We start from the raw sequence: 144,179 nt of genomic DNA, 5'->3' as shown, positions 1-144,179 counted from the left end.
TTTTGTTTGAAAGATTAATGGAACAATCTTTGGGTAACCTGAAAGAGGTAAGCCTCTCTCGTTAAAACAAATGCTTTGACGGAAATGAAGTAGGGGTAACCTTGAAATCGTACTTTATACCTGGGGGCATGCAAACCTTTTGGAGTGCAAGCAAAGAGCGGTTATTTATCTGTTTTTTGGGTTAGCCGTTTCCTAACTTGCATAAAGAAACGATGCGGGGCATAGCTTTGTGAGATGAAGCTCCATAAAAAATAGAATCTCAGTGAGGCATTTCTTATCATATGACTGGGTATACGAGCAGTTTTAGCACACAGTTCATGCTCATTAAAAAATAAACGCAAGATCCGAGCAGTTTTAACGCGGACTTCATGCTCGTTAAAAAATAAACATAAGCAATGAGCAAATGTTTCCACCAGCATTTAAGCTCATTTTGAAATAAAAAATGAACCACTCCCCGGTAAATAACCACTGTGAATGTATCATTATCAACCATTAAAGCCTTGGTCGTGTTTGCACCGTCACCTCCACTTTTCATTTGGCCGATCATTCACCTCCATTTGATTGTTTACCCATTTTGAGGAATAGCTGCGAAGAGTGATCACACTAGCCATCCTTGTGACACTACCGTGATTGGAAAATTCCAACCTATACCTGGAATCAGCTGCTAACCCTGTTTATCACTCGTTCCTCAAAAGACGAGTCTTCTTTAAGCCCTTTTCAGCTGACTCGTAAAATATGAAAAGATTGCCGAGTTTTGGCCTTCCAGCTCGTTAAAGCGACCAGAAGTGCTATCCCTCCTCTAGATTTTAATATTTTTGGACCTGAGGGATTATTGCAGAAGAAGATCGAGCGCTTGTTTTATTCGGCTCGTTAAAACTATCGAAAACTCATCCCTTCTGTATTGTTTTATACTTTTTCGGACTGAAGGGATTAGATGATGAAAAAGGACTTTCGGAGTTTACTTTACGTACCTTTTCAGACTCTCTAAAAATGAAAAGGACCGAGTTATCCTTGTCATTAGACTCGTTAAAATCATTAAATAGCGACAAACTTGTCTTTAGACGAGAACGAGTTTCCCTATCGCTAGGCTCGTTAAAACATAGTGATGGGCTTGCCCAAAGGGCAGGTTATAGAAAAAGCATATGTTATCCTCCTCAAGCTTGACAAAAATAAAGAGGTACTGGTCAGCAATGACTGGGGAAAAATTGGGAGAAACTCAAAGAAAACTTTGATGGTAGCAAGTCGCTCTTAAACATGATACTTTTCCTCCGTACCAGAATCGGGTTGGGTTGTTTCATTCACCGGTCACTTCACCATGGTCTCGCCATACCATCCATAATTGGGGTAATGCTACCGATCCATCGCATTAGTGTCACCATATGTTCAAGAGAGGTCGTTCAGAAAGAGTCAACCGTGTCCCATCCACTGCCATACATTATCCTTCATCCTTTCATGACCGCCACCCTGAATCACATGTCACAGATCGTTTTCACCTCCATCAAAATCATTAGCTCCGTTCCGTGTCACTGATGTGGGATACATGAAGGCCCTCCTTTGATGGATCGCTTCTTGTCGACATCAGCTCATTATCCAAGAAGTTGATCTAGGAACAACCCCTTCAGTACTTTGAAGCTTGCATGCCTCAATGGCAAGTTTCTCACTTCCGGCGACGGGTATACATCAATGACCTTCGACCAAAAGATTTTGCGTGGTGTTCGACGCCAAGTCCTTTATTCACACGACGTGAATTGTACTGCAGTACCTTCAGGGTCATTATCATTATCGGTGATTCCTCTCGCGCTTGTTAACGGTTTACCTCATTAACCGGTAATCAAGTGATGTCTTTCCATGTTCGACTTCAGAACAATTCTCACATGGATCAACTTGTACTTAGAGTGAAGATCGAACGAGTTTGAAGACCCCGGATCTAGTTTCATCCATTCTGGCTGCGATATATATTCAGGAAAGATAAAGACATTTAACATGTACATCATTGCAGCAGATGATCATCCTACTCAAAGGATGATAATTTCATCAAAATTATCAGTCTACCAACAGACGATTGTCTGTTCTATGTACAGAAAAATGAATTTATAAAGCTGAGCATGGGAATGCCCGCCTCAGCTAGATCATGAAAGCAGTATGAAAAATAATGTATTGTATTGTATCTTATTACAGGTCTCCTCCCAGCATTGGATGAACTTCGGATCCCCCTGATAAAGCATTTCACCCGATAAACGGCCTCATACTTTAGGGGGCAACTGTTATAGACATTTTTGTGCCTTACAGCATTGAGCATGAAATGTCCATAATCTAAGGGATCCAAATTCCCTAAACATGTTGTTCCTACCCCTAGAGGAACAAGGCTAACATACCACAGCAATTCACAGAAGTTCTCCACCAGAAAACTGCTCAAAACAAGTCAAATCAGGATCATTTCAGTGGCTCCACTGGCTGTCTGCGCTGAATGTCAAAGGCTCCACTGGCTACCTACGTTGAATGTCAAAGCCAACACTGGCTACCTGCGCTGAGCGAGATTGGACATGTGGCAGGCTCATTCCTCAAGGTGTCAAAACCCAGGAAGCTTCCAAAATGACACTTGCCTCAGTGAATTCGACTGTTGATGAGTAAGAGGTTCCAAATCTCCAAGTGGAAGCAAGAACCTCCAAGTGGAATCAAGAACTGAAAGAGGGAGAGGACACTAGTCAGATCTCAAGCTGACTCATCCTCTCTCCGAAAATCTATATATGGATCTCTCATCCATGAGATCCGGAGGCTGGAAGTTGGTATTTTGCAGAGAATTGTTGTTGGTTTGAGACTAGAACTATTGGGTGATTTGCTTTGAAGGAGGTGAAGAAGAGATTCCTTTTGCTGGGAAGGTGATTCTGGATTGGGCCTCACTTGGTTGTATCTGTTCCTGAACTTTATTTCTTCATCAATAAAACCATTTGAGTTTCTTCTATATGCATGTATATCAATGATGTTTTGTTGTATTTGCATATTTAGTTTATTCTAATCCTAAACTAGTTATGAATGTAAATCTATGCTTCTTGTAGTTTCCCTCTCTTGTGATCTTGCAGGAATTTGGTGTAGCTAGGCCAGTGAAGGAACAAGCAGCGGGAAGCAAACAGAAGAGAGTGAGATTGGATCGACAAACTAGCGGAAGACATCGGTTAGTTACTTCTTTCTCCTCTATTTACATTTCGTAAAGAAGAATACTCAGATAGTTTTGTCTTGTTTGTTGCTAAGGCACTATCACTCCTTAGAGTGGGATAGGGGCATTCCGTGTTGGATACTTTCAAAACAACAAGGACCTATAACAACTTTTTGGCCCTTGAAAATGAAATTGAATATTCTATTTGTAGTAACTTTGGTCATGAAGATTCTCAATGCAGGAGCTGGTTTTGGCAGACAAAGGAACAAGCCTCAAGTACCAGAACATGGAGAATAAAGGAACCACAACCATAAAGATGTGGGATATCCTTTTATGCAGAAGGACAGGAAAATCAATGATACATCGACATCGGATGTTCGAAACATATGAAAAGTGATAAAGAAAAACTTGAATCATATAGTGTTTTAGAAAAGGGAAAGAAAGTTTCTTTTGGAAATGATACCCCTGCAGTCATAAAAGGAAGAGTCACTGCTCAATTGAAATAAAAGGTCAAAGCTGGAAATGTTTTGTATGTTGATGGCTTGAAGCATAATCTTCTGAGTGTCAGTCATATGTGAGATCAAGGAACTGAGGTAATATTTCGATCAAATGGATGTAGTGTTCGTGATCTTGATACAGGAAAAATAGTGATCAAAGGCAAAATAACTCCAAATAACTTATACATATTTGAAGAAGGACAACAACAATGCTATTTGAGCAACGATGATGAACACTGGTTATGGCACCGAAGGTTGGGGCATCTAAGCTTTTCAAAAATAAGGAAAGCATGCAAGTACCACGCAGTTCGTGGTCTTCCAGATATCAAAATTCCAGACAACACCATATGCAAATCATGTCAGTTTGGTAAGCAAACCAGAACTAACTTCCTTGAGAAGGAACGATCAGCCAATAGGCCTCTTGAACTAGTCCATACAGATGTATGTGGTCCATTTAGGACAAGGTCACCTCGAGGAGAAGAATACTTTATATTATTCATTGACGACTTCTCCAGGATGGTTTGGTTAGGACTTATGAAACACAAGGACGAAGCATTTGAAAAATTCAAATATTTCAAAGCCTTGGCTGAAAACGAATCAGATCAAAAAATTAAGTGCCTCGGGTCTGACAGAGGTGGGGAGTTTACCTCAAATGAATTTTTTGATTTCTGTGAAGAACATAGAATAAGAAACAAATTCTCTACAGCTAGGACTCCTCAGCAAAATGGAGTGGTGGAAAGGATGAACAAAATGGTTCAACAAATGGCTTGTACTATGCTTGATGAGTTTGGAACTCCCGCAACCTTCTGGGGTGAAGCTGCATTTGCTGCGGTTGTTATTCTCAACAAAACAAATGTCCTAGTGAACAACACTCAAACTTCTTATGAGCTCTGGTATGGTGAGACTCCTTCGGTAAAGCATTTCAAAATTTTTGGAAGAAAATGCTATATTAAGAATAATGATGAATAGCTTGGCAAACTTGAACCTAGAGCAGATGAAGGAATTCTCCTTAGTTATTCTCCTCATAGCAAAGCATATAAGTGTTACAATAAAAGACTTCGAAGAATTGTTGACAGCATTGATGTGGTGGTCGATGAAAAAGGAAACATTCGTAGGCAAGTAAGTCATGAAAATATTGAAGAGGATGAAGACTACCCTACAAATCAGACTGAAGATGAACCTCAAGAGGCACCAGAGGAATAGACAAGGATAGAAGAGAAGACTCCATCCAGGTATGTTCAAAAGGATCATCCAGAATCTCAAATCTTGGGGCAAAAGGAGGTAGGCGTACAAACAAGAAGAACAATTACAGAAGCTTCAAGCTATTTTTCATTACTCTCCTCCACTGAACCACAAAATGTAAGAGAGGCATGCAAAGATGAATGTTGGGTCACGACAATGGATGAAGAACTTGAGCAGATCGAAAAGAACAATACTTGGGAGTTGGTTCCTAGACCAAAAGATAAGAATGCCATAGGGACAAAATGGGTCTTCAAAAATAAGTTGAATGAAAATGGGGATGTAATTAGAAACAAGGCCAGACTTGTTTGTAAAGGGTATGCTCAACAAGAAGGAATAGACTTTGAAGAAAATTTTGCTCCTGTTGCAAGACTTGAGGCCATCAGAATGTTCCTTGCTCTCTCAAGCTTTCAGAAGTTCAAAGTATTTCAATTGGATTTGAAATCAACCTTTCTGAATTGAGACTTAGAAGAAGAAGTATACATTGAGCAGCCATATGGTTTCATTCATGGGAATGATCCAAATCTTGTATGCAGACTAAAAAATGCTCTCTATGGTCTTAAACAGGCTCCAAGGGCTTGGTACTATCGTTTGGTCAAATATCTTCATCAACAAGGCTTTTCATAGGGATCAACAGATAGCAATCTTGATGTAAAAATTGAAAATGACAAATTGCTAATACTTGTTGTGTATGTAGATGATATTATCTTTGGTTGCAATGAAGAAACTATGAGTCAAAACATTGCCTTGGTGATGCAGAAAGAATTCGAAATGTCACTACTTGGAGAGCTGACATATTTTCTTGGTCTACAAATCCAACAAAATGAACGCAGTATCCTTTTGTCTCAAACCAAGTACCTCAAGCAGATTTTGAAGAAGTATGGCATGGAAGATTCAAAACCAGTATGTACCCCTATGGTTATAGGTTGTAGCCTCAGTGCAAATGATGAATCAACAACAGTGCATCAGCGAACCTATAGATCTATGATTGGAAGTCTACTTTATTTGACAGGTACCCGACCAGACATCATGCATGCGGTGGGAATAGTTGGAAGATTTCAAGCAAATCCAAAGGAAACTCATCTTCAGGCAGTGAAGAGAATTTTCAAGTATCTTTAAGGAACTCAAAACTATGGCTTATGGTATCCTAGAGATACAGATCTCACACTTCATGCTTATATAGATGCAGATTGGGCCGGAAGCGTGGATGACAAGAAGAGCACAAGTGGTGGTGCATTCTTTATGGGTTCGAGATTAGTATCTTGGTTCAGCAAGAAACAGAGTTCGATTGCTTTATCTACAGCTAAAGCGGAATATGTGGCTGCTGCATCTTGCTGCACTCAACTCCTTTGGATGATGTAGACCTTGCAGGATTTTCAAATCACTTGTACACCACCTATCTCCATCCTATGTCATAATACAAGTGCTATAAACATTTCAAAGAACCAAATCATGCATTCAAAGACCAAGCATATACCTATCAAATATCATTTTCTTTGGGAACACGTGCTTGAACAAAAGGTCAAGCTGGAGTATGTTCCTTCTAAGGAACAAGTTGCTGATATACTAACCAAACCATTGCCATGGGAGACCTTTGAATACGTCAGGCAAAAGCTGGGGGTAGTTGATGCATCATCTTGTTGTTGAATCTCCTCTGTTTCAGAGATTGTTGGTTGTACGCGAGTTTCACATGGGGTATACATGTACATTTGTTGGGTTATGGATTGGTCGAAGATCGAATGGCACAGGTTCAGGGAGAACATATATTCTTTTATTAATGCATTGTTGGCTTTCTGATAGAAGGTCTTGGAGGAGAATGTACAGAAGGAGAACATGAACGTTGATCAGAATATTGCTGCTAATATGTCTCTATCTCTTTTTTCAAAGTCATGTATGGTGTATGGTAGTTTATGGTTCTTCTTGAAGAATTTTTCTTTCACAGATTTGGTCTATAGTCTGGGGGAGCTCATTCAGAAATTTCAGCAGGCACTCAGGGGGAGTATGGATAGCAAAGGAAGAGAATATCTTGGTCCACCCTTTGCCCTTGATGTCAATGGGGGAGAATGACTTTAAGGATCTTGGGGTTGCCATAAAGTCCAAAGGGGGAGATTTTTGGCATTATGATTAAGGTTTGGCACTATGGCACAGGTGTTGTACTTGATGTCAACTCACTCAAGTGGCAGATCTCTGTTCAGGCTCTCAAAATCATAGAAAATGAGATACCCGCAGGTACGACGACCAAGAAGTGTGGACATATCTGCAGGTGCTCCGTTCAGAAGGTGCAGAACCCAGTTCACTCACTCCAATGCAGAGAAGCACGCACACGTGGGGTTTCTTATGTTTGGGCTTTGTTATTTAGCCTGTCGATCATGATCCTATGGTTTTGGTCCGTGGTATAGGATCTAAAGTATTGAACCCCAGTTTGGATCCCTTGTATTGGCTTTCGATGGTTTTGTCCCATGGTGTGAATAAGGGCTTGCCTATGAAACGGAAAGGAGATCACTTGGCTAGATACTTGTGAAAATTGAATATCTTAAGATCTAAAATTTTGGGTGATCGGTTTTAAAACCTAGATCTAAATCAAGGTGAATTTTAAGGCGAATCTATTGATACGTTGTGATCTCTCGGGCGCATCTGTGGATCTGACTATCTGTGGAACATTGGAGGACTGTTAATTTGGATCTATTCAGAGGTCCGCAGGCGATCCACAGCGCAGGTGCGGGGGTCCGCAGCGCAGCAGAAGGTGCAGGTGCGGGGATCCGCAGAACAACAGAAGGCGCAGGTGTGAGGTACGCAGCATAGAAGAAGGCACAGTGCCGAGGTACGCAGGGGAACAGAAGGACCATGTGCGGAGGTACACTATTAGGTAGACAGTGCAGGTGCAGATCTGAGCAGAGGTATGCAGGGCAGCAGAAGGAGTAGGTACGGAGGTACGTAGAGCAGAAGAAGGACCAGGTGCGGATCTACGCAGTTTAGACACAAAAGAGCTGCCGATATTCGCAGGCCTCTATTGGTGAAGTTGCAGACCTTTCTTGAAACATTTGTTGGCTGTCTTCTATCTATTGTTGAAGAGTTCTGGGTTTAGATTACTGGTATTGCTGATCTGGTTACTACATTCTGAGAATTTATTGGTTGATTCATTGGTTGATTGAAAAATTTGATTGGGTGATTCACATGTACTTGATGATTATTTGATGTTCATGGATCCAGTTTGAAAATTTATGAAAAGTGGTCCTTGGAGGAAAAGAAGTAGGGGGTTGTAGCTCCCTTCTAGGAGAGACTGGAAAACGAGAGAGGGTTGTAGCTCTCTGCAGGTTGCAGCCTGCGTACTGGTAAAGGACTACACCAGTACAAAATCATTGTAAAAGAAGTTTCTAATTGAAATAATATAGAGACATATTGCAGCAGGTGGTTTTCACCCACATTGGGTTTCCACCTTATATCTGGTGTTCTTTGGTGTGATTATCTGTTTTTCCTATTCTTGCTCATTATTATATGGTACTGACATACAAACTAATGATCAATATCTAAAGAATAACTTAAAGTATAAATCTGGAAGATATATTGAAAATAATTTGATAATACTGATTCACCCCCCTCTCAATATTATTTCCAACATTTTGACCCTTAACCGTTAGATCCATTTTAGTTAAGCTACGATAGATATGAGTTGAGCAGGTTGGAGGCGGGGCCCATTATGGGATGTGCATCTTGCCTCGGGGTTTTTTGTTCAGAACCATTGGATAGAGCCCGTTGGTTCTTCCCAGTTGATTCTGGTGTGAGTTTCACTTCTCGGCGAGTTTGGCGCGGGTCCCTCCTTGTGGTATGGTTTCTTTGGGGCTCGGTTCTCTATATGTCTGGTGGGGCCTTTTTCCTTGGATCTCGTCCGTCCACTTCCTTGTTTCTTTTTGGATTTATTCCTGTTCAACTTGGAGGTTTTGATAGGTTAGATTTTGGGCCGAGTCCTTTGCCTTGGCCAGTTCTCGGTTCCTATGGGAGGCAGTTCTCCTTCGCCACTTTTCTGAGTGGTGTTTTGTAATATTTTATTAATGTTAAAGAAGGTCCTACTCTTGCTTCAACAAAAAGGAAAGGGAATGAAAGTGAAGTGAGATGAAATGAAATGAAATGAATTTGCAGATTAGGAACTGCAAATGAATGTAGCTTTATGTCACTACTTATTATAGAAGGAAAATACGCAATATAAGATGTCAGAAATCTAAGATTTTCACCCTGTATTTCTTGTATAAGTATGCCAACGAACAATTGGTTTTCATACTTATACCTTTTATTTATATATATTTTTAATGTTATATATATATATATATATATATATATATATATAGGAAAAACTAAGTTATTGGAGAAGAACAATTCTTCTTCACCAACTTTATTTTCAGTGTTATCTTGGAAAATTCTGACAAAATCCTCTCTTGAAATTGGCTTATGATATATTTTTAACTAATGACCATTCACAAGAAGGGGTACCTTTCTTTCATCTATTGTCTTTATTCTCACTGCTCCATTATTAAGGACTTCTTCAATCTCATATGGCCCAAGCCAATGAGTCTGAAACTTCCCTTGAAAATCTTTGAATTTTGAATTGAACAAAAGTGCCCAATCCCCTACGTGAAACTTCTTTTCCTTGATATACGTATCATGCCATTTAGCCCTTTGTTGTTGGACTGAACTGGTTCTTTGAACTGCATCTTGCCTGATTTCATCAAGCTCATTGATTTGCTCCAATCTATGTTTATGTGATTCTAATAAATCTAGTCCCAATTGGACTGCCATCTTGAAGGTTCTGATTTGAAACTCTATAGGGAACAGGACTTGCTTCCCATAAACAAGCTCATAGGGAGTATGTCCTATTGTGTTCATCCATGTAGTTATGTAGGCTCATAAGAATTTAGGAAGCCTTTCCGTCCAATCTCTTTTGTGTAGATGTACAATCTTAGTGAGAATTCCTTCAATCACCTTATTGGTAGATTCAACTTGACCATTTGCTTGTGGATGGTAAGGAGTAGACTTTCCATGCTTTACCTTGTATTCTTCCAGAAGTCTTTCCACCATTTTAGATGTTAATTGAGATCCTTGATCTGTCACAATTTCTCTTGGAACACTAAAACGAGTGAAGATGTCCTCAAAAATAAAATTAACTACAGATTTTTCATTTACAAAACGTAATGCTTTAGCCTCTACCCATTTGGTGACATAATCATTGCATACCAAAATATACCTCTTTTGTTTAGATGGAGGATTAATTGGTCCAACAAAATCCAAGGCCCATTTTTCAAAACGTTCAATAAGTACTTGAGTTTGTAGTGGCATTTCATCTGAAGGAGAAGGTTTCCCTACCCTTTGGTAGCTGTCACACCTTTTGACATATTCTTTGGCATCTCTGAATATGGAGGGCCAATAATATCCTAAATGAAGGATTTTATATTCTGTAATTTTGTCAGCAAAGTGTCCGCCATAAGGTTCATCATGACATGCCTTAAGAATTTCAGGCATTTCATCTTCTCAAACACATCTTCTGATCATGAGATCTAGACCTGTTTTATAGAATTCATTAGTAATCCATGAGTAACTTGCACTTGTTTGAATGATTTTTATTTTCTCCTTAGGAAACAAATGTGAAGATAATTTTCCTATGACTAAGTAATTAGAAATATATGTAAACCAATGGGTTTGAGTAGTTACTGCAAAAAGATATTCATCAGGAAATTTATCTTCAACTGGAGTGTCATCTTTGATATTTTGAATTTAGACAAGAAATCAACAACTACATTTTGTTTTCCAGGTCTATCTAGAACAGTGAAGTTGAATTCTTGCGGAAGTAATAACCATCTTGTAACTCTACCATTAGCAATAGATTTATTCATTAAGTACCTAATTGTAGTGTGATCTGTATGAGCAAAGGTTTCATAGCCTCTTATGTAATTTCTAAACTTGTTGATCGCATGAAAATTCCTTTTCAGTTATAGTGTAATTTAGCTCAGTGGGAGTCAAATTCTTGCTTGTGTAATAGATGGCATAAGGGATCAAATCCTTTTTTCCTAATACAACTCCAAGAGCTGTATTTGAAGCATCTATTGAAATGTGAAAAGGTAGTTTCCAATTTGGACCTCTTGAGATGGGTGCCTCAGAATTTTTTTCTTTTAAGGTCTCAAATTCCAACTGGCAATCATAATTCCAATTGTATTCACAATCGTTGTTGAGTAATTTGAAGAGAGGGGATGCTAGTTTAGTGAAATTTTCTATAAACCTTCTATAGTATCCTGTGAATCCTAGAAAACTTCTAACATAATTTTGACAACTTGGAATTGATAATTTAGAGATTACTTCAACTTTAGACTTATCAACCTTAATTCCATCTCCTGAAATGTGATGTCCTAAAACAATCTCTTGTATAAACATCATAAAACATTTTTCACGGCTTAATGAAAGGTTATCCTCCTTACATCTGTTAAGAACTTTTTCCAAATTTTCTAAAGATTCTTCAAATGTATTCCCATAAACTGTAAAGTCATCCATATACACCTCTACACAATCATGTATTAGATCAGAAAAAATTCCTAGTACTTCTCTTTGGAATGTTGTAGGTGCATTGCACAATCCAAAAGGGAGTACTTGGTAGGCATAAGTTCCCCATGGGTAGGTGAATGTGGTTTTATCTTGATCTTCAGGTGCTACCTAAATCTGATTATAACCACTAAAACCATCCAAAAATGAGAAATACTTCTTACCTGCTAATGTATCTAACACTTGATCTCTAAAGGGAAAAGAAAAATTATCTTTCAAGGTAGCTTTATTCAATTCTCGATAATCAACACATACCCTCATTTAACAATTTTTTTAGGCATAATCACTAGAGGAGAAACCCACTGGCTGTCTAAAATTGGGTAAATGAAGTTTACATTTAGCAATTTTTGCAACTCCTCTTTCACAATTTCCCTAAGATTTGGATTCATCCTTCTTTCAGGTTGTCTGATAGGTTTATAATTTTCCTCAATATAGATGTGATGTATACAAGTCTTAGGACTAATTCCTTTCATGTTAGTGTATTCCCATGTATATGCAGAAGAATGTTGTTGTAAAGTTTTGATTAACTTTTCCTGTTGTAATTTTTCCAAGTTATTGTTTATGTTCAATGTTTTCCCTGGAAAGGTTTCAACTGTAGAGCTACCAAATTATTCCATAGAATAGAGAGACATCTGCCTAGATGACAAATATTCAATATTGGATTTTTCTTGGAATTGATCATGCTCATATTCTGGAGATGATTCAGAATTTTCCATTCTATTTAAGATTTGACTATCTTCACTAATGGTTGAAATAGTAAAGAGAGGTTGAATATCATTTTCATCATCAATCCATTCTTTGTCATCTATCTCTGTGATTGTTCTTGCTGGAGGATATAGGGTGAATTTCTTAGCTGAATTACCATCAGAGATATACATATCACCAGATCTATAGCTAATGAAAGCATCAACTATAGCCAGCCAAGGTATTCCTAATATAAGTGGATGTCCTCCTAGATTGTTCTTTGGGGTTAGGATCATAAAATCAACAGGGTATTGCCAAGAGTCTAAGGACACTGAAATATCTTCTAATACACCATCTAGTTTGATTACAGATATATCTGCCCATTGCAGTAATGTAGCTGTATAAAGAAGATTAGGAAGTTTGAGTTGTTCCATGATTTGTTTGCTCATGATGTTTATTTCTGCTCCTAAACCAATCAATGTATTCGGAATTTCAACTCCATTGATATGTTTTTTTACAACTGGACTTCCTAGATCTACATATTTTTGTATGGAAATTTTCCCATCATTATGTCTGCTATTTTTCCTGCTAGCTGAATTCTTTTTACTTCTTTTGTTTTCTTCCTCGTTTCTTCATGCTCAATTCCTTTATTGTTTTAGCTTAGAATTGGAATCTCCTTACTCGCTTGTAACAAAGGGATTTTGATATAGACATTTTTCAATTCATCTAGAAAATCATAATTAGGCAACATAATATGCTTTTCTACCCCTCTATCAACTTGTAATCCTTCAGGAAAAGGAGGTGTAGAAGTGGATACTAGTGGCTGCTCTATGATAGGAGTTGAGCTTATTGGTTCTTTTTGTTTTTGATTTTCAATATTCTGGTTTTGACGAGATGTTCCTTCAAAACTTTTATTTTGTTGTAGAGAATCTTCCTTAGAATTGCCTTGTTCTTGAATAACTACATAAGGCTTTTTCTTTTCTAATATCCTACCAGATCTCAGTTGGGCATCATTAAGATCTAATGGGGTGATCATATAAGTTGGAAATTGTTGTCCTTCCACCATATAGGTATTCTAGGATTTTTATTGTTGGGGTTTGGTAAAGGTTGGGTAGGTAACTGATTTGGTCTCTATGGAAATGGTAGTGAAAGTTGAGGGTTTTGGTTCTTAAGTTGGGGTTGTTGATTTTGTTGAGGAATTTGTTGGGGAGGATAGTTTGGATATGATGGAGGATATTGATAGTATGGAGAGAATCTTCCTTAAGGATTTTGCATTCCTTGAGCCCAAGGTTGAGTTTTAGATTGAGATTGAGGCCAAGATTGCTACCAAGAATTCCAATTTGGTGGGGGCTACATATACATTTGGTTATTAAAACCCTGGTTTTGTTGCCCCTACCAAGGTCTTCTAGAGGCAAAGCAAAGAGATTCTATTGGATTTGAAATTGTTTCCTCTTGAAAAACAACTTGAAGACCAGGAATTGAAGGACAACTTTTGGTCTCATGGTTTTCTGAACAAATCACACAAGTCTCTATGATTTTTGCATCCAAAGGGCATTCTCTTAAAGCGTTCTTCTTTCTGCATTTGGGACAGAAAATAACTAAAGCATCAGTCTTAGCTTTCAACTTGTTTTGTAATTTAAGGGTGTCTGTCTGTTCACTAAGTCTCCCTAGAATATTTGTTTTAAATTCATCAAGCATGTTTCCAATTTCTGCCCTACTCACTGATCCAGTTGCAGACTTATTCACTCTAACAAGAGAAAGATCTCTTGGACCTTTCCCAGTTTTAGATTTTTCTCTCGAGATATGAACACATAACTCTTCAATGTAACTTAATGGGAGTTGAGAGATATCTCCCTTCAACATCATGTTAAGGATGTCTATCTGCTCATCTCTAATAGCTTTTAATAAAAGAGATTTTAAAGTATCTTGATCTAAGTTATCCATTTTTGCTCTTTTTAAGTTATAGTTGAATCTTTCAATTAAATCCTCCAAATTTTCATCCTCTCTTTGCATCATTTTGAACACTTCATATTTGTGATTTATAGGCATGCAATAATCCAAAAGCACTTTCTTCATGTCATTCCATGTTCTAATAGACGAGTGACTAATCCCATGATCCTTTTTAAAGTAGCTCCTTTCAATGTTGAAGGAAGCAATTTGAGTTTTTCAGAGTCTTTTAAATAATCATAATTTCTGTATAAGACTTCAGATTGAAATAAAAAGGTTTCAGGATCTTCACTTTTTAATCCATGAAAATTTGGGAGGAAAGAAGGTGAGATATTTTTCATTGTGGCATCTGTTTCTTCATCAACTATAGGGAATCCAAAAGAATTATCAACTTCCCTATTTCCTCTACCTCATCCATTATTTCCTCTACCTTCTCCATTATTTCCTCTACCTCTTCCTCTATCTCCTCCTCCTCCTCCAAATAGTGAAAATTCTCCATCCACTCCTTCTTCTACCATTATAGTTTCTTCAGTTTATTATAAGAGTCAACCTACAAGGTTAATTGCTATTCCTCTAGTTCCTCTATCAACGGTATGTGGAAGGAAGGTTCTACTTCTTCTTCTCCACTAGGTATTCTTAATTCCTCAACTAAAATATATTCTCCTGCAGAGGTGAAAAAGGCTACTCCTTTTGTTGGAGATCCAAGGTTTTCTTCCTCTATGACTGCCTCAGTAGATGAAGTAGGAGATCTTCTTGATTAAATTTCTGAACTTAGAACTTCAGGAGGTCTATGAGTTTGGGATGGAGGTGTATATCTTCTTAGTCTTGGTGGAGTAGGTGGTGTTGTAGGAATTGAACTCGTGCCTCTAGCTATGAATCTACCCCAAGAGTCTCTTTCTCTATGCATATCATTTTTTTTTAATGTAAGAGATAAAGTTACCTAATTACACTTCCCCAGCAATGGCGCCAAAATGTTTAGTCAATTTAGTGTCATAAATTGCTTGCATGAATTATCAACCGAGGTTTGTAGACTAATGAAGTGTGATGCACTATATTTGCTTAGTTAACTTTTCTCTTACTTATTTGTTTTGTATTTTTATGTTTCTTTTGGGGTTTCTATTATTTGATGTCTAAGAATATACAATCTATGAGAGATTTAGATGGATCTAATGAATTTTTAAAGAAAGGAAAGGTTCCTAACTTAGTCTAATCTCCTAAAAATGGACCAAGAATTTGTTAACTAGTTAGAACCTAATAAGAAAACAGAGAATCTATCTTATCTTATCATTAGTCCTAATCCATGGATCTAATTCTTAAAACCAGAAGTAATATTGATGCAGAAGGTAACTCGGTAATTGAATTCATGTAAACATTCAACCATTCAATCTTGGAATATGATGGAATCAATCTCCTTGAAATGATTTTTTGGAATGTCAAGTGATGCAACTAAGTAAGGACCTGAAAGTAGAAGCATGTAAAACTAACAATGTACTGAGTAAATTCAATCACTGCATGAATTAGATATTTAACCATTTAAGTTAGAATCATCATTATTTTGAAATGGTTTTTGAGAACATCTATTAATATAGCTAATTGACAATTTTGTGCTAAGAAAATGAGTAACAAAACAGTAAGAAACTAAGCAATTGTGGGTTCTTATTACTTCAATCTTCATTCAGTCATTTTCCCATAAAATATCTCAGAAGAACAAGGCTGCACAGTTGTGATTTTATCCTTACACTATTGGTTATAAACTAAAATGAAACATCATCCTAAATTAGAGAAAACAGACTTGTTGAAAACAGAGTAATAGAAATTAAACTGAAAACAACAAGTGAAAAACCTCCTTCAGTGCAGGGGCCCTCTGCAATTGATGTGGCTGGAACGTTAGCTAGTTAAAGATGCACTTTAAACCACCATTGACAAAATGAAGTTTGTATTATGAACAAAATGAAGTTTGAATATAGAGTATCAGCAAAAAGCCTGTAATTCCTTCTAGCTTCTAACCACTTCTCGGTTTCATGCAACTGGTATTTATAGGAAAATAACATAATTGTTTAAAGAGACAAACTTGCTACATGAGGCTAATTCGAATAGTAATAGAACTATTAAACTTCTGATCAACTATAGGTGGCTTAATTTGATTTGTAATGGGATTGTCCAACTTTTGATTAGCTACAGGAGGCTTGATTTGAATTAACTCTTCAACATAACTATTAGAATCTTGATTAGCTACGAAAGAGAAAATGAAGAGTCCCACTGCTTCTAGATTACGTATTTGACTCCACCTTTGACCATGACTTTAGGCACACTTTTCTTTCAATCTGGACCGAGTGAATAGGATAGAATCCATGTGGATATGATTCTGGAAATGCCCATGTGGCCCAGTTCTTCATTTGGCACTTGTAACTTGCCAAACCATGAGACTAGCTATGGAATCCATAATTAGCTGCAGAATAGGCTACGTTCTGTAGCTAATTTGCAAAAATATATTAAAATAGTAAGAACATGAAAATATAATATGGTGATCATTTTAATGCTTTCCTAAGACAAAACCTATCATTTATCATTGATTGGATCCATAGTCTTATGAGAAAATGATAGAAAATGGTGAGAACAAATTTCAAGGAGAAGGTAATTCTGAGGTTCAACACGAGGATATATTCATGCTCAGATTTAACATATCAAATTTAGAATATACATGAGCATGAAAAATTAGCACCTTTGAAAGATGTGATACAAAGAGTATTTGAAGATGAGAGTGGTAATTTGACTGGATTATGATTTGGAACCAATGCTCTATGTAATCCTGGTGGTATTGGCTCATTTCTTCATCTGCACCCCTCTAAAAGTCCTCCTCAGTCATGCCACACAAACATGGATAATTGGTCTCTAGAATGCATACAAGGCATGTTGTTGGGCATAGTGAAAGTTCTTTGATCTCAAGTTTAGCTGGATGCTCCTCATCAGATTTGGTACATGGTTTGTTGATCTCCTTGGTAGATAGGTGAGAGGAATCAAGGGATACTTCCAAATATTTTTTTGGTTGTGGAGAAATAGATAACTTCCTGAATGCAACCAGGATGAACTCTTCTTGAGAGGAAGATACCCCAACTACTGCTAGAATTTGAGAAAGTACTTCGAGGGACATTCTTCAAGCTCTCAATCGTTATTGGATTTCTCCTGTTGGTTGATGATTCTAGTCTCGCAACATGGATTAGTACATGGGGGTTCTTACAGCACCCCAAAAATGGTTTGTCTCTTTAAGAGCTTGAAATTTTTAATCTAAATGAAAAAGAATTGATTGCAATAAAACTCACCAAACTTTCTTACTTAGACAACCAAACTTTGGAGAAACCCCACTATAGTGGATGCCTAGATCTTCTCTCACATCTTACCGTACTCTCTCCACCCTTTGATTGTCCTGCAAAAAATCCTCACCACACAGAAAACTTGTGAAAGAAATTATGCTCTAATCCCTTTAGCACCTCCCCGACAATGACGCCAAAAATGTTGGTGAAATTATATGTGTAATAATTCCACATTAAATTATCAATCCAGGGCTCGTAAGCTTCGAGGCACAAGCGCAGGTAACGCAGGATCAGATCATCTAACCTAAATTAGAGTATGAAATCAATTAATTATTTTATAAAAGAACACCAATCACTCCTATAAAAGAACATCAATTATTGCTATAAAATAAATCCTTAAAAGAACACCTATGATATCAATTCTAACTTGAAATATCCTATTAAAAGAAACTCATTGCAACTTAATCTATGAAAAACCTTCCATTCAAGACTTCTAATCTAAATGAAATAAATCATTCTAAAGAAATCTCACTCTTCATAATCAAGAAAATCATAATCAAAACTCAAAAGTAAGTGAAAGCCAAATCAATCTTCATTAAAATGATATATCTACTTGTGCAATCAAATTCACACTCATACTTGCTCTTACAAAGAAATGATTATGCTATGGAAAACAAGAAAGCTTCTAATTGAAAAGATATATAATTGCTAAGCTAAATCCTGGGTGATAAAACAAATCGACAAGTATTTAATTCTTCAAATGTTCAAAATAAACTAAGTAATGCAAACCTTAAATCGATATTGCATACTGACTGTATTAACGTACTCAAATTCAAAGGACCAAATTTTTTTCTAAACTAAAACTAAGAAAATCATTTCACAACAAGCATTTACTATTCTTAATTCACTTTATTCCAATCAAACTTAGAAAACCTACGCTTAATGCACACTATATTTCAGTTCTAATTCAATATTCCTCTGACCATTTTAGGTTTAGAATCAACAAGTTCGAAATTAAACACCTATGAGCAATTTTTCAAATGAACATAACGCTACAAGATTCAGAAGTAAACAGAGCATAAAATTAATTCCATTTTGAAATATCAGATATCATATTCAATCCCTGCATACCCTTGAATTAAAAGTGCTTCACAAATACTTGTGTGTTAAGTAATTGCATCAGTGACATGTTAAGGATCATTACCCAATGAAACCTTTGTTGATTCCTACCAATCGAGAAGCGAAATATATCACTTTCAATTTGTATTTATAGAGAAGAGGACATATTTAAGTACAAAATAAAAATGACAATTCAAAAATCTGAATAATACATTCTCAAACAAATATGCACATTGCTAAATAATGATCAAACTTAATCCTAATATCTATACCAGTTGTAGAACTTGCTTCCAGAGGTGGTGGGCCCTTTCCACTCCTGGAGCAAGTGAAACTAACTCAGTAAAATGTAAATCAAAACACAATCATAAATAACTCACAGTGGAACGAGTGGTGGAACTTGTATTAAATCAAAATGATGGCATACAAAGTCTAGAATAGCATAAGTTCGTAATAAAAAATTCTGGAGCATTATAGCAATTACAACAATATCATTACTCAATTACTCAGTACGTGGGCTTCACTTGGGGAGAAATACCATACCACATGGGTTCATATTGGGGGATATTTATTGACGGAAAAATGACATAATATATTGGGAGATATATAGGGGGGAGATGGTTTTATATTAGCAGGTATAAAAAAGGGAGTCCAAAGTTAATGAAAAAACATAAAGGGGTATAAAAAATGTTAACAAAAAAATGGATACGTACAATATCTAGTGAAAGTAGGGGTTTTTAAATTGGGAAGGTGTATTGGGTTTATATTGGTAGGGGGTTAAATAATGTGATTTTTAGAGGTATTTCCCAATATGTAGTCAAATTAAGGGTATTGTTTAATATGTCATGAATGCATGTGATATGTCAGAGGTTCATTGAGTGAAGCCCCTGTGTTACTCAGATCCCCCCTAATCTCAGCTCATCAGGTCATTAAGAAGAAAGCTGATAGAACAGAGTTAAACTAACCAAGATCTTAATATAGCAAATTTATTAACTGGTGGCTATCACAGGTTCATGAAATCAATCCTGGATCAGTTGCATGTATCTTTGTGAAGGATCCTAAACTAAATTAGGCTGAGTTGCATTGTTCTGTAACAAAATTTTTCCTTATTTGAGCATGAAGCAATTTATTAAAATCATGTTCCTCCACATGGCTAACTCATTCAGAACCAAAATCGTTCATGTTCAGCAATTCTGTACTTAACATTGTGTACTTAAGAATTGTTTTGACCTTAACTTCCTTTTGGTGATGAATTTTATCGAACGGTTTCTGGTTTATATTAAAGAGGGTATTTTGAGCATGATTGACGTCTTAGAATGTCAATATTCTTCACCATTTGATCACAAAATTTATATTTTCACCTACAACAATTTCATTCCGTACTCAACCTTGTAGTAACTAGTTTAGCTGACTTGTGAAGAATTTCGGCGATGGAACCCTATTGGGCCGCCAAATTAGCATACATTTTCACTCCAATTCACCTTTATCCTCATTTTGTCACCTCATTTCATTACATTATCATTATATTTTCATTACCATATGGGTTTATAGTTTCATTTTCCAAAGTTATTTATTTTATGCACTTAAAGTGAATTTATGATTAAAAGTTAGAAAAATAACATGTATTTTCTTATACCTAAAGGTGGAATGAGTTTGGTGACATGTTTAGGTGATTTGGAAGGTTCCAAGATACTCTTATGTGGCCTCCAAGATTCAAATTTGAATTCTCTTAAAGATTTAAAGGAGATTTGGGATAGGGGTCAAGCATATCTCATGGAGAAAAATCATCGATAAAGGAATATGTGTCTCATGTTGGTTGTAACCATATGAGGGATTAGTGGATCCCCATTAATGAGTTAGTTGCTTAAATTTTTGTATAAATAGGAGCACCTCCTCCATTCCAAAAGGAGGACTCTTGGAGCATGTATCCAACTTATGATGGAATAGAATAGAGCTTCATTTTAAATAAATTTTCTTTCTATAGTTTTAGATGTAAATTGTGTTAATGTAGTATATGATTTTGTGGAATAGCTTGTCACTTTGTTCTTAAGAGAATTGAGCTCACTCTGAAAAGATCAAAGAAACATTTTATTTCATAATAGATCTTATTTCATTTAATTGCCTAGGTGTTTGAGGATTGTTTGTGATTGATGAATGGGGTTTAAATTAAAATCTTATCAGCATATGAGGGAACAACCAAGGGTCTAAGTTAGGCTCTCTCTCTATTTGATTTGCATGATAATTGAAATTCATACTTTTTCTTTTAAGTTTCAAGTTATTTCATTTCTTATGATTATGAATGAATCTTAATTTAGCTTGGATCAGTATACGAGGGGACAATCAAGGGACTAAGTTAGTCTCTCTCTCTCTATTTGAATCTAAGCAACAATTAAAATTCATTCTCTTGTCTTTATTTCAAGTTTCTGGTTTTATGTAATCAATGATTCATTTTCAATCTATAACACTAAAGGGAAACACAACCAGGACCTCCTCAATTAGGAGCCTCTTCCCTTGCATATTATATTGAATCAGAAATCATTTAGTTAGACATAAATTTAGTTGCCTACTCCTGCATATATTTTGCTTGCGTCATCACAAGCTTACGAGTATCCCTAGTTGATAATTTAATGAAAGCAATTTAAGCAATTAAATTGCCCAAAATTTTGGCACCATTGCCAAGGATGGTGCTAAGGGATTAGGCATTAGGAATTTAATTCAGTACCAATATTTTTCTTTGGAAAAACTAACTCATGTTGAAAGGATGACTTGGTGACAACAAGATCTTAGTAACATGGGGAAGTGTACATAGGAGTTAGCTTTGAATCTCATTTTTAGCTGCATATATATATCATGATAAATAGGATGCATAAATTTCAAACAATCTTTTCACTATAATAGTTTCGAACTAATCCATTTATGGGCAGGAGATCTAGAATGATATTCGAGCATTTGGAGGAGAGACAAGAGAGTGAGGACTAAATTGAAGAATGGTTTCAAAAGGTGACTAGGCCACAACATTCTTCCATTCTTCAACGAATTCTAGCATTTAATCCAAATGTGCAATTGATCTCTCATATCCTTGTAAACATTCAGGTATATTTTTCACATTTGGATGTGAGCATACTAGATAATCGGATCCATAAATGGCTTCATTGGAAATACTCGTACACTTAAAAACAAAAAAAATCTTGTTCTCAAAATAGAATAGTATAGAATAGGAAAATAAAACCAAGCTTGGAGAGTTTTTTTTTAAGTTTTTGATTTTCAAATTTGATTTCATTTTCTTGGAAATTTTGATGGTGCAGTAAGAGCCACCTCATTCACTAACCATTGGAATGAAGATCTACAATCAAAGGGATATTGGTGAAGAAGGAAAACAAGTAGAGTATAGAAAGTTAAAATTTGAGGTTTGAAATCAAATTCTTCTTATATTTCTTTTCAAATTTCAGATTTCAATTACATAAAGAATTCATAAGTATGCTCTCCTCCTGCGCTTTGTGTGACTTGGAGGATCAGAAAAATAATTTCATGTTAGTATATCTTTTGTTAAAAAAAAAAATCTTCTCTTTCATTATTTGTTTCTTTTAAAAATAATAAAAATAAATAAAAACACAAAAGCAAAAATGAGAATAAAGTAAACAAATAAAAATTCATGGAAGCCAAGGAAACAAATTGATGCAAATGTTATGTGTGATTTCAAAAAAATGAAAGATAGTTGTGTATTGTCATGCTTTAAAAAAGAGAATGAATTTCACTCGGCAGTTAACTGAGCAAAGACCAAATTTGTAGAGGTTAAAAACGTCAATTTTAAAATGCATTTTGTGACCAAATGGAAAAGAATCTGAAAAATCTAAAACATGAGTTTTTCTCATAATGGGGTGAACTATTTTTAAAAGGGAATATTTTCGCAAAATTCATAACCATTTGAGAGATTTTCAGGTTTCTCTGGAGTGTTATTTGTAAGGTTGCGTGAAAAAAAAAACAGTTTTTCAATTAAATGCAACCACGACTATACATTGACTCAGCCACAGAGCCATGGCCAACCACCCAGTAGTGTTGCCAAGCTGCAGAGAAAAAATCAATTGATAAATTTAAAAAAATCGATAATTTTTTTTTAATAATTAAATAACAAAAAAAAAAAAAATTATTAAAAAAAATTCTTACTACAAAGATAAGATTTTCTCCATGCCTACAACCTGCAACAAAAAAATATATAAAAAAAAAATCATAAACATTTCCCAAACATTTATAGAATAAAAATTGGTTAAGGAATCCATTTTCTAGGCAAAAAGGATGAGTTCAAAATATATGAAAAATAATTTGGAAAATATTTTGGAATTCCATTTTCCTAAAAATCTTGGAAATGGTGAATTCAGAAGATATGAAAAATAATTTGGCAAATATTTTGGAATTTCATTTTCCTAAGAGTCTTGGAAAGGATGAATTCAAAAAATATGAAAAATGATTTGGCAAATATTTTTGAATCATATTTCCTAAAAATCTTGGATTTAGATTGGCCATTTGTCACACTGTTGTTCCAATTTTCATTTTAGAATAATTAAAATTTCCAAAATTCCATTAAATTCATAAATGTGCATTGTGATTTATTGGTAAGTCATCCAAATTACATAATGGAGGTCATGAGTTCAAATCTTGTAGGGATTGGAATTTGTTAATTATTCTTCAATTTTGACACAACATTAATTAAACAACAATTTTGCCACCACATGGGAGCACACCATTGACCAATATTTCACATTCAATGCCATATCATCAGTCAACATGTCACATCATCCATTTTCCATGTCACCCACTGCCACATCACTATTACACAGTCACCCTCCATCTGCCAGCTCATTTTTCAACACTAAAAATGAATCAAGAAGAAGAATGATAAGGGTGCTTCATCTACAGGATTATTGGTTTACAAATTTCCTTGAAGGGAATCCTGTAGATGGAAGATTGAATCCTGTATACATGCATTTTCGTTTCATAAAGTATTTTTATATGATCATGTTTCTTTGAGTCTTGCATGTACAGAAACCAATGACATCACAAACTGGAAAATTTTATGTCATGGCTCAGCCAAAGAAGATAGATAATATTTTTAGATGCAGGAAGGGCGAAATCCTGCAACTGATAAACATTATGACAATCTTCACTGTTTCATCCAAATTTCAAATAAGCACAACTTTCTCATAAGACATCAGATTTCGATGATTGAAGCGTCGTTGGAAAGTTCTTGACAAGATATATAGAATGAGAATTATATTATCAGAATTTGAAATAGTTAAAGAAAGAAGAAATTGCTGACAAGATATAACAAGTTAAATGAAGCACTAGTTTTCACACAGGTATAAATTCTTCCGGTTTTTCTTTCATGAATTTGTTTTATTAGTATGAATTCTCAGTTTTTTTGGTAAATGTCATAAATAGAAAGATTGATCACCTCTCTCTTATGATAAACTTACATTTCATTGCAGATAAAGTACTAAGTTTTTGCAGGTTCCAGGAAGATAAACAAATGACCACAAGCAAACATTGTCTTTTAAAGACCCCATTTCAAGCATGAGGACATGCTTTTGGGTAAGCAAAGGGGGAGAATTTCATCATATCTATCAAATCATTGAAAATCCTCTCAAAGATGAGATTTCTTTCATAAGAAAATGATCAAAGCAGCAACAAAGATTATACATCAATGCATGAGCACATGATGTGAGATCAGATCCATCACTTGCAAGCCTTTTAAAAATGCTAGTGTCTCCATTGCATCCATGATTCTTCAATCAATAAACATTCGCCTCATTTCCCTTTACATTCGCCATTATATTTCTACTCCTTTTTCAGTAAATAAAACCTTCATTACATTCTCACTTTTTTAGTCAATAAATTTTCCTTCACCGTCATTTTCCTACCTCACTTTCACTAACCTGTAACCCATCAATAAAAACATTCAGCTCCTCTACAAAGCTAATTCATTCCATTTCCTTTTCATTTTTCCAAATAAACCTTGATCCACTAAAAAATTTCTTATCCATAATCCTTCAAAATTATTGTTTCATGCTCGAGTTAGATGATTGAGGATTCCTTAAAGCCTCCATTCTAACAAGTCTTGGCCTATCGACATCAGCACATTATCTAGGTTCACGGCTAGAGTCCTTAGTATTACCTTGAGGCTTGTATGCGTTAATGACAGGCTCTCTTGGCAGCAATCATGGGAATACACTAATGTCCCTTGATCATTGGATCTTGCAAGTGGCTCGAAATTAGCTCATTTATTCTCCCTTCTCAAGATTTACTTAGGTACCTTGGCATTCATTGACATTAATGGTGAGTTGCCTCACATTGGTTAATGACATGCATCAATGGTCGGTAATCCAATGACTTCTCTTCATGCTCGACATTGACACATTTATTCGCATGATTAGAATTGTACGATTGGGTGTTGTAATGATTGAAGACTACATCATTTCAGAAGTTTGCAATAGATCAATTTGTCATAACAGCAATAAAGATTCAACCCTTGTCATCAGTAAAAAGAACACAGAAGAAGATCCAAATTCCTTTTTTTACATACTCCATGATCCAATAGAATCAACAGCCACACTCTTTAGTGTCCACAACTCATGTACATTGAGGGTAAGTGACGGTATGTGGTTTTCTAGTTTTTAGTCATGCAATTCCTTAAAATGCTTAAAATTGTAACTTTGGCAAGTTCCTTAGTTCCTTTTTCACATTATCATATCTCTAGTTGGAATGGGAATTCATGTTCATACCTCATATTCGCATTTCATGATATATCACCTTTCATATGTCATATATTTCATTTATACACATGCCATCCTAACCAACATACCTTTCCAAACAACTACTATTGCATTATGATTCAAAACATTACATGTTTTGCAAATGATGATCATAGAATGAATGGTTGATTAAATGTTTCAAAATATTTTGATGCTTGGTTGATTTACTGAAGTTACTGTAGCTAAGATTTCTTCAAGTGTGCAAGGCAAGGGTGGAGGGCCCCCACACCAAGCTAAGTGCACTTCTTGGTTAAATTTTCATAGTTTTCATAAATTAGTTCTTGTTTCAAATGTATTTAGATGTGTGATGATTGCTGAATGAATATTGGTTTAATTATAATCTACATATGAAGGGACACACAAGAATTTAAGTTAAATTCCCCTTTTATTTGATCTTGAACTAAAACTTAATTTCATTCTCCTTTTCTTATTTGAAGTTATTTCTACATTTCTTGTTTGAAGTAATGGTGATTATGATATAGTAGAATTGTGAAGAAGGACAATCTGGTCCTCCTTAGTTAGGAGCCTCTTCTTTTACATCTTCTGCATCATAAACCATTGTTAATTAGTGATTTGGATTTATCTTCATGAAAGTAGTATTGTGGGGAAGGAAAACCTGGTTCTCCTAAGTTAGGACCCGCATCCATCACATATTACATAAGTGAATTAGAAATTGTTAAAATAGGTTTATATTTGTAATATGTACTTCCTTAACTCTTCAAATTTTATCTTCTAAGCTTAGCTACATCCGATATCCATACATTGTAGACTTGCCTCCAAGTTTTACAAACCCGGATTGATAATTAAATACATGTGTTAATTTGTGTTAATAAATTAACTCAACATTTTGGCATCATTTCCGAGGAGGCAATTATCAGCATAGTCAAATAGAAGATAAACAAAAACACTAAAAATTTGATAAAAAAAATTAGTTAATATACATTTCTCTTAGTTATGTTTCTTTATGCCTAGAAATAGATATTCTAAAAGTAGATTCCCAAAACAAAACCCCCAACAAAAAAACAAAATAAAAAAATAACTACAAAATCCATTTGCAAGACAAGATCTTAAAAAAATGATGTTAAAGAAATCATTTAGAGAAGGAGGGTATGCCACGACAAAACTATTCTTAAGTCCTTGTCCGCAATTTAGAATGCTCACTAGGGAAGAATCTTTATGTCAAAGGATAGAAGAGAAAGAAAACATCCATGAAGGTGATCCACAGGAAGAGAATCTAGAACTTTCTTTTATCTATCTTTGTGAGGAGGTGAATTATTCATGGATCACATGTAATGAAGATCAAACATTAGAGCCAAAAATTGAATAATTTCTAGTATGTATATTACAAGAGCCCTTGTGCATACAAGATTTTGAACAAGTACCACAAGAAGAGTTTTGCGCTATGACAATTAATGAGAGCCAAGCAAACAAAGATCATCTTAAACCTTGGTCACAACACTACTCCATTTTTCAACATTCTTTCTCATCAAATCTTTATGATCAGATAAATTTTCATGTCCAAACATTCATTAATGGATATTTTTCAAATTTGGATATGATTTTAATTATGATCTTGTTACGAAAATGGATGCATTGGAAATTCTCTTATACTTGAGAGAATGGATATTTTTCTAAAATAAAATAGGATAGAATATAATAAATAAACAAGTAGAATGAATTCACAATAAGACTTCCATAATAATTTTGTTTCAAACTGTCATGAATATTTCTTCAAATCAATGTTCAATGTTCATTTGAAAATACTACATGGAAAAATGCAGTAAGAACAATCCTATTTTGGGTAACCATATAGGATCATTTTTAAATCATGTTCTTTTTACATATCTCTTGAAATCTAGTTTTGGAATGAATTTTGAAATTTTCAAATTAAATCACAAATAAAAATGTGATCAAAATCAAAACTAGTTCTCAAGTGAAATGTTGAGCATAGAGTTAGTACAACTATATTTGAGGTGTTTAGTGGAAACATTTTTACCTGAAATTCATAGGGAAGATATCCCTTGGAATCTAGTTTCCAAATCAATTTGAATCAGTTCAATTAGGTATCATATGAAAAAGTTATTATTGAAATACTAACTATTTCTCGAAAAAACTGCATGGTGACAATTCTAGGTCGTGACTGTTCATTGGCATATTTGACATACCAAACCATTTTATTTTCAAAACTTGTTTATATGGGATATATATATTCAAGTATATATAGATACACAATTTTAATCATCCTATTTGGAGGTAAAATGAAAACGTTATGCCACATTTAGTGATTGCATGTCTTCAAATCAGCATAGTAAAACTCTGCCTCCTAGGTCTGTTCATCACCAATTTTTTGATATCAAACCTAATGATTTTTAAAAATTGTTTCTACTGGAAAAAAAAAATGAATCTACTTTAATCTCCAAGTGGAATCACATCGATCCGATCTTTAACGAAAAATTTACACTCTAAATAGTGACTGTTGGTCTAGTTAAAAATTCACAAGCTGCACTATCAAACATGGCACTCCTTATAATTTTTATCATATCCTTTTAAACCATTTTAAAAACCTGTTTATACTGGAGGTAGCCATATGAATTCACTTCAACTTGGCTTTGGAATCACTCTAATTGGACATAAAACTAAGATTTTGTGAACAAAGTACCGCTAGGAGGTCTAGGCTAGCCACCATTCCTGAAGCGATAAACAAATGCATTTTGTTTGTATATCACATTTGGACTTGTTTTATAAGAAATTCTTGTAATGATTTACATATTTCTTGGAAGAAGAGAGACTATACGCCTCTCTTCCTCCATCATCTAATATTGTATTGCAGGCAAGTGCTATGTTTTTGTAGGTCATAGGAAGAATGAAGGAGTGAACTCCATGGATAAAGTACTTTTCAAAGTAAATTTTATATTCATATTTAAGAATATGAATACAAATGTTCAAGTAAAAGTAAAGTGAAAATTCACCTGATGTTTAGTTCATCCAGTGAAACTCAAACTCTTGAAGCTTGTCTTTAGTTATTGACCAACAACACCAACAAACCCTACAACATGATCGACATCGAGGCAAAAAGACATGAAGGCAATCATCAGAAGAAGAAGTCAAGTTTTTTTTTACCATGAAAAGTCGCATCCATTGCCAAAGAAGTCTTTCAATTAATATCAAAGTTAGTTTCTTAATTTATTAAATTTCTTTCATTAAATTATCAACTAGGGATACTCATAAGCTTGTGATGATGCCAGCAAAATACATGCAGTATCTAACTAAATGATTTCTGATTCAATATAATATGCAAGGGAAGAGGCTCTTAATTGAGGAGGTCCTGGTTGTCCTTCCCTATAGTATTATAGATTGAAAAGAAATCATTGATTACATAAAATGAGAAACTTGAAATAAAAACAAGAGAATGAATTTTAATTGTTGCTCAGATTCAAATAGAGAGAGAGACTGACTTAGTCCCTTGATTTTCCCCTCGTATATTGATCCAAACTAAACTAAGATTCATTCATAAGCATAAGAAATGAAATAACTTGAAACTTAAAAGGAAAAGAATGAATTTCATTTATCATGCAAATCAAACAGAGAGAGAGCCTAACTTAGACCCTTGGTTGTTCCCTCATATGCTGATAAGACTTTAATTTAAAATCCATTCATCAATCACAAACAAATCCTCAAACATCTAGGCAATTAAATGAAATAAGATCTATTATGAAATAAAATGTTTCTTTGATATTTTCAGAGCGAGCTCAATTCTCTTCAGAACAAAGTGACAAGCTATTCCATAAATTCATATACTACATTAACACAATTTATATCTAAAACTATAGAAAGAAAATTTATGTAAGATGAAACATTATTCTATTCCATCATAAGTTGGATACATGCTCCAAGAGTCCTCCTTTTGGAATGGAGGAGGTGCTCCTATTTATAGAAAAATTTAAGCAACTAACTCGTTAATGGGGATCCACTAATACCTCATATGGTTACAACCAATATGAGACACATATTCCTTTATCCATGATTTTTCTCCATGAGATATGCTTGACCCCTATTCCAAATCTCCTTCAAATCTTCAAGAGAATTCGAATTTGAGTCTTGGAGGCCACATAAGAGTATCTTGGAACCTTCCAAATCACCTACACATGTCACCAAACTCACTCCACATTTAGGTATAAGAAAATACATGTTATTTTTCTAACTTTTAATCATAAATTCAATTTAAATGCATAAAATAAATAACTTTGGAAAATGAAACTATGAACCCATATGATAATGAAAATATAATGATAATGTGATGAAATGAGGTGACAAAATGAGGATAAAGGTGAAATTGCAGTGAAAATGTATGCTAATTTGGTGGCCCAACATACCCCCCAACTTAGTTATTGCATGTCCTCATGCAATCTATTGCATTGATTTACTTTAATCATGATTTGATCTTTTGAATTGTCTTCCTTTTATATGAACTTTGGTTGATGTTAATTCTTATTTCATCTTCGTATAATCATTTGACAGCTTTGTGCCTTTTGCAAAGTGTCATTTTGAAAAATATTTGATTGCTACATATTAATTTGGTTGGTTCTTGTGTGGCAACCAACTTCTATTAGTATTGGTTCTTGTGTAACAATACTTTTGTTACTTTTGTGTTGCATCAAAATATTTTGAAAACATTTAATCAACCATTCATTCTATGATCAGCATTTGTAAAACATGTAATGTTTTGAATCATAATGCAATAGTAGTTGTTTGGAAAAGTATGTTGGTTAGGATGGCATGTGTATAAAGGACATATATGACATATGAAAGGTGATATATCGTGAAATGTGAATATGAGGTATGGACATGAATTCCCCTTCCAACTAGAGATATGACAATGTGAAAAAGGAACTGAGGAACTTTCCAAAGTTACAATTTTAAACATTTTAAGGAATTGCATGACTAAAAATTAGAAAACCACATACCTTCACTTACCCTCAACGTACATGAGTTGTGGACGCTGAAGAGTGTGGTTGTTGATGCTATTAGATCATGGAGTATGTAAACAAAGGAATTTGGATCTTCTTCTGTGTTGTTTTTGCTGATGACAAGGGTTGAATCTTTATTATTGTTATGACAAATTGATCTGCTGCAAACTTCTGAAATGATGTAGTCTTCAATCATTACAACACCCAATGGTACAATTATAATCATGCGAATAAATGTGTCGATGTCGAGCATGAAGAGAAGTCATTGGATTACCGAACATTGATGCATGTCATTAACCAATGCGAGGCAACTCACCATTAATGTCAATGAGTGCCAAGGTACCTAAGTACATCTTGCGAAGGGCGAATAGATGAGCTAATGTTGAGCCACTTGCAAGATCCAATGATCAAGGGACATTGGTGTATTCCCATGATTGCTGGCAAGAGAGCCTATCATTAAGGCATACAAGCCTCAAGGTACTACTAAGGACTCTAGCCTTGAACCTAGATAATGTGCTGATGTCGATAGGCCAAGACTTGTTAGAAGGGAGGCCTTAAGGAATCCTCCATCATCTAACTCGAGCATGAAACAATAATTTTGAAGGATTATGGATGAGAAATTTTGTAGTGGATCAAGGTTTATTTGGAAAAATGAAAAGGAAATGGAATGAATCAGCTTTGTAGAGGAGCTGAATGTTTTTATTGATGGGTTACAGGTTAGTGAAAGTGAGGCAGGAAAATGACTGTGAAGGAAAATTTATTGACTGAAAAAGTGAGAATGCAATGAAGGTTTTATTTACTAAAAAAGGAGTAGAAATATAATGGTGAATGTAAAGGGAAATGAGGCAAATGTTTATTGACTGAAGAATCATGGATGCAATGGAGACACTGGCATCTGAAAGGCTTGCAAGTGATGGATCTGATCTGACATCATGTGCTCATGCATTGATGTTTAATCTTTGTTGTTGCTTTGATCATTTTCTTGTGAAAGAAATGTCATCTTTGAGAGGATTTTCAATGATTTGATAGATATGATGACATTCTCATATTGAGCATGATTGAAGTCTCAGAATCTCAATATTCTTCACCATTTGATCACAAAATTCATATTTTCATGTACAACAATTTCATTCTGTACTCAACCTTGTAGTAACTGGTTTAACTGACTTGTGAAGAATTTCAGCGATGGAACCCTGCGACAAAGGAACTTAGCAAAACCTTCATTAGAAAGTCATGGAAAAATCATCTTTAATCATAAAAGAGCCAAAAAAACTAATGATAACCAATCATAAAGTGTAAGATATGTATTTGGCGGCAAGTGATGAAATTATGGTACGAAATGGGTTAAAATTACATGAATATAGGTTATGAAAGGTGGTATTGTATGATCAAAACATGGGCATATTTAAGGCCTAATAGGGACTAATATTATAAACCCACGGTATAAAAACCCTATGAAAAATATTAAAAATTCTAAGATAAACATGGTTGAGAACGCTTGATTTTCATATTGAGACAATCCATGTCACAACGCGACGTTGGACCATGGTTGAGAATACATGATTATGGTTGACCATTTTTCAATAATATTAAACCCTAGCAATATGAAACCTTATATCAATAAACCTAAGGGATTGATATTTTAAACCTAATGGAATAATAAGCCTAAAGGATAAAAATTATAAACCCAAGGTATATAAACCCTAACATGAATATTACAAACCCTAAAATAAACATGGTTGATCATAATTGATTTCCATATAAAGACAATCCTTGTCACAATGCAATGTTGGACCATGGTTAACCATGGTTGACCATGATTGATTTTCATATCGAGACAATCTTTATAAGAACACAATGTTGGACCATGGTTTATCATGGTTGATTTCCATATCCATATGGTTTGACCATGGTTTAACATGCTTGGCTATTATTGACGATGGTTGACCATGATTAATATTATAAACCTAATGGATTGATATTATAAACTCAAGGGAATAATAAACCCAAGGGATTAATACTAAAGCCCCAAGGGATTATGAACCCAAGGGAATAATATTAAACCCAAGGGACTAATATTATAAACCCAATGTATATAAACCCTAAGATAAATATTATAAACACTAAAATAAAAATGATTGACCATGGTTTATTTTCAACCCAAGGGACTAATATTATAAACCCAACATTGGTAAACCCTAATATAAATATTACAAACACTAAAATAAACATGGTTTATTTTCATGGTGAGATAATCCTTATCAGAATGCTAGACATTCAACCATGTTGGACCATGGTCGGCTATGATTGACAATGGTTGACCATGATTGATATTACAAACCTAAGGGAATAATAAACCCAAGGGATTATTACTAAAACCCCAAGGGATTTTTAACCCAAGGGAATAATATTAAACCCAAGGGATTAATATTATAAACCCAACGTATAAAAACCCTAAGATACATATTAAAAATATTAAAATAAGCATGGTTGAGCATGATAATTTTCATATTGAGTCAATCCTTGTCACAATGTGACATTGGACCATGGTTGAGCATGTTTGATTATGGTGACCATTGTTGAAAAATATTAACCCCTAGGAATATGAACCTTTAGATCAATAAACCCAAAGGAATAATAAACCTAAGGGATAAAATTTATAAACCCTAACATTAATATTATAAACCCTAAAATAAACATGGTTCACCATGGTTGATTTCCATATAAAGACAATCCTTGTCACAATGCAACGTTCGACCATGACTGTTAACCATGATATTATAAACCCAATGGATTAATACTAAACCCCAAGGGATTATGAACCCAAGGGAATAATATTAAACCCAAGGGACTAATATTATAGACCCAAGGTATAAAAGCCCTAAGATAAATATTAAAAATTCTAAAATAAACATGGTTCAGAACGATTGATTTTCATATTGAGACAATCCTTGTCACAATGTGACGTTGTACCATGGTTGACCATGGTTGAAAATGGTTGATTATGGTTGACCATTGTTGAATAATATGAAACCCTAGGAATATGAACCCTTATATCAATAAATCCAACGGATTAATATTATAAACCCAAGGGAATAATAAACCTAATGGATAAAAATTGTAAACCCAAGGTACATAAAATATAACACGAATATTATAAACCCTAAAATAAACATGGTTGACCATGGTTGATTTCCATATAGAGACAACCCTTGTCACAATGCAATGTTGGACCATGATTAACCATGGTTGACCATGATTGGTTTTCATATCGAGACAATCTTTGTCAGAATATCATGTTTGATTTCCATATCCGTATGGTTTGACCATGGTTTAACATGCTTGGCTATGATTGACAATGGTTGACCATGATTAATATTATAAATCCAATGGATTGATATTATAAACTCAAGGGAATAATAAACCCAAGGGATTAATGCTAAAACCCCAAGGGATTATGAACCCAAGGCAATAATATTAAACCCAAGGGACTAATATTATAAACCCAACGTATATAAACCCTAAGATAAGTATTATAAATACTAAAATAGACATGACTGGCAATGGTTGATTTTCATATTGAGACAATGCTTATCACAATGCCATGTTGGACCATGGTTGAGCATGGTTGATTTTCATATGGAGACAATCTTTGTCACAATGTGATGTTCCACAAGACTTTCCAGATTGGTAAATGTGGTTGATTTTCATATCAAGACAATCTTTGTTATAAGTGACGTTCGAACATGTTTGACCATGATTAACCATGGTTGACCATGTCTGATTCTATAAAACATGGTTGAGCATGATCAACCATGGCTGACCATGGTTGACCATGAATGTCCATGGTTGTCCATGAATTTTATATGGAGACAATTTTTGTAATAATGCGAGATCTGACCATGATTGACCATGGTTGGTTATGGTTGACCATGGTTGATCATGATTGATATTATAAACCCAAGTTAATAATAAACTCAAGGGATTAATACTAAAACCCTAAGGGATTATGAAACCAATGTACTAATATTATAACCAAACATTGGTAAAACCATGAAATAAATATTACAAACACTAAAATAAACATGGTTTATTTGCATGGTGAGACAATCCTTGTCACAATGTGAGACTCAAACATGGTTGACCATGGTTGGATATGATTGACAATGGTTGACCATGATTGATATTATAAACCTAAGGGACTAATAAACCCAAGGGATTGATATTATAAACCCATTGGAATAATAAACCGAGGGGGTTAACAATAAAACCCCAAGGGATTATGAACCCAAGGGGATAATATTAAACCCAAGGGACTAATATTATAAACCCAACATGTGATAGAAGCTAAATCCACTACCGATAATAGCTAAATCCACTACTAATATTATAAACCCAACGTGTGATAAAATCTAAAGAAATTATTATAAACCCAATGTGTGATAAAAGATAAATCCACTATCAATCTCTGAATGGAAATGGGAAATAATTTCTTTAGATTTAAAACCCTAAGGGATTATGAAACCAAGGGAAAAATATTAAACCCAAGGGATTAACATTATAAACCCAACATTGGTAAACCCTAATATAAATATTACAAACACTAAAATAAACATGGTTTATTTTCATGGTGAGACAATCCTTGTTACAATGTGACATTAAACCATGGTTGACCATGGTTGGCTATGATTGACAATGGTTGACCATGATTGATATTATAAAACTAAGGGAATAATAAACCCAAGGGATTGATATTATAAACCAAATGGAACAATAAACCCAAGGGATTATGAACTCAATGGAATAATATTAAACCCAAGGGACTAATATTATAAATCCAATGTATAAAAACCCTAAGATAAATATTAAAAATACTAAAATAAACATGGTTGAAGACAATTGATTTTCATAATGAGACAATCCTTGTTACAATGCAACCTTGGACCATGGTTGAACATGGTTGATTATGGTTGACCATTGTTGAATAATATTAAACCCTATGAATATGAACCCTTAGATCAATAAACCCAAGGGATTGATATTATAAACCCAAGAGAATAATAAAATTAAGAGATAAATATTATAAATCCAAGGTATATAAACCCTAAGATGAATATTATAAATCCTAAAATAAACATGGTTGACCATGGTTGATTTCCATATAGTGACAATTCTTGTCACAATGCAACGTTAGACCATAGTTTACCAATATTATAAAAAAAAATTACCTCTTGTAAATGAAATTTGATAGAAATATGTGATTTACTTGTGAAATACAACCAAAAAAAATCCCTCTTCTATGTTATTACTAATTGAGTAATCATAATTACTAAATTAAAATCATAGTTACTAATTGGGTAATCATAGTTACTAAATTAGACCCAATTAGTAGCAAAAATTAAAATATTCTCGCAGGGAGAGCCATCAAAAGAGATTTAATAAGGGCTTTTCCTTTTCCAAAACATTTAAAAGCTTGCTAAAGTGAACATCCCAAATATTCTCGCAGGGAGAGCCATCAAAAGAGATTTAATTAAGGGTTTTTCCTTTTCCAAAACATTTAAAAACTTGCTAAAGTGAAACATCCCAACTGGGGATAGGGATTTTGATCCCGAAATTCCTAGTTCAAACCCTCCCTGGATGAACCATTTAATCATAACCCGAGGGAGCATGTATCACCCATTTCTGCAGATAGAAAATTGGAATTGGTTTTTCCCGGCTGGCCACTATTCGCATCGGCGTGGCGTGTCGTGTCGACCACAACAATGATTGAAAGTAATAGACTACAACTCCTCATTTGGCAGCTTTTCCCAGTTGATCCATCCAAGTCTGACAGCTCTGCATGAAATCCGAAGAATGCAGGTTAACGAACGGCCACGTTGATTTCCTCACGAACCTTCCGTTGAATACGAGCCATCGGTAGCATCAACATTAGAGACACAACTTGACGTGGTGTTATCATAGGTTTCAGAATAACGCAGTGACAGGCCTCTAGAATGGTCTCATTGGCACGTGTCGGTACTCTTAAAACGCCTAACGATCTCTACCTGTTGTCAAACTATTCACCACATACATTTAATTTTACAAGTTTACAACGTATCAGGTTTATTATTTAATATGGTGTACCATTTAACCATATTATAAGTTAAATCGCCGAGTGTAGATAGGCTAGGATAGTAAAAAGAAACGTGGTAACAATGTTAGTAAAAAGACACATGATAGTGATACAACTGATAAAAAGAAATTCTTTGTGTAACAATGTTAATAAAAATTTGAATCCTAAATTAGTTTATATAACCTTTCAATTTCTTTTCTTTGCTAAATTTTTAATATACACGTGATATCATTTATAATAAAAAAACACAATTTACCCAATTTAAATATATTACATAAACATATTCCTTAAATATATAAATAACAAATTCAGTAATATTTTAAACCTTTTAATTATTTAAAATTTTCTCAATTATTTTTGCTATTTAAAATTCTAAATATATGGTTTCTAAGTAGATTTTTTTTTACAAGTGAAATTATAAAAAATTTAGTTAAACATATTTATTTGTCTTTTCTAAATTCTTTTATAGATTATGTGTAATTTTACTTTTTTAATAATTTTATTTATCAATAAAGTTGATATTAAAGTGTGTTATTTCATATGGACATTGAAATATTTTATTTATCATTAAAAGTGAGAGCGAAATGTTTCTTTAATATGGATAGCGAGACTCTCTTAACGCTTGCAAAATGTCTTATCAAAAGTGAAATGCAAGCTTGAATCTTGGTGAGCTAGGTGGCTAAACTTAGTGGGGTGTCTTGTCATCATAAAGGTTTTCCTATTGGTTTCCTTAGGATGGTGTATGAACACCATCACATTCAGTAATTGAGCTAATTCCACTAACATTGGCCATATCAAAAGAATGATAGTTCATAGGAACACTTTGAATCAAAGTTCGTATAAAAGATATAATTTAAGGAAGGTTTCATGGAAGGGGGTCTATATCAAGCTCAAAGGTATCTACGATATCTTATTATAACATCTTTTGCCTCAACCTAATCTTCTAAAGATCCTGAATGAAACACCAGTAGAGTTTGCTGGTGTATGAATACCAACGAATGCAATCGTTGAGCTAATGCCACAAACATTGGCCATATCAAAAGAAGAAGAGTCTATAGGAACACTTTGAATCGAAGTGCATATGAAAGATATAATTTAAGGAGGGTTTCTAGGAAGGGAGTCAACATCAAGCTCAAAGGTATATGGGATATCTTATTATAACATATTTTACCTCAACTTCATCTTCTGAACACCCTAAATGAAACAAAATCCAACCAGAAAAATTACCGTTAAGATTATGAAGGAAACCTTGAACTTTGATTTCATCCTCAAGCGATGATCCCCCCGAGGGAGGGTTTAATTCTACTACATTCGATTGAACTAGTTCAAAAGAACCAATAGAGTCCTACACCTTCAAGGTGAGGGATATACACTCGTAGGAGAAAACCACAAATCCTCCTAGATCGGTGAACCAACTCATAAACCACTTTTGGAAATAGAAAAATTCAAAAGAATAAATACCCTAGGGCAAGCAGAAATCACTCACTACAAAAATTGTAAAGATAACATACAAGAAAATAACCTTCAAGATCAGTCCACTCATCCCTAGTTGAGTAATTTTAGATAGTTAAGTGGGATTCTATTGAATACTATTGGAATCGTTTCCATAGTAAATCCAAGTTTTCCATGGATTAGTGTTTTACAATTTGATTTATGTTGGTTTGGGCCTTTCTTGATGCACCCCACAAAGTTGGTGGGTTGCAATTTCATTCAATCCAACCAAGTGTAGGTGATTATAGTCAAGTCCTTAGAGATGCTCCAACATTTTCTGGTCAAAGTGTGGGCCCTCGCTAAAGTTGTTATCATTAACTTGAATCTCCTTCACACCCCTGATAATAGGCATAATTAGAAGGATTTTCACATGTCTTACCACTGCTTTGATGAGAATAATCATATTTTGGAAAGGATTAACAAAATATAGGATGAAATACTATTTAGAAGATAGAGAAGAAGATCTCAAGTTTACAATAACAAATTGAAGACTTGCAAAACTCACTAAATAAGAATCCTTCAGACCCCTCTTCATCTAGCAACACTATCAATATTTCCAATCAAGTTTTCCCTAATTTGAATCTTTCATTCTCCCCACACTTATGAGAAGTAGGATCAGAAAATGTAGGCTATCCCTATGGTTGTGATTATATACTGTAAATATTGTGTTATTTTTCTTATCTTTTATTGTATTATACTTATAAATTTAGAAGCTTAAATATCATGAAAATAAAATTTTAAAATTCAATCGACATATTTCTAAAACAAATATGTAAGAAAACAAGTCAATTGAAAAAACTTTATTTTGATACATTCTTTATAATCACATCACAAATTTTTATTATTATAAAATTTTAATTCAAATTAAAAATAAAAAAAATAATAAATAATTATTTTATTTTTTATTTTAATATTATAAGGCTTCCATTAAAATCACAAAAATCTTATTAGTGGAAGGCTTCCTATTTCAACCTCGAGAATCTTTTCCTATTTCAACCTCGAGTGTGAGATGGCTTGTTCACTTTTTAATGAACTGCATTTGATATTCACAACATATTCATCTTAGAGTGTGTCAAACGACTGCGATCGCTTGGTGTTGTGGGTTACAAAATGGTTATTTCATTTATTTTTTAGTTTACGCAACCTAGCGGCCCGACATTTCAAGAGCTGGCACTTCCATTCTCGGCCGGTTTGGTCTGCATCGCTAGGTACATTAGTTAGGTTTGCGAAATTCTTATCTACAGCGGCAATTTTTTTGAAGTAGATGAGTTTATTTAACCGCTGGTTTGGCTGTGAAACAGTTTTTATTGACAGCACGCTGAGGGGATCCTAACAAATGATTTGACACCGCACCAGGCGTGTATCAGGCGTCTCAAGGTAAGGTATGATTGGGGATGAGATCATTCGTCAGCAGTGGCAGTAGAGTGGTCGGGCAGGTATTGTTCCTTTCGTCTATCCATTTCTCGATGCTCACCCTGTGGTAGGTCACTCCTGTGCAAGTACTCATAGGATCCTTCATGTATTCACGCACCCTAAGCTTATTAATGCACAATCCCAAATATGTTCGACCATTTATTTTTTCATTTCTCGTATGTTGTCAGAGTGACGGTGTGAATACATCATATTCCCTGTCAAAATGATGAAATGACAAGAGAACAAAAATAAAGATGCAACTACTAACTTGGAAAATAAAATTTATAAATTAAAATATCTAAAAGTTATTTATTCGGTTTGGTTTAATTTGTGATTCTCATAATTATGGGAAGAGATTTTGGGTTCAATTTTCTAATTTATTTATATTTAACAAAAGAGTATATATAAACACTTAAAAATTATAATAATAATTTTCAAAATAAAACAATAAAATCAACCCAATTATCAATTTTTCTAAATGGGAAAAATAATTATTTAATATTATTTAATATTTAATTATTATTGAATTATATAACATATTATAAACAAAATGTTCAAATTCAATTGTGTTTTTTCCTTATTAACAAAATGTTTAAATTCAATTAGGTGTGTTTTCCTTATTGCCTAATTATATAGTATGCATCTTATAAAGGAATATTAATAATAACGACAATTTTTTATATTGGTTTATCGATGTGAAATTAAAAACAAACTTTCATATTGGTGCATTCTTAAACAAAATTTTATATCGTTTCGTTCTTAAACATAGTTTTGAAAATATATTGGGAATGCTTTAAAGTTAACTTTGGATTGATGAGGGTACTTACACACGAGTGTTTCTCCACAACTTGTTTATGATAATCATAATGTGGAATAGTTGTTTCGTCCTTAAAGATAGTTTTTAAAACATATTGGGTTCTTTTTAAAGTTGAGGTTTGTATGGATGATGCTATTTATGCATGACTCTTTATCTAAAATTATTTAATTTCATCACTTTTATATTATATTATTAAAATGCTAGGGTTTATAAGTTAATGAATAAAAAGTAGGGTAGGGTGTTTCATTAAGTAATAATATATAATTAACACTAGTTTTATAATGAACAAAAGTTAGGGTTGAATGATATAGTTAGGGTTATAATTATTATTATATACCAAGGTTAATATGAGAATTAATTATGTTAAATCATGTCTAGACATGTTTATTTTAGGGTATATGTACTTTGGATTTAATATTATTCTCTGGGTTTTTAGTATTAATCTCTTGAGTTTATTATTATTTTGGGTTTATAATATAAATTCCTTGGCTTTATTAATCTATGGGTTCATATTCATAACGTAAAATTTTGTCCATAAAGTTTATACTATTAATCGTTAGGTTTAATATAAATCCATTGCGTTTGTAATGATGAGATTGTGACAAAGATTTTCTCAATAAAAAAATAAACCATGGTCCAACCTCACATTGTGAAAAGATTGCCTCGATATGAAAATAAATCATGGTCTACCATGGTCCAACATCGTATTGTGACAAATATTGTCTCAATATGAAAATCAACCTTGGTTAACCATGGTTAACCATTTTTATTTTGGGGTTTATAATATTAATCAATTGGGTTTAATATTATTCCCTTGGGTTTATAATATCAATCTCTTGGGTTTATTAATCTAAGGGTTCATATTCCTAGGGTATAATATTATTCATAGGGTTTATAATACTAATCTTAGGTTCTAATATAAATCCCTTAGGTTTATAATCATGGTTAAACATGGTCTAATGGCACATTGTGACAAAGATTGTCTCAATATCAAAATCAACCATGGTAAACCATGGTCAACAATGGTCAACCATGGTCCAACATCACATTGTGATAAAGACTCTCTCAATATGAAAATAAACCATAGTAAAACATGTTTGTTTTAGGGTTTATAGTATTTATCTTAGGGTTCATATATCTTGGGTTTATAATATTAATCCCTTGGGTTTAATATTATTCCCTTGGGTTTAATATTATTCCCTTGGGTTTATAATCCATTGGTTTTTTAGTGTTAATCCCTTGGGATTATTGCTACCTTGGGTTTATAATATCAATCTCTTGGGTTTATTAATTGAAGGGTCCATATTCCTACGATATAATATTATTCATAGGGTTTGTAATATTAATCCTTAGGTTTAATATAAATATATTAGGTTTATAAACATGGTCAACCATGGTCCAACATCACATTGTGACAAAGATTGTTTCAACATGAAAATCAATCATGATCAACCATGGTCCAACGTCGCATTTTGACAAAGATTGTCTCAATATGAAAATCAATCATGGTCAACCATGTTTTTTTAGAGTTTATAATATTTATCTTAGGGTTTATCGACGTTGGATTTATAATATTAATCCGTTGGGTTTAATATTATTCCCTTGGGTTTATAATACCTTGGGGTTTTAGAACTAATCCCTTGGGTTTATTATTCCCTTGGGTTCGTAATATCAATACCTTGGGCTTATTAATATAAGGGTTCATATTCCAAAGATATAATATTATTCATAATGTTTATAATATTAATCCCATGGTTTAATATAGATTCCTTGGGTTTATAATCACGGTTAACCATGTTCCAACGTCACATTGTGACAAAGATTGTCTCAATATGAAAATCAACCATGTCAACTATTGTCAACCATCGTCAACCATGGTCATTCATGATCAACCATGGTCCAATGTCATATTGTGACAAAGATTGTCTCAATATGAAAATCAACCATGGTCACCCATGGTCCAATGTCATATTGTGACAAATATTGTATCAATATGAAAATCAATCATGGTCAACCATGGTCAACCATGGTCCAATGCCACATTGTGACAAAGATTGTCTCGATATGAAAATCATTCATGGTGAATCATGGCCAACCATGGTCCAACATCACATTGTGACAAAGATTGTATCAATATGGAAATGCACCATGTTCAACCTTGTTTATTTTTGGGTTTATAATAGTCTATAATCATGGTCAACCATGTTCTAATGTCACATTGTGATAAATATGTTCTCAATATTAAAATCAACCGTGGTCCAACATCGCATTGTGATAAAGGTTTTTTCGACATGAAAATCAATCATGGTCAACCATGGTCGACCATGGTTCAGCATCACACTGTGATAAACATCGTCTCAATAAGAAAATCAACCATGGTCACCAATGTTTTCTTAGGGTTTATAATATTTATCTTAGGGTTTATATATTTTGGGTTTATAATATTAATCTGTCGCGTTTAGTATGATTCTCTTGGGTTTATTAATCTAAGGGTTCATATTCCAGGGGTATAATGTTATTCATAATGTTTATAATATTAATCCTAGGGTTTAATATGAAAATCAACCATGGTCAACTATTGTCCCATGTCACATTGTGATAAAGATTGCCTTAATATGAAAATAAACCATGATCAATTATGGTCAATCATGGTTCAGTGCAGCATTGTGACAAAGATTGTCTTGATATGAAAATCAATCATGGTCAAGCATGGTCCAATGTTGCATTATGACAAAGATTGTCTCAATATCAAGATGAACCATGGTCAACCATGTTTATTTTATGGCTTATAATATTTATCTTAAGGTTTATATACCATGGGTTTATAATATTAATCCCTTCGGTTTAATATTAATCCCTAGTGGTTTTAATATCAATCCCTTGGGTTTATAATCATGGTCAGCCATGACCAACCATTGTCAACCATTGCCAACCATGGTGAATCATGGTTCAATGTCACATTGTGACAAATATTGTCTCAATATGAAAATCAACTATGGTCCAATGTCACATTGTGACAAAGATTGTCTCAATATTAGAATAAACCACTGTAAACCATGATCAACCATGTTTATTTTAGGGTTTATAATATTTATCTTAAGGTTTATATACTTTCGGTTTATAACATTAATCCTTGGGTTTAATATCAACTATATAAATATTTTTTAATTAATTAATATTATTATTAAATAATTTATTTATGTTACATAATTTAAAATTAAATAATAATAAATAACATTTTATATTAAATAATAATTCATATAAATTATAATGATAATACTAATATTTTTATTGTAATATTTTTTTTTTAATTATTATTTTTATTGTTATATATTTATTAATAGTAGATACAATTGAAGTATTTGGTTATATTAACTACATTAATATTTTTATGTGGTTGTGTTAGTAAAATAATCATATATTAAAATAGATGAGCCATCACATCATACAAATTGTGACAATTGTTTTTTTGAAAAGACAGGAACAAAACATAAATTGAATCAAAATGCAAATTTTGGTTAAATAACTATTCAACATTAAATTATTAACTATAGATTTTTGAATATTTTGAAATTTGATAATAATTTTTTTAAATAAATATCTATAATTTTAAATTATCTTAAATTTATTTTTTAAAATTTCCAACTTACAAAATACATTGCACGGAGTATCGGATGAGGATGGCGCTACGACTCTACAACTAGGGTTCTAGCGACTTTCTGAAACGGCGCAGATAGATTCATTTCTGGTTCCGCAGAGGAACTGCCTACCTGGAAACGACAGTGCCCCATGGGCTTAACTGAAGCGAATATGGATTCCCCCCGGGGGGGACCTCAAAGCCCTCCCCTAAGTCCAATCATGCACCTCCAAGGAAAACTTGGACTTCGGCCTTTAGGTCGGTTCTTGGAGAGGCGGATAATAGAGAGACCCCTCAACATGATAAAACCAATGCATGTACCAGTCGGTCAGACAAGAGCAGCGAGACACCAGAAAGAAAAGAGAAGCAAGAGGAAAAGCCCAAGGTCACCTCGAAGACATGAAAACCAATAGCAGCTAAAAGGCCTAAGATAGAATTGCCTAGTCAGAAGATCAATGAAAGAATCCAGTATATGATGGACCATGCACTCATTGGAAAATATATCGGATTTTGGCCGACAGAAAAAGCCCTGTATGGATGGATCTGGGCTAAGTGGAAACCCAAGGGTCATGTCACACTGCAGCTAGGACCGAAAGGGTTCTTTACTGTGATCTTCATGTGCCTAGAAGACAAGCACAGAATCCTGGACAGGGGGCCTTATTTTTTCAATTCAGCAGGATTATATCTAAGGGAATGGGTAGCAAGATTTAACCCGGACAAGGAAGACCTCAGCTGGGCACCAGTGTGGATTAGAATGTACTCGCTTCCAGAGGAATATTGGGATGAAGGTCTGCTCAAAGACATTGGAAATGGGTTGGGGGAATACATAAAAGCGGCGGAAGAGACGAAGCTTTACAGATACACATCCTACGCCCACATCTGTGTTTTCATGCGCCTGGACAATGCCCTGCCGGACTCGGTAAGTCTCTTCCATGACGACTATGAATGGATTCAACCCTTGGATTATGAACATGTACCCTTTCGCTGCTGTGAATGCCATGCTCATGGGCATCTCTTTCGGGACTGCCCGTTAAATGCCAAAGCCAAAGCTTTCGATCCCTCTGACATGCCGGCCCAAGATGGCTTCAAAAAAGTTCCTAGCCGCAAAAGAGCGCACAAAAAGTCTTCCACACGGAAAAAACCCCAACAAAACGATGCCTCCTTCCCTTCCACGAGCAATAGTTTTGAGATTCTTGCTAAAGCATCAACAGATCAGCCCATGAACTCAAAGCCCAACCCTATGCCTATTTCATCCTCAGTAATCCCTCTTCCTTCTGGTTTATCTCCCACAACCCATCCCCCCAAGGGCGATATTGGAATCCCTAAGGAGGGCAGAAAGGGCTCAGATCTGAAAGGAAATGATATGGAAGTTGACGGCCTTCCAAACCAACCACTGAGCATAGCTATATCTTCAGCAGAAAATAGTCAGGTACAACATATGGATGAAGAACCAGAGAGTATTGATATGGAAGGACTTGACATTATTGAGCTTGAACTAGCATGCAAAAAGAAGGACTATGACAACATTCCAGAGCTTCATCTCAGCAAACTGGAATTCGTTATTTCCCGGGCTTATCAGCAGCAATAGTTGGGCATCCGGTCGGGCAGTTATTGGGATGGAGACCTCCCCCCAAAAGATACCAAAAAGCGGGGGAGAAGAACGGATCTCCAACGAACAATTGCAATAGGGAAAATCCTGGTGGACTTAGGTAGGTATGATAAGTTGACAAAGTACTACAGGCCCTCCACTAGTAGTGAATCATGAAGCTTACTTCATGGAACTTAAGGGGGCTCAACAGCCTAGGGAAACTGAGAATAATAAAAAACATGATAAATATGGAGCAGCCACAGATATGCTTTCTTCAAGAAACGAAGTGTAACAGTAGCACTCTAGGAAACATCCTTTCAAGAGCTTGGCCAGGCAGTCAATCGGTTGCAGTGGATGCTTCGGGAGCATCGGGCGGGCTAGCCATTGCCTGGAATGCGCAAGCGTTAACTCTCTCAGACTTTCATGCATCTCACCACATTATCCAGGCCACTTTTCACATTATAGGCACTAACATCCATGGCCACCTTACCAATGTTTACTTCCCGCAGGAAGCAGGTAACAAAATAGCGTTACTTAATACAATAGAAGCTCTAAACTTTAATAGAACACATCCTCTTTGGATCATTGGAGGAGACTTCAAAATGATCGCTAAGGATGAGGAAAAGAAAGGAGGTAGAGCCAAGTTGGAGCAGGAAAATGGCCACTTCAAAGAATTCATCCAAAACAACTCTCTAATCGACCTGCAATTTTTTAATGGAACGCAAACTTGGAGAAATCGTAGTCGGGAAGCATCAAATCGCCTCCAAACTAGATATATTCCTCATATCTGACAACGCGGTTCATTTGGGAGGTGACATAGTGGCAGCAATTCTCCCTTACTCCGGCTCTGATCATTGGCCTATATCCCTCGAGTGGCAAAGACCAGGCAATGTCACCAAACGGCCTTTTCGCTTCGAAGAATTCTGGCTCACCCACCCCACTTTCAAGACTTCATCCAGTCTACTTGGAACACATTACAGTCACTAGAGGGGTCTAAAATGTTTCAGTTTCAACAGAAACTCAAACATCTCAAATCCCAAATAAAGCATTGGAATCAAGAGACATTTGGAAATATTTTTGAGGCGCAACAGGACCTAAACAAGGAAATGAAAGAACTCCAGCAACAAATAATCACAGGGGGACATAATGAAAGGACCCTAGAACAAGAAAAACACATTCTCAATCAACTGGAGGAGAGGAGAAAGTAGGAGGAGATACTATGGAAGTAGAAATCCAGGATTAGATGGTTGAAAGAGGGAGAAAGGAACACTAAATTCTTCCACCGAACCATAGCTCAAAGAAGAATGCACAACAATATCTCTTTCATTCAGAAGAAAGGAGGGGAAAGAGTGGAAAAGCATGATGAGATTGAGCAGGAGTTTCTCAGACACTTCAGGCAAGTTCATCAAGAGCCCCTCACAGATAGACGACCTGCTATAGAAAGAATTACCCAAAATGTGCCGAAAATTATCACAGAAGAACATAACGAGCTCCTTCTACGCCAGATCTTACCTTAGGAGGTGGACGCCACTATGAACCAGCTCAAGGAGGGAAAATTCCCTGGCCTAGATGGCTTCACTACCACCTTCTTCCACTACTTCTGGGAGCTGATTAAAGATGAGGTCTGGAAAGTGGTGGAGGAATCTCGGACTCTTCACTGGCTTTTGCCCTCTCTCAACTCAACTTTCATTGTGCTCATTCCAAAAGAGGAGAGAACCAATACACCGGATAAATTTTGCCCAATCACTCTTTGCAATGTTATTTACAAAGTGATCTATAAAGTCATAGCCAATAGGTTAAAGCCGCTTTTGCCCCTTCTCATCTCACCTGAACAATCCAGCTATGTGGAAGGAAGACAGATCCTGGATGGCATCATCCTCACACATGAAATCATACACTCCCTCAAGCATTCCAAACAAGCAGATATGATTCTCAAGCTTGATCTTTCAAAAGCTTTTGATAAGCTTAGTTGGACATATATTCAAAAAATGTTAAATGCTTTTGGTTTCTCTCCTATGTGGGTACGTTGGATTATGAGTCTCATCTCCACATCCTTCTTCTCCATTCTCGTAAATGGCATCCCCTCTCTCCCCATTCCTCTTTGTGTTAATGACGGAAGGCCTGGAGCGCCACATCAAACATGCACTCCTCACCCAGCAGCTCAAAGGTCTATCCATTCACAACTCCCCGGCAATAACTCATCAGCAGTTTGTTGATGACAACATGCTTTTTGGTTACCCGTCTGTACAGGAAGCCTCCATGTTCAAATCCCTGCTAAATGACTTCTCCGAGGCTTTAGGAACCAACATCAATAAGGCTAAATCGCAGATTTTTTTCTTCCATACTCCCCCTGTCGTGCAACATGCCATAGCTCGTATCTTAGGTTTCTCCATAGACTCCCTCCCTTCCAAATACCTTGGATCCCCCCTTATTGATTCGGCCATCAAGCATTCCACCTGGCGCATCCTCATCGAGAAGCTTGAATCTCGCCTCAACCTATGGATGCATAGAACACTGAATATTGAAAGTCGTTTGGTGCTCATCAAATCCGTGTTACAGGCAATGCCGCTTTATTTATTCTCTATCCTTGCAGTACCTAAGTGGGTTATTAAAAGAATAAGGGATCTACAACACAACTTTCTTTGGGGTACTATAGGCACAAACCACAAATGGGCCTTGGTAAAATGTTCCACAGCTTGTATGCCCAAAGAAAAAGTAGGCATTGGCCTGAGGGATCCCAACCACAACAATGCCATCATGTGTGCAAAAATCTGGTGGCAATGGCTCTCTTCCACCAATAAGCCATGGGCAGCCATTTGGACTGCCAAATATGCCAATCACCGGCCACAGGAGGAGCTCATCAGATTCACTCCCACTGCTAAAGGTTCACTCATATGGAATGCAGCCAAACAACACTTCTTGTTGATTCACCAACACAGTTTTTGGGAAGTACGAAATGGTAGAACAACTCGGTTTCGGACGGATGCCTAGAACCAATTTCCAAAGATCAACAGCATTCTTAACCCGATTCCAAGCTACATCAGGGAGGAACAGCAATAGAAAGAGATCTGGCAGCATTGGACTCAGGAGACAGAGCAAGGGTACAGACAATGGAAGCAAAGTGACAAGTTAATCAAGAACGCGGATCACCATTTGATGACGAATCTGGAAAGGGCGCTCCAAAAGAGACGTATAAGATATTTCGATGGCAGGGACATTCTTTGCTGGGGTTACACGCCTAAAGGAACATTTTCCACCTCAGAGGCCCACAAAATTATATGCATAGAACCTTCGCCCCCCGATCCCATTTGGGATAGAATTTGGGCTTCAGGCACCTGGCCCAAAGTCTCTCTCTTCCTCTCGCTAGTTCGGCATCAGAAAATTCTCACATGGGACAAGCTAAGGTGAAGAAACTATCATGGCCCTTCCATCTGTGTCAACCGTAACTCCCAGGAGGAAACTCTCCAGCATCTTCTGGATTCCTGCACCTTGGCCAATCATTTGTGGGAGAAGGCAAGCTTCAGATGTCAAAGAAGATGCAAAGTGTTGGACATAACCAATTCCATATGCCATTGGCAAAAGAATCCATACAAAAGTGAAATTCTCAACCATTTATGGAGGATGATTCCCGGGCTCCTCCTTTCGTGCATTTGGAAAAAAAGGAATAAGCTCATTTTCAAAGATCAAAGCTCTTCGTTAGAGATTATCTAGAGCAACTTTTATCTAAATCTCAAAGAGACTCTGGCACTCCGTACCTGGAAGCAGGACGACCTTCCCACTCTGGATAATGAGAAGGCCATATGGGCTAACTGGAACATGCAACTCCCGTAGGAAATTCAAAATCATGCCCCCTAAAAGAGCATCAACATAAAAAAGGATTCTTGGACAGCTCCCCCAAAGCACACCTTCAAGCTCAACTTTGATGGAGCTTCAAAGGGAAACCCTGGAAAAGCAGGATTTGGCGGAATATTCAGAAATAATACAGGCTTGCCCCTCCTTGTATACTTCGGAAATATAGGATGGGACACTAATAATTTGGCTGAGTTGGAGTGCCTCTGGCAAGGTCTCCTCCTCTCGTGGAAACACAACTTACATCCCTTGGAGATCGAAGGTGATTCCTTAATCCTTATCAACATGGCCAAACAACTCCTAAATGGATCTCATGCGAGGAAAATTGCCACGAGTTGGAGACTCGAAGCCAGACTGGAAGCCATAAAACAAGCGCTTCTCAACAACAGGGTCATCCTCTTCAATCATGTTAAGAGGGAAGGCAACAAGGTCGCTGACCTTCCGGCCAACGTGGGTGTGGAAACTGAGCACACTCTAAGCACAAGAACTCTAGACATAATTCCGAAGCATGATCAAGAACAGGAATGCAAACTTTTGGTCCAAAGGGATGCTGCCCCCCCAGATTTGGGTGTTTAAATCTACCTTAAATTCGATGGGACTGGAGTGGGTTGAGAAAAGCCGCCACCTGCCAGCCCTGTACAGAGATGCCATTTACATGTGGCCGAATGATCATAAGCAGGTGGGCTTCGTTCTGTTTAAAGGAATTTGTGTAGGCGACTCTGATTTACCTTTCACCTCCACACGCTCTTTTATGTCCTAGCTCTCGGCCCCCATGAATGCCACAGTAATGGCGGGAGCATCTCGAGGAAGGGAATGGGCACTAAAACCAGCCTCCACCATGGGTTTCTTCAGGTGTCTCTTATGTTATGTTGGTTGGGCTCTTGCTCTGTTAGCTCGAAGCAGTTGCCTCTGTCAATTTCCTTGACACTCTTTGAAGCTTTGGGCTCCTGTATGATTGTTTGTTTTTCTGGCCTAAGTCCTACCTCTCTAGTGGTTCATTTTTGTACCCACGAGGGCGCTGACGCTATAGACATGCCTAGCCCCCGCTAAAGGATGTTAAGCTACGAAGGCACCTCTCGGGGGGCACCTTCTCACCCTCCTTCCCTCTCTCTCCCCAGCAAATTCACTTCTGGCCAGTACCCTCGCACTCGCAGTGGGAGAGGGCGCTTTCTGTGGCCCAGTCAATTCCTTGAGCCCAGCTCTCCAGGTTCCTCGTCCTCGCCCTCCTTCGGTTCTGCAATATTCACTTTTAATTGCACCCTGAACCATCCTCGGATTACAGCCCATGTCTCGGTGCTCTTTCTCGAGGAAGCCCAGGAAGAGGGTGAGTCCAGTGTTCTTCAGGAGGACCCAGGCTTAGTTTCTGTGCCGAATTCTGGCTCCCCGCGAGCTATGGAGACTCCGGCAAGCAATGTTAATGACACAATGATGGAGCCAACGGCCTCGGGTTCGTCAGTGAATGAGGATGCCCAAGCGCAGGATCTGGCTGATGGTGGCTGGTGCAAGATCGTGGAGGAGCCTCTAGATGCCTAATTCATGCTCAGCAGCTTCGTCTTAGGTTATGTGACCCAGTATTGAGGACTTCTTGCCAATGTTGACAATATTTGTAACTGTTGTTACGTCGAGGGTTAATATGCATGTTTTTTGTAATGCCTGTAAGCTCAACAAGGCCAAGATGGGTAACTCTGTATCCCCTATGTGGGACTACATAACATGGCCTAGTCCAAACTCTCTGTTCTAGACAATTTTCTATTTCAAGTCGCCTTTCCTTCTGGGCCGCTATTTCTTATGCTAGTCATGCTGTAACTGTATACCTTTAATGTGAATAATAGAATAGTCTTGTTTAGAGAAAAAAAATAAAATTCCAACTTACAAGAAATGTATATGTATGTTGTATGTAGCTCATTTGTGGATACAATGAATGCGTTGAATGATCGTGTATACTCTCCACATATTTAGAAAGTGCCGCAGAATGGAAAATAGTTTGGGGTGATTCTACGTGAAAATTTCCCCACCTGTTAAGATTTTTTTTTTAATGCTAAAAAAAAGGAGAGATTAGAATGCTAGAAAAAATTGAAATTCCTACTATGGTGGCAAAATATTTCCCATAATTCCAATCAATTGCCGATCGTAGATGTATAGTACGGCTTATCTTTGCTGCTGGAACCAAATTAAGGATGATGGTCTAAGGAGATCACAATTTTGTTTAAGAAGTCATGTTTAGCCTGAATTATGTTATATTTAAAAAATTAATAATAATAGGTGTTTAAACTATTTTTTCGATTGCGGAAATGAAATCAGCACTATATAAAATTTCTAGACACTTAATATCTTAAAGTTTGATAGTTGTAACCCAAATTTCCTAAAATTTTTACTAAATTTTAACCAAAATCTTACTAATTTTTTTTTACTATTTTAGAAACAAATTTAAAATCTCATTAAAATACTTGATTAAAAAATAGTTGATAAATTTGTTCACAGATGGTAAAGTGCAGATGCCACAATAATTGGCTTGGTTTGGTCGAGAATGGGAATCTAGTGGCTGAATTCAAAGAGTCAATGAATACAAGGTGATTTTAGAAAAGATGCCCACCGAGTACGTAAGTTCATTCCTTATAAATGTGAAATGTGTCATAAACATATGGACGTTGAGTCTCTAAAATCAAAGAGACGATCATCGGGGTCAAGGTCGGGGTCGGGATCAGTCTCTCTCTCCTCACGGACAACCTTGGATTTGGGCAGGCAGGCCATAGTGAAAGTATTTAAATAAATCCTAGAAGGATATGTTAATGATTTCTTATGTAGTTACTAATAGGGATGAATAAAAGCATTGAAATAAATCACAGAAGGATAAGCTATTGATTCCTTATGTAGCTACTAATCATGGATGAATTTGATGGATTTTTTATGATTTTGTAAATTTTTAAATTGTATTTTGTTGGAAATATTAATCTCAACTACCGCAGTTAATTATATTGACAACAACCATATGTGTGGTACACTTTAACTATAAGTTGTGATTTTGTTTGCAGGGAGAATGACTGATGTTTTGAACAAAAGTAAAAGCTGACCATTCTACAACACATCAGATATTTAAAACTCTTAATACAGAGTTTGTAAAATGTATGTTCAAACATTTACCACACAACTCCTACCTGCAATCCGCAACCTATGCAAGTTCAGAGAATCCCTCATTTCGTATAATCGCCCATCCCATGTCTTAAGTATTTTCTCTATCATGTATTAATGAGTCAAATTTGTATGTTTCAATAAATATGAATGTAAAATTCAATTTGTATGGTCCTCTTACTTACAGTCCGCAACCTATGCAAGTTCATAAAATCCATCATTTTGTATAATCGTCCATCCCATGTCTTAAGTATTTTCTCTATCATGTATTAATGAGTTAAAGTTGTATGTGTTGATAAATATGAATGTAGAAGTCATTTTATATGGTCGAGAGGAGTCGAGTGTGTAAGTCTGAGAGGTAGAGAGGAGAAAATCGTGGAGAAAATATTGGTGGGCACATGAAAACAAGTTTTACAGAGAGTTACTCTACAAGCCCTTGGTGAAGCGTAAATCACACTAAGATCCTTTTGTTTTACTTAGAGTTGCAGCCTCCACTTACCAAATGAATGTATTTTCATATGTTTTATATCATAATCCAAAGTATGTTTTGTTGTGACTTGGTTTTAAACTTTCACGACTAGCTTTACTGCAACCATTTTTGTTTTCACTTTGTTTTGCATGAGTAAATTTCTGTGTTTTCTTTAAGCCTCTGTCGAGTTGCTATTTGCTTGTTGCAACTAAAGATTTTCTTGCCGCAAATTTTTTTTGAGGCAAACTTATCTCCTCTCCCCCTGTAAAATTTCTAACATGGTATTAGAGTAGGTTAAACTTTGTTAATGTAAAAACAAGTGCTTTTACTAGATCATTTAGAAGGAATATTTTTGAAGTGTATTTACGAGTAGGTAGAAAGTCTTTTTTACACTAAAAAATGGCAACATCAAGCACAAGCTTTAATAATCCTCAGATACCTCAATTTAATGGGAAAATTTATGATTATTAGGCTATTGGGATTTGGTGGAGAATGGTTTTCAAGAACCAGTAGATGCAACAACATACAATGCCTTGTCTCAAGCAGAAAGAGATTTGTTAAGGGACAATAGGAAGAAGGATGAAAAATCCCTCTTCTACACTTTTCAAGCAGTTCATGAAAGTGTTTTCCCAAGGATTGCAACAACAATGAAGTCCAAGCAAGCATGGGACACCCTTGAGATAGCCTACCAAGACATGGTAAAATTCAAGACAGCGAATCTGCAAATGTTGAGAAGAGACTTGGAAACAATTTTTCTGAAAGAGTATGAGTATGTAGACTCGTTTTTTACACATGTAATTGGGTTGGTTCCTCAAATAACGTCTCATGGTGAGACACTTGAGGAAAGGAGGATAGTTGAAAAAGTTTTGAGAAGTCTACCAACAAGGTTTGATGTCAATATTGTGGCCATAAAAGAGACAAAGGATCTCTCACAGTTGTTAGTGGATTAGCTTCATGCATCACTGATTTCTCATGAACATAGACTAAATAGGGCAAAAAGATCCTCATTGGAGCATGCCTTTAAGACACAAATTTAATTTGGTTAAGGTATAGGCAGAGGAAGATCATATGCTAGAGGAAGAGGAAGAAGCCCACACAGAGGTGGAAGAAGCAGCCCTTCAAGCTCAAGTGGAAGGGATATCAATCAAAATCCAAGTCAAGGCCCAAGAAAAAATCAAGCACAAGGTCAGAGGTTTGATAACTCTCAAGTTCAATGTCATTATTGTAAGAAGTATGGTCATTATGCAAATGAATGTGGTAAAAAACAATATGACATTAGTAACAAATCAAGTCTAAATTTCAAAAAGGAAAATCAGAAGCATGATAGCATGTTTTTAACTTGTAATGTAGCACAAGAAAAACAAAGTGATGTATGGTATCTAAATTCAAGGTGCAACAAACACATATCAGGGAACATAGAAATGTTTTCCAATCTAGATGAAAGTGTGAAATCTAAAGTGACAATAGGGACTGATAGAAAAGTCTATGTCATGGGAAAAGGAATAACTAATATCCTAAAAAATAAAGGGGAGAAAAAGTATATCACATATGTTTACTTTGTCCCTGGTTTGAAGCATAGCCTCATAAGAATTGGACAACTCATGCAAAAAGGCTACAATGTATTTTTCAAAAATGGTGAGTACACAATTTTGGATAAGCCTCCATGCAAAAAACTAATTGCAAAGGTTCATATGAAAAACAATAGAATGTTTCCTGTAAAGATAAGATCAGATTTGAAGCAAAAAGGTGCATAAGCACAAATGTCAATGAATTCACAAGAGGATGAAAGAAAAATTGTAACTGTCGCATAAGTAAACTATCAAGCAGAGGTCAAAGATGAAAATTGGTTATGCCATTTGAGATTTGATCATCTCAACTTTGGAGGTTTGAATTTGCTACATAGGAAATGCTTGGTGAAGGGATTTCCACTCATAGAAAAACCGAACACCTTATGTGAAGGATGTATCTTAGGAAAACAACATAGAGAGATATTTTCAGCAGGAAAGTCAGTAAGGGAAAAAGAACCTTTGGAGATTGTCCACTCGAATTTATGTGGACCAATGCAAACACCATCAATTGGTGGTAGCTATTATTTATTGACCTTCATATATGACTACACAAGGAAGACATGGGTCTATCTCCTAAAACAGGGAAGTGAAATGTTTGAACGCTTTCGCCAATACAAGGCTCTTGTTGAGAAGCAAAGTGGACACTACATGAAATTCCTTAGGACTCACAGAATGGTGAATACATCTCAAATGACTTCGTTTGATTTTGCAAGGAGCATGGAATTAAAAATCAATTTAGAACAAGCTATACACCTCAGGAAAATGGTGTCGCGGAAAGGAATAATAGGATCATTATGGAAACGACAAGGAGTATGTTGAAGGAAAATAATTTTCCAAATGATTATTGGGTTGAAGATATCGCTTGTGCAACATATATCATTAATAGGTGTCAAACCAAAAGTGTCAAGAATGTGGTTCCTAAGGAGGCATGGAGTGGAAGAAAGCATAGTGTCACTCACATGAGAGTATTTGGATGTGTGGCATATGCACATGTCCCGAATGAGTTGAGGAATAAGTTGGATAGCAAGGGGGAGAAATGCATATTTGTTAGAGATAGCGATGAATCCAAGGCGTACAAGCTATACAATCCATCAACCAAGAAGGTCATAATCGGCGGAGATGTACAGTTCATAGAAGAGGAAGCATGGGATAGAAGTTTAGAGAACACAAACAATGTCAAATCATGTATACCACATGAGGACAAAGAGGAATTGACGACAGCAAGCGATTCCTCAACAATGAGTCCCTCTACTCCTATTCAAGCGCAACAAAGAAGGAAATAAGTAACACCATAAAAAAATAATAGCACAACATCACACAGTCAAGCAAGTTATTCTCCAAGCATGCCGCAAAGTGCAACACCAAGTGACATGTCAAGCCCATCTTTAGCAAGCACAAGAAGACCAAAATTCAAAAATTTAAATGAGATTGATGAGAAATATAAAGTTGATAATAGTGTTGATCTAAATTCCTTATTTGCATTATTTTTTCATGTAAATGACCCAATCTATTTTGAGGATGCAATCAAAGAAGAAAAATGGGTTGTGACAATGGAGGAAAAACTAGAAGCAATAGGAAAAAATGACACATGAGAGTTAGTCAACCTTCCGCAATGAAAATAAGTTATTGGAGTGAAATGCGTCTATAAAACCAAGAGCATTGTCGACACTAAGATTGAAAGGCATAAGGAAAGGCTAGTGGTCAAAGGATACAAACAGCAGCAAGGAATAGATTACGTGGTGACGTTTGTGCCAGTCATGAGGATGGAGAAAATGTGTACAGTTGTAGCGATTGTCATGCAAAATAAATGGAAAGTGTATCAAATGGACGTAAAATCAACGTTCTTGAATGGAGTGCTGAAAGAGAAAGTGTATGTTGCACAATCACCTAGTTATGAGGTAGAAGTCAAAGAAGGTAATGTGTATAGGTTCATGAAAGCTCTTTATGTGTTGAAGCAAGCACCGCATGCATGGTATAGCAGGATAGATGCTTACTTCTGTTGGCATTATGACACAAGTCTGGCACTATGACATAGGTGTTGTCCTTGATGGAAACGTACTCAGGTGGTAGATCACAATTCAAGATCTCAGAATGGAAGAAAACTTCATATACGCAGGTTCATTTTAACCAGAGTGCATATATATGCGGTATTGATGATAAAAAGTTGCATATGCGTATACACGCACTTTCATGCACGGAAAAGCACATACATGTGGGAAAGATTATTTTTCGGTCCATGGTAATTGGACCTATGGTTTTGGACCTTGGTATTGTGTCCAAAATATTGAACCCAGGTATTGGGTCCCTGGTATTGGTTATCTATGAATTTGTCCCATGTTTTGAGTAAGTCCAAGACTATAAAAAGGAAAAGATCATTTGGCAAGTGCATTGAATTAAGTGTTGAATATCTTACAAGGAGCAAGATGTGGAATACTGGTGATTGGTTTATGGTGCATAGCTGAATCTGAATCAAGGAGGAACCTGAGAATTACAAGATGGATAAGTTCTATTGAAGGGTCAAACTCAAGACTTGAATAGTAGTATCTTTGTGTGATTTTGATCTATTATATTTGACGCATGAATTGGTTTATGAATCTGATAATCTGGGTATAATTAATGCTTGAATACTTGAAAAGGGAAAACTTTCTTTCATAGATCTGTATGCAGGTTCAACATAGCGAAGGTGTGTATACACGCTAGTTCAGTGATTCAAATAAGCCTATACGCAGGTTTGCCTTTATACAGAAGCATATGTAATCAGGTTCCTCATTTTGAAGTAGCATACGTCTCATAAAATATGTTTTAGCTACTTTGGGATTCTGGATTCAGAATTGGTGTCTTGTTACTGTTATTATTCTGGTTACAACATTCAGAGAAGTAATTGTTTGACTCAGTATTGGGTTGTACAAAGAAGATTGGTTGTTGCAGATATACTTGATGTTTGATTGATGTTATTCATGGATCCAGTCTGAAAATTTATGAAACGTGGTCCCTGGAAGAAAAGAGAAGGTTGTAGCCTTCTGTAGGTCAGCACCTACGTACTAGTATCTCAACTAGTACAAGAGCTAATGGGGTTGTAGCTCCCTTCCAGGAAAAACTAGAGAACGAGAGAAGGTTGTAGCCTTTTGCAGGTTGCAACATACGTACTAGTATAAGACGGCACCAGTACAGAAACATTGTAAAAAGAAGTTTCTAATTGAAAGAATATAGAGACAAATTGCAGCAGGTGGTTTTCACCCACATTGGGTTTCCACCTTATATCTTGTGTTCTTGTGTATGAATGTCTGCACTATTTTTCCTGTTCCTAGTTTATATTTATATGGTTATAACACACAGGTTAAAGATCAAAATCTGAAGAATAATTAAATTATAAGTCTCTAAATTATAAGCTAGTTTCCTTAACTGAAGTTGTGTATATACGCTTGTTTCACTAACAGAAGTAGCATATACAAATCTATGTATGAATTGAAAATAATTGACTTAATAATACTTATTCACCCCCCCTCTCAGTATTATTTCCAACAATTGGTATCAGAGTAGGTCCTTTAGAAGGAAGATCTATCATCGTGAGCAACTACGAAAAGGAGGCATCGATCAGACCACCAATTTTTGATGGAAGCAACTTCGTCTATTGGAAGGTAAGAATCCCAACCTATCTTAAATCTCTTGGTACAGAAGTCTGGGATATCATAGAAACAGGATACACATTTCCATCAGCAACTCTTACATATATAGCTGGTAAAAAGAAGTATGAAACAAAAGCTAAGGCTGTCAATACTCTATTAGGGAGTCTATCTCAATCAAAATTCACCAAGGTTATGTAGCTCAAAACCACTAAATAAATATGGGACAAGATCGTTCTGAGCTATGAAGGAGATGAACTGGTAAAATGAGCAAAACTACAAACTCTCAGAATTCAATATGAAAATCTCAAAATGCACAATGATGAAAGCGTGGCTAACTATTTCCTACATATAGATGAGATTGTTAATTATATGAAAAACTTGGTTGAAGAAATAAAACAAGTTGTTTTGGTTGAAAAGGTTCTAAGATCTTTGTCTCCTAAGTTTGATTCAAAAGTTTCTGCCATAGAAGAAAATCAGAATCTATAGAGCATTACCATGTCATAGCTGCACGGAATCCTAACTGCTTACAAAATGAGAAAATGGGGACCATCAGACAGGAGAGAAGCTACATTCAAAGCCTCACGAAAAGGAGATTACAATGAGTCAGGATATATGTCAGAAGAAGAGGAAGAATCAAATTTTGTCAAGAACATTCAATAGGGAACTGGAAGATTCAGAGGTAGGTTGCCTTTCAAATGCTTTGCTTGTGGAAGAGTTGGTCACTATGCTGCCAAGTGTCCTCATAAAGATAAATGTAAGGAACCAGTTAGATGGAATAGAAAACAAAATGTAAGTAAGAAGAGCTATTATACTCATGAAAATAGTGATGGAATTTCAAATAGTGATGAAGATGAACAAGGTAATGATAATAGACTTTTGATGCCTTTTGAAGATGATGATTTCTTGGATGCTATAAATGAAGGTGGTCTTAATGAAGAAATTTATAAACTTAAAATTTGTTTAGAGGAAAAGAATATGTTTATAGATACTCTGACATTCCAACTTGCTGGAAGAGATAAACACAATGAAGAGTTAGAATGTGAAATTGTGGGACTTAGAAAAGAAATTGAGAAAACAAAAGCCCTTAATCTTAGATTTGCTAAAGGATCTGAAACTTTAGATGAGATTATCAAAGTGCAACATTCTCCTCTAGTCAAGATAGGTCTCGGATATTCGGAAGAAGCGTCTCAAGCACAGAATCCATCCACCTCCAAAAGTTATCTTGATTCAGAAAGGAGAAGTGAACAGGTTGACAATCGACAACAAAAGCATAATGCAGATCACCAGGTAAATCAGGGACCATTTGCTTCAAGAATGAAAAACGATTACCAAGTAAATCGAGGGCAATCTACTTCAAGGATGAACAAAAACTTCAACCAACCATAGGTAAATCATTTTGCCTCAAGAATGGATGTCAATGGAAACTATAATAATTTGGTTGGTAGGTTTGATAATCGCAGGAATTTCTTCAATGGCCAATGTTTCTCTTGTCATAACTTTGGTCACAAAGCTGCTCAATGTGTTGCCTACAAGACCACCATGACTAGGGCGGCTCAAAAACAAAGGAGTATGACGGGGACCATGAAAAGGACCTACAATAACGTTTTTGCTCTTGAAAATGAAATAGGATGTTCTATTTGTAACAACTTCAGTCATGAAGATTCTGAATGCAGGAGTAGGTTTTGGCAAACAACTCAGAAGGAGCAAGCTTCATTAACTCCCAAAACATGGAGAAAGAAAGAACCACAACCAGAAAGATGTGGGATAGCCTTATATGCAGAAGGACAAGAAAATCAGTGGTACATCGATAGTGGATGCTCGAAACATATGACAGGTGATAAAGAAAAACTTCAGTAATATAGTGCCTTATAAAAGGAAAGGAAAGTCTCATTTGGAAATGACACCCCTCCATTCATAAAAGGTAAAGGCTCTGTTCGTTTGAAAGAGAAGGTCAAAGCTGGAAATGTTATGTATGTTGATGGCTTAAAGCATAATCTATTGAGTGTCAGTCAAATGTGTGATCAAGGAACTGAGGTAATATTTTGGTCAAATGGATGTATTGTTCGTGAGCTTGATACAGGAAAAACAATGATCAAAGGCATAAGAACTCCAAATAATTTATATGTACTCAAAGGAGGACAACAACAATGCTATCTAAGCAAGAATGATGAACACTGGCTATGGCACAGAATATTGGGGCATCTAATCTTCTCTCAGATAAGGAAAGCATGAAAATATCAGGTGGTTCATAATCTCCCTGACATTAGAATTCCAAACAATACAATAAGCAAATCATGTCAGTTTGGTAAGAAAACCAGAACTAATTTCCCTGAGAAGGAAGGATCAGCTAACAGGCCACTTGAGCTTGTCCATACTGATATATGTGGTCCAACTAGGAAGAGGTCACCTCGAGGAGAAGAGTACTTCATATTGTTCATTGACGACTTTTCAAGGATGTGTTGGATAGGACTTATGAAGTATAAAGATGAAGCTTTCGAAAAGTTCAAAGCATTCAAAGCCTTGGTTGAAAACGAATCAGATCGCAGAATCAAATGCCTCAGGTCTGACCGAGGAGGGGAATTTACCTCAGATGAATTTTTCAATTTTTGTGAAGAACATGGAATAAGAAGGTAATTCTCTGTTGCAAGGACTCCTCAACAAAATGGAGTAGTAGAAAGGATGAACAAAATGGTTCGACAAATGGCTCGTGCTATGCTTGATGAGTCTGGAACTCCTGCAACGTTCTGGGGTGAAGCTGCATTTGCTACAGTTACTATTATCAACAAGAAAAATGTCCAGGGAAACAACACTCGGACTCCTCATGAACTTTAGTATGGTAAGACTCCCACGGTAAAATACTTCAAAATTTTTGGAAGCAAATGCTACATCAAAAGGACTGATGAAAATCTTGGCAAATTTGAACCTAGAACAGATGAAGGCATTCTCCTTGGTTACTCTCCCCATAGCAAAGCATATAAGTGTTACAATAAAAGACTTGGAAAAATCATTGAAAGTATTGATGTAGTGGTTGATGAAGAAGGAAACATTCCTAGGCAAGTAAAATCTAAAGATTTCGAAGATAATGAGGACTATCCTTCAACATCAAATCAGAGTCATGATGAAGAAGAAACCCATGAGGTACCAGAAGAACAGATAAGGATAGAAGAAAAGACTCCATCCAGGTATGTCCAGAAGAACCATCCAGAGACTCAAATTTTGGGATAGAAGGAGGCAGGTGTACAAACAAGAAGAAGTATTTCTGAAGCTTCAAGCTATCTAGCATTGCTCTCATCCAATGAACCACAAAATTTTATAGAAGCATGCAAAGATGAATGCTGGGTCAAGGCCATGGATGAATAACTTGAGCAGATTGGAAAGAATAACACTTGGGAGTTGGTTCCTAGACCAAAAGATAAGAATGTCATAGGAACAAAATGAATATTCAAAAATAAGTTGAATGAAAATGGAGAAGTCATTAGAAACAATTCCAGACTTGTTTGTAAATGGTATGCACAACAGGAAGGTATAGACTTTGAAGAAACCTTTGCACCAATTGCTAGACTAGAGGCTATAAGAATGTTCCTTGCTCTTTCTAGCTTTCAAAAGTTCAAAGTATTTCAAATGGATGTGAAATCTGCCTTTTTAAATGGGGACTTAAAATAAGAAGTATATAGTGAGCAACCAGATGGATTCATCCTTGGAAATGATCCAAAACTTGTATGTAGACTTAAGAAGGCAGTCTATGGTCTTAAACAGGCTCCAAGGGCTTGGTATTATCGTCTCGACAAATACCTCCATCAACATGGTTTTTTAAAAGGATCAGCAGATAACAATCTATATATAAAAATTGATAATGAAAAATTGCTAATTCTTGTTGTGTACGTTGATATATCATCTTTGGCAGCAATGAAGAAGTCATGAGTCAAAACTTTGCTTTGGTGATGCAGAAAGAATTTGAAATGTCCTTGCTTGGTGAGTTGACATATTTCCTTGGTTTGCAAATCCAATAAAATAAAGATGGTATCTTTTTATCACAAACAAAGTACCGAAAGCATATCTTGAAGAAATATGACATGGAAGATTCGAAACCGGTATGCACGCCTATGGTAACAGGATGTAGCCTCAGCACTAATGATGAATCAACAGCAGTACATCAACCAACCTATAGATCCATGATTGGTAGTCTGCTCTATCTGACAGGTACTCGACGAGATATCATGCATGCATTGGGAATAGTTGGAAGATTTCGGGCAAATCCAAAGGAAGCACACCTTCAGGCAGTTAAGAGGATTTCAAATATCTTCAAGGAACACAAAACTATAGCTTATGGTATCTTAGAGATGCAGATCTCACACTTCATGAATATACAGATGTAGATTGGGAAAGAAGTGTGGATGATAGAAAAAGCACTAGTGGTGGTGAATTCTTTATGGGTTCCAGATTAGTATCTTGGTTAAGCAAGAAACAAAGTTCAATTGCTTTATCTACAGCTGAAGTAGAATATGTGGCTGCTGCATCTTGCTACACATAACTCCTTTGGATGATGCAAACGTTGCAAGATTTTCAAATCACTTGTACTCCACCTATCTCCATCTTTTGTGATAATACAAGTGCAATCAATATTTCAAAGAATCCTATAATTTATTCAAAGACTAAGCACATACCTATTAAGTATCATTTTCTCCGGGAATAAGTGCTTGAACAAAAGCTCAAATTGGAGTATGTTCCCTCTAAGGAACAAGTTGCTGATATACTCACCAAACCACTGCCGAGGGAGACATTTGAATACCTCATACATAAGCTAGGGGTAGTTGATGCATCATCTTGTTGTTGAATCTTGTCTGTTTCAGAGAAAAGTGGGTGTACGCGAGTTTCATGAGGAGGATCCGCGTACATACGCCAGTTTATGAACATACAGTCGCATATATGTTGGTTTAAAGACAAACAATGGGCCAGGCTCTGGATGAAATGAGTCTGATATGGTTCTGCCAGAGACCTTTTGGCACAGGTTTAGGGGGAGCATATATTCTAATAATGCATTGTTGGCATTATTTTTCAAGATCTTGGTTCAATTTCACAGTTGTGTTAGTTTCAGGTTGAACAGGTGTAGAGGGAGATCATGGTTTGTTGTAGATTTGATCCAAAAATATAAGAGAATACCAATATACCCAATAAAGAACAAGATCAAAATAGATAGAAATGATTCACTTTATTGTCAAAACCCTTAAGGTAGGGCAACACCATACATTCACTCCTTAAGGAAGAAGAACACTCCACAAGCTATATGCCTGTTCATACAAGAATACTTCTCTTCATATCCCTCCATGTGGAGTCTCTAGCCTCTATATAGGCCTCATACATACAATACCATGGGTCATTACCATGGTTCCCTCATACCATCAACTAATACCATGGGCCCATTACATTATTATTAACAACTTGTGGTCCCTTACATGACATGAATTAACCACCTTATTTATTACTATGGCCCATCCCATTATTACATTATTACCTTGGGTACCTCCCTTGGTACCCCATATTATCCCCCCTAGGTATATAACAATCCACCCCCCTAAGCATGTTTCGTCTCCGAAACATGGGAAGAACACAAATAATAACATCTACTCAAAAGAGTAGTCCACTGATACCATGCACGTGCATCTAGCCATCCAAGAGAAAGGTGAACCCTCGATCTCGCTAGTGCCTCACTCGCTTGAGATGAAAGTTGACCGTGGCAGCTGTTCTGTGTTGATGTGCAGTGGGTGGATCTTCTCTCCTCGCGATCCGTCATGTGACGACTTGGTTTCCATCTTGATGGTTGTCTCGCTGGGTGATGTGGGTGATGATATGTTGAAGTTTTAACCCACGATGGCTGTTTCTTTACTTCACTCTGCTGTGGTGCCTGTTGTGGTGTCTTCTTTTTCAATATGACTTCAACCACTGAGCCCTCCTCTAATGTATCATCACCTGTAACCTTTTATTTTGCATCCTCTGTTTGTGTTTGATTGTCGATCATCAAAGGCTCATCATCTGATATGTCAATCCCTTGAACATCTTCTGCTTCAGCCTCCATGTGCTCTACCTGTTTATGGATGGAAATATCCTGTAATGTAATTTTCTTCTTTTTATACCATAACTTCAGGAATTGCTTCTGCACATTAATATTGATAGTACCCACGGATTCCATCTAAGGATATCCCAAAACAACATCCATATTATCCATCTCTGAAGCATAAAAATCACCATGCAACACATAATTATCCAAAGAAAGCTTCAAATCCTTATAAATTTGAACATCCTTATCATCAACCTGTGTATGTTCAATTTGTTTTGCTGGGACTTACAATTTTTTTTCCAAATTAACATTGATAAATTTATGTTTACAACTAGGATTGATAGAAACAATGATCTTCTCTTTCTGAATCAATCCATGAATCTGCAATAAGGATATACTATTAGGAAATAACCCTTTAGGTTCCATGGTTTCCTTCTTTGCTGTAAAAATAAAATCTTTGCTAGGCAATGTGACCTGACGAGCTACCTGGCAAGCCTCCTTCCACGTGGGAGGGTGGTGAAGTAGAACTTGAGCTTTGATGGCTTCTTTAAGACCGTTGATAAAACATTCCTTGAAGAATGTATCTGTGAGACCCTTAGTGTGGAAGGGTAAGGCTTCAAAAGCGGTAATATATTTCTCCACTGTACCAGTCTGTCGGAGCTTAGTGAGATGATGCAAAAAAGAGTCTTCCTGTTCAAAGCGATCTAGGCCCGCCATCACAAAAATATTGGCGAAAAATTGAAATGGTCACAGATCCGTCAATATTGCTCAAAATCCCTATTATAGCCTTTTTTAGAAATGGAACAATCATTCTGCATCTACCCATGTGATAAAAATCCTGATCTAGGCACTAGAATTCCAGATCTACTCTGCTACTCTCCCGTCGTCACCCAAAATGTCTGCAAAAAGAGCTGTTTTAAATCAACGATATCTCCCTCATCCGAACTCCGATTCAACTGATTTTTTTTTTGAAATCGGGTGTTTTTTCCCAAAGAATATGGATCTACAATTAGATTTTGTAGATCTTTCCCCAGGGCTTCTAGATCTGCGCCGCAAACTCGCTGCCCTGAAAATTGTCTGCAACCCCACTGATTTTTAGATCAGTGATATCTCCTTCATCCGGACTCCGATTCAACTGATATTTTTTGAATTTGGATATTTTTTCACAAGGAATAAAGATCTACATTTAGATTCTACAGATATGGCACCAAAACATATAGATCTGATCTGCAATTTCGCCACCCAAAAAATCCCTGCAAAAATAAAAATAAAAAATTCCACGGTTTGCCCAAGAAAGAGCTCTGATACCAATTGTTGTAGATCTGATCCAAAAATATAAGAGAATACCAATATACCCAATAAATAACAAGATCAAAATAGATAGAAATGATTCACTTTATTGTCAAAACCCTTAAGGTAGGGCAACACCATACATTCACTCCTTAAGGAAGGAGAACACTCCATAAGCTATATGCCTGTTCATACAAGAATACTTCTCTTCATATCCCTCCATGTGGAGTCTCTAGCCTCTATATAGGCCTCATACATACAATACCATGGGTCATTACCATGGTTCCCTCATACCATCAACTAATACCATGGGCCCATTACATTATTATTAACTACTTGTGGTCCCTTACATGACATGGGTTAACCACCTTATTTATTACTATGGCCCATCCTATTATTACATTATTACCTTGGGTACCTCCCTTGGTACCCCATATTATCCCCCCTAGGTATATAACATGGTTGCTGCTCTGAACAATGATTGACAGATGCCGCTGATATTAATTGTTGATAACTATCATAGTATTGCTGTAAATATTTTGTCTCTATGTCATGTATTTCTTTTCTTATCAAGGTCATGTAACGACCTATCTTGGCTTTCCCACTATGCCTGGGATGGATGATGTAATGTTCTTGTTTTATCTTGTGTAAACTACTGATGTATCCCCACTTGGTTCTGTGGATGAGTCAATATAGGTATATCCGCATTTGTTTGGGATATGGATGTATGTATGAGTCTTTGGTGATAGGAAGGTCACTTATGATGTATAGAGTCATGTTCTCTCTTATAGACCATTTGCTGCAGACTTAGACTACAGTCAGGGGGAGCCTGGACAACACAGCAGAGCAGAGGTTTCAACATGTACTCAGGGGGGAGCATAACCCTTTGCGCTTGATGTCAAAGGGGGAGAATGACTTTGAATGTTGGAGGGTTGCCATCAAGTCCAAAGGGGGAGATTGTTGGCATTATGACACAGGTTTGGCACTATGGCACAGGTGTTGTCCTTGATGACAACGTACTCAGGTGGCAGATCATAATTCAAGCTCTCAGAATGGAAGAAAACTTCATATACAGAGGTTCATTTTAACCAGATCGCATATATACACGGTATTGATGATAAAAAGTCGCGTATGCGTATACACGCACTTTCATGCACGGAAAAGCAGGTACATGTGGGAAAGATTATTTTTGGATCCATGGTAATTGGACCTATGGTTTTGGACCTTGGTATTGCGTCCAAAATATTGAACCCAGGTATTGGGTCCCTGGTATTGGTTATCTATGGTTTTGGGCCATGGTTTGAGTAAGGCCAAGACTATAAAAAGGAAGAGATCATTTGGCAAGGGCATTGACTTAAGTGTTGAATATCTTATAAGGAGCAAGATCTGGAATACTGGTGATTGGTTTATGGTGCATAGCTGAATCTGAATCAAGGAGGAACCTGAGCATTACAAGATGGATAAGTTCTATTGAAGGGTCAAACTCAAGACTTGAATAGTAGTATCTTTGTGTGATTTTGATCTATTATATTTGACGCATGAATTGATCTATGAATCTGATAATCTGGGTATAATTAATGCTTGAATACTTGAAAAGGGAAAATTGTCTTTCATAGATCTGTACATAGGTTCGGCGCAGCAAAGGCACGTATACAGGCTGGTTCAGTGATTCAAATAATAATATACACAATTTTGCCTTTATATAGAAGCGTATGCATGGAGGTTCATAATTTTGAAGTAGCATACGTCTCATAAAATATGTTTTAGCTACTTTGGCATTCTAGATTCAGGATTGGAGGCCATTTTATGGGCCTCCAAGAAGCAGCCAATAGTTTCACAGTCAACTGCAGAAGTTGAATATGTCATCGCAACAATAGCAACATGTCAAGTAGTTTGGATGAGAACGATTTGAGGGATCTTCGCCACGAACAAGAGGGATAGACAACTATTTTCTGCGACAACACTTCCGCAATTGCATTACCTAAGAATTTTGTCTTTCACAAGAGGACCAAGCACATTGATGCTAAATATCATTTTATTAGAGAATTAATTAATAATGATGAGATTGTGTTGCAGCACTATAGGTCACAGGAATAGTTTGTTGATATTTTCACAAAGCCATTAGCATGTGAAATTTTTGTTTATCTTAGAGATTGTTTAGGAATTTTTAATGGTGGCAGTTGTGATTAAGGGGGCGTGTTGGAAATATTAATCTCAACTACCGCAATTAATTAGAGTAACATCAACCATACATATGGTACACCTCAATTGCAGGTTGCGATTTTGTTTTCAGGTAGAAGGACTGAAGTTCTGAGAAAAAGTACAAGCTGACCATTCCGCAACACATCGAATAGTTAAAGCTCTTAATACAAAGTTGGTAAAATGTATGTTAAAACATTTAATGCAACTCTTACTTGCAGTTCGCAACCTCTGCAAATTTAGAAATCCCTCATTTTGTATAATCGCCCATCCCGTGTTTTAAGTATTTTCTCTATCATGTATTAATGAGTCAAAGTTGCATGTTTTGATAAATATGAATGTAAACGTCATTTTGTATGGTGGAGAGGAGTCGAATATGTAAGTGTGAGAGGTAGTTGTATGTTTTGATAAATATGAATGTAAAAGTCATTTTGTATGGTAGAGAGGAGTCGAATGTGTAAGTGTGAGAGGTAGAGAGGAGAAAATATTAGTGGGTGCATGAAAACAAGTTTTACAATGCTTTAAAGCGAGTTACTCCCCAACCCCCTAGTGAAACATAAATCACAATCAGCTCCTTTTGTTTTACTTGGAGTTCCAGCGTCCACTTACCTAGCGAATGTATTTTCATATGTTCTATATCATAATACAAAGTAGCTTACCAAGCCAATGTATTTTCATATGTTTTATATCATAATCCAAAGTATGTTTTGTTGCAACTTGGTTTTAAACTTTCACAACTAGCTTTACTGTAACCACTCTTGTTTTTACTCTATTTTGCCGTGAGTAAATTTTTGTGTTTTATTTAAGTTTCAGTCCAATTGCGATTCGCTGGTTTTGAGGGCAGATTTTTGAAATATATTTACCAACGCGTAGAAAGTTTTTTACACTAAAAAATGGTAACATCAAGCACAAGCTTCAATAATCCACAAATACCTCAATTTAATGGGAAAAATTATGATTATTGGGCTATTACAATGAAGACCAGGTTTTCTTTTTCAACCATTTGGAATTCGATAGAGAATAGTCTTGAAGAACCAATGATTTTGAAAAACCAGCAAATACAATAACATACAATACCTTATCTCAAGCAAGAAAAACTTGTTAAAAAAGAAAAAAGAAAATGCAAAAATCCTCTTCTATATTTTTCAAACAGTTTCATAAAAATATTTGCCAACCTCAATGATAGATTCTCCATATATAAGTTGGTCGCAGATGGGTTTTCGTTTCTGAAAAGTAAGAGACGATATCGGCCGTCAGATCGCTTAGGTCGTTGTTAACTTTTATGTAGCTTCGTCCACCGAACTTTCCAGTCTGTCACTTATTTGCAACGTCAAACCCACCATATGAGTCATTTGTTTGTGTGAGTTCATGCGTATAGTTAATCTGCAAATCAAATATAAATGAGATCATGCATGTTGAACTAAATTTGGTGTTGGATATTCTGAAATTGAATCTATAGTAGTTGGCTCTTATTTATTGGATTTTGAAATATTTTCAAAATATTCCATTAAATAAAGAAGTTAATAATGAATTTGAATTTATTGGAAGTTGGCTCTTATTTATTGGATTTTGAAATACTTTCAAAATATGCCATTCAAAGAAGTTAATTACGCATTTGAATTTATTGAAGTGATTTTTCTCTATCAAATTTCGAAATATTTTCAAAATATTCAATTTAAATAAAGAAACTAATGTTACATTTGTGCCGCTTACAGACGCTTTACGCCAATCATTCGGGAGGGCGGCTGCTGGCACAGAGTTAGCCGATGCTGGTTTTTCAGACACCGTCATTTTTTCTTCTCCGAGAAAAGAAGTTCATGACCCTTTGGCAGTGGTGAACATTTAAAAGATTTGCATAGGATGACAATGTTTATAAAGTTGAATATTTAGAATGTGCTTTTAATTGTAAATAGATTTTGTGTTCGGTTTCTCGCCATGATTTCCAGGTCTGGTTTATTGGGTTAAAATATGCCATTCAAATAAAAAAGTTATGCATTTGAATTTATTGAAGTGACTTTTCTCTATCAAACTTCGAAATATTTTCGAAATATTCAATTTAAATAAAAAACCTAATCTTACATTTGTGCCCCCACAAAGAATGAATTTGATTTTACCAACTAGAAAACAAAACACGCAATCTCTCAAAAAAAAGGCCTTTATCACACAGATCACTTCCACATTCAACTCTTTTGAATAGAATTTGAAGGTATAAAATTTGAAAAACTCGATGGAAACTAAGTTGAACTTAATGGAAATTAAAAGATGCTTTTTTCAAACAACTTAACGTCTTGTTACCTTCAATCTGTACATTAGAACCTCTACTCTAAATAATGTGCTGTTACCATTGCCAAGATATCCAGCAATGAAACGAAATGTAAATTAAGATATCCAGCAATGAAACGAAATGTAAATTAAGAAATTGTATCAACCATTTCTGCACACAACAATTTGGAATTGTTTCTTTACCGCCCGCCACCATTCGCATCGGCGTGGCGTGTCTACCACAACGATGATTGAAAATAATAGATTGCAACTCGTCATTTGGCAGCTTTTCCCAGATGACGCATCAAAGTCTGACAGTTTTCCATGAAATCCGGAGAATGCAGGTTAACGAACGGCCACGTTGATTTCTTCAAGGAACCTTCTGTTCAATATGACTCGCTGGTGCCAGGTGGCATCAACATTTATTTAGTAGACAGAAATTGACGTGTGTTATACAAGATCTCATAGTGACGCAATGACAGGACTCTACAATGGTCTTAACTGACACATGTCTGTATTCTTAAAACCCCAAAGATCTTTAGGTTGTCAAATTATTTAGCACATACGTTTAATTGCAAAAAGCTTTTTATTTTACCATGATGTGGATGATGATGGATCTTTTGGTTTTTTTTTAATTGACTGTCTAGATTAATTCTCAAGGGAATATGTTTAACATATACTTAGTTTTAATATTTATCAACAGTTGTAGTGTATTAAAGAGTTTGTTAGATTGCATTGACTTTTAATAAATTAGATTCATGGTTCTAGGCACGCCAATTTTCTAGGGATTTGAGATTTTTCCAATTTTAAATTATAAGTTTCTCATTATTACTTATAACATTCATTATATATAAACAAATTTTATTTAGCAATGGGGTCTATTATTTTTAATGAATTAAAAAAAACAGATTCTTCACCCACCAGTGTCCTAGAGATTTTAAATTATTCCAATTCTAATAAGTTCCTCCATGATAACTTCTCATTATTATTTATAACATTAATTTATAATTTATTTTTCTCCTTAAGTTAAAGTTAACCCATAACCAAGTAAATGTGTACATTAATAAAACATTCTTAATATTGCAATAATTTTTTTGATTATATTTATGAAGTTTTCAGCTATATTAATTAAATTAATATTTGTAATGTAATTGTACTAATTCATTAATATAACTTTTCACTAAATCAAAAAATATTTATCTTTACTAAATTTCTAACATGAACGTGATATCCTTAAAAAATTATAAATATCATTTTCAAAAATTTAAGGACCAATCAATTTACATAATGTAAATATATTACATAAATATCAAAAACAAAAAAACCAAATTTGTTAACGAATTTAAATATTTTAATGATTAAAAATATTATATTTAAATTATTGTTTTGTTGTTTAAAATATTAGATATATTTTTTTAAAGTTAATTTTAACCTAAAAATTAAATCAGTTTTTTATAAAATAATTCTGATGATGATGATGATGATGGTTAACGTCCGCTGAGACCAAATAATGGTCTATCAGACTTAAAGAAACAAATTATCTATTTTGATTTAAGATTTTATTCCTATGCTCAAAAAGGTTGGAGAGAAGCCTCCCGAGCTCACTATAATTTTGACATTGTAAAAGGCTAGGAAGGTCAGTATTGTAACAAAGATTGTGAAACTGAGATCTAATGTGGTTATACGCGGGGCACTCTAAGAGGAAGTGGTTTTCATCCTCGATGTTCCTATTCTCACATATATGGCAGATCCTTTCCGTCCATGGCGTTTTAGGAACTGCCCAACGACCTGTTTCACTATGGAGCTCATGAGAATTGGTTCTAATCTTTGCTATATTAATTTTCTTCTTTGAACTAGTTAAAATAGAGAGATACTTTTGATCTTCTAGGGTGGGGTTGATGACCTTCTTATAATAACTTAATTTTCTTTTAGCCGCTAAGTCTTTCTCACACCCCATTTTTTCTTTGAACTTAGAAGTAACAATATCTTTAATGTTATTTATGTTTTGCAAAGCATCATTTTCGTTGATCTCCCAATAGTTTAACCAGGCCCTTGTGTCTTTATGCCACCCTCGATTGAGCCTTAGGTGGTTTTGGCTAGAATTTAAAGCTAGCTTAGAAAGTCTATGATCGTCTATGTTACTGATTTTGTGCTTGTACAACAGAAACCTAAGCATAGCTAGGCTCTCAATAGGGGAAAGACCTGCTTCTATAAGGAGAATAGGATAGGGTGTATTACTTTTAATTTTCAGGTTATAAGTTATAAAACGCTTCTGGATTTGCTCAATCTTTCTCCATGATTCTCTGGAGATGCTGCAACCCCAAACCTCACAGCCATATAAGATAACAGGAGTGACTAAAGTTTCAAAGAGGAACTTCTTTTTATCCCACATTACAAGGTTTGCTATTTTACAATTATTTTCAAGACCAAAGTAAGCTTTCCACCCCCCATTAATCCTTTTCTCAATGCTATGGTTCCAGTTGAGCTTATGATGAATATCAATTCCTAGGTACTTGTAAGAATACACTTCCTCCAAGTTATCTATAAACATATCATTTTACTAAAATTTTATAAATTAATTTAATAATAAGTTAAATATATTTTTTTACTCTCTCTTAATTACTTAATTTTATAAACACGTCACTTTTTCAAATATTATTTATGAAAATAATAAAATGCTCTCATTCGTATATATACATATTGAAAGGTGCTTTAATTCCAAAAACACAACCCTTTTTAAAATATTATTCATGAATACAGTGATGTGTGGTGTGGCGGTTGAGTTCGTTGGGTGAAAGTCACAAGGTCAGGGGTCAAATTACATTGGATATTATCCTACTATGGTGTGAGTCTCCGCTCTTGCCAAAATCATAAGAAATTAGTATATCTACTTGCAAGTTATTGGATGTACTCTTGGTGTTATAGTGGCAACTATGAGAATTAATCCTGGGTCTTCCTTAAATTAGGTCTGGCAGTTATCAATTCACCCTATATATATATATATATTATTCATGAAAATCAATGCATTCTTTGTATGTATGTATAATCCCTATAGGGGTGGTTGGGAATAGATACCGCGACCTTTTTAACCTTTTGTGAGTATTAGCCATTAACGAAAAGGGATCATTTATTTATGAGTATTGTGACTTAATAAAAATAGTGTTAAGTAAATTATTTTCGTGTGTAGAAGAGGGTGTATGAACACTAGTATATTGGTAGTTGATTTAGTGTCATTAATATTGGTCATAATGAAAGAATGAGAGTTTGGAAGAACAATGTAAATCGAAGTAATGTAAGGAAGGTTTTTTTAGAAGGTGTTTATATCAGTCTCAAAGTTATCTAGGATATCTTGTTGTAGCATTTTTTGCTTCAACCTGATATTCTAAAGATCTCAACTGAAATTAAACCTAATCATAAAAATTACCACCAATATCATGAAGGAAAACTTAATCTTTTATTTCATCCTAAAATGATGATCCCTCAAGGGAGGGTTTGATTTCATTGCATTCAATTGAACTAGTTCAAAAGAAGCAAAGAAGTCCTTCCTACATGTAGAGTGAAGGCTCAACACTTATAGGAGAAAGTTCATGAAGCCTCCAAAATCAACAAATTGACCAATCAACCAATTTTAAATATAGAAAATTTCTAAAGGCCAAATACCATAAGCCAAGATGGGAACACATAACACTTTCTATGTAAAAACTATATATAATAGACTAGAAAATAACCTTCAAATTTAATTCATTCATCCCTAGTTGAGTAGTTTTCTAATTAAGTGGCGTTCTATTGAATTTTATTGGAATTCTTTCCATAGCAATTAAAGCGATGTTTTCCATGGATTAGTGTTTGACAATTTGATTTACTTTGGTTTGGGTCTTTCTTGATGCCACACCACAAAGTTGGTGGGGTTCAATTTCGTTCAATCCAATCAAGTACATGCGATTATAGTGAGGCCTTAGACACTTTGACATTTGTTGGTCAAAGTGTGGGCCCTCCCTATAACTGTTATGATTAACTCGAATCACCTTCACACCCATCGTAATACGCATGATTGGAAGGTTTTTTGAAATGTTGTACCACTGTTATGATGAGAATAATTAGATTTTGGAGAGGATTTACCAAATGTAGGATGAAATACTATGTCAATGACAAAGGATGACATCTCAAGCTTACAATAGAAAAATAAATAATTGTAAAATTAACTAAATAAGAATCCTCTAGACCACTCTTCATCTAGAAACGTTATCGATAAAGCCGATCAAGTTTTGCCTAATTTGAATATTTCATTCTACCCACACTCTAGGGGACTTGGGGTTTGGAGATGTAATCCATCCCTAAAGTTGTCATTATGTATTGTAATTATTGTGTTATTAGGCTTGTCTTTTTGTGTATCTACACCTATTGATTTAAAAGCTTAGATGTCATGAATGTAACATTTTTGGATACAATGGACATTTCTAAAACTAACGTGTAAAAACAAAAGTCAATTGGAAGAGCCCAATTTTGATGTATCGGTTATGATCACATCACAATTTTTTATTAATTTGTATATATATATATGTGCGTGTGTGTAGATATATATATATATATATATATATATATATATATATATATACACACACACACACATAGACACATATATATATATACATCCATATATATAGATATATTTATATATTATTATTATTATTTTTAATATTAATAAAATTTCATCTAAGGGGGTGAAATAGGGTGATCAGACTATGGCAATGGGATTTGCAGTTGGTCGGATGGGGACAAGGCAAGACCTAGGACTTTCAGTTCGAAACCTATAGGAAGTTAAACCCTTCAGGAAAACGTGTGGAATTCATTCCTAAGAAGACCGCTCCCTACCACAGTATTTGGTGTCAGCTAATATCCTTCCTTTTTTCATTAACTCTAAAAATTTTTATTATCTCCATAACTATAAGGTTCATTGAACGTGTTAGATGCTCTTGAACATGTATAGTGGTTGATCTATCAGTTACCAGTTAGAGGACACACATGGAGGAATAAGAATAGGTCGAATATGAATTGGAAGAGGGAATTTTCCAACAAATATGGGCATATACACTAGATTTCTCCCACACAAAGGAAGGGGATAACTGAGAGGGTTGTATTGGGTTGGTAACCACCTCTCCAACCCTATTCCAAGACAACATTGTGAATTTCATGTCGTTTATCGGTTTAATGAACCTATCCCTTGCCTCGAAACCACAAAGTATTACACATCTCTCCAACAATAAGAAAAAGGAGCATGGCAATTTCGGCAAGGTCCTAGAATTCAGACTGGATGCATCAATTTCCCTAGAAAAGATTGATGGCTAGGAAGTTATTGGTGAAGATAATCCAAGGATGAAGGAGGAGCATGTTGCTCTAATCTCAAAGGTTGAATCTCTAGCAACAACCTGTTCAGGTACTACCCTATCTTCTCCTTGTCAGTTTATTTCCCCTATATCAAATGTATGCTTTGCTTCCCTATCATGTGATGTTGCTCATCGGGTTTTTTTGGAGCCAAGAGAATCCCTATACCCTTCCCTATTTTCCGTAGATCACCTCCTCCAAATACCTTTCCCTGCTTTACCTTTACATTCAAGCTATCACTTTCATGTTAATAGTAGACTTGGAATCCTTGCTAAGGCTATATCCCCTCCCTCCTCTCTCCCCCTTTCTAGGCTACCCTCTCATGCTCAGGCCATGTGACCTGCTCATCTGTGATGAGTGATCACTCCTCCCTAGCATCCTCTCCCTCACTAGATTGATTTAAGGTGTCAACACCTAAATTTTTGGTGTATAATCTTTGCTTGAGGTCGATTTTGCCCCATAACAAGAGCATTGCATGGGGTTTTTGGAAGTTATCCCTTTCTATTTATAAGGGTAGAGGTAGAGGTAGCAAAACCAACCTAATTGAGGAAAAGAGAAAGTTTGTGAAGACCCAATAGTAGGGAGACACATTTCTATCCAAGGGACCCTTAGAGTGCTTTCTGCCCCTCAAGGGGTTTCCTAATGAATCTCCTCTTGTTTAACTGTAGGGCTGTAGCATGTCCACATAGAAAATGTGCTCTTTGTAGACTGTTCGAAGTTAATTGTATGGATGTGATATTCCTTTAAGAAACATTTGGTGAAGGTGATGTCATAGTCAATTGTTTAGAAACTCTCTTAAAGGGTTGAAGGTTCATGGCTTTGGATATTAGTGGAAGATATGGGGGTATTGCAGTGGGTTGGGAAGTTAGGAATATTCAAGCCTCTAGTTTCTAAGCATGGGTTCTAGTTTGGGCATTGAGGAATTTTCATAGGATCTTGATTCCTCATTCAGTTTTTTAAATTTATATGGGCATTCCCTCAACCACAAGTAGTTTTCGGATAGACTTTTCAACAAATATTTAATTAAATATTAGATCCTTATTCTCAGTGGTGACTTGAAATTTTCCTTGGGAACATTCAAATTCTAGGGGTCAAGCCCTCTTGATGACTCCCTTTTGAATAAAATTGAAGGAAGGAATCTCGTGGGTATGGAAACTATGAAATTAGCCCCCTATTTAGTGGAATTGTCATATAGGGATAGAAAAGGTTGCCCAGAGAATTGAGAATTTCTTATTATTAAAGGCTCTAGTGGAAATATTCCTTCTGATCAAATAATGGATAGGGGCATGGGGTGATTTCAACCACGCCCCCATTTTTTTGGTAATCAAAGGGGCCTCCCTCAAAGTGGCTAGTCCTTTCAAGATGAACTCCTCCTAGTTAATAGATGAGGAGATTTTATCCTTTTTGAACTCTCATTAGAAATATTTGGACCCTCATCTAGGATCTTCAATGACCAACCAATTTGAGTTTAATCTAAATGTCATTAAATTGAAAACTAAATAATTGGCTAAAAAGAAGAAGTTGGCTGAGGTCTATCAATTATGGGATATTGAAAAATATCTTTAGGAATTTACTGATAACGAAGAGGAAATATTCACCTCTTCTGAATCAACGAAGGCTCTTATGACTCTATAAAAATAGGATAAAGTGCTCTTAAAAGAATGAGAGGAGTGATGATTAAAAAATAAGAGCAATTTGGCTGGCTACTAGAGATGAGAACACATAATTTTTTGAGGTTTATTCCAAGTGAAGGAAAATGCACAATACCATATGGATTCTTCAAGGCCCTGATGCCATGGAAATTTCAAATTTTGAATGCCTAACAACCCTATTCAGGCAAAACCTTCTTTTATTCCCCATCTAGAACCACAATAACATAAGTTATTAGAATACATTAGATTTTCCCTACGTTGGTTGAGGAAGATGAGAATAGGGAAATCATGGATGCATTTTATAAAGATCAACTAAAAATTGTTTTGCACAAATTTTCAGAAAGAAAAAAGCCCCAATATGTCTTTCATCACTCTTATTCCCGAGGTGGATGACCCATATTCTATGGAAAATTTTCAACCTATCTCCCCATCCAATGCAATATATAAGGTCATAGAAAAAATTATTTCCCTAAGAATCAAACCCATCCTCCCTATATCTATTTCTAAAGAAACATTTACATTTTTGGAGGGGAGACAAACTCTATGAAGCAATCGGTGCAAATCAAGAGAGCTTACATAGTTTTAAAATCATGAATTTAAAAGGGCTTATTATCGATATTGAATTCTCTAAATCATATGACAGAGTCAACTAGATCTACCTAATGCTTCTTATGACACATGTGGGCTTCAACCTGTACTTCATTTCTTAGGTGATGAGTTGTATTTAGACTGTTTTAGTCACAATGTTAATCAATGGATGAACCTTCCCTCTCTTTTAGGCACAAATAGGTTTGCGTCAAGGACCTCTCTCCACGCTACCATTTTTGTTGGTAGAAGAAGGGCTTGGTTTCCTATTGACAAAGGAAAAAATATGGGGTGAATTCTAAGGAACTCTTATTATTAAGGCCCTAGCCATAGCACATCTTCTCTTCATTGATGACATCCTCAGTTTTTGTAATGATTCTCCTAAAGAATTGAGCTTTTTGTCAAACACTCTCTACTATATGGGAAATCGATAGGAATGAAAATAAACAACAAGAAATCCATAATTTCCATGCAAAGCTTGTATGATGGGGAGACACTCCATCAAATTTAGGGACACCATTTTGCATGTAACTCATTAGAAGATGGCATAAAGTACCTGGGAGTCAATCTCAGACCAAATTGTTATAGAAAGGATGGATGGTTTTCACTCATAGTTAGGATTGAGAAAAGACAAAAAAATTGATCCTTTTGGTGGCTACCTTGAGCGGGTCAATTAGTTCTAATAAGATCAATTTTAGAAGCTTTCCCTATTTACTGGATGCCCCTCACATGGATTCCAAAAGGTGTCCAAGAAAAAGTTCAAGGAATTTGCATCAATTTCCTATGGTCGGGGAAGTAGGATCATGGAATATTTCCTTGGCTTCAATGGGACAAATTAGCTATGCAAAATCTCTAGGGAGGATGGGGATTGAAGAACATCTTCTTGTTATCAAAAATATTTGGATGATAAGTGTGGGTGGAGAATAATTTAAATTCAAAATTTATCTACAATGATTGTCACTTAAAAATACATTTCCCTAAGTTCACTCGAAGATTGGATCAAGAAGGTGGACAAGTAGTGAATAAACATCTATGTCATACAGAGGGATATTCTTAACTCCTTTGAAATTATAAGAAGTTGAATATCCCTGAAAGTAGGAAGAAAAGTGCATGTAAGAATATATCTCCATCCATGGAAAAATAGTGGTTAAGTACCTTCCCCCACTTTAATTTACCACCTGAGAAACAGAGGTATCTCCAAACTTGCATTCATTGCCAATCCAATACCAAAAACCATATGGAGCCAAGAATAGGTTTCAATGGGTGAATTGGATCTAGAAGGGGACTTTAGAGAGGCATGTTATGGATATTTGGATGCCCTATCAACTGGACACATTCAGCTGACAAACATAGAAGATGAATTAGATTGAAGCATCTATCCCTTTGGCTATTATAACCATAAAATTGGACACATCTTTCTGATGGATGTTAGAGATGATACCATTATCAAGTGGTGGTGAAAGGTGTTATGGTAAGCTAAGTTCCCTACAAAATAAAAACTTTTCATGTGGTGCGTTTTGGAAAACAAAATCCCCACTTGGGATATCCTTATGATTTTCATTTTTATTGGGCCAGGTTAGTGTTCCTTGTGCAAAAATGATCAAGAAACTACAACGCACATTTTCATGACTTGTCCTTTTTATCAGAAGTTATGACACATCTACAAACAAGTCATTGACCACTTAGTGGTATGTGCAAGGGAGGATGTGGAGTGGGCATGGAGGATTTTGTGCCAACACGAGGTTATCCTTTAAGAGTTAGAGGACTTGTTGTTGATGTTCGATGTGATGTTCCACTGCCTGAACCTTAGAATTTTCTCTTAAATATGATGTGATTGATGGTGGTTGGTACCCATAAAGTGTCATAAATGGGGTCATTTTTGTTGCTGTATGGAAGGAAGTGTTATACCACCATTCAGCCAAAGGCAACCATTTGACCCACTGTGTCTGTTTATCAGATACAAAGCAACAAAGATATCCTTCCAAACATTTGTTTAATATCTCAGTTTGCCCATCAGATTGAGAATGATAAGATGAGCTATGAGCTAACTGAGTACCAAGATAAGAAAATAATTCTGTCCAAAAATTTCCAGTGAAAATGGGATCTCTGTCACTTACAATAATCTTTGGGTTTCCATGTAGCTTTTGAACTATTTCCATAAATGCAGTAGAAACTGTACTGGCTTTAAATGGATGTGATAATGCACAAAAGTGTGCATACTTGGTAAGTTTGTCAACTACCACCATGATGACACTCTTTCCCTCAGAATTGGGTAAACCTGTGATAAAATCCATTGAAACCTCCTCCCAACGTTGGCTTGGAATGGATAAAGGTTGTAATAGACCCGATGTCTTAATTGTTTCAACTTTATTTTGTTGGCAAACCAAACATTTCGCCAAAAACTTTTGAATATCTGATTTAAGGCCATCCCAAAAAAATTCCTTCTTAACCCTGTGGTAAGTTTTTAAAAATCCTGAGTGACCTCCTAAGGGAGAAGTGTGCAATTCCATAAGAATCTTTTGCTTTAGCTGGGAATTCTTACAGAGGTATAAGCAATATTTGTACCATAATGAATTATTTTTCCAGCTAAATGTATCAGAAGTACTGGAATCTTGTTGTAGCTTTCGAATAAGTGCCCACACTTCTTCGTCATTCTTCCATTCCTCCTTTGCTTCGTTTATCCAATCTGGTTGGATAATAGAAATTGTACACAACAATGCTTCCATATCCTCATCCTTTCTTGAGAGTGCATCTGCCACCACATTTTGCTTCCCTTTTTTGTAGATGATTTCAAAGTCATAACCCAACATCTTTGTGACCCACTTTTGTTGCTCTTCAGAGGATAATCTTTGTTCTAAAAAGTATTTAAGGCTATCATGATCCGTTTTTACCTTGAAGTGTCTTCCCATTAGGTAGGGTCGCCATTTCTTAAGTGCATGGAGTATTGCCATCATTTCCTTCTCATAAATAGCTTTGCTTAAAAACTTTCCCTTGATTGGACGACTTTCAAAAGCAATGGGTCTTTCATCTTGCATTAGGACAGCACCAATTCCATTTCCTGAAGCATCACATTCCACAATGAAGGTTTTTGTGAAGACCGGTGTAGCTAAGACCGGTGCTTGGCACATTGCCTCTTTAAGATGTTTAAAGGCCTTTGTTGCTTCCGGAGTCCATGAAAATGAATCTTTCTTCAATAATGTTGTTAGAGGTGCTGCTATTCTCCCATAATTCTTAACAAACTTGCGATAATACCCTGTCAACCCAAGAAATCCTCGCAGATGCTTTATGGATGTGGGGATTTTCCATTCCTTAATGGCTTTAATTTTGCTAGGGTCTACCTTAACTCCTTCATGAGATACAATATGACCCAAATATTCCACCTCCTAGACTCCAAAGAAACATTTGGATCTTTTTGCATATAATTGTTTCTCCTCCAATAGTTGTAGCACCTTGTCAACATGTTCAACATGATCCTTCCAAGACTTGCTGTAGATTAGTATATCATCAAAAAATACTAACACAAATTTTCTAAGGAATGGTTTGAAAATTGAATTCATCAAACCTTGAAATGTTGAAGGTGCATTGGTAAGGCCAAAAGGCATGACCAAAAATTCATAATGACCCTCATGAGTTCTAAATGCCGTTTTCAGAATGTCTTCAATCTTCATTCTGATTTGATGATATCCCGAACGAAGATCCAACTTGGTGAAGTAAATTGATCCATGCAATTCATCCAGTAATTCATCAATGACAGGAATGGGGAACTTATCTTTAATAGTGAGCTTGTTGAGCTCCCTATAATCTGGACACATGCGCCATGATCCATCCTTCTTGTGCACCAATACTACTGGAGCTGAGAAAGAACTTTGACTCGGTTGAATTATACCAGCCTCTAGCATTTCTGCAACCATACGTTCAATTTCACTTTTTTGGACATATGGATATCTGTACGGCCTGATGTTTGGAGGAACACTTCCTGGAATCAGATGAATAGCATGATCATGATCATGCATAGGTGGGAGACCTTTGGGAGTCTCAAATACCTTGGAATGATTGTCCAGGACTTTTTGGAGATCTGGAGAAATAGATGATTCCAATGTGGAAACATCTAGCGAACATAATTGTGCAATTACACCTCTTTTCTCCTTTTTTAGAAGCTTTGTCATGCCATTAGAGCTGATTATCTTTCCTGGTTTCCCTGCAATACCCCTTAATTCAACTTCCTTTCCTTCCACAGAAAATTTCATGAAAAGTTCTTGAAAATTAAAAGCTATTGTACCCAAGGATTGTAGCCATTGGACTCCTAGTACAACATCAGCACCTTCCATTGGAATGGAAAGCATTGGGCTAGTCAATACATATTCTCCCATGGATAGCTTGATATTATGGCACTTTCCAGAACAATTTATTGTTCCTCCATTTGCAATCATCACTTGACACTCTGGTGCTGGATATAGGAAGCAATTCAATTCTTTTGCTACCCTACAATGAATAAAATTGTGGGTGCTTCCTGAATCAATCAACACTATTACCTTTTTCTTCTTGATTTGTCCTTCTATCTTGATGGTTTGAGGAGTGGTAATTCCCGCCAATGCATTACAAGATATGGTCGGATTTATTTGTTCTTCATCTAGGCTTTGTTCCTGGAATATATCCTCTTCTTTTGACCTTTCTTGCTCCTTTTCTTCTTCCTCTTCACAATCTATGTAGAATAATTTCTTCTCAGCACACTTATGACCTTTGTGTATTTGCTATCACAATTGTAACAAAGCCCTTTTTCTCTTTTTTCTTCCAATTGTTGTGGTGTCAACCTTGTAGGTTGTGGAAGACTATGGGCAACAACACTTCCGTCTTTATAGTTGTGAATGGTATGCTTCCTAGTTGCCATAATTTTTCTTTCCATTTTTCTTGCTAACCTGAATGCCTTCTCTAATGAATCAGGTTCCCAAAGGCGCACATCATGTTGGATATTATCCTTTAAAGACCCTATGAACACATCAATCCTATGCTCCTCTGGAATATCTTTTACCATTATGTTCAATTTTTGGAACTCCTCAATGTGCTCCATTATTGAACCCTTTTGTTTGAGACTTATCAATTGGCTAAAAAAAGTGTTGCTTTTTGTATCCTCATAATGTGCTATCAATTCTTCCGTAAAAATTTCCCAAGTGATAAATTGTTTACGAGAACAAAGCCATTGATACCATACAAATTGATTTGGTTCCAAATATAAAGTTGCCATACGTACCTTTTGTGTGTTTTGCACATTATTGAGATCGAAGAATTGCTCCATCTGTAATATCCATGTGGCGGGATCCTTGCCATCAAACTTCCTCATATCGATTTTTGGAACATGGTGAATCTTCGATCCAACATTAGAGTCTATGGAATCATGATTAACATTTCTTTTGTTCTCATCATGAGTTTCCTTTAGTACTCTTTCACCCTTAGTGACCATTTCTTGTAGCAACTTATTCATATTTATCTTCAATTCTTCCATCTTATCATCCATGCCATCAATTTTAGCGTCCATGCCATTCACCTGAGCTTCCATGTCCTTTATCTTAGATTCCACGTCATTTATCTTAGCATCTGTTAGCTTTTGTGAGTGTGACATTTGTTGCACTTGTTCTTGTAATTTTGATATATCATGTAGCATTTCTTCCTCTTCTCCATGAGTCATGCTAGAGCTTTCAGGTTCCTTACTAGGTGTTTGCATTTTCTTTCCTCGGGGCATCAGTTACCGATAATAATGCTTTACTATGCCCTTTAAATTCCTTCAAACCAAGCTTATGCAAAAATTACAAAAAAACTACACACCTTTTTTTTTACTTTGTAGAAGCCTGATATTGAATCTGATGTATCTCTGTAATTTCGAATCATCCAGTTCTGAAATTGTGAACTATAGTAGCCTTCTATGTCCTCGTTCCAATGCCACTAGTCTGATCCAAATTGGATTCTCCAAGAAAGAGTTATGCACAATCTCCCTAGTGACCTGATTATAGACTAGTTCAGTAGAGAGAACTTGTATGAAGTGCCACGTGTCACTGTTTCAACCTTTGACTCTGAAACATATGTAAAAGAAAACTACAGTCCGTCCTCTTTCTGCACCTTCTTACGAAATTTCAATCTGATGCTCAGAAAGAAAGTTATAACGATTTTCCCCAGGTCACCTGTTTTGAGTGTAATTCAGGAGTCTGCAAAAAGACCAACTTCCTCAGATCATATCTCTGAAAATATCGCGCGAAAAGCTCTAAAATTCGGACCCAAGGTTCAGTGCGATTTTTTCTCAAACGGGTTCTTTTTGCGACTTCTGAAACGTCACAGAAAAAAAATTTATAGCGAAAATTCCACGATGACCTGTTTGGAGCATCGAAACCCTAGAATCCAAAGCTCTGATACCAAATGTTATGAAACCAGCTCAAGAAAAGATAGAAAAGAGAGATCAACGCCTTAGAATTCAGCCTCTTCGAGGGGGCAACCTCCTTTACATTACATAAATGAACAATTCTTGGATGATACAAATGAAAAAACTTCCTTTCTATATATAGGAGTCTAAGGAGTCACAATATAATCCAGCCGACCTAACAATAATAATATAAAGCCACAAAAATAACAATAGAGGGATTCTATGGGGCACAGAAATAACAATATGGGGGTAATAGGGGCACAACAATATAAATAAGGAGTCTAATTACAATAGTAATGGGGTAATTACTAGTATTATAGGGACCCAACAGTAAATTGCGACAAAGTGCAGATTTTGGTTTGGTAACTACTCACAAAGTTAACTATTAATTTTGATTTGAGTAGATAATTATAAATTTTTGAGTATTTTGGAATTTAATAATATTTTTTTTTCATAAACATATAATATATATTATTTAAAACGTTTTTTTTTTAATTTAGTAGCTCATTTGGTTAAAATTAAATGTGTTGAATTATGATATATTTTTCCATTTTTTTAAAAGTGCCTCACATAGGATAAAATTTGATGGGAAAATTTCATGTCATGGTGTCATTTTCTTTGTCAAATATAATAAAAAATCTCCCCTACTCATAAAATTTTGTGTTTAAATCCCGAGTTAAAATTATTAAAACATTTTATATTAAAATTATTAATTAAAATTATTAAAACAAGTATTAGAATTGCATAAATGTTTCAGATTTCTTGCCGTGTTGGTCGAACTGTTCTTAGAGCTCCAGTCATTTGGTCATTGTAGAAGATTTTTAATTCAACATAACTTTGGGGCTGGAACCAAATCAAGGATTTTTAAAAAAGAACTAAGGATGATTAAAAAATGGTTGTCATATATGGTAAAGTGTAAGACTATATTAATTGACATGGCTTGGTTTCTCAGTGAGAAATTTATAGGACTTTTAATCTCGTCCAACGTTTTGGGTGTGCACTCCATCCATTTCTAAGAACTTTAAAAATTGAATGGGTTTGGTCTAGAATGGGCCTCCAATGGTTGAATTCAACGAATCAATAAATACAAGGGGGTTGCAGAAGAGACACCCATTGATTATGATAGGTTCATTCCTTATAAATGTGAAACATGTCATCAAAATATTGGCGTTGAGTCTCTAAACTCATATAGGTTGATCAACATTTCTCTCCTCTCCATTTAAGCTGCCAAAATTGCTTGACAATCACACTCAGCCTCGGACGCACCAACTATTAGCAAGGTTGGATTTTTGCACACCAAGTTTCCAATCAATGACCTTTACACCTTGAAGTTCTTTAACAAAACACCCTATCACCACCTTCTCTATGCTCCATATGCTACTATGATATATTTTGGATTTAAGACATCTGTGGTTTATATCTTTTGAATTAGTTACCGGAGAATCCACAGTAAAAACCATTTACCATCAACGTTTCAAATCCCAACCGAGATCCATAATCAGGACTTCTAGAAGAGCTTAATTAAGGTATTTAAATAGTTATGAGAGTAGATTTTAAGGAAGAGATTAATGTCGGCTTGTTTTAATAATATTAATTGCAGACTTTTGATTAATTACAGATGAGTTAATTAATAATTTAAATTATTATTATAATCCTTAATTTTAATAAAAATCTTCATAATTAATATTAATAACTAAGGTAGTAATCATTATTATAAATATTTAGTAATTATTATACTAATGATTCATATAAACATTTATTATTTAATAAATGTTAGTATAATATTATACTAACATTTATTAAATATTAAATGTTTATACGAATCATTAGTATAATAATTACTAAATATTTATAATAATGATTACTACCTTAGTTATTAATATTAATTATTAAGATTTTTATTAAAATTAAGGATTATAATAATAATTGAAATTAATAAATTAACTCATCTGTAATTAATCAAAAGTCTGCAATTAATATTATTAAAACAATCCGACATTAATCTCTTCCTTAAAATCTACTCTCATAACTATTTAAATAGCTTAATTAAGCCCTTCTACTATCAACATTCAAGAAGTCCTGATGATGGATCCCGGTTGGGATTTGAAACGTTGATGGAAAATGGTTTTTACTGTGGATTCTCCAGTAACTATGATATATTGTTAATAGGGAAATTTTATATGAAAAAACTTGAATTGATTAAGCCTCTCAAGATTATGAATTGGCATTATGGGTAGTGGTTTATTTCTAAGTCTCTTTCTGATAATATATTATGGGGAAGATAAATAGATCTTGTAGAGTTTCATTAGGATGAATACATAGCTTTCATTGGAAATGAATATATATAGATATAGATATAATCCAAAGTGTTAGCCAAAAAGATTAACTCAAGTGGTTTTGGCTTATATTTGAAGTTGTGTATGGATATCTAGTCTTGGGATTAGCTCAAAAATTTGAAGTAAGCATGCAAAGTATGTTGTTTATGGATCAACCATAGGTCACAAGTTCAAATTTAGTTGAGTTTCTCAAGGCTACGAAATAATATTGTAAGTGGCTTGTATCACTTTGAGCCTTGTATACCCAATCTAACAAAATTTGGTTTGAGGAAGTACTAATAGATGAAACATATTACTATGTATCCTATCTTTGGATGTTTTGGTCTTCAGGATGGATATTGACAATAATCACAAAATTGAAAACCTCTCTAGGTAAAAAATCAATCTTTTGGTCCTTATCTTTACTCTTTTGAAGATTTAGTGCTATTGATTACCACTCTCTTCTTCCATGTGAGCTATGAAAACATTATTCATCCATTGTAGCTCAATTAGTTTAAATATTCCAGTGTCTTGTGTTCTTGGGTTGAATTCTAGGCCCCAATTAATCTGTGAACTTAACCTCTAATTGGTCCTTTGAGGGCTTCCATTTCGTCCTTTTGATGACCCATTTCAAAATGTACACCTAAGTGTTAGTATCTATTAGGTCCATGGCCACCCCATGGAATTTATTTGGACTCAAGCTATATACTGCGAAGCTTGTAGGGAAGGGAGAAGTTTGATAACAAACATAAGTCGTACATTAGAATCCCATTGTTTGTGCTCAAGTTTGGTCTCATTACCTACAGGTGTCATTATGGGAGGTTGAATATTTATAAGAGCATTAGAATGCCATCTACGCAGAAAAGGGACTAAGAGACATAGATTTGAAACTAGGATGAACATGTTAGTCTATGTGGTGGCTTTGTCAAGTTCAAATTTAAACAAATGACCTTCATAGCAGTTTTTTACTTTTTCCAAAGGACAAGGGTGTGGGTCAACTTCTTTTTAGAAAGAAACATTACCAACACATCTATAAGAATAAAACATGAAAGCTATTTGATCCTGACAAACTAGCCTGAGAATTCACATAAGAAATAGTCCCAACTTTTTATTTTGTTAAGAGAATAGAATTTCTATGTATCAATATTGGTAGTGCAAGCACATGAAAGGTTATAGTATGACTTGGTCTAGTAGCTCTACTAGAAATCACTAAGACAAAAGTGAAAAATAACTAGACAACCCGCATGCACATCCTTCCTAGTTTCCTTAGAATTACCATAATTCCTCAACTCTAAACCAAATTTCAAAATAATGGATAAAAAATACTGAAGAATAAATACCTTAAGCAAAAAGATTCATATACTAACCAATAGAATTAAAATCCATGTGGAGTTGCTAAGGCCTATTCCATGCCCTATATCCTTGGAGATACTCAAGCCTCCCTCTTCCACCACATAGTCTGCCTGCCTACATGGGGGATTGGTTTTAAGAAATCCACAACCTACTCCTTCCATACTACCATCTATTCCCATTATTCATCCACTGCAATTCCTAAGATAGTGTTCTAAATAGGATAAACTCATCATGAAACCCTTTAGGTTTAGTCTCATCACCATCAATCCATAATACCTTTTCATGCTATTACCACATGCATACATCTCAATTGAGTACCTTTAGGCATGTAAGAGGTTTCTTCATGCCATCACATACCACTCGATTGAAGAAACCGTTATCACTATCATTAAGTTGACACTAGTTTTCTCAAAGTTATTTAGGAATTATAATGTTGCAGAGTATAACACACCGAACCCCTAGGTCACCTAAGGACTAAAGAATTCAGGATCATAATTTTTTTTGCTTCTTTAACTCCACTCAAGACTTAATCTTGAGAGAACCATCTTATGCTCATCAAGAGGTTTAATTTCCTTAAACACAATATTAGGGTTCCTTGAAGTTTCCACACCTTATGAAATGTCAACATGCTCGCACTACTAATGCTTTGACATGAGAGGTAACACCCTAGATCAATATAATATTTTAAATTAAACACTCACTTGATGTGAGGCCCCTCGGCCAACCACCATGTCATCCAACATACTATATATATATATATATATATATATATATATATATATATATATAATCAATTAATTAATTTAAAAATGTATTTTTAAAAGGCTTTGTCTAGGTGACAATTTTGGGTGGATGACCATATTTCTTCAAAATGAGAGGTGACAATGTGCTTGACTCATGTATTTTTGTTCTCATGTGATTTGTTAGAAGAAAGCATTCTCATATGTAACACCCTCTGTATTTATAAAAGGCTATTGGTTTTTGGTTGAAAAGAGAACAATTTATTTTGAATTGCTTCTTCGGAGGGTAGAAATATATCGTATCATAAGAAAAACCTCTCGGACAAGGAAAATTTTAAGGATGGAAAATTTTCTTGAAGTTTCAAACATTGGCGAATCTCACTAATCCCTAATATGCAAACTATAAAATGTTTATTGATATATTTGTAAAATTATTCAAATTTATAATGATTATATATGTAGCCTCTATATAATGTTGGCGATTTTTAAGGTAAAATAATTTTATATTCTAAAATCTGGGCGAATTGTCTTTTATAAAAATTGGAAATTGGCGAATCATTTTGTGGAAAAATCATGGAAAATTAGCCCACTGGGCGAAGATTAGCCCCTAAAATTTTCCATGCTCTCGGACCACCAAAATCCAGAAATAAGGATTCCCGCAAATTTTAGTTAAATTTTATCAAAGTCACAACCAAAATTTCCATTACTTTTCAGGAAAAAAATGTCGCCTCCTTAATCCTTTTTAAACTTGGAACGTGCAACCAAATAATGTACGTTGGACATTGAATATGTTGAATTATGGTGTATCATCCCTACATTTTAGAAATTGGCTCAGAATCTTTCCCATAGCTCCAGTGAGTTGGCCATCGTAGAATATTTATACTAGGGCTTAACTTTGTAGTTGGAACCAAATCAAGGATGCCCCATTAAAAATAGTTGTTAAACTCGTTAAATTAGTCACCGACGGTAAAGTGTAGATGCTGCATTAATGGGTGATCCGTATTTTTCAAGTTGCTATGAGAAATTATGAAGAGATATATGTTTGTCGAATATGGTTTTTCCTTTCTGATGACGATATTGGCAGTCACATGACTTAGGTCGTTGTTAACTTCTACGTAACATGAAACGTGAAACCCACCATATGAGTTACTTGTTTCTATGACTTAATACACGTACTTAATCTACAAAATCAAATATATGTTGGGGATTTTTCTAGTAAAATCCCAAAAACAAACAAATCAAACACACAGAGGCAATGCTCTGTTTCCTTCTCTCCACAGGATCTTTTGCACAGGGAAGCTTTAAAAATTTGACTGAGAACAGAGTATTACATACCCAAAAAATGATTTCTATTCATTAAAATATAATGCCTGAGAGGGATTCACAAAAATACATTCAGCCAACAAAAACAAAACTCTGTCTCCTCCTGAGAATTTACACTGCTGGTGTGTAAAAACCCATTTACATTTACTGCTGTAAAACCCCTTTTACATTTACTGGTGTAAAACTATTTTACACATACTGCTGTAAAAATAAATTTACATATGCAGCTCCAAAAGAAATTATATGCTCATACTCCCTGCACTGTTGTGCATATCCTCCTTTCAAAAATCAACAACACAAAAAAAATTTCATGCTGCTCCCCCTATTCTTTCGCTGTTGCGAGCTTCCATTTCATCCCATGTGCAAAAAAAATATTACAACTATAAGCTTTTTTTACGTGGCTCGTTATATGAAAAAACCTAAACAAAAACATATGTCAAAACTAAAACGAACAAACTTAATTACTTTACGTGTCGTAAATAAAAAAAAACTTAAATGTTTACCAACACCTATGACAATTTATTAAATGCCTCAAAAAAACTGCGGTCAACCCAAACTTGATTTTACACTCCACGCAATGTAATTAATGTATGCTTGTATGCAGGTATGCAGGTTTCACTAATGGACGGCGGAGATCGATGAAGGCAATCAGACGGCTGGAATGAATATCAGGAGGCTCCTTTGTGCTGAACGTTAGCGTCTGATAAACCTGTACGGAAGCAGAAATGGCTGAGGACGCGTGGCTGAAATTTGTTGGATCGGAGTCGATTATACGGAAACTGCTTTCACCACAAAAGCGGTCCAAAATCTGTCAGGCGGTTTGTGGTTTCACTGCAGCGGTTTTGGTGAATTAACTCACACGGTTCAACTGTTGAAATTATATTTTCAACACTCCCCTTTAATTCCAACTGCTGGGCATTCAGTCATACCCAGACACTTTCTCAAAAATTCAAAGCTTTTCTGATCCAATGGCTTTGTCAAGATGTCTGCTACCTGTTCTTGAGTCCTACAATGTTCTAGGATAATTTCTCCATTGTTCACCAATTCTCTGATGTAGTGAAACCTTGTATCAATGTGTTTTGTTCTCTTATGAAACACTGAATTCTTTGACAATGCAATAGCTGAGTTATTGTCACAAAAAATCGTTGTTGCTTTTGCTTGCTCTTGGCCTAAGCTCCTCAACATTCTTCTCATCCAAATTGCTTGACATGCTGCTGCTGTAGCTGCCACATATTCAACCTCTGCTGTAGACAATGCTACAATGGACTGCTTCTTGGAAGCCCATGAAATGGCTCCTAAACGCATATGAAAAACATAACCGGAAGTGCTTTTCTGATCATCTACACTTCCAGCCCAATCACTATCATTGTATCCAACTAAATTTGAACATTCTGAAGTAGTATATAAAATTCCAAACCTTTTGGTACCTTTGACATACCTCAGAATTCTTTTTGCTTCCTGCCAATGTGCCACTTTTGGCCTCTCCATGAATCTGGAAATTAAACTAACAGCAAACATAATGTCAGGCCTAGTAGCTGTTAAATACATAAGGCTGCCAACAATACTCTTGTACAAACTAGGATCAAAATCCTTGTTGTTGTCTTCTCTGCTGAGTTTTAATCCCATTACTGTGGGAGTGATCGCTGCTTTGCATTCTTGCATGTTAAATCTGCCCAACACTTGATTTACATATCTAGCTTGTGAGATAAAAATTCCTTTTTCATTTTGATCTACTTCTATGCCTAAGAAGTATCTCAAGAAACCCATGTCAGTCATTTCAAATTCCTCTTTCATGACTGATTTAAAATTCTCAATGAGCTGATCATCATTACCTGTGAAAATAACATCATCAACATATAAGACAACAATTAAAATTTTACCATCTTTTTCTTTGATGTAGACGGTGGGTTCTCCTTCACACTTGTCAAATTCATTATCTAATAGATAGGAATCTATCCTGCTGTACCATGCTCTTGCCGCTTGCTTCAGCCCATAAAGAGCTTTCTTCAATTTGCACACTTTGTGCTCTTCACCTTTCTTCTCATAGCCTAGAGGTTGTTCAATGTAAACCTCTTCCATTAACACTCCATTTAGGAATGCCGACTTCACGTCCATTTGGTAGACTTTCCATTTGTTTTGTGCTGCTATGGAGAACACTGCTCTCACGATTTCCATTCTTGCAACCGGTGCGAAAGTATCCTCATAATCTCTCCCATATTGCTGCTTGTATCCTTTGACAACCAGCCTTGCCTTGTGTCTTTCAATTTTGCCTTCAGCATTGCTCTTGGTCTTGTAGACCCATTTAAATCCAGTGACATCTTTACCTTTTGGTAGCTCAACCAAATCCTATGTTTTGTTCCTCTCTATGGCATTGATTTCCTCATCCATAGCTTCTATCCATTTCTTATCTTTAATTGCATCTTCAAAATGAATAGGATCATCAACATGACAATACAAGGCAAATAAGGAATTCATTCCTTCATCATAAATGTCACTTAAGTTTCTGAACTTCTTACCTCTTTCATTTGGTGTGCAAGTGCTTGAAGATGCACTTGAATTTCCTCCTTGTGATGTGCTTGGAGAAGCACTTTCATTTATCCTCAATGGTGTCCCTTGCTGTCCTTTTGTTGGCACTGCTGTTTGGAGATGTATTACAGCCATCTCCTCATCATCTTCATCATGAGACAAACAGTTTTTAACATTCACTGTTTTCTCTATGCTTCCATCCCAAGCTTCCTCCTCAACGGATTGAACATCTCTGCTGACAAAAAACTTCTTGGTAGATGGGATATACAACCTGTAAGCTTTGGATTCCTCACTGTATCCAATGAAGATACATTTCTCCCCTTTGCTGTCCAACTTCCTCCTTAGCTAATCTGGTATGTGTGCATAGGCCACACATCCAAAAACTTTCAAGTGGGTGACACCTTGCTTTCTCCCACTCCATGCTTCTTCCGGCACTTTGTTCAACACTGCTTTTGTAGGACACCTGTTCAAAATGTAAACTGCACAATTTACAGCTTCAGCCCAATAATCATTTGGCAAATGCTTTGCCTTTAGCATGCTCCTCGCCATATCCATGATGGTCCTATTCTTCCTTTCAGCAACTCCATTTTGTTGTGGGGTGTACCTAGCTGTAAACTGTTTGTGAATTCCATTTTCTCTACAAAATTGTAGGAATTCCTTGGAGATATACTCACCTCTTCTGTTAGTTCTCAAAACTTTTATATGCAGCTCGCTTTGGTTCTTCATAAGTGCTTTGAAATTTCGGAATTTTTCAAACACTTCACTTTTGTTTTTAAGAAAACATACCCAAGTTTTTCTTGTAAAGTCATCAATAAATGTTATGAAATATTGGCTGCCTGCTAATGATGGAGCTTGCATCGGTCCACATAAATCTGAGTGGATGATCTCTAAGGGTGCCTTTGCCCTTATGCTTTTACTTGATGGAAAACTTTCTCTATGTTGTTTCCCCAAAATGCAACCTTCACAAAGGCTGTCCGGTTTCTCTATCAATGGTAATCCTCTTACCATTTCTTTTCTACTTAACAATTTTAGACCTCCAAAATTGAGATGTCCAAATCTCAAGTGCCACAACCAATTTTCATCCTTTGGCACGCTTTGGAAAGCCTCTTGGGTAACTGCTGCAATTTCATTTTTGTTTTTCAAATCTGCCCTTATTCTAAGAGGGAACATCATGTTCCTTGTCATCTTCACTACAGCAATGCATCTTTTGCTGGGTGTTATATCCATGATGGTGCACACATCATTTTCAAAGAAGACATTGTAACCTTTTTGAACAAGTTGTCCAATACTCAAAAGGTTACATTTCATTCTAGGGACATAGTAGACATCTGCTATGGTTTTCTTCTCACCCTTCTTTGTAAATATTTTTACCTCTCCTTTTCCCATAATAGAAATTTTGCTATCAGTTCCTAGTGTGACTTCTAATTTCACGTTTTTATCTAGGGCAGAAAAGAGGGCTATGTTTCCTGTCATATGGTTGCTGCAACCTGAGTCTAAAAACCATATGTCCTCACTGTTTGTTTCAGCCATGTTACAAGCTAACAACACATTATCTTGGCTGATGTTTTCTCTAGTGACATTTGCATTTTGTCTATTACTCATATCATGTTGCTTCTTCCTACATTCACTGGCATAATGCCCATATTTTTTACAATAATAGCATTGGACATTGGATTTTTCATACCTTTGTCCTTGAGCATGATGTTGTCCTCTTTGTTGGTTGTTGCCTTGGCCTTGGTTCTGATTTGGATTGCTGCCTCTTCCTTGAGAATTTGCTGGGCTGTTCTTTCCACCTCTGTTCTTACTTCTGCCTCTTCCTCTCTTGTTTCTTCTGCCTTGACCTCTTCCTCTTCCAAAGGACATCTGCGTCTTGAAGGCTTGCTCTAGAGATGAGTATTCATTTCTACTCAACCTCTACTCATGTGTTATCAGTGATGCATGTAGCTCATCAACTGAAAAATTTGAGAGATCCTTTGTCTCTTCTATGGTGGTGACAATCACATCTAACTTTGAGGGTAGGACCCTCAACAGTTTCTCCACAATCCTTCTTTCTTCAAGGGTTTCTCCATGAGTCCTCATCTGTGTGACCAGACCAATCACATGTGTGAAGAATGAGTCAATATTGTCTGACTCCTTCATGCTCAGATTCTCAAAATCTCTCCTCAGCAATTGTAGCTTTGTTGTATTCACTTTCTCCATGCCTTGATAGGCTGTTTTGAGGGTTTGCCATGCTTTGTTGGATGTCTTAGCTGCTGCTATCCTTGGAAACACACTCTGGTCCACTGCTTGATACAACAATACAATGGCTTTTCCATCCTTCTTCCTATTGCTCTTCAGCAGATCTCTCTCTGCCTGTGTCAAACTGTTAAACACTTCTTCATCTGCTGGTTCTTCAAACCCATATTCAACAAGTTCCCATAGATCTTGTGAGACAAATAGGGCTCTCATGGTTATGGCCCATTAGTCATAGTTTTTCCCATTAAACTGTGGGAACTGTGTGTTAAGCATACCCATGCTAGTGCTGGTGCTAGCCATTCCTTGAATCCTGAACTATGCTTCAATTTCTTGACTGTGTATTTTAAAACACTGACTGTTCCAATAGTAACAAAAAAAAACTTTGAGGAATACCTGAATCTTTTGCTTGAGACTTCACTTTGCTGGAGAAGATTTACTGCTGCAACAAAAGACTCCTCCCTTCTTCAGCTTGTTGAACACCTTCAAAGAGCCTAAACCAACTCTGATACCACTGTTGGGGATTTTTCTGGTAAAATCCCAAAAACAAACAAATCAAACACACAGAGGCAATGCTCTGTTTCCTTCTCTCCACAGGATATTTTGCACATGGAAGCTTTAAAAATTTGACTAAGAACAGAGTATTACATACCCAGAAAATGATTTCTATTCATTAAAATATAATGCCTGAGAGGGATTAAAAAAAATACATTCAGCCAACAAAAACAAAACTCTATCTCGTCCTGAGAATTTACACTGCTGGTGTGTAAAAACCCATTTACATTTACTGCTGTAAAAACCCTTTTACATTTACTGGTGTAAAACTATTTTACACATACTGCTGTAAAAATAAATTTACATACGCAGCTCAAAAGAAATTATATGCTCATACTCCCCGCACTGGTGTGCATATCCTCCTTTCAAAAATCAACAACACAAAAAAAATTTCATACTGCTCCCCTATTCCAAAAATCAACAACACAAAAAAAATTTCATACTGCTCCCCTATTCTTTGGCTACTGGGAGCTTCCATTTCATCCCATGTGCAAAAAAAATATTACAACTATGAGCTTTTTTTACGTGGCTCGTTATATGAAAAAACCTAAACAAAAACATATGTCAAAACTAAAACGATCAAACTTAATTACTTTAAGTGCCCTAAATAAAAAAAACTTAAACGTTTACCAACACCTATGACAATTTATTAAATGCCTCAAAAAAATTGCGGTCAACCCAAACTTGATTTTACACTCCACGCAATGTAATTAATGTATGCTCGTATGCATGTATGCAGGTTTCACTGATGGACGGCGGAGATCGATGAAGGCAATCGGACGGCTGGAATGAATATCGGGAGGCTCCTTTGTGCTGAACGTTAGGGTCCGATAAACCTGTATGGAAGCAGAAATGGCTGAAGACGCGTCGCTGAAATTTGTTGGATCAGAGTCTATTATACAGAAACTGCTTTCACCGCAAAAGCAGTCCGAAATCTGTCACGCGGTTTGTGGTTTCGCTGCAGCGGTTTTGGTGAATTAACTCGCACGGTTCAACCGTTGAAATTATATTTTCAACAATATAAATGAGATCATATAGGTTGAACTAAATATTCTCAAAATATTTAATTATGCTAACTTAAAAAGAGGAATTTAGTTTCAATCTCTCACACACCACTTCCACATTCAACCCTTTTCAATAAAATTTGAAGATATAAAATTTGAACCACTGGTTGATGGAAATTAACAGATGCCTTTTTCAAACAACAACTTAATGTCATTTTCCCTTCAGTCTGTTTATTTTGAACCTCAACTCTCAAGAATGTGATGTTACCATTGACAAGATATCCAGCAATCAAATGAAGTGTGTGAGCATGTATCACCCATTTCTGCAGACAGCAATTTGGAATTGTTTCCTTCCCGCCGGGCCATCATTCGCATCGGCGTGGCATGTCACCACAACAATGATTGAAACTAATAACCACAACAATGATTGAAACTAATAACCACAATAGACTATTTCGCAGCTTTTCCCAGATGACTCATCAAAGTCTGACAGCTCTGGATCCGGAGAATGCAGGTTAACGAATGGCCACGTTGATTTCTTCTGAATACGAGCCGTTGGTGGGATCAACATTATTTAGTAGAGACACAACTTGACGTGTGTTATCATACATTTCCCAATGACGCAATGACAGGCGTCTACAATGGTCCTCATCCGCACATGTCTGTAGTCTGTTGTCAAACTATTCCCCACACACACAAACATTTAATTTTATAGGTTTACAACGCATCAGTTTTTGATTCAATAAAAAAAAACAACTTGGCGAAGAAACTACAATTCTCATACATCATCAAGTGGATTCTAGAGACCAACTATTCCTTATTTGAATAACAGAGTAGAAACCAACCATCCCACAACGGAATAACAGTTTTCATGAGACCTTCCTCTTGGGAGATTACCGTTTACGTAAAAAACAGAGGACTCTGAACAAAAAACATACCTATCAGATTTATTATTTCATATGATTTTCTTAACCATGTAAGTTAAATATGATTTTCTTAACCATGTAAGTTGAATGGCTGAATGTAGATGGACTAAGGATAAGGATGAAAGTTAGAAAAATAAATGTGATAACGATGTTGATAAAATTTTAAATTTTAACATTGTAATTTATTTATATAATTTTTTGTTAAACTGAAAATTATTTTTTTTTACTCAATTTTAAATATATTTATTATATTATTAAAAAAATTATAAATATTATTTAAAAAATTTAAAGAGAATCAATTTATATAATACTACCATAACTATATTAATCAATATAATTGATATATTAATCATATGCACAACCACAATATCAAATATAGCTGATATAAAACGTTTAATATTAATATTATTATTGATATTAATAAATATATAAATATAATAATAATACAATGATAATAATTATATTATAAATATAATAAAAATTATAACCATTATAATGACAATTTAAAAAAATTATTATTATATTGTAATAATATGATAATATTATTGATATTATCAATAATATAATAAATATTAATATTATTAACCAAACTGATTATTAATATTGGAAACACAAGGTATCATAAATTTTAGGAAATTTTATTAAACACAAAGGATTAATATTATAAACTGAAAGGACTATTATTATAAACTTACAAGATTAATAAATCCAATGGATTAATTTAAAACCCCAAGGGATTAATATTGAGAACCCCATGAGATTAATATTATAAACCTTTGGGATTAATATTATAAATGTAAGATTCAACTCCCACTAACACAACCAATCGAGGATGGGCCTTGTTAACAAGGCGACCGAGGATCAAACCTCACAGAGACTGTTGCGCCTATGCTAGGGGGAGGAAACACGCTAAATTCTAGTCAGTTGAGCGCTGGTCTGACCTAGGCGAGGTGCGATCCTCAGGTGACTTTGACTGATTAGATGCCACTGGATTGCAGTTTCTCAAAGTACAAGTCAAGCTTAGAAGAACATAAACAACTTGACAAACAAACAAAAAATGTTATAAAGGTAAGTGATTATTAATATTTATAAACGCAAGGAATTTATATTCTAAACCCAAGAGATTCATATTAAACCCTAGGATTAATATTATAAACCCTATCAATAATATTATAACCTAGGAATATGAATCCTTAGATTAATAAACCCAAGGGATTGATATTATAAACCCAAGGGATTAATACTAAAAACACAAGGGCATAATATTAAACCCAACAGATTAAAATTGTAAAGCCAAGGTATATATACCCTAAGATAAATATTATGTGATTATAATATAATCATTGAAATGAGCTCTGTCCTACACAATTCTCATTATTTATTCTCTGGCCATCATTAGACTCCTCATCTTAGTCTTGAGGATGACCCACGCTGGATGGTTCGAAACACATCGAATCAAAAGTTTCATATAATATTAATCTTAGAGTTTAATATCAATCCCTTGATTTTATAATCATGGTCAACCATGACCAACCATTGTCAACCATCGTCAACCATCGTCAACCATAGTAAATCATGGTTTACTGTAAATTTTTAAATTGAATTTGAGAAGAAATTTTCATAAAGCAAAAGTAATTTGCTGATTGGTTAAAAATAGTCCTTCTTATTAAAATGATTAAAACAACTTCTTCAAATTTGAATTTCCTACCATTGATACTTGGCCATTGGTAATTGGATGCCATCTGTATTTTCCAACCTGGGATGAGAGATTCTGAGATATAGGGGAGGGACGCCATTACCTGTGCACCCGCCACGTCGCCTGCCGCCACGTGAACCCTTGTGACTTCCATACGACACCTATCCACCGTGGAGGTCCACGTGTTGGGCATCGTGTCATGTACTTAACTATCCTTTCCGCGCCATTTCCAAGGTTTGTTTGGGCTCATTGCTGCGATGTTCCATTTTCCCTTTGTCTTTCTGCTTGGGGCCGGTTGTTGGGTGAAGCCCTCTGCTAAAGATGGCGTGGGATGGCCCCAGAACCTGCGCGCTTCGTCTGGTAACCAAGAGCTGATGTCCACCATTGTTCAAGTTTTAGGGTTTAGGGATGGAACAGGGCTTCTCGCTTTCTTGTGGTTTTCCGCCTAGATTTGTTGGTCATTCTGGATCACCGGTTGTTTAGGGTTTCTTTGGTGGTGGTTTAATTCACAGTTTTTATTGTTTGCATGGGAGCCGGTTGCAATTTTACTGAGTTCGATGGCGAAGGTTTTTTTAAGAGGTAATTGCATGTTTTGTTGTTCTGTGCTGGTTTTTTTGGTTTTTTTTTGTTGTCTAATGGCTTATTTCTTCTCGTTGCAGGTGTGAAGAAGGTCTGGCAAAGGTGTGGCGAGCTCTGGAGAAGGTCAGCGACCATCCATGGCCTCTTTCTGGTAGGATTTTAATCCTACCAGCAATTTCTATGTGTTTTTCAACACAAAACACCCTATTTGGAATTTTTGTAAACTTTTCATGGCAGGTTTTGAGGGTTTGGGGTTACAGGGATCTTTCATCCCTTTTTTGTGGATATTTTGATGTTCTTTATGGCTTTTCATGCTGGTTGTTGTGAAATTTTCACCTTTATCGTGCTTATTTGTTGTTATCATGCTTATTGAGCTTCCAGGGATTTGAACCAGCAAACCCTAATCCATCGCCCATTTGTTTCTGTAATTGTCTCCGCACATGAAAAGTGCCCGTCGAACTTTGGCATCTGACAATATGTACAATTTGTTGCCACTCACTTTTCATAATCTCAGAGTATGAGTATTCTGTTCAGACCGGCCCCACACACTGTTCAAATCCCTGGAATTTGAACCAGCAACATAGGGATACTCATAAGAAAATTGCACACTTCTCTAGCTGACTAAGGGTTAGGGTTTGACATTGTCAGACTTGTTGAATGAAGCTCGGAACTATTGTAAGCTACTGTTAATCATTCAAGTTGTTTTATGTGAGCTAAATTGCTACTGTAATTTTTGTTTTGATATTCGTTTGTGTTTGATATTTTCTCTCTAAGATGAGGGCAATTCGGAATTTTGCTTGAATTTATATTAGTTATTTTTGTCAGAGAGTCATACTTAAAAATATTGGTTTATTCTTCTTAAACTTGTCACTGTAAAATGTAAAATACATTTGTTGTAAAATCAGATTTAGTTAAGAGTGAATATTACATCAGAAAGGAATTTGAAAAAGATGAATAAGCAGAGGGTAAAAACTAAAATCTGCGATTTTGTTATGCTTCAGCGTTTGTCTTTGACTTGGAAAAAAATGGAAGATGAAACTGCTTTTTTACATTGTTGGGTGATTGTCTTTGTGAGTTAATCCAAGTGTTCTAAGGATATGTGGTAGGAACCTTGGATCTGACTGCCCTCCAGTTCTTCAATTATAATAAGCCCAAGGTCCGTGACGTGCAATTTTTGATAATATGTCAACATATTTGTTGAAATCCCTATAAATGTATTGGAATTTGATCTCTCGTAAGTATCCTCTTATTTCTCCAATTTTGTGTTTCCAGGCTACCAGTTTTAGAACTTCTAATTGTGTTGCTCCTTTTAACCAATCAATTACACATTTTGAGTCACCTAGGATCATAATATTTTTAATGTTTTTATGCTTTGCAACTACCAAAAGAGTCCAAGTTGTTATTAGTTCTGCTTTGGTATTTGTCTCGGGTCTAATACTAATTCTAATGTGGATAGATTTGTTCTCTCGCATTTTGATCAGTCCCCCTCCCCCACTTAGGTTCCCTTGCTAATAGGAACATCAAGAGGAATCACAGGAAGATTGAGTCTTCTAGGGGAAAATTTAGATTGCATAGAGTTGTGTTCTTTGAAGTGTGCAACGACCTTTGAAGATTGAGTAAGGAAATAGGCTATATCATTTTTTAAGATAATATCGTTCCTTAGAAGACAAATGCCCCATGCCACAAAGATGGGAAGAGAACTGAGGTGACAAGAATTCATGACCCCAAAAATAAGAGATTCCTCAAAAGAAGCCCATCTTTGAATTGTGTGGATGCCCAAATCCTGTAAAAGTGTGATCCAGATTCCTTGTGCAGCATAACATTGTGTAAATCTATGATCCACTATTTCTTGTTGTTGCCTACACAGGTTACAACTATTAGGACCTACAAAATCTCTTTTTTTTAGATTCTCCTAGGTTAATATATTATTGTGTAGGGCTAGCTAGGTGAAGCATTTTAATTTGGCTAGGATGGGCCATTTCCAAATACAATAGTTCCACCATCTATGATTTGGCTCCAACTTTGAATATAGAATTACTTCATATGTCAATTGGCCTTTTACCTCCCCAAAGGATGTATCCAAGCTCCAAATCAGATGGTCCTTAGAATTGTTTACTCTAATTCCATTTAGGTTTATCTCTAATATGAAATTCCTCCATTCCTCTACTGGGATTCCTTCCATTCCCAACTCTAATGAGGTTAGCTAGTAGTTTCTAGAGGACAAATAGGAGCCACTTGTTTTGATATTATGTAAATGGAAAATTCCTTTTGGATTAACATAATTAATTAATTATAGAGAAAACTTGTAGGTGCGACCTTCTCCAATGAAAGGGTCCTTACCCAGGACTCTTTGTTTGTCATCCCCGACTTTCCAAGCAAGCTAGTTAAAGAGAATGGGAAAAGATGTAGTGAGATCTTTCCAGACAATGGAGCCTCCTTTGACTAGATTTTTTGCATATCCTTTGATCTAGTCCACTATAGACTTGTGATTTAAATACTTTCCTTTTATAATCTGACTCCATAGACCCCCACCGAACAAGGCTCTCCACATGGTTTTTAGAGATAAAGATTTTGCAAACCATGATAGGTTTTTAAATCCCCATCCTCCAAGGTGCTTGGGGATAGATAGTGCTAGCCAATTGATAAGATGGATTCCCTCCTTACTATTTTTTCCTTACACCCATTGTACATTACTGTCTCTTATACCGCTTCAATGGCAACCTTTTCTAGATTTCCTTTTGCAGCTGCATCAATGTTCAAGTTGTATATTTCTTCCAAGGAAGTTTCCATTGTTCTCCTGGGGACCTGTCAGCTATCCTTGATTGCATAGCTCCAATAGATGTTTTCCATGTGGCTCCTTAACCTGTCCATCTTCTTGGGAAATCACTTTGTCCTCTTAAAGTCTCAGCCTAATTAGCCTCATTTTCTTCTAGATTTTAAGAGGGTTGAGAATATTGTTTTCAATGATCCTAAAGTTCCTTTCAATCCATGCATTCCAGAAGATAAATAGAATGATGATGCATATGAATTTTAGAAACTTATGTTAGAGGTTATAGACTTCTAGTTTTGGAGGACTTCCAAGTTCCATCACTGAATTGCACTCAGGCTTGGAACATGATAGGTCATTTTCCCAAAGCTGCCACAGAAACTTTGCGATTTCACAGTCCAGAATGAGGTGAGTAGCATCTTTCTTATTCTGTTCACAACCATTGCATCTAGAGGGACCTATGATTCCATGTTTCTTGAAGATTGACTGGGTTAGAATTCTGTTTTTTATTGCAATTTGCAATCCAATAAACGTGCTATCTCTAATCAAATCCCCTTTTACCAAAATTTGGTCCAAAAGGAATATTTTTCTTCGCTGGTAGACCCTGAGCAATGCTTGGATGTAATAGTCCTTAACCAAGAAAGAGCATTTGTCTTTGTCAATCCAACACAGTTTATTCAAGCTTTGGCATATGAAGAACTTTCCTTTGGTTAAGAGCTTCTTGAAGGATCTTTACTTCTATTGGGTTGAGTTACCAGATAATGGTCTTGGCTTTTCCTCGAAACATCACCAATTTCTTAAAACTGGATGTTGATTTGAATTATATTTTAGTAAGTTTCTTCTCCAATTCATCCTTTTTCTATGAGATGACTAGATATCCTATCCAGACTTGGAATTTTGGATAGAGCTTGATGACCCTGCCATTGATTATCCAAAAATCTTGTCGTTTTTTCATTGCCACTGACCCAGAAGGCATTTTCTACAAACAAGTTTTGTTCTTTTATTTCAAAATTCCATAAACAAAAGCCTCTAGGGTGAAGAGCCTTAGAAATAAGAATTGATATTAGAGCATTGTCTGTGTACATACCTCTAAAATTTTGCTCCATAGTCAAGTATTTTTCTTGAATCATCCTCCAAAATGGCTTAGTCATTAGGTTTCACTTGGAAGATCCAGTTTCTGGATCCCTACTTCTCCTCGACATTTGGGGAGTGAAGCTTTCTTCTTCATGGAACAACAGTTTAACTAGGTGGCTAGCTATCATATGCCCTGGTCTTACGGTGTTCTTTTGATTCAATTGTCTATTGAGTTACATGTTATCCCTAATGTTTCTATAAGGCCAAAATACTCTATCTTTTCTGATGGAACAACCAACTTGCATTATTAATATTGGCTGTGAATATACTTCACATATCTTCCAAGTATTTGGTGTGAGAGCTTAGCATACATGGATTCTATGGAATAGACTTGAAAGCGATGGACAACTATAGCCATGTTTTAGAATATTGTGAACATTAACCAGAGAGATGACTACAAAATGTTCTTACATAAAACCATCAAAGAATATTTTAGTCTAGGTCAACATGAGTTAAGGAGTCCATCTTGGGATACAAATTCAGTTAAGCAAAGATTTCAACTTGAGAAACTGTCTCTAATAGTTTGGAATCTTGGATTTACATTGATGTACACGTATAATTTTCATTCAAACTTTCATATTTTCTGTATTTTTCTGTATTATATAAACTACAATAAACTGATTTAAGTCGCAAACATAAGATTAGAGATAGATTTTCTAATAAAAAGAGCACTGGTCACAAAGGCTAGTCAAATTGAAAAGTTGTTTTATACAAAGTATATAAGATATACCTCAATTCTCATGACTGATTCATTTAATTTCATTAATTTGGTAATTGCATGTAGGAAATTCAAAAGATCATAGGCTTAGTGAATTTAATGATACATTGCATATCCTGAAAGTATGCGTAATTCATTGAGAAATCTTAAACTCTATTCTTTATCACCCTGAGAATCTTGTAGGATTTCTACATTATAATAGACTATAGATGTTTCTTCTAAAATGGATTTTGGCTACAATGTCACACACATTATGAAATAAAACAACCTAGGTTGTAAGCCAAAATGTTTCTATGACAAGAAAAGGATACAATCCATCCAAAATCCACATCATAATGTGGTTAGAACCAAAAACATATGACACCCCTATTCTTTATGGCCCTGAGAATCTTGAGTGCCAAAACTCCCCGAGTTACCTTCTTGAGCCAGGTAAGTTGGCCTACCAGTCAAGGGCTAATTAGGAAATGGTTGATTGCTGCGATATGATTAATTCCAATTTGCAGCTTCCAACCATGGAGGTATTGAGTACCCATACCTCACATTTTCACTACTGACCCCTGCATTAAGTGGAGGTGTGTAATGAGCATACAGAGAATTGAAACCAACATTGGTAGGAACAAGGCAAGTGGGTAAACCCTCATTTTGATAGTAAGGCACTTGAATGTTTATGAGATCTTGGAATAATGGTGTATTATCTGCAATGTAGTCCAATGAGTTTGAAATAATCCTAGTTTCATTAGCTATTCTTGTATCATTAATCATCCCTTGTTCCTTTTCAAGCATTTGTTGTGCCTTTCGTTTTTCCTTTTCCTGTCTTTCCATTTGCTTTCGTTTGTCCTTAACTTGCCTTACTTTATCTCTTTCAATCCTTTCATCTGCTTGACGTTGCGCTGCAACAATCCTTGCTGCCTTCTTCTCCTTGACTAGATCCTTCTTTTTCTATTTTAATTCTTGCATTTCAAATTTCTTTTTTTCAGACTCAACTAACAAGTTTATATAGTCCTCTGAGGTGAGTAACTATGAGCTTTGGCCTAGACGAAGACTACCTGGTGCACCTTGTTTTTTTTCATTGACACTCTCTCTACTAGTAGCTTTAGGAACTAGCCAAGTGTCTTCTCCACCCCTCCCACCTGCATGTCAATGCTTGGTACTTCCCTTTCAGTATATGTTGGAACTGATTGAACTATATCATTATCTTCACTTGATGCCTTATTATGTCCTTCATCTTCTTCCATTGATCTATTGTCCACAAAAAAATGAACAATTTCACTGTTCAATATGGCTAGTTGTGAGGGCATGTTCATGCTTTCTTCATTGGTTGCTAAGACATTGTGTGCATTCATATTGATCATTGCTTCTGCTAGCCATGAAGGTCGGGTTACTTAGCTTGGCAATGTCAATTGGTCATTGTCAACTGCATGTTCAACAATGTCATTAACAGTATCAACAACAGGAGTTTCATGTTCTTAAGTTGCTGGAACGATCTCCATGTTACTGCAAATTTGTTCATGGTTATGTTATGTTTCACATACAGTTTCATCATCTTCAGCATATAAGTGACCTTGAGATAGGGAAATCATATTACCAACTACAACAACATCATCTTGGTCATCTACTTCTTGCACTTCAACACCTGTTTGGGCATTCCCTTCTTCCTGACCATCCACATGAAATGCTTGGCTACAACTAGTATCTTGCATAAGAGCATCATAGTTCAATGGCTAGATTCCTATCCTCCTAAAGCCAGCCTTGATATTTGATGGTGTCAAAGTCCTTTTAAAAGCTTTACTTGCAAGCTCTGCTAGCTTGAACATTTTCACCTCAACCCCTCGATTCTTTGCCATCCATGTAGCGTGATTCGACCTGAAATAGTTCTTGAAAGGGACAAACACACTAACATAAATGGGTTGTAGTCTGTGAGTGGTATGAACGGGCAATTTCAACAAGTTGATTCCTAAATTGTTTACTTCCTCAATTGTTTGTATAGCCATGTGGCCCCCATGGCCATCTAATATCAATAGGTGTGTGTTATTAGGTGAGACGCCACCTGGTACCAATGCAGCAAAGTGAAAAATCCAACTTAGAAACAGTTCTTTAGTCATCCATGCATGGGTATGTGAAACCATGTATGCACTTGGTTCACAGTTCTGTATATAGTTTTTCAGTTGATTTTTACCTTTGAATAGATAAAATCTTGGGATTGAAGTACCAATTGCATTGACACAACATAAAATAGTTATCCACTCCCTACTCTTAGGTAAAAATCTTTGGCACATTTTGGCTCCCTCTCTTGGAAATTACCCGCATGCCACAATTCCTCCCTGCTTGTAAACCTGTTTCATCACAGTTCCATATATGGTCTGCTCCATAAGAATGTTTATCGTAAGCACTACAAAGTGTATCATAGAACTTTTGCACAAATGCAGGGTGAAAATTTAATGCTCTATCTCTGTCAAGGCCCTTAGTAGTACACAATACAAGTTCTGGATGCCTTTTTTTAAACCTAAACCACCATGATTTACTAGGAAACCCATCTTTGAATGGGTTTGGCTTCCCTTGACAGATTTGAGCAACTATTGATTTGAGTTGTATCGACTCTAGCCCATGCCCCAATTGGGCCATATATTTACACCACTCAACCATCTCGGCCTCCTCCTCCTCAGTCATAATTATAAAAGGCCCTCTACATTTTGTATGAGTCAGTCCATTTATCCAATAATTTGTTGATGAGGGAGGAATACCATGTTTTTTTTGCAGATGCCCGAACTGAGTATCCATTAAACTCTATGTCAATTGCAACTAACATTTGTTCTTTTGTCCATCCTCTTATCGCACTGATCTTTTTAGTTGAACTTGCCCCTTGGACTGTTGTTGATGGTGGTTCTGTGGCTGATGGTGTGTTAACATCAGCTATTGTCACATGGTCATCCTCAACAATGTTCCCTGGTGCATTGTTGGCATTGACATCAGTTGTCCTATCCTCATCAGAGGATGTGAATCGCAATTGCGCACCCCTTGTCACTCTCCTGCCACTTCTCCTTGTACGAGCAGTATAACTTCCTTTTTCCATAGATGCAACAACCTGTAAAATTATTGCATGCATTTAAACATTAGAATATTTGTAAATTATTCTTTCATATAAGGCAAAAATACTTCTACTTTATTACAGGAAATTATCAACATGTATGTTACAGGAAATCGAATTGCATTACTTCGTAGTCTCTCATTGCAAATTACTTTTTAGTCTCTCAATTGCCTCCCTGTTCATCAGTTTAGCAACTTTTATATGGATATCTGCTAATGGGCTTCAAGTAGGATTCTATGATAGAAGTTGCAGTGTAGTTGAAGGCATTATTCAGAAATCAGTTTCCAAGGCTTTTGCTTAGAATTCCCTTATAGCAAGCTAGGCTTATAAGGACGCATTTCCATGATTGCTTCATTAATGTAAGGATAGGAACTAGCATACAACCATGTATATCCAAGTTGCATGTTTCTAGTTATAAATGCACCCAAAGTACTGTCTAAATTTAATGCATTGTTGCTATAAATTCAAGTTGTCAGTATCTAATTTATAAATGGATCCAAGTATTGTCTATTTTAATGCATTATTGTATATAGTTGATAGTGAACACTATGCACTCAGTTACACAGCATTGAATGCTGCTGTCAGTGGTGTATGGAGTCTGGACCATCAGATCTACCATCTATTCAAATTAGATAGTTTACAGACCACTCTCATAGTGTTCAATTAGAGATTTTACAGACCACTCTCATAGTGTTCAATGCTTCTTTACTGTTTAGCATTGCCAAAAATGTCTCGGTATTGCAACTTCTCCATTGCAGTCCATGGCCACCATTCTAGGCATAGTAATTAGTTTGGAAACTCAAACAAAATATGGTCATATGCTCCAGAAGAGTGCTATGCCTATCATAATCATAGTAAGGCTGGGCATAAATTCTATGTTGGGAACAACTTGCAGTTGTGATCAGCCTTGGAATGGACTTATTGTCACTTTCAACATTATACAAAAAAATATCTTTTAAGCTACCACGTTATATCCACAATATTTTAAGTGGTTGATCCATAAGTATAAGTTTATATCACCTAATGATCACATTGCTGGAGCTTGCTTTTCCTAACAACATGGAAATTAAGTCAATTGCCTACCTGTTCATCAGTTTAGCAACTTTTATATGGATATTTGCTAGTGGGCTTCAAGTAGGATTCTATGATAGAAGTTGCAATGTAGTTGAAAGGTTTCGTTCATTCCCATTACGATAGACTTTCACGTAAATCAAGATTCCCATATTGGACAAAGAAAACTTAACTGAAGACACGTGAGAAAAGATCTTAGGTTTTTAAAACATTTATCTCATTGAATGGAGAAATCAGAGTTTGAAATAAGAAACTCTACAAAAACTCTATAAAAAGTAGTTTTGTGGTTATATGGTTTCCAATTTTTATTATCAGTCATAACAAGTTTTAGAAAATTGAACTAAAAAAATTAAGTATGTTGAAGGCATTCATTTTTTTTATTTTAAGGAATGGTTTTAACTTTTCTAAATAGTTGTATTTATAACCTACTTTTTATTCAATGGCTATTTGTGAAACCATCCAACTATCCTTTTAGCAATTATGGCTATACAGATCATGTAAGAACTCTGATAAATGAAAACAGTGAAAACAAAACTGTAAGAAGAATGAGTTTCAATGGCTGTTTGGGAAACCATCCAGCTATCCTTTTAGCAGTTATGTATAGACATATCATGTAAGAACTCTGATAAATGAAAACAATGAAAACATATCTGTAAGAAGAATGAGTTGTAATTGATATAACTAACCTAGATATATTGGCAACTATTTTGTGATGTTGTCTTCAAGTTTTTTGAATAGTTTGAAAGCATAAGATGCAACTTCAATAGTGGGTGGACTTCTTTTATAGTTTTTGGCACTTGAATTTAATTGGTGGACATGGATGCACATGGATTGCAATGGCTTCATTTTGAATGTGTGGTCTTGATTTAATTTGATGTGATCTAATGGTTGGGAATTGATTATTTGTTAATCCATGTGCTTTGATCTGTTTTAATGAGAAATAGAGTGAGTTGGGTGTCATTTATTGTAGTTATTAGGTCTGGGTGTCATTTATTGAACAAAGTGGGTTTAAATGTTATTGGGTTGGGTGTCATTTATTGAACATAGGGGGTTTAGTTGTTGAACAACACAATAGTTATGGCTGACATACATTCCCTTTTATTATGTGCAGGTAGGGATATTTATTTTGGATACAAAGCTTCAGTTCTGATGAGTGGGGGTTGAAGTGACCGCTACTTTGTACTTCTGGAATAGACCATTTTGGAAGCATTTATGGTTTTAGTTGTTTTCTAGTTGGGTCAATATGGTTTGCAGTCTTACGTAGTAAGATACTATTTATGGATAGTTGTGAGCCCAGTCAATGTATGGGGAAATTTTGGACATAAATTAATACTTATTTATAATTAATGTTATTTATTTTTGTTTAAATATTGGTTTCAAAAGTCTCAATTTATGGTGGTTTGGTGGGATCAATACTATATCAATTATTTGTTCCTGCACAACATTAGGAATCTCTCCCCTAAGTTGGTCGAAGATGGGTTCTCGTTGGCAGAGATATGGTACGACAGACGATGTCGACTGTCAGATGGCTCAAGTCATTGTTAAATTTTATGTAGCTTTGTTCATTGATCTTTTCCATCTGCCACTCATTTGCAACGTGAAACCCAGCATATGAGTCATTTGTTTATGTGTGAGTTCATGCGTGTACTTAATATACAAAATCAAATATAAATGAGATCATGCATGTTGAACAAAATTTGGTTCTCGATATTTGGATATTCTGAAATTGAATGTATAGTAGTTGACTCTTATTTATTAGATTTTGAAATATTTTCAAAATATTGAAGAAGTTAATAATGAATTTGAATTTATTGAAAGTTTTCTCTTATTTATTGGATTTTGAAATATTTTCAAAATATGCCTTTCAAATAAAGAAGTTAATCATGCATTTGAATTTATTAGAGTGACTTTTCTCGAATAAACAAAAAGGGATTAATTATTTATTTAATTATGAGTATTGTGACTTAATAAAAATTGTTCAGTAAATTATTTTTGTGTGTAGAAGAGGGTGTATGAACGCTAGTATATTGGGTACTTGAGTTAGTGTCCTTAATATTGGATATAATGAAAGAATGAGAGTTTCGAAGAACACTTTAAATGGAAGTACTTACAAAATATATATAATGTAAGGAAGATTTCTTGGAAGAGGCTTATATTAGGCTCAGAAGTATCTAAGCTATCTTGCTATAGCATCTTTGCTTTAATTTGATATTTTAAAGATCTCAATTGAAACTAAATTTAACCAGAAAAATTATCACCAATATCACAAAGGAAAACTTGATCTTTTATTTCATCCTCAAATGATGATCTCCCAAGGTGAGGGTTTGGTTCCATTGCATTCGATTGAACTAGTTCAAAAGAAACAACAAAATCCTTCTTATGCCTTTAGGATGAAGGCTCAACACTTATAGGATAAAGTCCATGAAGCCTCCTAAATCAACAAATTGACCAATCATCCACTTTTAAATATAGAAAATTTCAAAAGACCAAATATCATAAGGATGGGAGCACGTAACACTTTTTATGAAAAACCTATATATAATAGACTAGAAAATAACCTTCAAGTTTAGCCCATTCATCCTTAGTTGAGTAATTTTCTAGTTATGTGGGGTTCCATTGAATTTTATTGGAAACCTTTCCATAGTAGTTAAAGTCGAGTTTTCCATGGATTAGTGTTTTACAATTTGATTTATTTGGGTTTGGGCCTTTATTTATGCCACACCAAAAAGTTGGTGGGGTTCAATTTCGTTCAATCCAATGAAGTACACATGATTATAGTGAGAACTTATACACTTTGACATTTCTTGGTCAAAGTGTGGCCCTCCCTATAACTGTTATGATTAACTCGAATCACCTTCACACACATCGTAATACACGTAATTGAAAGGTTTTTTGAAATGTTGTACCACTGCTATGATGAGAATAATTAGATTTTGGAGAGGATTAACCAAATGTAGGATGAAATACTACGTGAGGGACAAAGGATGAGATCTCAAGTTACAATAGAAAAATAAAGACTTGCAAAATTAACTAAATAAGAATCCTCTAGACCCCTCTTCATCTAGAAATGCTATCAATAAAGCCAATCAAGTTTTTCCTAATTTGAATATTTCGTTCTCTCCACACTCTAGGGAACCTAGGTTTGGAGATGTAGTCCATCCCTAAAGTTGTCATTATGTATTGTAAATATTGTGCTATTAGCCTTGTCTTTTTGTGTGTTTACACCTATAGATTAAAAAGTTTAGATGTCATAAATGTAACAATTTTGGATACAATGGAAATTTCTAAAACTAACATGTAAAAGCAAAACTCAATTGAAAGAGCCAAAATTCGATGTATTAGTTATGATCACATCACAGATTTTTTTAAATTTTCATTTCTAATATATATAAATATATTATTTTTACTTTTTAATATTAAGAAAATTTCATCTAAGGGGGTGAAATAGGGTGATTAGATTATGGCAATGGGATTTGTAGTTTGTCAAATGGGGACGAGGGTAGACCTAGGACTTTCAATTTCAAACCTACAGGAAGCTAAATCCTCTAGGAAAAGGTGTGGAATTCATTCCTAAGAATACCGCTCCCTACCACAGTATTCAACGTAAGCTAATATCCTTCCTTTGTTCGTTAACTCTAAAATTACTGATTAACCTCATAACTAGAAGGTTCATGGAACATGTTAGAGGCTTTTCAACATTTATTGTGGTTGATATTTCAGTTACCAGCCCAAGGATACACATGGAGGAAGAAGAATAGGTCGACTATGAATTGGAAGAGGGAATTTTCCAACAAATATGGGCATATACCATAGATTTCTCCCAGAAAAAGGAAGGGGATAACTCATAGGGTTGTATTGGGTTGGTAACCACCTCTCCAACTCTATTCCAAGACAAAGGTGTGAATTTGATATCTTTTATAGGTTTAACGAGCCTATCCCTTGCCTCGAAACCACATGGTATAACAAATCTCTCCAACAATAAAAAAAAAGGATCATGGCAATTTTGGCAATGTCCTCGCACCCAGCCTAGATGCATCAATTTCCCTAGAAAAGACTGATGGCTAGAAATTTGTTGGTGAAGATAATCCAAGGATGCAAGAGGAGCATGTTGCTCTTGTTATCACTTAGGTTGTCCCTTGGCTCCTTAAGGGATACGGCCGAGGTAACCACAAACCAATCTTTCGACTGCAGGTCCTAGCCTACCTACAATCAGAGAGGGCTCTCTCTTTATAATTTAGCTTTGTTTTGGTATGATTTTAGGCTAGTTATGGTGTACATGGGTTTTGTTTTGATTTTGGTGGGAAGGATGATGTTTACAAGCAGATTTGGGATGTATAGTGTGAGAAGTTCAAACCATTGGACATGGAGTGTCAGGCGGAAAGAGTCGATAGTGCGGACACAACCAACCTCCCTAGGAGCCTAAGACTCTCTAGTGACAAACAAGACAAACAAGAGCAATCCTTCTCTAAACATGCATTGACTATATAAGAAATCAAGTGTTTAGATCCTACCTGTAATCCAACGCTGTTGTAGCAGTCCAGCTTCGCTGATCCGGATGAGCTCCTCCTTCACTTTGAAACCTGCATCCACTAACAATCAAACAATTAAATAGCACTTGATAATCTCATAGAATAAAACATATTTAACACATAGACCAAGGAGTACATGAAACAACTCATAAATAACAAGTTATTGAGAAGAATGGACTCATTTGCATTAATAGGAAACAAAAGGAACAAATACAACCTGAGCCTTGGTGTTGTGCAAGTCCCTCCCAGGGTCCATCAAGAGTTCTCCTTTACTTTGACAAAGCTCACCCACTTCCAAATAGAACAAGCAAAGATGGCAATCTCTCCTCACAAGCTTCTAAATGGGAGTCCTAATTCCAGCAGCATCTACCCTTAGAAATGTATAGCTTCCAACCTCCCCTCCTTCTAGCCCAATGCCTGTATTTATAGTGCTCAAGAGGAAGTTAATCAGGTCCACCATCAATGGGATAATCCCCTCTTTGGATGGGATAGCTCCCTCATTGATGGGATAAGTTCCTCTTTGGTAGGGGTACATGAACCATCTGGAGGCGCTCAATACACGTCGAATAACCTTCTAGAATGCTCTAGAAATGACCACAAGTAACTTTTTAAAGATGAAACTTGCGCATTTTGACCTTTACAGGGGGACGCACCTGCCCTTTTACATTCAGAGCGTACAAGGACGCAGCTTTTGTGAACATTGGGTGCGTACCCACAGGTAAGGTTGAGAGAACCTGCGTACCCAGAGATAAATACATTTATAAAGACTTTCTCTCTTTTTGGAGTTTAACATGGAGAGCAGAGGTACGAGACTTGCCCAGGAGGATAGCATGACTGTTGATAGAGCCATACTAACTGTAAATAGCCATAGTGACATTTTTTAGTGTAACAGATTGCCCCCTAAAGTGTGAAGCCTGTAATAGATTAGGGTTTTGTATTATCTAGGAAGGGTGAAGCGCTTTATCATTTCAAGGATTATCTCGTGGAGAGCCTGGTCAAAACCTGCAATTTTCAACACAAAATACATGTATAAGATTATATCATCACTCAGGTAGGCATTCCCATACTCAGATCAAAACTTTAACTAACAGACTAACTACTCTGATACAGGAATCATCTTGCAGTACATCATAATCATAGACTTTTGTAGACACAGTATGGGCGCAGCCATCTGTTTCTGATTAGTCTATTTAGATAATGAATACAAAACTCCTCGCAGCCTGGATGGTGGAAACTAGATCCAGGGTATTCATTTCTGCTTCCCGAATTGGTACGATTCTAGCCATGCGAATAAATGAGTTGATGTCAAACATGGTAGAAACCACTTGATTACCAGTTGATGATGTAAACTGTTAACAAGTGTGAGAGAGACCACCAGTAATGTCAATGGTTGCCAAAGTACCCAGTACAATCCATGAGATGTGAATGAATGAATTGATGTCGAACATTTCACGGAATCCTTCGATCGAAAGTCAATGATGTAAACTGACGTCAAAGGCGAGAAACCTGCCATTGATGCATGCAGACTTCAAGGTACTGACGATTTCTAAGTCATCTCTCTAGATAATGTGCTGACATCGATAGAAAGCGACCCGTTGCAGGCAAGCCCACAACACGAAATCATTGTTCAAGTTGAAGAAATGTTGTTGTAAGGACTGACTCAGGGATGGTCAAATGGATGACAAGTATTTTGCAGATGAAAGTTTTGTTTGCAGACCTCTTGAACACATAACGACACGATAGATGGCTTGGTGATGAATGACTCAAAGTTAATCCCCAGAACCCGGCTGAAGAATTTCAAAGTGGTTTGATCAATTGTGACGTAAAGGATTTCCCAACCCAGGTGAATGAAAAGTGTCGTGTCCAAGAGTGGTAATAAAGTTTCTTCTGAGACAAAAGATAACAAATAGGCTCATTCTACTCTCTTTTCCCCCACCATTTCTGGCAAGTACCTCTTTATTTTTAACAAGCTTGAGGAGGATAACATATTCTTGATTATAAGCTCATCCTTCGGATGAGTCCAACCTAGTTTTGATTCGAACCCTAGGAAGGAGTGGTTCGTTCCTGTTTGTAATTGAACAGGTCCTTTACTGTGAAATGTTTAACGAGCCCAGTATAGGAGAAACTCGGCATTTTACAATTTTAGAGAGTCTAAAAAACTTAAGAAGACTCCAAGTTGAACTTTTTCGTAGATTTGTGTCCCTCAAGCCCGAAAAAGTATAAAATAATACCTGGGGGAACCGCTTGATCTTGCGACCAAGGAGTACTTTCATAATTATTACCACTTACCTGAAAAGTAAAAAGCGATCAAGGACACGTCGTTTTATTTCCAGTATCGAGTTTGAAACGACAAAAACCCAGCAATCTTTTCCTGATTTTACGGTCAGAAAAGAGCTATAAGGGGACCGTCTTTTAATTCCATTTTAACGAGTGTAAAAGAAACGCTCGGCAATCTTTTCATATTTTAGGAGTCAGAAAAGGGCTTAAAATATGACTCTGATATTTTGGTTTGTGAAAAATGACAATTTCCCTCAAAATCCCTTTGTCCTGCACAAAAACGACACATTACTCATACCTGTTTAAGATAGGCAAAAATACATTGAAAAATATCCTTCCATGGTGAAAAATAAACAAACCTAGCATTCATTCATCCAAAAAACCTATAAAAAGACTTTTTACCATGTCATTTTTACCATTTTACTGTTGAGGTTGAAAAAAGGGCTTTTGGCAAGAAACTTCCCGTGGTCATTGCGGAGAATCCGACTGTCAGAATCGAACGCCGTCTCTTCCAGGTATTTCACAACATCCTCCTCTTCAATTTTATCCGATTAAAATTTTGTTTTAGGTTTTAGTTTTGGTTTTTGGGGGGTTTTAGGTTTTAAAATCCGCTCTGCGGGGTACGCAGGAGCCCTAAGGGTGACCTGCGTCCCCCGACCTTTTCCTACACAGGAAAAGGTCGGGGTACATAGCCCACCTTCAGGCCAGCTGCGTCCCGACGCTCTGTGTCCTAAACGCGGGGTGCATCCCCCGCGAAGGGCGGAATTTGAAACCCCAAACCCCAAAAATAACCATTTGAATTTTCCCAAACTAATTCTAATCTTTATTTCTTGGTGTGTAGGGCACTCACCATGTTGGATTGGAGAGAAAGAGAGCACGAGGATGTTGATTTAGCCGCAATTAATCATCAACCTTCCATTGATGCCCTAAAAGCATGCAGACTATATAAATACTGGGCCATACCTGGCATGATGGCTCAGGTGAGATTCTTGGAGTGGCTGGTTGAGAGATGGAACATTCATGAGCAATGCTTTTACATCGGAGGGCACCAGCTCGAGATAGAGCCCTCTGACATATACTTTCTCACTGGCTTGCCAAATAGGGGCGAGCAACTCAATCTAGCCGGGACTAGGCCGGGTGGCCAATCCCTCGCTAGTCTCTGGGCAGACTGGTGCATCCTAATCAACAGCATGCGAAAGGCGTAGAAATCAAACACATCTCTCGGCGTGAACTCAAGGTTATAGCTTTCACGGTTACCAGAATTTGCGGTGCAGCCGCTTTACATATTGCCACCGGGTCCCAAATGCGGATGGCGATTGACTGTTTCCGAGGCACCATCTTCAACTGGTGCGATGCTGTGTCGGCCAATATGAAGGGCCAACTGACTAGGGCAAAGAACGGACAACTAAAGACCTTTGGATATGGGCCTCTAGTTGTGAGCTTTTCCTTAGAGAGAGTTCCAATGCTGATCCCTCAGCAACTCACTGTTGATATCTTGGGTCCTCGGGAGCGAAAGATGATACGATGGGTTACGGTGATGGCCCGACATCCTGACGAGGGCGCGACAGTTGTTCGATTCCCTGATGGTTATTTTCACTGGTTAGAGGACCAGGTCTTTGCTATTCAGGACTTTCCGTATGCCGGAGTAGATTTTCGAGGTGATCCAGACATGGTTCTTCCACAGGGAGAACAATGGGATGACAGAGGTACTTTGTTTTTCACAAGTTTTAAATTATATATATATTTTTTTGTTTTTTATATATATCGTCTCAAAACTGACAGTACAAATTTTCAAAATGCAGATGTTGGTCCACAGTGCCCAGCCAACCTCCGGCCTTTTGAGAGGAGAGTACCAGCTGTACCAGCACCACCCCCACAGGATGCGGCCGCAGAGACCTTAGCCGAGCTGGAACAGGATCTAGAGCATCTGACGATGGATATACCAGAGACCACCATAGATGACATTCCCATTCGACTTCAGCGCTATGTGGTCGCAGTCCCAGGACCTTTTAGGAGGTTCTTGTATAGGGTAGCACGGGCAGTGGTTTCGTATAGAGAGCACCAGCAGTGATTGGCTAGTCACTTTTGGAGACACATATGACATTTTTGGCTTTTTGTACTTATCATTTTTGCCGATCATAAGGTGTTTTTCAACTTATGATTGAAGATGATTGTTGTGGGGGAAAGTATCCAACTCGGAATGACCCTAACCCACTCTAAGGGTGACAGTTCCTTAGCAACAGCTGAAAGCAAAGCTATCTAAAGTTTCTTCTTTATGACATGCAAGAGATAAAAGGGATAGATCCACTTACCGATGTCTTGCGCAAATGGTCGATCCAATCTCCTTTGTTTGCCTCTTGCTCCCAGCTCCAAGTCTTTTCACGGGCCCAGCTACACGAGATCCTGCAAATAAGACAAGAAAAGGAAACTACAAGAGGCATGCATGCATAAATGATTCAAGGATTAGCATAAATCAAAGACGCAAGTAAAACAATTCATCATTGAAACACATGCGAATAGAAGAACCTCAAATGCTTTATTAATATATGGAAGTAAGGTTCAGGCGGTGATACAACCACGCGAGGTCCAATCCAGCATCACCTTCCCGACGGAGAGAAATCTCTTCTTCACCTCCCTCAAGCAATCACCCAATACTCTCAACTGCAAACAAACAACGATTCTTTGCACTGAATTCCACCCTCTAGATCCCATGGGATGAGACCCTTATATAGAGTTTTGAAGTGAAGATAAGCCAGCTTGATGTGTGACTTGTTGTCCTCTTCAACCCCAGTTGTTCTTCAGTCCTTCACTCAGAGTTTCTGCCTTCCACTTGGAGTTTTAGAAGCTCTTAACTCATCATTAGGCGAATCTTATGATCAAGTGTCTTTTTGGAAGCTTCCTGGACACTGGCACTTTGAGAAAAAGATTCCTCCACATGTCCAAGTACGCCCAACGCAGGTAGCCTTTGTTCTACCTGCTATGCAACACAGGTAGCCTTTGTTGTACCTGCTATGCAGCGCAGATGCCTAGTGGAGCAGCTGCAATGATCCAAAACTGACCTGTTTTTGAGTGTTTTTCAGTGGAGAACTGAACTGTAGTGTTGTGGTTTGCTGACCTTGTTCCTCTAAGGGTAAGAACAACTTGTTTAGGGACTTTGGATCCCTTAGATTATTGACATTTCATGCTTTATGCTGTAAGGCACAAAAATGTCTATAACAGTTGCCCCCTAAAGTATGAGGTCGTTTATCGGGTGAAATGCTTTATTAGGAGGATCCGAAGTTCATTCAATCGCCGAGAGGTGACCTGTAACAAAATACAATACAATACATTATCTTTTCATACTTTCTTTTCATGATCTAGCTGAGGCGGGCATTTCCCATGCTCAGCTTTATAAATACATTTGATGTACATAAACAGACGATCGTCTGATAATAGACGGATAATTCTCTGCTTTTAATTATCATCCTTTTAGTAGGATGATCATCTGCTGCACATGTCTATGTCTTTATCTCCTGAATATATATTGCAGCTTGGATGGATGAAACTAGATCCGGGGTCTTCAAACTTGTCCGATCTTCACATTAGGACAAGTCGATCCATGTGAGAATTTCTTGAAGTCGAACATGGAAAGACATCGCTTGATTACTAGTCAATAATGTAAACTGTTAACAAGCGCGAGAGGAATCATCGATAATGATGATGACCCTCAAGGTACTGCAGCACAATTCACGTGGTGTGAATATAGGATCTGATGTCGAACACCACGCAAAGTCTCCTGGTCGAAGGTCATTAATGTATACCTATCGCCGGGAGTGAGAAACTTGCCATTGAGGCATGCAAGCTTCAAAGTACTGAGGGGGTGTTCCTAGATCAACTTCTTGGATAGTGAGCTGATGTCGACAAGAAGTGATCCGTCAAAGGAGGGCCTTAATGAATCCCACATCAGTGACACGGAACGGAGCTAGTGATGATTGGTGAAAACGATCTGTGAAATATGATTCAGGGTGGCGGTCATGGAAGGATGAAAGATGATGTACGGTAGTGGATGGGACTCGGTTGACACTTTCTGAATGACATCTCTTGAACATATAACGACACTGATGAGATGGATCGGTAGCATTACCCCATGTATGGATGGGATGGCGAGACCATGGTGAAGGGACCGGTGAATGATAATAACCCAACTCGATATTTACGGAGGCAAAAGTGTCATGTTCAAGAGCGACTTGCTACCATTAAGCTTTGAGGTTCTTCCCAATTTTTCCCCAGTCATTTCTGACCAGTACCTCTTTATTTTTTGACAAGCTTGAGGAGGATAACATATGCTTGATCTATAACCTGCCCTTCGGGCAAGCCCATCGCTATGTTTTTAATGAGCCTAGCGATAGGGAAACTCGTTCTTGTCTAAAGACAAGTTTGTCGCTATCTAATATTTTTAACGAGTCCAGCGACAAAGACAACTCGGTCCTTTTCATTTTTAGAGATTCTGAAAAGTGTACATAAAGTAGACTCCAGGGGTCCTTTTTCGTCGTCTAATCCCTTAAGTCCGAAAAGGTATAAAACAATACAGAAGGGATGAATGTTCGATATGTTTATCGAGCCGAACCAGACAAGCGCTCGATCTTTTTGTGCAATAATCCCTCAGGTCCAAAAAGATTAAAATCTAGAGGAGGGATAGCTCTTCCGGTCCTTTTAACGAGCTGGAAGGCCAAAACTCGGCAAACTTTTCATATTTTACGAGTCAATGAAAAGAGCTCAAAGAAGACTCGTCTTTTGAGGAACGAGTGATAAACAGGGATAGCAACAGATTCTAGGTACAGGTTGGAATTTTCCAATCACGGCAGTATTACAAGGATGGCTAGGTGAAATCACTCTTCGCAGCTGTTCCTCAAAATGGGTAAACAATCAAGTGGATGTGAATGATCGGCCAAATGACAAGTGGAGGTGATGGTGCACAAACATGACCAAGGCTTTTATGGCTGATGAATTTACGGCCTCAAATGGTTATTTACCGGTTCATTTTTTCTGAATGAGCTTGAACACTGGGGGAAGCATGCTCACAAGCTTACGTTTATTTTTTAACGAGCATGAATTTCCGCATTAAAACTGCTCGGATCTCGCTTTTATTTTTTAACGAGCATGAACTTTGCCAAAACTGCTCGTTTTTACCAGTCATAAAGTAGGAAGGTCTCATGGAAGATTTCTATTTTTTAAGGAGCTTCATCTCCCTACGCTTTGCTCCATATCCTCTCTTTGTGCAAGCTGGGTATCGGCTAATCCTACGAGTTTAACGGGTTAGACCTACAGGTTTAAAGGGAGGACCTAAAAAACTAAAAAACAAAATAGCCGCCCGTGCTTGCATTCCAAGAGGTTTGCATGCCCCCAGCTGTAAGTCTAATTTCAAGGTTACCCCTCAATTTGCAGGTAAAACATTTGTTTTGCCGGGAGAGGCCTACCTCTTTCTGGTTACCCAAAGATTGTTCTGTTAATTCTTTTAAACATAATCTTTCTTTGGCGATGTCTATCATTAGGTTATCCAAAGATGGTTACAATTTGTTGCAGCAATAGAATCTCTTTCTTTGGAGGCTGCCCCTACTTATCCTCTAAAACATTTGTTTCAATGGGTGAGGCTTGCCTTTTATCCAAAGATGGTTACTACTTGCTGCCGCAAACGGATCCCCTTCTTCGGTAGAGCCTACATATCTAGACAAAGGTGAATGACCTTTGTCAAACAAGTAACCTTGACAAAAGAATCCTATTCTAGAACAACCCCACTCCTAACAGCCCCTTCTGAGATTCCCAGTCTCTCTTTGTCTTCTTGTTCTTCTTCTCCCTTTCGAAGAGGATGGCTCAGAGGAAGATTCACAAAGATGAAGGAGGGGACGGGGTACGGACTAGTCATATTCTTCCGCGGAAATTCTACTTTACACCCAAGGTTTCTTCTGCCTCCAGAGCAGACCAGGATGCATGCCCCCTGGGTTCCGGCCTTCCTTTCCCGAATCACTCGCATTCATCAGGAAGAAGAACCGGAGGTAGAGACCTTTCTTGATCAAATAGACCATTCAGGATAGGTATGTGACTATTTGCGATGCGTGATCCTGGAAATGAAAGTTGGTCTACGAGCTTGACCATTCTTCCTTCGTATGGAAAATACATTATTCGAAAGAGTGAGGAGACTATTGCTTCCATGCAATATATGTAGTCCCGTCCAAGGAGTAGGTTATAATCCAAGGGTCCTTGGACGACCATCAAAATCATCTTGACAGCCTTCCCTTTCAGTGCAATAGGCACATTAGGTAGAATCCCTAATGGTCGACTGGTTCCTCTGTCAAAACCCGAGAGATTTCTTGTCTCAGGCAAAAGCGCCGGGCAACCCAGTGCTTTCCAAGCAATAGAGGACAGAATACTCACAGATGCCCCTTCATCAATGATAGTTCCAGCCATCACCATTTGGTATATTTGGACTATAATTCTAAATGGTATACTGGCTGGTAACCGGGGTCTGCCTAGTTGGTTCCAATCAAAGGACGCAACTAGGTTGCTTGGTGGTGGGACCGAATATACGGCCGGATATGATCCTGATGACGCTCCTTCCTGCGATAAAGGAGTGGGCACATTGCCCTGATGTTCATCAGAATCGGTGTTGATGAAGAGAACCTGGACGGTGTCATCCTTACTCTCTTCGGTGAGTGTGTCAACCGAAGATGAATCCTCAGTGACTGTGGTATGTGAAGATGAAACTTCTGAAGGGAGAACCAGGTCAACTGCCGTTTCGACCTTTGGACTTTCGTCCGGTCCGGATTCAGTAGGTTCACTTTCAGCGACTGACACTTCAGCTGGCCCTATGAGCGGGGCAGCTGTATTTTCGACCAACGAAGGACTTGGCGCGAGTTTTTGATATCCAGGAGGAAGTAGCACCGGTGCCACCGGTTGATCTTCGAAAACTCTCTTTGCTTCATCTAAAAAGGGACAACGGCGAAGGGTATGATTGCCTTCACACAGTTCGCAGGGGAATCTCATTCCCCTTCGTCGTCTGCGACCTTCACTTTCGTTGGTCGACGGTAAGCATTCAACCTGGTTGTCAGAGGTTGACGCTTCCGGATCGTGCAAACGAGGGGACCAGTCCCTTAGTATCCGGGGAATACTGGGACAATCACTGTGGAAGTGGTTCCCTCTACATATGACACATGGCGATTTGGGCCCGGTCCGTGCTGTGTGTGGGTTTTCGTTAGATACCTTCTCCTTGCCCCCAGGCGCCTTTGGCTCCTTCTGCTTCTTTTCTTTCTTCCTCTTTTCCTTTTTCTTTTCTATGGGCGCCGCGCTTTCGGCGGCTTGACCTTTCGAAGAAGAAGGATCGGAGGAAGGCGCATAAGAAGTGGAAGGCTGGAGGGTAGCTCTAGACGGGTCTAACTATTGACTCGACTGTTCAGGAACCGTGGTGGTCTGAACTACAGCGGTTGAGAATAGCCAAACCGGCAGGCCAATTGTCAGTCCTGGAAGCGACAATGTGGCCATGTGGGGCGCACCAACTTCTCCCCAAGAGGAGAAAGGGCTAGGGGTCCCATCATGCGGAATCCCTTTGTTGGTGTGCTCCATGTTCTCAACTTTTAAGATCAACGTAGGAATCAGGGGTAATTATGTTCCGTTTAAGATGAATTTTATATGACGACGCTTTTTTAAGACACAACTTGCTTTTTCATGTTTTAAGAGTCGAGAAAAAGCTAAAGATGACTCTAGTCTCCTTCGATGTATTAACGAGCCCGAAGTGACAAATGCTCGGATGGACTTTTTCAGTTATAGAGTTTGAAAAAGGCCAAAAGAAACTACTCTGGAGTTCTAGGCAAGGGTGTGCCAAACCTTTCGCGAAACCACAGAATACGTTTTACGGTACGAGTGGTCGATCTTCGTGAATGCTGTGTTCACTGCACCGCGATTAGTAGGGCGGCCGACACGGCTTCCTATGGATAAAGGCTTTGTTACTATAGGGGTCCCCCAATATACGCGACGGTACGCGGGGGCACAAGTCCGTATTAGTGCTATCGTCCCTCAGGAGGAATCACCCACCTTCGTAGAGATCGACAGTCACTATGTTTAACGACGCCGGTTCACGTCTCTACCTAGACCTCTACTGTGTTTCGTTATGTTTCAAAGCGTTGTTAGATAAATTCAGTTCTTTTTAGGTTGATCTTGCTTAGCAGTTTGCCTTTATGGATCACCACGTGATGTATGAGACAACTCCTAAATGCAGTCTAAGAATGATAAGCAAGCTTTTTCAATTCTTTCAACTTATGAAAACCTTAACTACTGAAGGAAAAGAAAGACATCATCTTTTCAAACAGATCATAGAGCACACATTGATGCACTTTTCCTAAATCGACATGCAAACTGTCAAAATGCACATGCACAATGCAAGTATTTCTTTTCTTCTTCCTTAATGTTGATGTATACAAAAAGAAAGTTGTTGTATAATTTCGAATTCGATTTCAAGCGTAAGCAAACAAGTTTTGTCCAATAATCAAAAGAACACCTTAAGATTCACTCGTTTCAACACAAGAAATAATGAAATTCGAACCATATAACGAAAGCAAATGCTCAAGCAGCTATGAACAGCAATAAACTAGCTCTTAGAATCACAACGACACTTTCTCACAGGTCTCGATCCAAGAGGTCATAGCAAGACTAGTTCGCTTTCGCTATGGGAAACAGTGAATGACAGCAAGAAATACAATAAGAACAATCACAGTTTCTTCATACAAATGAGGGGGAATGAAGGCAAAGAGAAGTGGTTTCAGCTGGGTATACAGGTTGACAACAGGCTGCAAAAACAATACTGAAAACTGGGCAACAGACAGTGGGTAATCCCAGCTGCACAAGGCAAAACTGGATCAGCGCAGGTGCTGCACTGCCAATCTGAGATGTAGTACAGGTAGCCCCTTCGGGACCTGTGTTGTCAGTGCAGGTAGCCTTTGTTGCAGCTGCACTGATGAGACAACTCTCGTCTCTCTCAGATTCCGGCTCACAGTTTGCTCAAAAATGAACGGTTTTTGGCCAAATCAGAGGCTGTCAGTCAAGTATACTCTAGAGGATGATTAAAGGAAGATGAACACTATCACAAAGAGCTAAAAAGAGTCCTTGTGGATCAGCTCTTCAAATCATAAACATGCCCAGCACTGGGCTAGAGTAGCTGCCTTCTACTTTGCATTCGAAGGACTCGAATGCAGTTCGATTCGGTACTCTTTTGTTTAAGAAATGAATAGCAAGAAACACAAGCTACCAACAAGACACGATCCCCAGTGGAGTCGCCAGTCTGTTGTGGGGGAAAGTATCCAACTCGGAATGACCCTAACCCACTCTAAGGGTGACAGTTCCTTAGCAACAGCTGAAAGCAAAGCTATCTAAAGTTTCTTCTTTATGACATGCAAGAGATAAAAGGGATAGATCCACTTACCGATGTCTTGCGCAAATGGTCGATCCAATCTCCTTTGTTTGCCTCTTGCTCCTAGCTCCAAGTCTTTTCACGGGCCCAGCTACACGAGATCCTGCAAATAAGACAAGAAAAGGAAACTACAAGAGGCATGCATGCATAAATGATTCAAGGATTAGCATAAATCAAAGACGCAAGTAAAACAATTCATCATTGAAACACATGCGAATAGAAGAACCTCAAATGCTTTATTAATATATGGAAGTAAGGTTCAGGCGGTGATACAACCACGCGAGGTCCAATCCAGCATCACCTTCCCGACAGAGAGAAATCTCTTCTTCACCTCCCTCAAGCAATCACCCAATACTCTCAACTACAAACCAACAGCGATTCTTTGCACTGAATTCCGCCCTCTAGATCCCATGGGATGAGACCCTTATATAGAGTTTTGGAGTGAAGATAAGCCAGCTTGATGTGTGACTTGTTGTCCTCTTCAACCCCAGTTGTTCTTCAGTCCTTCACTCAGAGTTTCTGCCTTCCACTTGGAGTTTTAGAAGCTCTTAACTCATCATTAGGTGAATCTTATGATCAAGTGTCTTTTTGGAAGCTTCCTGGACACCGGCACTTTGAGAAAAAGATTCCTCCACATGTCCAAGTACGCCCAACGCAGGTAGCCTTTGTTCTACCTACTATGCAACGCAGGTAGCCTTTGTTGTACCTGCTATGCAGAGCAGATGCCTAGTGGAGCAGCTGCAATGATCCAAAACTGACCTGTTTTTGAGTGTTTTTCAGTGGAGAACTGAACTGTAGTGCTGTGGTTTGCTGACCTTGTTCCTCTAAGGGTAAGAACAACTTGTTTAGGGACTTTGGATCCCTTAGATTATTGACATTTCATGCTTTATGCTGTAAGGCACAAAAATGTCTATAACAACGATGTATATTTTTTGACACACTCCTATCTATATATATATCATTATTATCGGCTTATCTTGTTTAACATATGTGATGAAATGTTTTTAAATTTACTTGCATGATTATCGTAAATGTTTGTCCAACATTCGAGAAGCAATTGCATCTGCTAATGTATTTAAAGACCTTGGAATATGCTCATATTCAATGTAATCAAATTCACGTTCCAAGAGACGCACTCTCAAAAATAACCTTAATAACACAGGATTTCTAATGGCATATACTCTATTAAGCTGTAATACAACAAGTTCAGAATCTAACCTCACTATCAAACGTCGAATTCCAAATGAAATAGATTCAGATAATAATTCAACCACTGCACTGTATTCTGCAATGTTGTTCGTCGTTTGACCGAGGCTTACCCCATGCATAGAAACTAACTCGTCAGAGGGCGAATAGATAACCCAAGCTACGGAAGAGATATTCCGTGTACTACGACAAGCACCATCAGCAAATCCAATGTATGTTTGGAGAGGCGTCGACATCTGCAATATCAAGAGTAAAACCAAGATAAGCCAGAATAACGACGAAAAACACACCTTCTAAGCTAAGCACACTAACTAAACTAACAAGCATACTAGCTAGAAAGAAAACCTATCCTAACTAAAATTCTCCATACCCACCATTTAAGCATAATACCTCTTTAGGTAAAGTCCATTTCTGGGTTTACCCAAAGAGTCCCCATCAAAATCTACCAGCTCATAAGCCCCTTTTGCTAGCTTTCGCTTTACAATTTAGGGTCCATGCCACATAGGAACGAATTTTCCAGCACCTAGCTTATCGTTAGCTTGATCATATAATAGCACTAGGTCTCCTTCCGAAAAACTTCGAGGGGTCACATTTCTATCATACTGAGCTTTCATTCGCTTCGCGTGAGTCTCGATTGCCAATGCAGCGTCACGTCGAGTCTCATCTAATTTAGCTAAGTATAATAAACGCTTCTCCTCTTTGGAAGTAGCTGGAAGTAATTCGATAGCCATTTGAAGTGATGGGATTTCGCATTCAATGGGTAACACAGCTTCCAAGCCATAAACTAGCTGGAAAGGAGTGAACCCTGTTGAAGTTTTCACTGAGGTTCGGTATGCCCATAGCGCTGAAAATAACATGTTGTGCCAATTCGACCGATGAATACCAATGGTTCGTCGGATCATGATAACCAGAACTTTGTCGATAGACTCAACCAAACCGTTGGCTTGCAGATAATAAGGAGTAGAGCTATCGTGGCGCAAACCAAGCTGGCTTGTAAGCTCGGTCATCATGATGTTTCGAAAATGGCTCCCATGGTCAGTAATGATTGCTTGTGGGACACCAAACCTAGTTATAATATGATTGAATACGAAAACTGCAGTTGTTTTGCCGCTTGCGTCGAATGTAGGTATCGCCTCGGCCCATTTAGTAAAATAATCAACCGCGAGGATGATATACGCATGCCCCCCGACCGAGTGAGGGTTACAAGTAATAAAATAGATACCCCATTTGGCGAATGGACCAACGACAATTATAGGGTGGAGAGGAGCAGGTGGTGCGCGCATCTTGCGATCAAACACTTGACAGTTGTGGCACTTCTGGACTGCAATGATACAATCTTTAAACATAGACGGCCAGAAATAGCCAGCACGCAACACCTTCTGAGCTGTGGCATACCCAGACATATGACCACCACATGCTCCAGAGTGACAATCATTCAAAACCCTCTCAGCCTCTTCGTGAGTTAAACAATGTCGAAAAACTAAGTCTGCCCCCCGGCGATAAAGTGTATCTCCAATAATCTTGTATTGCTGGGATTGAAACCGAATTTTTCAACGTTCCGAATTTGAAGCTTCAGGCCGAAAGGTTTGGGTTTGGAGATAGATGATTATATCCCCGTACCACGAATCTAATGTACTGATAAGAAACAAAGATTCGTCCGCAATGGACTCCTCTGCCACAGTTTCTGTGTCAGCATGCGGGAAATCACACATCAATTCCGCAAAAACTAAGGATTTCTTAGACTTGGACTTCTCAAACTCCAAGTCGAACTCTTGCAGGATAACGATCCATTTAGAGTACTTGCCCCCTAGCAGTTGTTTTGTCAAAATATAAATCATAGGGTTGCAATCCGAAATGACTGTAGTTTTACGGAGAAGAATGTAGTGACGAAAACACTGGACAGCTTGAACGGCTGCCAGGGCCAATTTCTCCACATGCGAATATTTTAGTTCAGTGGGGTTTAATGTCCTACTAAGATAATATATCACATGTTCCGCTCCGAATTCATCTTCTTGAACTAACACCATTCCAATGGTGGAATGCGAAGCTGCGAAGTATAAGAAGTAGTCTTGGTTGTAGTTGGGAGGATGCAACAACGGTACATGGGTCAACGCGTGTTTAAGTGCATCAAAATATTGTTGGGCAATCTCATCCCAAAAGAATTGGGCATTCTGTTTCAACAACCGTGTAAAACCTTTAGTGACCTCGGCGTAGTTTGGAATGAATCGGCGTAAAAAGTTCGCTTTCCCTTGCAAACTTTGGAGTTGGCGCAAACTCGAAGGAGGAGGCAATTTGATGATAGCTTCGACCTTCGAGGGATCGACGCGAATGCTGGCTTTTGAAACAACAAATCCCAGCAATCGACCCGTCTCAATACAGAACACACACTTGTGGGGATTCAACCGAATTCGATAATTCCTACACCTCATAAATATTGCTCATAAGTGGACAAGGTGATCAGCTCGATGTAAAGAATGAGCAGGCAAATCATCGAGGTACGGTTGCACAATGTGCTTGATGTCATGAAATGCGTAAGACATCGCCCGTTGAAAAGTGGCCCCGACATTCTTAAGTCCAAAAGGTAATTTGCAATAAGCAAATGTCCCCCATGGACAAATGAATGCCGTTTTTGGTTGGTCAGCAGGTAGAATATTGATTTGATTATAGCCCGAAAAACCATCCATGAAGGAAAACATCTCACTTCCGGCACAATCATCAATAATTTGATCGATATAAGGCGTAGGATAGTTGTCTTTTGGACAAGCTCGATTTATATCCCTATAGTCGATACAGATTCTTATTGTTCCTTGTTTCTTGTTGACCGGAACAATATTCGATACCCAATCCGTTAACGGGATTGGATAAATGAAACCTGCTTTCAACAGCTTCTCGACTTCTGCTTTAATCACAGCCACTTTCCGAGGGTGAATTTGACGCAACCATTGCCAGACGGGTTTAGCATCCGGGTAGGTCTTTATTTCATGAACAACAATGGCAGGATCAATTCCCGGCATTTCCTCGTAAGACCAAGCAAACACATCGCGGAATTCTTGGAATAGGGCCTTGTAAGTTTGGATTTCATCTTCTGTACATGAGGCACCTATATGAATGTTTTCCTCAATTCCGGGCTTCACTGAAATATCAATGGGAATAGTACGAGAAATATTCCCTAAATTCAACTCTGAATCAGAATGTTTCGTTGCATTCTGAGCGTCTTTGACATATTCAGCGGTAAAGATAGATGAAAAATCATTTTCAAAAGCATCATCTCTAGGTAAAAACGAAAATCTGTGATGAAGATCTTCCCATGGTAGATCGTCTACACTTAGGATTTCGTGAAGTTGCTCGTCAGATGACACAACTTCGGGAAATGCTATTCGTTATAAGGTTGATGTGAAAAGTGATTCTTCATTGACCACATTCATTTGGTCGATTTGGGTTGAACGCGAGTCGGTAAAAGACATGACAACTTCATAAGCAATTTCATATGGACTCAAAGGCATAGCATCACCGAATGAGTCTATTTCAGATTTAGATGGGACAATCCAAGGATCATCATAAATAATGTTGTCTGATGTAATCATATGAATTGATGCAAATGAAGGGTCTGTGTTGATTGGAGGGAAAGGAAAAGTTCCCAGTAAACCGGAATCTTTAACTAAACCTACACCAACGTCCCTATAGGGGATTGTCGTCTTACTGACATGCTGGATACTCTCTGAAGAGGCTGGGTCAGATGAAAAGTATGTTAGCTGATCAATCGTCACGATCTTACCGTTATGTGGAAACTTAATTACTCTGAAGACCGATGAAACAACCGCTGTCATAGCATATGACCAACTTCGACCCAAAAGAAGGTTGTAGTCTAGAGGGGCATCAACCACCTCCACATCTAGACTAACGGTTTTACCTTCTACCCCTATAGGCAATTCCTGTAGAATACCAAACGGACGGAACCCACGGCCATCAAAGGCCTTAAGGATGGTCGGGGATTGGTTCAACGAAGGAGAACCAAGCGATCTCCAACATTGAATCGACATAATACACGTAGAAGCTCCCTCATCAATCACAGTCCGATGAATAGGCCTGTTTTTTACTATCACTGGAATTTGGAAAGCCATTTGATGGGGTAGACGCGGTGTACTATTTTCTAGATCGAAGATTATCAGGTTTGGGTCCTGAACATCAACAACTCCGATAGCCGACAAAAGTAATTTTCGTTGTGCTGGGCATGATTGCAGCACTTCTAAAGCCGACATTGCTGAGGGTGAAACAGCTAAGTCCTCAACAATGTTGTAATTCTGGGCTGCTCTCGCATGTGGATTGAAAGCAGACCTTCGAAGTACACCCTTGGCGGGCGGTTTGATTACTAGGTCCGGGTTAGGTTTCTCGATCTGTAGTGGATCGGAACCGGGAGCTGAGTTTGATGGAATAGAATGAGAAGATTCTGCTTCCTTACCATCAACAGGAGCCTTACTACCATAATCTTGCGATCGAGTCGCAATCCTCACATGAGACATCATCAAAATGGGTTCTTCACTGGCAGTCGAGGAAGAACCTATCATCTTACTTTCCTACTTTGGAAATGGATCTTTTAACACAGCAGGAGTGGGAGAACCTTTGACTATTTTCACAACCTCGGCCCGATGAGGGCAATCTCTCGTAAAATGATCCTCTTCACAAATAAGACAAGGATATCGAGGTTTGCGCTTTTCGTCATTGGTTTCCGACTTTTCCGTTTTCTCCTTCGGAGCCTTGTCTGCTTTAGCCTTCTTCTTTCCTTTCTTCTTTCCACCGTTTTTTGATTTGGCCGTAGATGACTCTACAGCATGAATATCGGCGGAAAGTTCAGGAGAAGACTCTCCTGTCGGGGAATCGGGCAAAGTGATTATAGGAGTAGTTGAAGCCTTGGAAGACTTCTTCTTGCTCTATTTATTCATGATACCAATCATACCATCAGCGGCATGAGATCCCGAAGGAGCAGCAGCAATTTGATTCGACTTTGGAAGATCTGGAATCTTCTCGTGTAACGTACCCGACTGAGTGTAAACTAAGTCAAGGTACTGCGCCTGAGCAATGACTTGCTCCTCAGTAACTACTCCGGCCTTAGCTACATCTTCAGTAATCTTCGGTAATAATGATTTAACAAACCATTCAGCTAAGATTTGGTCTGGGATAAAAACTTTCACTAGCCTTCTTCGACGTCTCCACTCATGAATGTGATCAGAAATATACGTGAACGTTGATTGTTTTAGTGAAGTTAATAACTCCGTGCCGTTATCATATTTGACCGGCAACTGAAAGTGAGTTAAGAGCGAGGTAGCTAACTGGCTGAAATTGTAAAAAGAGGCCCGTGGTAACTCAATGTACCACTTGGCCACGAGACCAATGAGTGTACGCTGGAAAAGACGTAAGCGGATCGAATCATCCGAGATAGAATTTGAAGCACACCAGAGGTGGTAAGTCATCACATGATTGGACGGATCCTCTCCAGACTTACCTTTGAACTTGGGTATATCACTGGGCAACTTATTTGGCATTGGCGGCCAGAATGGAAGATATTGAATTGGATCGTTCGTTAGGCGCGTCAAGTCTGGTAAATCCAAAGTTGCGATAAACGGTAACTGCCGGTTAGGATCTCTAAAACTCTGGGTCACAAGACTAGTCCCAAGAGGAGGATATCCAGGATAACTAGGAACAGGGGTCGCATTGGGGATATTATATCCTCCTGGAAAACCAGGATTAACCGGACCGTACTGGGGTTGTTGAGGTTGTTGATAAGTGTACCCAGGATACGGTTGATACTGGTAAACCGGCTGTTGGACAGCTTGCCCATGTTGGTGTTGTCCCTGGTACGGTTGTTGAACAAATTGAGGTTGAGTAGTGACAACCGTACTTATACCAGGCTGACCTGTAGGCATCTGGACCGTGGTTTGAATCGTAGATCCAGACAACGGTAAAGATGTCTGAGGAGTGGTTGCAGAGACAGTAGAAACTGGAGCTGTCGATACTCCAGAAGTAAGTGTGGCAGATGTAGCGGTAGTTGCAGCAGCCGTTTGAGATGGAGTACTAGGTGCAATTGGCGGTTGAGTAACTACCGAAGTTACAGAAGTTTGAACATTTGACTGGACAAGTTGCGGTTGCTGGGGTGGACTAGAAACTACGGGTTGTCCAGCTTGAGGTACCAACTGTAAACTTGGCTGCAACACCTGTTGACCCTGTGATGGATCCCACACTAACATTCTGGGGTATTGACCCGTAACAGGTTGAGGATACTGAGATCCATAACCGGATTGAGGATAGGATTGATAATTGAAAGGTGCAGTTCCCATACCTTGAACATATGACTGACCTTGAGGTGGTTGATAACCTTGACCCGAGTATTGACCTTGAGGTTGATAACCTTGAGGTAAATACGGATACTGGGGTTGACCTTGACCTTGAGGTTGATACCCTTGAGGTTGATACCCTTGGGGTTGATACCCTTGAGGTTGCCATCCTTGAGGTAAATATTGATACTGAGGTTGACCCTGGGGTACATATTGAGGCTGGGGTTGACCTTGAGGCATGTATTGCACCATAGGTACATACTGACCTTGAGGTTGCCCCCCAGACACGATTTGTGTACCTTGAGGTTGCCCCCCAGGCGTTAACTGAGGCTGCCCCCCAGGCGGTAATTGGCCACCTTGAGGTTGGGAAACGGGAACTGAACCTGACATCATGTAAATGTCTCCTACACCCAATGGTATATTACCATTGTTTCCAGCTAATAACCCATGATCAACGGGTTGAGGAGATGCCCCCGCAAAGGTACCAGAAAGTGATTGATACCCGGTGGGAACAGAAGGACCGTCGTGTAAGAAAGATTCAGGAGTTTGAGTAAACACGGACGACTGACCAGACATATTTACAGGAGTATAAATACCTCCAGGTGGAAAAGGAGTACGCGGTGTAGAAAAACCTACCCCTGAGTTGTCTAAATAATTGGTTAACGAAAGGTACCAAGTAGTACTTCTAGGAGGACTGTAAAAGATAGATTCATGCTCCCTGAGATCAATAGTAAGTTGATCTTCAAGGTTAGAGACACCTATTTCTTCCTCTGGAGCAAGTTCTTCGATAGCAATCAAACCAGTAGGAAGATTTTCGGTGATAACTCGTTCTACTCTTGGTGAATCTGGAACACTAGAAGTCGGAGTAACAGGTTCAGATATTTTAGGTTCTTCGCCTGTATCACTAGCAGACGAAAAACTACCAACAAGCTCAGAAACTGTAACAGCTTCGGGATTATAGCCTGTCTCTAGGCCTTGCTAATCTGAATGGACTACCAAGGAAGATTCTCCTTCTTCAGGTGAACCTACTCTACTACCACTAGGAGGAGTTACAAGGACCTTTAAACCTTCTAGATTACTGGGGTCGTCTCGAGGAGGTTCACCCCGAAGTCTACGGGATCTTCTCAACAATTCGGCCACAGAAGCAACTTCAGGAGACTGGCCCCGAAGTCTACGGGACTGTCTTGGTAATTCTGCCACAGTTAAAAACTTTTAACTACTACACACGAAAACAAAGTAAAATCTCAAATCAAACCACCTAAAGTCTCTAAAGAACCAAACAAATTTGAATCACACGCCTAAAGAATCTAGGGCGTCAAACCAAGCACAAACAGTAGCCTTCCAGACCGAAAACGCTAGTTGGAGATGAAACCCAACATCGCCGGATTCAGTACAGAAGTGGCGGGTGGAACAGTTACCCCGGCAACCTGCTTAATGAATAGACCGGCACAAGTTCCTCCACTTTAACCGTCTCGAGTGAAGTGAACCCTCCGGAAAATCCAAGTGAGTCTAGCCGACGTCTGCTCCAGGTACAGTGGGATCTTCCCTCCACCGTCACCTTGGTAGAATCCTAAAGATAATGGTCACTAAGGTTACCAACCGCAACAAATGCACCTGGGGGAACAGTCTACACTCCGACAGCACGCAAGGGCAGAGTATCAAGCTCAATCCCCTTGCCGGTTCCTTGACAATAATCCAAGGTTTACCGACAAGTGACCCTTGGCTCCTCGACAATGGTTAATCCGAGGTTTACCATTTTTAATACGTGCGTGTCTGGCGTCGTTCCCAATGAGGGAGGATTGATCCCCTCACTGGTTCGGACACGAGCTCGTGCTTCTCCTTTAAGAGGAGCTTTCCCAGAGTATAAATGAGACAATTGGATTTATTCTATCACAAGATAAGCTACTTGTTTGGTTTTGTTGTCTTGGAGAGTTAATTACTCACCTACTCCAAGACACTAGCCTGATCTAAATTGGTGCTTCAGAGCCCTAGTAAATAAAAGTTACTACGTTGATTTTACTTTAAGCGTTAATTTTATGGTTTTTCTTAAAGACAAAAGGTAGCGGAAGTGAAACCAATGGTGTGTAGACTCGACTCAAACCACTACAAAGATGCACCTAAGATGATTTACGCTACTTTTCTCTTTCAATGAAATTCCTAACTAAGAGAGTTGAGAGATGCAAATTTTATAGAAAACAAATTTCTTAGTAAAGACAATCAAAGAAACAATTCTCTTTATCTTTCCAAGCATACACACATGACCACTCCTTACGTGCACGAAAAAACTCTTTTTCTTTCAAAACTCTTCAAAGCTACTTGAAACAAAACTTTTCAAAGGAGATTTTTTTGTATTTTCTCTTATTTAACAAAGCATATAAATCTATTTTAACGAAAATCAATCTCAAAAATTATAAAATCTATGAAAACTTGACTCACAAGCAAATCAAAAAGAAATTTACTCTAAGCAAACCTAACAAGGCAAAAGCCTACAAAGATGATTCTAGGTTGTTTTACTTGACCAAAATCAAGCCAAGGACCAGCTAATGCAGAATCAAAAGACCAGTCAAAACAAAACTCAAATCTTTTTGTTCTTTTTGTAAAATGGAATTCAATACTCAATCAAGCACTTCGAAATTTGCCAAAGAGACCACTCAAAGGTAAGTTTCTCTCACAGGTAGACTTTATGACAGGTCTGACTTCTAAGAATGCTGACAAAACCAGAGAGATCTAAGGCTTGACAACTTCTACCGCCAAAGTCACTACAAGACCTACTCAAAAATCAAACCCTAGGGCTTAAACTTCTATGAAATCCACTAAAACACTCAATGCTATCGAAACAAGTTCAGGTGAAGATCTTTGACAAGAGACTAATGGATCTGGGCAGTAAAAACTAAAAAAAAAGCAAAATCTAAGAGCAAAAATGCAAAAAATGGAATTTTCTTAAATTTTAGCAGGTTACGCAAGCAACCCGTTAAGATAGGTGTGGGCCCGCTCTGTGCACACAGCGACAACGCGTACAGGGACGCACTGTGCAATACTCAGAGGGTGCGTCCTACTCGAAAATTCAAGAAAAACTAAAATGAGTCTAGCCCTAAGCTAACCCACCCAAAAACAAAGTCACAGAGCCAAAAACCAGAAAATAAATGACTTTTCTCAGATCAAAGTTGCATACAAAGGAAAAGACTTTCACATCAATGGAATCCCCAGCGGAGTCGCCAATTTGTCAGGCGGAAAGAGTCGATAGTGCGGACACAACCAACCTCCCTAGGAGCCTAAGACTCTCTAGTGACAAACAAGACAAACAAGAGAAATCCTTCTCTACACATGCATTGACTATATAAGAAATCAAGTGTTTAGATCCTACCTGTAATCCAACGCTGTTGTAGCAGTCCAGCTCCGCTGATCCGGATGAGCTCCTCCTTCACTTTGGAACCTGCATCCACTAACAATCAAACAATTAAATAGCACTTGATAATCTCATAGAATAAAACATATTTAACACATAGACCAAGGAGTACATGAAACAACTCATAAATAACAAGTTATTGAGAAGAATGGACTCATTTGCATTAATAGGAAACAAAAGGAACAAATACAACCTGAGCCTTGGTGTTGTGCAAGTCCCTCCCAGGGTCCATCAAGAGTTCTCCTTTACTTTGACAAAGCTCACCCACTTCCAAATAGAACAAGCAAAGATGGCAATCTCTCCTCACAAGCTTCTAAATGGGAGTCCTAATTCCAACAACATCTACCCTTAGAAATGTATAGCTTCCAACCTCCCCTCCTTCTGGCCCAATGCCTGTATTTATAGTGCTCAAGAGGAAGTTAATCAGGTCCACCATCAATGGGATAATCCCCTCTTTGGATGGGATAGCTCCCTCATTGATGGGATAAGTTCCTCTTTGGTAGGGGTACATGAACCATCTGGAGGCGCTCAATACACGTCGAACAACCTTCTAGAATGCTCTAGAAATGACCACAAGTAACTTTTTAAAGATGAAACTTGCGCATTTTTACCTTTACAGGGGGACGCACCTGCCCTTTTACATACAGAGCGTACAAGGACGCAGCTTTTGTGAACATTGGGTGCGTACCCGCAGGTAAGGTTGAGAGAACCTGCGTACCCAGAGATAAATACATTTATAAAGACTTTCTCTCTTTTTGGAGTTTAACATGGAGAGCAGAGGTATGAGACTTGCCCAGGAGGATAGCATGACTGTTGATAGAGCCATACTAACTGTAAATAGCCATGGTGACATTTTTTAGTGTAACATGGAGTCATGGATTAGGGCTTGCTGTTGCATTTTCTTGGTCACAAGAGGAATACAGAGCAGGATAGCTACACATAGAACAATATCAAGCTGGAATAAAGATGGAATGAATGTCAGAGATGAAAGGCAATTAAGAATCTTTCATTAGCTAACAGAGAGGGAAGGTGAATGAAAGTTTATCTAGGAGCAATCAAGAATTCCTACAACAACAGTCATATGTGAAAGAAACAGTGTAAACATGATCATTTAAGTATGCACATTCATAACCATTTCTGAAGAAAACATATAGAAATAACAAGAATGGAGCATAGAGTGCAGTCAAGCAAAGCCTAAGCTATTCTTCTTTCTTCGTATTTAGATGGTAACACAATGGTGGCATAAACATATATAAATTGTAAATGGAGATAAGAAAACACTTATTGAGCCATGTAGTAGCACAGGAATTCCACAGTCACTCTTCAGCCATTAAATAGCGCAACAGACAGTTCTTCATCCAAAGCATTCCAACAGTCTTTGATTATAGAACTCTCAAAGTATACAGCACAAGTCTAGAATGAGGATTATCAACCAACCAACCCTTTTTTCATATCAGAGGGTGGTTTATATAGAAAAATATGTACAGACCAGATCTCTTAGAAGATCTGAGGGAAAGATATCTCAAAATTATCTACAAAACAGATCTCAAACAGATCTGAGGGAAATAAATGCGAATAAGCTAACTTCATGTGGAAGAAACATGAAACAAATCTAATAAGCGGTGCGCTGGAGGCAACCGCCTCAAAACTGAGTTAATATGGGTCCTTTGCTGTAATGCGCTGGCCAATTTATCATTGTTGTACCTTTAATCTTTGAAGCGCAGCTCTTAGGTGGCCTCATATGCAATAATTGTGCATTAAAACTTGGTCTGCCTCTTTATATTCGACTCTGCTGCACCTAGGTGGCATTGGAGCGCATTAATTCTGATTTGGTGAGCCATAATGGCTCTTTACTGCTTCTTTGACTTGGATGGAGGCTTTTAATGTTCACCTGCTTTGATATTGCTGATCTGATACTCTTTGCCGCTTCACTGATACTCTTTAATTGAATCTGGGCTTTATCTTTCCTCTGATACTCTTTAACACTTGAATCGGGCCACTTTCTCTCCCTTGATATGCTTGAAACTGTCAAATCACCCCTTTTTCATTTATTTATGGCAAAAATAGCTGCTTCAAATGCTTTCCATGGCCTTTAGAACTGTTTCGGCGCTTGGCCGATCAAAACACTATCAAAAATACAGAAATGCTGCGAAAATGATGGAGGACTTGTGGACAGATAGGTTGCTGAGGCTGTGCTCGTTGTCCGGAGCAAATCTGGGTTGGAGCGATAAAAAATGGCCGAGGAATGGCCATATTTCCTTTTACACAGCAAAAAGACCCATTTACACACAAAAATCGCGAAAATTTGGACCGGGAGCGACACTGTAGATCTGCTTAAATCCTAGCCGTTGGATCTACCGCGGGCAGATCCAATGGCTGGCGCGCAATTGGTGATCGGCGATACAAGAGGAATACAGAGCAGGATAGCTACACATAGAACAATATCAAGCTGGAATAAAGATGGAATGAATGTCAGAGATGAAAGGCAATTAAGAATCTTTCATTAGCTAACAAAGAGGGAAGGTGAATGAAAGTTTATCTAGGAGCAATCAAGAATTCCTACAACAACAGTCATATGTGAAAGAAACAGTGTAAACATGATCATTTAAGTATGCATATTCATAACCATTTCTGAAGAAAACATATAGAAATAACAAGAATGGAGCATAGAGTGCAGTCAAGCAAAGCCTAAGCTATTCTTCTTTCTTGGTATTTAGATGGTAACACAATGGTGGCATAAACATATATAAACTGTAAACGGAGATAAGAAAACACTTATTGAGCCATGTAGTAGCACAGGAATTCCACAGTCACTCTTCAGCCATTAAATAACGCAACAGACAGTTCTTCATCCAAAGCATTCCAACAGTCTTTGATTATAGAACTCTCAAAGTATACAGCACAAGTCTAGAATGAGGATTATCAACCAACCAACCATTTTTTCATATCAGAGGGTGGTTTATATAGAAAAATATGTACAGACCAGATCTCTTAGAAGATCTGAGGGAAAGATATCTCAAAATTATCTACAAAACAGATCTCAAACAGATCTGAGGGAAATAAATGCGAATAAGCTAACTTCATGTGGAAGAAACATGAAACAAATCTAATAAGCGGTGCGCTGGAGGCAACCGCCTCAAAACTGAGTTAATATGGGTCCTTTGCTGTAATGCGCTGGCCAATTTATCATTGTTGTACCTTTAATCTTTGAAGCGCAGCTCTTAGGTGGCCTCATATGCAATAACTGTGCATTAAAACTTAGTCTACCTCTTTCTATTCGACTCTGCTGCACCTAGGTGGCATTGGAGCGCATTAATTCTGATTTGGTGAGCCATAATGGCTCTTTACTGCTTCTTTGACTTGGATGGAGGCTTTTAATGTTCACCTGCTTTGATATTGCTGATCTGATACTCTTTGTCGCTTCACTGATACTCTTTAATTGAATCTGGGCTTTATCTTTCCTCTGATACTCTTTAACACTTGAATCGGGCCACTTTCTCTCCCTTGATATGCTTGAAACTATCAAATCACCCCTTTTTCATTTCTTTATGGCAAAAATAGCTGCTTCAAATGCTTTCCATGGCCTTTAGAACTGTTTCGGCGCTTGGCCGATCAAAACACTATCAAAAATACAGAAATGCTGCGAAAATGACGGAGGACTTGTGGACTGATAGGTTGCTGAGGCTGTGCTCATTGTCTGGAGCAAATCTGGGCTGGAGCAATAAAAAATGGCCGAGGAATGGCCATATTTCCTTTTACACAGCAAAAAGACCCATTTACACGCAAAAATCGCGAAAATTTGGAGCGGGAGCGACACTGTAGATCTGCTTAAATCCTAGCCGTTGGATCTACCGCGGGCAGATCCAATGGCTGGCGCGCAATTGGTGATCGGCGATACAAGAGGAATACAGAGCAGGATAGCTACACATAGAACAATATCAAGCTGGAATAAAGATGGAATGAATGTCAGAGATGAAAGGCAATTAAGAATCTTTCATTAGCTAACAGAGAGGGAAGGTGAATGAAAGTTTATCTAGGAGCAATCAAGAATTCCTACAACAACAGTCATATGTGAAAGAAACAGTGTAAACATGATCATTTAAGTATGCATATTCATAACCATTTCTGAAGAAAACATATAGAAATAACAAGAATGGAGCATAGAGTGCAGTCAAGCAAAGCCTAAGCTATTCTTCTTTCTTGGTATTTAGATGGTAACACAATGGTGGCATAAACATATATAAACTGTAAATGGAGATAAGAAAACACTTATTGAGCCATGTAGTAGCACAGGAATTCCACAGTCACTCTTCAGCCATTAAATAACGCAACAGACAGTTCTTCATCCAAAGCATTCCAACAGTCTTTGATTATAGAACTCTCAAAGTATACAGCACAAGTCTAGAATGAGGATTATCAACCAACCAACCATTTTTTCATATCAGAGGGTGGTTTATATAGAAAAATATGTACAGACCAGATCTCTTAGAAGATCTGAGGGAAAGATATCTCAAAATTATCTACAAAACAAATCTCAAACAGATCTGAGGGAAATAAATGCGAATAAGCTAACTTCATGTGGAAGAAACATGAAACAAATCTAATAAGCGGTGCGCTGGAGGCAACTGCCTCAAAACTGAGTTAATATGGGTCCTTTGCTGTAATGCGCTGGCCAATTTATCATTGTTGTACCTTTAATCTTTGAAGCGCAGCTCTTAGGTGGCCTCATATGCAATAACTGTGCATTAAAACTTGGTCTGCCTCTTTCTATTCGACTCTGCTGCACCTAGGTGGCATTGGAGCGCATTAATTCTGATTTGGTGAGCCATAATGGCTCTTTACTGCTTCTTTGACTTGGATGGAGGCTTTTAATGTTCACCTGCTTTGATATTGCTGATCTGATACTCTTTGTCGCTTCACTGATACTCTTTAATTGAATATGGGCTTTATCTTTCCTCTGATACTCTTTAACACTTGAATCGGGCCACTTTCTCTCCCTTGATATGCTTGAAACTGTCAAATCACCCCTTTTTCATTTCTTTATGGCAAAAATAGCTGCTTCAAATGCTTTCCATGGCCTTTAGAACTGTTTCGGCGCTTGGCCGATCAAAACACTATCAAAAATACAGAAATGCTGCGAAAATGATGGAGGACTTGTGGACTGATAGGTTGCTGAGGCTGTGCTCGTTGTCCGGAGCAAATCTGGGCTGGAGCGATAAAAAATGGCCGAGGAATGGCCATATTTCCTTTCACACAGCAAAAAGACCCATTTACACGCAAAAATCGCGAAAATTTGGAGCAGGAGCGACACTGTAGATCTACTTAAATCCTAGCCGTTGGATCTACCGCGGGCAGATCCAATGGCTGGCGCGCAATTGGTGATCGGCGATCAGCGGATCCCCAAACCACCATGCCTCCGACATGTGATATCCCTGCGGACCCGACATTTATAATATGCTCTTTCATTATGGATTTCAGGTCCGACCCATCGGCGGTCCCAAATCGGCGGATTTACAATGAAAACAGGTCAGCGGACCCGAAATCCCCTTCAACTATTCTTTATAACTTTTTAGCTCTGGAATATCGGAGCGCACAGTGCCAATCCCTGTGGACCCGAAATCTATATATGCCGCACTTTATGGAATTTCGGCTCTGGAATATCGAAGCTATATATGGGGCCGCGACTTTTTATATATATGTGATCGCCGAAATGGGGCGATCGCCGAAATGATCTGAGCCGTTGATCTGGGCGGGGGCGGTGGATAGCTGCGATAAGGCATGTGATATATAGAAATGTGGGGAAATATTGTGGTAAAGCGGGGTTTTTATGTTAAAACCTAAGTTTTATAAAAAACTTAGGTTTATAACGATAAAGCGGGTTAACGATAAAATGCATGCATGCGGGTATATATGGGAATATACGGTAAGAATGCTCCCGATAGCGATATCACTTTGGTGCAAGGGGGAATGGTGTTATATATGCAAAGGGCCAATGTTGTTACCACCTCCGACAGCGATATCGCGTCGGAGGGGGGGGGAACCAATCGAAGGAGGGTTTTTATAATACAAAGGGGGTTATAAAGCATCAGAGGGGTTTTTATGCATGAAAGGAGGGTTTGAGGCAAAAAAAAAGGGGTTTATGCCTTGGAAAAGGTAAAACAAGGCCAAAAGATGGATTTTTTGCATTTGGAGGGGGATTTTATGCTTTAGGAAGGGGTCCAAAAGCATTTGGAAGGTTTTTATGAAGTGATAAAGGCGGCTATGTATTGGAATGAGTCCAAATGCATTAGAAGGTGGTTTAATGTGGTAAATGAGGATTCTTGCTAAGTTTCAGGCAAACTTAGCAATTCCCAAGCATGCTTATGGTTATTTTTCAACCAGAGGGAGGGGATATGTACATAGGGGTGCTATTTAGCATATTTTTAATAGGGGAAGGGGAAATAGATAGGGAGTTACATAGTATAGTTAGAAATTAATATGAGAATCATAAAAAAGCACTAAGCTTAGAGATCTTAGGCTATTTAAAGGGGAAAATGACTCAAAGAGTGAACAAGAGTACTCCTAAGTAAAGTAGATCTTTACTTGGGCAAGTGAAATGGAAAAATGATGAATTTAAGAGATATCAAGCAGATCTTGACCTCTTTGGGGAAGTTAGTGAATGATTTGGGGAATAGGAAGAAGGGGGAGTTAGACATGCCTCACTTGAGCAACTCCAAATGGATTTTTGCCTTGTAATTGTGATTTGAATAGATTTAACTCTTGAAAACATAGAACTGATCACAATCGTTGATTTTGCAACCTCAAAACTACCTACCCAGCCTACTTACCTAGCATTTTCTCTTCTTTTTGGTTTGGGTGCACTTGAACTAGCAAACCCAGCTTTCAACTTTTCTTTTGGCTATCCTCCTATCTAAATCTACCCTTATAGCTTCCAGGGGCTCAGATTAAGCTGTTGAGCACCCTTGTTTCTCTACCTAGCTAAAATCTGCCAAGATTAAACAGTTTGGACAGATATTCATTCTCTATCTTCTAAAACAAGCAATTTAAACCTAGGGAATCCAAGATTGAGCTGTTTGGCTTTCCCTTAACTGTAAAACTCTTCAAAAAATAGTATGATTCTTTAAAAATGGAACTTCTTGGAAATATGGAACCTTGCAGCATGAAAAGATGACATATTTGGCATGTAAAACAGTCAATCATGAAATATGAAACCTATTGCGATAGGAGGCTAACATTGGCTCCAGTTGGGGATGGTTTTTCCTTGTGAAAAGCCAAGAACAGCAGGTCAGACTGCCTTGATCTTCTATTGTTGCTGTAGACTGAAACGGTTCTCTGTTGGCTGCTGAATGACTGAAATTTTGAGGCCTGCACACAACACTCTCATGAACTGAATTGTTGTGAATGCATAGCACTGCCTGCTTTATTCTGCGTGCTTATTACTACATTCACCTCTGCCTGAGCACAGCTTTTGAAATAGATTCAAAACATGGAACAAAACTGGAGTATTTCCCTTGTTCTGTCTTGAAAAAGTGCTGATGTAAAAACTAAAAATACTCCTTTCTTTTGATACTATTGACCGAAAAATTGTAAGCTGTAAACACCTTCTTTTTAACTGAATCATTGTGATATGACAGCGCTGTTCTTGCTGTTTTGCTGAGATTAATGCAGAGACAGAGCTTAAAAAATGGAGGACTTGCGTTGGCTGTGTCTTCACAAAACTTTGTTGCTGCTCCTCTAACGATCAGACTGCTATACAAAATAAAAACAAAGTGTTGATATATACAAATATTAATGTACAAAATATATACACAGCTACGTTATATCCCTTAACAGGGATCATGGTAATGTTTTAACATTCGGCCATTAACAGGCCGTCTTCAGCTGTGCTGCCCTCTACAGATTTGAGGAAATATGTGTTATTACCTTGCACAGTGCTGATAACAAATGAGCCTTTCCATTGAAAATCGAATTTTGCATGTTTTCCCTTGTCTTCTCTTCGTGAGTCCCACCTTAGAACTTTGTTGCCAACACAGAAATCCTCAACTTTAGTCCTCTTGTCAAATACTTTCTTTAGCTTGTCTTGCAAGATCTGAGCTCTGTTGTAAACTTGCTCTCTGGTTTGCTGAAGATGAATGGTCTGATTAATTCTTCGTTGAATATCATTTGGTTCAACTTGAATTTCCTGTAGCAGCTTAATTACAGGAATGCCCAAAGAAGATGGAAATCTGACCTCCATACCATATACTAGCACATAAGGGCTCATTCTAATGGATCTCTTGGTTGACAGTCTTTCTTCCTAAAGGGAATTAACAAGCTTTTTGTGCCAGTTCATCTTGTTTTCTTCTAGCACTTTCTTGATGATATTAATCAGGCTCTTGTTTGATGATGCGAGTAAACCATTACCTTGAGGGTAATAGGCTATGGAGTGGCCTAAGGTAATGTGAAATTTATGGCAAAAACTGATTATTTTCTTGGATTTGAAGACAGCAGTGTTGTCTGTAATGATCTTCTCAGGACAGCCAAATTTTGACAGTATGTTGGTTTCAAGTAATTGGATGATGGTGGAGTCATTGGCCTGCCTACATGGGATGGCTTCAATCCACTTGGTGAAGTAATTTGTGGCTGTTAGAATCCACTTATGTTGGCTAGAAGAGGATGGGTGGATTTCTCCAATGAAGTCAAGACCCCATTGTTGAAAAGGCTTTTTGGTTAAGATGGGCTTAAGGGGCAAGGGTAGCAGCTTTCTTTTGCCCTCAAAGATTTGGCATTTATGGCATGAGATAGCAAACTTTTTGACATCTGCAAATAGAGAGGGCCAATAGAAACCAACCCTTAAAATCTTATCAGCAGTGGATTTCCAATATAAATGCCCCCCACAGTCACCTGCATGGAATTCTTTCATAACATTGTCAGTTTCATTCATGGTTAAACAATTAAGCAATATGCCTTCATGATTCTTCCAAAACAGGGCACCATCTAAGACACAAAACTTGGAAGCTTTCATCTTTAAAAATCTCTTTTTGGTCCTGGAAAATCCTGGGGGAGCAAATAGGTTTAACACTATATAACAAATATCAGCATACCATGGGGATTGCAAGAAGGTTTCACTGATCTGTGGAGTTGCCAGCTCCGTTCA

This window comes from Pinus tabuliformis, chromosome 5_2, assembly GCF_031772625.1.
Source record: "Pinus tabuliformis cultivar Carrire ecotype Pingquan chromosome 5_2, CPIR1, whole genome shotgun sequence".
Classification (NCBI taxonomy): Eukaryota; Viridiplantae; Streptophyta; class Pinopsida; order Pinales; family Pinaceae; genus Pinus; species Pinus tabuliformis.
This window is presented reverse-complemented; position numbering follows the sequence as displayed.